The sequence below is a fragment of the Phoca vitulina genome, unplaced genomic scaffold (assembly GCF_004348235.1).
Source record: "Phoca vitulina isolate PV1807 unplaced genomic scaffold, GSC_HSeal_1.0 scaffold8, whole genome shotgun sequence".
Lineage (NCBI taxonomy): Eukaryota > Metazoa > Chordata > Mammalia > Carnivora > Phocidae > Phoca > Phoca vitulina.
Window position 1 is genome coordinate 47,174,624 of NW_022589711.1, and position 144,179 is coordinate 47,318,802.

At 39.7% G+C, this 144,179-nt stretch overlaps 1 protein-coding gene and 1 non-coding gene across 2 annotated transcripts; both read right to left on the minus strand.

Moving 5' to 3' along the window:
* Window positions 1-3,370: 3,370 nt before the first annotated feature.
* TRNAQ-CUG lies at window positions 3,371-3,443 on the minus strand. The gene has a single exon. It is a non-coding gene; the product is annotated as a tRNA-Gln (tRNA).
* Window positions 3,444-20,243: 16,800 nt separating this feature from the next.
* On the minus strand, window positions 20,244-118,493 carry OSBPL11 (oxysterol binding protein like 11). The gene is made up of 13 exons (XM_032406753.1): window positions 118,306-118,493; window positions 82,329-82,397; window positions 72,065-72,240; window positions 71,138-71,217; window positions 69,164-69,340; window positions 66,260-66,461; window positions 61,873-62,018; window positions 55,603-55,743; window positions 46,406-46,904; window positions 43,111-43,297; window positions 35,370-35,552; window positions 25,556-25,709; window positions 20,244-21,925 (listed from the first exon to the last, which is right to left on the minus strand). Exons 1-13 carry the CDS (start codon window positions 118,491-118,493, stop codon window positions 21,860-21,862), a joined length of 2,268 nt encoding a protein of 755 aa, XP_032262644.1. The 3' UTR covers window positions 20,244-21,859.
* Between the last annotated feature and the right edge of the window lie 25,686 nt (window positions 118,494-144,179).

Consider the following 144,179-nt stretch of genomic DNA (forward strand, 5'->3'; position numbering starts at 1 on the left):
TCCTACCTTGTCGGTTCCATTTTTTCCCCGGAAAGATCAGAGCGCCATAAATTAAAAACTTTCAGCAGTTCGAGTAACACATTGGGCAAAAGGTAGCATGTGCAAGTTTTTGAGAGAAGTGAAGAAGTGAAGCGTTTGGCCGAAGCGGTGCTTGAGATCTCTTGCGTTTCATAAAGCCCTGGAGATCTCTATCATTTTCTGCGAACATGAACATCTCTTACCGAATTTTCGGAACCCGCTTCCTTGACAAGAATTCACTATGGTAACCTAACGGGAAATGCTCACTGGGTGTAGCAGGCTGTGTGGAAGTTGGGGTTCCTTCTATACAAAGTCTGGTCATCAGTTTTTCAAGGAGAGAAACTGATGTTTCTGCCGAAATACTTTGAGGCTGTAACACACAATGTGCTCTTCCTGCGGTGCCTTCTCTGCCCCGCCCCCACTTGGCGTACTTCCCATTCATCCCTAAAATCACAAGTTATAATGTCCAAATGCTAATATCGCTTTGTTAATAAATCAGTTAAGACCTTTCTCGTATTACTTTACAATTATTTATTTATATGTCTAGCTGCCCCAACTGGACTTTGGACTTTTTTAAGGCAAGGTCCCTTTTTTTCCCCCTCTGACCAAACCTAGGACATTTACTCAAATTTCAAAAGGCATTTTATCAGTTTATCAAGGATTGTTCATGCTAAGCAAATTCTAAGGAAACATATTTTTATATTTTTTTTATTTTTTAAGATTTTATTTATTTATTCATAAGAGACACAGAGAGAGAGAGGCAGAGGGAGAAGCAGGCTCCCCGCTGAGCAGGGAGCCTGATGTGGGGCTTGATCCCAGGACCCTGAGATCATGACCTGAGCCGAAGGCAGACGCTTAACCATCTGAGCCACCCAGGCGCCCAGGAAACATATTTTTATATCAGAAGACTATTTTATTAATTCATCACAAGAGGGATGGATAGATACCTTCCCAGGGACAGATTTGTAATCATTATCGTCTGCCCTTTTCCCAGTTTTGAGATACTGAAAAAACTAGGTCCTAGAGCCTTTAGGATATTCACTCTGGGCTGGTGACTTCGGTGTCTCATCCTGCAGTAAGAACAAGGAAAGGAGCTCAAGTTTTGACAAAGCATTCACTGAGGGGAGGCCATAGTGCTACATGCTATTTCTGAAAAGAAAAAAAAAAAAAAGAAGGAGAAGAAAACTAAAACAGAGTAGGAACATCTGTTTCCTCTTCATTCTGAGGGGGAGCAGAATACATGACCCCAAAATAGGCCACTTTGGCATGTGCATTATTTTGAGCTGAAAGCAATCAAAACCCAGAAGATTCAAGAAAATTACTTTTACCTCTCCCTTAACTACCTAAAAGAGTTTAGGGAGGCCTGGCCCAGAAAGACTACTACTACCAGAAATAACTTTTCATCTGAGTGACCCATGTGTATGGCAAGGCAAACATCTAATTATCAAACATCTGTTTTTATTGTCCTGGGAATTACCCTCCTCTCCTTTGAGGCCAGGGCCCCTATCCCATTTCTTAGCTCAGGATGGCGTAGAAGCTTCAATTGCCTGACATTTTCGTCCGTCTCATATTATCGGGCTCCCATACCTACATAATTTATTTTTCTCCTGTTAATCTGTCTTATGTCAATTTAATTAACAGACCAGCCAAAAGAATCTAGAAGGATAAAGGGAAAGTTGCCCCCCACCTTTTACAATTCACAGCTCCTTTTTTGTGGAAAAAAAAAATTCAAGACTGCCTTTGATATTAATTATAAGTTAGCTAGATATAACTTTGTCCCTATATTTTCTTAAGAGATAGCCTTGAAGAAACCAAATTTGGAAAAACAAAAGGGTGCTTGAAGAGTCTAAAATCAGGGCAAAAAGGATTAGATGATCATTTCCCCTTCTTATGTATACCTGTACTACATGTTCATTGTGGGAAAATTAGAAAATAGTTATGAATAAAAATAATATAAAATCTCCATACTTCCACACCCAAAGATAAGCACTAACATTTAACATATATCCCTTCAAATATTATACATATATAATAAAAATAGAATCATACTATAGTGTTATAATAATTTATTCACTTAATACAGCAAGAACACCTTTCCATGTGATTAAATATATTTCTACAGAATCTTCTTAAAGACTATACAGTTTTATTGTAAAAAATTACTATAATTTGGGACATCTGTGTGGCTCATTTGGAAGAGCATGCAACTCTTGATCTTAGGGCTGTTAAATTTGAGCCCCATGTCAGGTGTAGAGATTACTAAAAAAATAAATAAACTAAGAAAATTACTATAATTTATTTAATCTCATAATCCTCTATGGTTATAATTTTTTAAGATTTTACTTTTTTAAAAGATTTTATTTATTTGAGACAGAGAGAGAGAGAGAACATGAGCAGGGGGAGAGGGGCAGAGGGAGAGGAAGAGGGAGAAGCAGACTCCCCACTGAGCAGGAGCCTGACGAGGGGCAGGGCTCTATCACAAGACCCCTGGATCATGAGCTGAGCTGAAGGCAGACGCTTAACCAACTGAGCCACCCAAGCACCCCAAGATTTTATTTTTAAGTAATCTCTACACCCAGCATGGGCCTCAAACTTGCAACCCTGAGATCAAGAGTTGCATGCTCCACTGACTGAGCCAGCCAGGCATCCTTCTATAGTTACAATTTAAGTTGTTCTCAAACTTTACTTTTAGAAACAAAACTGCAACGACCATCCCTCTACATAACATCTTTGTGTACCTGACCTGTTAGTTCCTTAAGCTAAATAGGAATTAGGAGATTTTAAGAGATTTTTATCTAAGCTTTGATAATGCCTGAGGAATTATTTCTGCTCTATTATATAATACCATATTTCTCAAAAATTATTATTTGTATCCACTAGATAATATGTCTCACCCTTGGGCCTGCCAAAAGCTAACACTCTTTTTGATAAAGAGACAATAACTAGTCTTTAAAAAGCCCAGGGTAGGGGCGCCTGGGTGGCTCAGTCGTTAAGCTTCTACCTTCGGCTTCGGTCACGTCCCAGGGTCCTGGGATCGAGCCCCACATTGAGCCCCACATCAAGCCCCACAGCAAGCCCCACATAGGGCTCCCTGCTCGGCGGAGAGCCTGCTTCTCCCTCTCGCATGCCCTCTGCTTGTGTTCCCTCTCTCACTGTGTCTCTCTATGTCAAATGAATAAAATCTTTAATAAATAAATAAATAAATAAATAGCCCAGGGTAGGAGAAGAGGTGGTATCTGCAACTTCTTGTCCATCTTTTGGACAACCTGCCATGTAGTGTTGTTGTAGTTTTTTTTAATTCAAGCATTTTTTAATTTTTATCTTATTTTATTTTATTTTTAAGTAAGCTCTTTGCCCAACATAGGGCTTGAACTTATGACCCTGAGATCCAGAGTCACATGTTCTACCGACTGAGCCAGCCAGGCACCCCCCACCCTGCAGTTTTTTTATATATGTGGCACTTCAACATACATTTTCATGATGCCTCTTGCAAGACAAGCATTACTTTCCCCATTTCACAGAGGATGAAGCAGGTTTGGTAACATCTGACAAGGTCACACAGCCATCAAATAAAGGGAAGAGCTGAGATTCAAACCCAAATTTATAGAACATCAGAATCCATGCATTTGGGCCATGCTGCTTTGCATGAAGGAGAGGAAGAAGAGAGACTCTTCTGGAAAAGGAGGAAAATAATTGGCAGAAATTGAGGTTGGAGTCCTCACCTGATAACCTAGAGGTAGAAGTATATTTCCTTGGAAGATAAAGGCAAAGTCACTCTAGTCCGGCTAAAGTCTGGGAAAATCCAATGCTAACTCTATAGACATTTTGGATACAGATCCTCCCTATTTTTCAGATTCAGATAGAGTAAGGATATCCACCACCCCCCCACACACACACACACCCCTTACTGAGGGAGGGCTTGAGGTTATTTGCTCCAGAGTGAATGGGAAAGTTCTCAGGAGGAGGGATGACTAGCCAGGCTGGCTTTAAGGATGAGTCAACCTCTGTGGGGACATACTCCCCACCTCATCCAGCCAGAGTAACTTCAGTCTCATATCTGAATAGCATGATGTACATTTCCACTTTGTTATGAATTTAACAAGTATGTATTGAGCTCCTGTGTTAGCCTAAGAACACCACGAAACACCTGTTCTCTGCACCTCACCATCCAGGTTCTGTTATCCCCTCCCCAGGATTCTACTGCTATCTTGCTGGCCACCCATGGTCTCTGAAAGTCATGTTCTTCTCCTTCTTCCAAAACTACAACCTTCTTCTCCTTCAACCTTGACCAGCAACCAGCCCCAGCCCCACCTCATCTCTCGTTTTAGTGTCAGTGTAGATGACATGTGTCCTTGTTCACAGTGTAATATCTAATTTGCCCCCTTCCCACTAATATTACCTTCTTCCTTTCTGGCAAATTCCCCATTGTGTGAGGCCTCCTTTGGCAACCAAGTCTTAGTATGTTCCTTTAATTGCAGCCTCTCACTGCAACTGAAGAGCTCAGATCCTTCTTTTATTACCCATGGGCAAATTATTTCAATTCAGCCATTCAGACCCTGAAAGTCCCAGAACTTTGAATCTTGGGTCAGAGGAGATGTTGGAGATTAGAGCCATAATCGGGCCAGTATGGCCCCCAAGCTGTGAATTTCCTGTAGGCTCTGTGCCGAGACCCAGAGCTACCCTGATTCTACAACTTTCTACACCCAGATCACCTGCCTTAATTCTGTGAGTTTCGGATATCCTTCCAGGATTTTCTCTATTTGCTCGATGTGACTAGTGTTGGTTTCTGTTCTATGCAGCACAGAGCCGTGACTGACGTAGCGAAGCTCCAATCTATTCAACTAAACATGCAATAAATATTTATTAGACACCTGCCCAGGCAATCTCATTGTCTGCCAAGGTGATCATCTAAACTGATTCATGGCTGTATGCCCATGGAGAAGACTGGAATATACATGCAAAACCTGTAGAACCATACCCTAAACCACTATGGCTTGAGAAACTTCCAGAAAATTCTACAGCAAATGGGGCACTAGAATCTTCCACAGCTAAAAATCATGAAAATATTTCTCCCCATGGCACCAGACTGGCTCAGTCAGTAGAGCATGTGACTCTTGATTTCGGGGTTGTAAATTCGAGTCCCACATTGGATGTAGAGATTACTCAAAAACAAAATCTTGAAAAAAAAAATACTTCTCCCCTCTCAGATAATTTAAATGCACTTTGATAAAGGTCTTCTGAAGCAAGTAATTGTTTACAAGTAGCAAACGGAAACCAGATAGGCTGGGAGGGAGCCCTGTGGCAGGTCATTGGCCAAGGCATTTTGGCGTGAGTCTTATGGTGCCCATCAGCTAATATCCTACATATGAGTAACAGCCTATCTACAGGGTAAATAGGATATTTCGCAAGCTCATGGCAAATGACTCTAGAAATGGCAAATGACTCTAGAAATGGAAGGTTTTCTTTGATATTCATAAGCTATCAGACCACCTGATCTTTGAAAACTAGGGCTGCCTAAAATGCTGCGTACAGAAGAAAACAAGCAAACACATAATAACCAGCTGCATTTTTACTTATTAAAGCCAGTCAGGCTCCTGGCCTCCTGCCCACTGTAGCTCCCCCTCCAGCCTCTGCAGACACCTCCTCATACCTGAATTCTCCTCAAAACTGCAGGGGAGAGGGCAGGGGAGAATGGGTGCAGTGGGACTGTGGCCAGTGCTGCCTCCTCAGCATCCCTTCCACAAAGCCAGCATGGGCCCTTCTCTCCTCCCCCCTCCTCGGTGGGCTCGGTACCGTGAGGACCCAGCTTGGTCCCTGTGTGCCAATCAATTCCTCCAGAGAGAGGAGGCAGCCCTTGGGAGAGGCCAGCCGCAGGCAGTCACCGTGTCCCTTTCTGCAGCCACTCCTAGCTGATGGGTCAGAGCAGGCGGCTCTGAGCCACCTCCCCCTCCTCGCCCCTCCCCTTGGTTAGGTAGGGAAAGTGCGGAAGCCGCAAAGGTCTGAGTCAGCTGATTAACTCCAGAAACCACCAACTTCAGCCACCGGCCCTGAGGTGAATGGGGAGGGGAATGGAGGGCTTTTTTCCACTCTTGGGATTTTCCCTTTGTAAATAACCCAAAACTGGAGATCACAAGTGAGGTATTACCTCAGAGGTCCTCTCGTCCAATGCCCTCATTTTCCTGATAAGGACAGTGAAGCCCAGCGAAGTTAGTTAACTTGCCCACAGTTACTACCAACAACTGGTTAGTAGCAGAGCAGTGGTCAGGACAGAGCTCTTGCCCCAAACTTGGACTGAGGGTGTTAAAAACAAAACTCAGCTGAGTAAATCTAAAGATCAAATTGGCTTTATTCAATGATTCATGAATCGGGCAGCATCCCATCTAGCAAACAGAAAGGAGCTCCAAAGAGCTACACAAAATGGAAAGCTTCTAGAGGCAGAAAGAGGAAGACAGGTGTATTATTTCAGGCCCGGTCACCTCCCTTTGGGGGAAAGGTGGGGTCTTTCAGGCAGATTACCTACTACTGCTGACCGGAAAATTCCAGTTTGACTGGTTAAAGGTCACATTCCTGGGAGAGACTAAACTGCAATTAGGTTAGGTACAAAGTCTTGGTTTGCTGATACGGGCTTAGGACAAGTGACTCCATTTGGGGCCTGTTTTTTTTTTTTTTTTAAGATTTTATTTATTTATTTAAGAGAGAAAGAGAGAACACAAGCAGGCAGAGTGGCAGGCAGAGGAGGAGGAGAAGCAGGCTCCCCACTGAGCAGGGAGCCCGATGCGGGGCTCGATCCCAGGACCCTGGGATCATGACCTGAGCTGAAGGCAGGCGCTTAACTGACTGAGACCCCCAGGCGTCCAAGGGGTGCCTGTTTTTTAATAAGAGGCCCAGAGTACCTAACTCAGCTTCTTCTGAAGGCTAGCGGAGCTCATCAAAGAAGGCATTTCCTTCTGGAGGAAATGTGGAAGGAGGAATTTTTCTTTTCCACTTGAGTAGGGGTGAGGTGGCTGGGGACATGGCCAAGCAGCCTGCTGCCATATTCGATCATCCTGAGTGATGGCATGGAGCACCTACCCAGTCCCTGAACAGAGGCTCAAGGAGAGTGCTAATGAGGGCCCCGAGGGTGGGTGCAGAATCCTGTTTGGGATTACAGGGAAAACTGGGCTGGGTGTTGACTGCTGGGCAGGAGATTGCCTGGCAGGGAAGCCAGAAGAGCTTTCTACTACGGCTCTAGGGGCTGGAAAGGGCAAGTCTTGTTCAGAGAACTGGGAGGAGTTCAGTGTGGAGAAACGCAGGCTTCTGGGAGAAGAGGATGGGGTGGTAAGTCTAGATGGGGAGACTGGATATAATGAGTTTTGTGAACCTGACTATGGAGTCTGGATTTTATCCCATGGGAAATCAGGAGCCACCAGAGGTTTTTTTTTGTTTTTTTGTTTTAAGATTTTATTCATTCATTTGAGAGAGAGAGAGCACAAGCAGGGGGAGAGGCAGAGGGAGAGGGAGAAGCAGACTCCCTGCTGAGCAGGGAGCCTGATGTGGGGCTCGATCCCAGAACCCTGAGATCATGAACCGAGCCGAAGGCAGATGCCCAACCATCTGAGCCACCCAGGCGCCCCATCCACCAGAGGTTTTTAAGGAGGGGAGAGATTTTTACAGATTACTAGGATTGTACTGTAGAGGATAGAACAGTAGTTTGGACAAGAACTGATGAGGGCCATTCCTCAGGCAGAGTTGGTAGGACTTGTCACATTGGACACTAGAGGTAAGAAAGAAGGAGTCTCAGAGATTTGCAGGCCTCTGGCTTGAGCAAAAGTTCTTATTCTCTGATGGTTTCTTTTTCATAGATACCCATAGATACCTGTTCACGTTTTATGTACGCAATATCGTTTTGAATCTCCAAGGTAACCAGCCAGAACCTTTTACCTCTTTGCTTTTTTCCCCTGTTTGTTATTCCTGTTTCCTCCTAGGTCATTGTTTTTAAGTTTGTTGCTTTCTCTTTGGAGCCTTCTGAAGCTGTCTGATGATCCTTAGTTATTCATTAATATTTCAGTAATTTAAATCTAGAATTTTGGTGGGGTTTTTTTCCTTAATATTTTTATTTATTTATTTAGAGAGAGAGAGAGTATGTGTGTGGGTGAGCTGGGAGAGAAGCAGAGGGAGAGAGAATCTCAAGCAGACTCTGCACTGAGTGCATAGCCTGACGTGGGGCTCGATTTTACAACCCTGAGACCGTGACCTGAGCCAAAATCAAGAGTCAGACACTCAACTGACTGAGCCTCCCAGGCACCACTTAAATTTAGGATTTTGAAAAAGCTCTGTACATGTGGGCAAGCTCTGTCAACCGGCACACTTTGTTAAGGCTGAGATGATGGGAGTTAGATATTACTCGGGAGGGACCAGCTTTCATTCCTACTTCTCCGTCCCTTCCTTACAGTGTCCTGAATTTGTTCCTTGATTTTACACAAACTTCCTCTGTGCAGCCCAGGTGCTTCAGGGGAGATTCACTCCACCCCCAGATCCGGTGTGGACCTATAGATACTTTCATGAGAAACACACATATGACTCCCCAAAGCCTTAAAACCTAACAGTGACTCTTACCGAAAGTCTAGTAAATGAGGAATTATGTTAAATTATATTAAAACTTGCTAAAAATTCTCTTTACATACCTACATCTCCCCAGTGTCCTACTCCTTGAAGCAACTGCTCCCCTTTGTTTCCCCTTGCCCCCTTCCCTCAAAACTCCCTGCTCTCAGGTTTCCCCCTTTACTCCCCACCTCCAGATCTTTTCTTTCCTTCTCAGGATGGCTCCAAGATCTTTCTTATGCAGAGAAATCTTTTGCTTCTCTCATCTTCTTTAATCGACATCTCTGCTCATAACCTTGCTCTGAACAACAAAGAACCCCCCTTAAAGCAGGGCACAGAGGAAAAGGAAGGGAAGATCTAGTAGTGAGAGCACTTTGAGTTTTGGTGTTTTAGTATCTGCCACACATACGCATGTGCAATTATATGAAATGGATAGAAAGAGGGACTGGAAGGCTACCCAGCACACTATTAATGATTTGGGTAAGGAAAGTGAAGGCAAAAATCCAAGGGGAGCGCTCCTTTATAAACTCCTGTGATTTGAATCTTACAAAGGGAAATAAATTCAAGTACTGCTTCAATAATTTTTACTAAAGTATGGAAAGTCACCCTTTGGTACCCTTCCAAGTGGAATGGGGGTCAGCGGGAGGAAAGTTCTTTTTAGATATACACATCCCTATCATTTGAAATGTTACAATGAGCATCAGTTACTTTTACAATGAAAAAAACTAGCGATTTGAAAGAAAAAAGCAATTACGATACTATGTAATAAGCATAGAAACACAGAGGAGGAGCTCTCATCCAAACAGGGATGGTAGTGAGAGAAGGAAGAGGGAAGAATTTACCTGGGTCAAGAGGTAGAATGCGTGGGGGGTTAAAGGCCACAGAAGCACTGTGGAGAGAAGCACTAAGGCATGAAACAGATATATTTTGGGCAAACATGACATTATCATGTCCTGGAGTACGAGGGTGAGTCATACTGGAAAATGGTGGAGAGGTGGGTAGGGGCAGAAAAGGAATGGCAGGAAATGATCCATTTAAGCTCAGCCATCAGGCATGGTCCAGGCTCGCTGGTTATCAGTTATAATAACTGAATTATATAGGACACATCTCTCCTTTTGGCCTCGGAATTCATATTCAGCTGTACACTTCAATTCACCTCCACTTCTTAATTTTATTTAAAAATTTTGGGACACCTGGGTGGCTCAGTCGGTTAAGTGTCTGCCTTCGGCTCAGGTCATGATCCCAGGGTCATGGGATCAAGTCCCACATCCGGCTCTCTGCTCAGCGGGGAGCCTGCTTCTCTCTCTGCCTGCCACTCCCCGTGCTTGTACGCTTTCTCCCTCTCTCTCTGACAAATAAAATCTTTAAAAAATAATAAAAATAAATAAAATTTTTGAAAAATTATGGGCGCCTGAGTGGTTCAGTCAGCTGAGTGTCTGACTCTTGATTTGGGCTCAGGTCATGATCTCAGGTTCGTGAGATGGAGCCCTACTTCGGGTGCTGGTGCAGAGCCTGCTTAAGATTCTCTCTCTCCCTCTCCTTTTGACCCTCCCCCCCCCAAAGATTGAAAAATTAATACATGTACTTAGTACAGAAATTAAGCAGCACAAACAGGTATACAGTAAAAAATAAGTCAGCCTTCAGCTTCTCATCTCCAGTCCCTTGCTTTCCTACCTTGAATCAGCCATGATAGGATTTTTCCAGAATTGTAATTACTTGTTTTTAGAAGTGTTTCAGCCTAATATCTGGGCTGCACCGTATCATCCCAATGTGGAATAAGCTACATACAACGTAGGCTATCTAAATGTCTTGAGCGCAGCAGAATGGGTCTAAAGGGAATAAGTATAACTTTCCCCAAAGCTCACCTAAACAGAAAATTTAGTTTCAAATGTTTAAGAGAAATATGCTTATTTTTAACAGTAAACTTGATTAAAATGATAAAATGTGGGCGCCTGGGTGGCTCAGTCGTTAAGCGTCTGCCTTCGGCTCGGGTCATGATCCCAGGATCCTGGGATCGAGTCCCACATCGGGCTCCCGGCTCAGCAGGAAGCCTGCTTCTCCCTCTCCCACTCCCCCTGCTTGTGTTCCTGCTCTCGCTATCTCTGTCTCTGTCAAATAAATAAATAAAATCTTAAAATAAAATAAAATGATAAAATGTTGGGGCGCCTGGGTGGCTCAGTTGGTTAAGCGACTGCCTTCGGCTCAGGTCATGCTCCTGGAGTCCCGGGATCGAGTCCCACATCGGGCTCCCTGCTCGGCAGGGAGTCTGCTTCTCCCTCTGACCCTCCTCCCTCTCATGCTCTCTGTCTCTCATTCTCTCTCAAATAAAAAAAAAAAAAAAGATAAAATGTTAAAAATTCTTATGGGTCAGACCTCACAGCTAAGAGCTTGCCTAAAGTAATGAAGCAAAGATTGAAACCCAAGATTCCTGACTCCCTGCTTAAGTACTCACTCTTTTATTGTACTTCAGGGTAATTCCGAAAACCAGGACAATCGGAAAGTAACTGTGAGGTACCTGGGTGGCTCAGTTGGTTAAATGTTCCACTCTTGATTTTGGCTCAGGGCTCAGGTCATCTCAGGGCTGTGAGATCAAGCCCTCAGGCTCCATGCTCAGTAGGGAGTCTGCTTCTCTCCTCTTCCTTTGTCCCTACCCCAGCTCTCCAGTGCTCTCTCTAAAATAAATAAGTGAATCTTAAAAAAAAAAGAGAGAGTAACTGTTATAACAACTGTGAATGGAAATAAAAATCTCAAGTTACCTCTGCTTTTAAATAGCCAAGGGAACATGAATACCCTAGCTCTGAGCCCTGTTTAACTAGAATCTTAATATAACAAAAATAAAGTTTTTCAGAGTACATTCTGTATGATTCCATTGTATGAAGTCCAAGATAAGCAAAACTAACATTCTATGATAGAAATGAGAACAGTTACCTCTGGGATGGTGGAAGATTTAACTACAGAGGGGCCTGAGGGAACTTTCTGAGTTAAGGGAAAAGTTCTATATCTTGATTTGATGTGGGTATTACATGGGTATATATGATTGTCAAAACTCACTGAATTGTACACTGAAGGTACATATACTTTATTGTTGATAAATTAAACTTTGATCAAAGAGAATTTGAATGAAATGAAATTCCTTTGAAAATTAAGTGAAAGTTGCTCACTCTGAGATGCAATTTTTGGCCTAAGGCAGAGCCAACCAGTCCTCTACTTTAGTCCTTTGAATATGTTTGTGATTGACTGAGTGATTCACCAGTGATTCATTATGCACCAAAGGAAGGAAAGGGCTCAATAAATTTGGAGACTTGGAACATTTCTGTGTCATTTCTTCTGCATGTCTGGGCTTTGCAGGAATTCATCAAGCTTTTACCAGTGATCTGCTCTCACAGTTGGCAAGCTAATACTTTATATATTTGAGAGATGATTTGCAGTTAAAGCGTTTATCCATCCATCATCATGCTGAGCTTCAAAACACCTTATATAAGGTAAGTAAAATAGGTATTATTATTCATTTTACAGTTTGTGAAAGTAAGGTTCAGAAAAGTTAAATAATTTGCCCAAGATCCCACAGCTATTTTTTTTAATTCAAAATACTGTTTGTTTGTTTTCTTTTCCACAGCTATTAAAAGAGTTGAAATGTCAATTCAGGTTCAAGGAATTTGAAATTATATATGTAGAATTTTTTCCACTATGTCATTTCAGAAAAATCCAGGTCTCTCAGAGTGAGAACTTGGTTCAGAATGACAGTACTGGAGAATACTGTGACTTCCAGGAACACAGTGAATTGAACATCATAATGTAGGGCCAGAACTAGGATAAGGCAAGCAAAGTACTTAGGGCACACAATTTAAGAAGATGCTCTCTCAGGTTCAGGCAAGTGCCAATCCTGCATGGTTGTTAACATTACCTTGTTATTACTAATTTAAATATAAGGAAACTGAGTCTTAGAGCTAGGTCAGATGACTTGACTATTGTCTCACAAACAGTAAATAGCAGAACCAAAAATTAAGAAGGGGTCTTTAGGCTTCAAATTCTACTAAGCCTACTCTTCAATAATGCTTTGTGATTTAGCCATAAGGAGGATTAAGACCATGAGGTTTTTAATTGATTATACATTTAATAAACAATTGACCAAATGGCTTCCAAATTCAGATGCAAACTTAGGCAACGATAACCATCCAACCTGATTAAAAACTCTCAGCAAAGTAGGAATTGAAAGGACCTTCCTCAAATTGATAGAGTTTCTACAAAAAATCTACAGCTAACATCATACTTATTAAAGACTGCTTTGCCCTAAGATCGGAAACAAGGCAAGATGTCTGCTCTTTCCACTTCTACTTCATTTTGTACTGGAGGTTCTAACCAATGCAATAAAGCAAAAAAAAAATAAATAAGGCATTCAGATTAGAAAAGAAGAATAAAACTGTCTTTATTCAAAGATGTTAAGAACTTCTATGTAGAAAATCATAAGGAATCTACAGAAAAACTAGGGGTAATGAGTTAAGCTAGGCTGTAGGATACAAGCTCAGTATACAAAAATAAATTGTACTTCTTATATATATTAGCAACAAACAATTAAAAACTGAAAATGTTTTAAAATGTCATTTATAAAATAAAAAATATGAAACACTTAGAGATAACTCTGATATAAGATATGTAAACCTGTATAATAAAAACCACAAGATATTGCTAAGAGAAATTAAAGAAGACTGAAATAAGCAGAGTTGTGTTCATGGTTCAGAAGACACAATATTGGTAAGACATCATTCTCCCCAATTGACCTATGGATTCAATTAAATTGCAACAAAATCCCAGCAGGCTTTTTTTGTAGAAATTGACAAGCTTATCCTAAGATTTATATGGAAAAGCAAACTAGAATAGCCAAAACAACTTTGAAAAAGAACAAAGTTGGAAGAGTTACACTATCTGATTCTAAGATTATGAAGTTACAGTAATCAAGACAATGCAGTGTTGATATAAAGAGAGACAAACCAATTTGATATAACAAAATAGGGTCCATACTCGACCCATACATTTATGATCAGTTGATTTTAGACAAAGGTGTAGAGGCAATTCAATAGACAAAGGCTAGTTTTTTATTTTTATTTTTTATTGAAGTATAATTGATATACAATATCCTATTAGTTTCAGGTGTTCATCATACTGATTCATTATTTTAATTTTTATTTATTTATTTGTCAGAGAGAGAGAGAGAGAGAACAAGCAGGGGGAGTGGCAAGCAGAGGGAGAAATAGGCTCCCTACTGAGCAGGGAGCCCGATGTGGGACTTGATCTCAGGACCCTGGGATCATGACCTGAGCTGAAGGCAGATGCTTAAGTGACTGAGCCACCTAGGCATCCCCTGATTTATTATTTTTTTTGTTATTGAAGTTATTTAATTAAGCTTTGTATTGTCATTACTTTAATAATTTTGCAAATAAGTTGTGTTTTATAAATCTTTTAATTTACTGATTCATTATTTTTATACATTATGAAATTATCCCCACAATAAGTCTAGTTACCATCTGTCTCCATACAAAGGTATTATAATATTACTGACTATATTCCCTATGCTGTACATTTCATCCCCATGACTTATTTATTTGATAACTGGAAGTTTATATCTCTTAATCCCCTTCACCTTCTTCACCCACCTCCCAACCTTTTCTCCTTCTGGCAACCATCAGTTTGTTTCCCGTGTCTATGAGTCTGTTTCTGTTTCATTTGTTCATTTGTTTTGTTTCTGAGATATAAGTGAAATCATATGATATTTGTCTTTTTCTGTCTAACCTTTATACATTCAACTAGAGATGGACATTTAGGTTTCTTCCATATTTTCGCTATTGTAAATAATGCTACAGTGAACATAGGGGTGCATGTATCTCTTTAGTGTAAAGGATAGTCTTTTAAATAAATGGTGCTGGAAAGAACTGGCTATCCACTGTAGAAAAACAAAACCAAAAAATTTTTGAGACATATTTTGCACATATTCAATAAAAAACTAACTCAAAATGGACTATATGCCTAAATGTAGGTGCTTAAACTATGAAATTTCTGAGAAAATATAGGAGAAAATATTTGCGACCTTGTGTTAGACAGATCTTAGAGATGACACCAAAACCATGATCCATAAAAAAAAAAATTGATAAACTGGACTTTATCAAAATTAAGAACATCTGCTATTTGAAAGACACTGTTCAAAGAATGAAGCCACAGACAGGAGAAATTACAAACCAAATGTAAAAGGCTTGTATCCAGAATATATAAAGAAATCTCAAACCTCAATAAGAAAACAACCTAATGAAAATATGGGCAAAAGATCTGAACAAACATGTCACCAAAGAAGGTATACAGGTGGCATATAAGCACATGAAAAGATATTCTGCATCACTAACCATTAGGCTTGTACAAATTAACACCATAAGGAACTACCATGATACACCTATTAGAATAGCAAAAATCAGAAAGACTGCCCATATCAAGTGTTGCCAGTGACGGGACACACCTGGAACTCATAGGCATTGCTGGTGGGAGTGTCAAGTGGTACAACCATTTTGAAAAACCCACTTGCAATTTCTTAAAAAGTTAAAAACATATGTTTACCATTCCATTCCTACATATTTACCCAAGATAAATGAAAGCATATGTCCATACAAAGACTTGTACAAGAATTTCACAGCAGCTGTATATGTACTAGCCCCAAACTGAAAACGACCCAAATGTCTATCAACTGGTAAGTGAATAAACAAATTGTGGTATAATCCAAACAATGAATGACTATCCAGCAATAGAAAGGAATGAACTACTCATACATGAAACCACATGAATAAGAAGCAAAATAATTATGCTAAATGAAATAAGTCAAAACGGACCATACTGTTTGATTCCCTTTATTCTAGAGAATGCAAACAAATGACATAAAGCAGATTAGTAGTGGAGTGGATTGAATGATGGTGGCCTCCAAAAGATACGTCCACATCCCAATTCCCAGAAGACATGGATGTTATTTGCTTGGAAAAAGGGTCTTTGCAGATATAATTAAGGATCTTGAGATGAGGAGATCATTCTGGATTATCCAGGTGGGATTTAAATTTAAGCCAAGTGTCCTCGTAAGAGGAAGGCAGAGGAAGATTTGAGACAGAAGAGAGGCAGACCCTGAGAAGAGGACAAAATGTGACCACAGAGGCAGAGATTGGAGTAACTGGCCACAAATCAAAGAATGCCAAAAGATACCAGAAGCTGGAAGAAGCAAAGAATGGATTATTATCCCCTAGAGCCTCTAGAGAGCATGACCATGTTGACACCTCGATTTCAGATTTCTGGCCCCCAGAACTGTGAGAGAATAAACTTCTGTTGTTTTAAGTCATCAGCTTATGTAATTATTATGGCACCAATATTCCCTGGGTATGGGACAGGAATAGAGAGAGGGGAAGGTGGGAAGGAGAGATTACAAAGAGGCAAGAGCAGACTCTTGAAAATGATAAATATTCTCATTATCATGATAGTGGTGATGTTTCATGGGACTACACACATATCAAAACTTATAAAATTGTATACTTAAAAATGTGTAGTTTAAGTACATTGCACAATAACAAAGCTGTTAAAAAGAAAAAAAAAAAGACATATAGTTTCTAAAACAAGACTCCACTTGCAATATTCTGGCCCTTTCTGAGTAGTCCACATAACATTGATACATGGTATATTCTCGGGAAACTGATCATAAGATGGAGACCCACCATATGAAGCACAGCTGAGTAACCTCAGAATAGGACAATTGGGAGAACTGATATTCAAAGATATTTAGTATTGCTATATGCAAGGGAAAACATTCTCATCTTATAGGAACTCCATTAGAATGGGGACAGATTTTGGTACAAAGAACTTGCTAAAGTCGGTGTTGTCCACACATAAAACAGGTGTTGGAGGAGCTAGTTCCTGGGAGACTACCCAGATATTGTAAAGTGGATGCCTCTCTTTGACTCTTTCTTCTGTTGGAGGCTGTTTTTCTTGGTTTCGTATCTTTTCCAATTCCTGCCTTTCTCTCTTCTCTGATGTGTTGCTGGAGCATGTGCTTTTAATAGCTTCCAGAAAAGGAACAGCTAGGACAAAATTGTTTTAAAATTGCCTGTCAGATTCGTCTTTTGGCTGGGGATAAAATTCTAGGCAAAATTGGAGGTATTTCCCTTTTGCTTTTTAGCTTTCAGTGATGTTGAGAAGGCTGATGCTATTGTTTTTAGAATCTTCTCTTTATCCTTAGTGTTAAGAAATTCCATAATGATGTGCTTTGGTTTGGCCCTTTTGTTCCCCCCCAGTAGGCTCCATGCCCAACATGGGACTTGAACTCACAACCTTGAGATCAAGAGTCGCCTGCTCTACCAACTGAGTCAATCAGACGCCCCTGGGCTTTTATTTTTCCCTTACTGTGTAAGATATTCATGGCATTTTCATTTTGATTCATGTTATCCAGTCTGGGAAACTTCTACATATATATGTATGTATTTTTCACTATTTTTCCTTCCACTGCTTTTTAATTCCTTGAATCCTAGTCACTAGCTGTATGTTAGACTTCCTGTATTGCTCTAATTTTCATATTTCTCTTCTATTGTCCATCTTTTGTCCTTTTCTATTTGTCAAGAGCTTTTTCTTATCTTCTAGAACTTCTATTGAGTGATTAATTTGAACTATCATATTTTTAATTTCCAAGACCTGTTCTTATTTCCTGAACAGTCCATTTTAAAGATAGTATTTTGAGGGGTGCCTGGGTGGCTCAGTGGTTAAGCATCCAATTCTTGATCTCAGCTCAGGCCTTGATCTCATGGTTGTGAGTTCAAGCCCCGCACTGGGCTCCACGCTGGGTGTGGAACCTACTTTAAATAAAAGTAAATAAAATAAAATCTTTTTTTAAAAAAAGATAGCATTTTGCTCATGTTTCATAGAAGTAAGTAAGATCATCTGCTCTGGTCTGAAGATTTATTTTTTTCTGAAGTTATTTCCCAAATTGTTTCCTCAATTTTTTTTCCTGTTTGATCTCTTTTTTATTCACGTTGGAATCTTTCCTCAAATGTCTGCTGATCATTAGCTGTTAAAATGAGATGTAATTGTCTATATATACAATGTGTTGGTGGGAGGATGGATGTGTGTAGTTTCTTGGGGAAGGGGTGGAGGCTTATGCTGTAGGAGTTGCTGACTTGGCTTTAATTAACAGGGTTGTCGGGGGAGAATTTTTTTGTTGGTGGACCCTCCAAATATATCTGTAGGACTTTATTCTGGAGTTGTGCTCCCACAAAGGATATTTTAATCTCTTGCCTGAAGGTACAAGCCTGACTGCCAGTATTTTGGGAAAGGGACAGGGGAAGGGGCTTTATGTTCTCATCCTTAAATCTATAGACTTCAACTTGTTCCTCATTTTCAGTTTATCAACTTGTGTTCCTGAACTGGAAATCCCTCTGGTTCAATCTCTCCAGTCTTATAGGGTGGAACAAGGATTAATCACCTAGTTGCATTGTTTGGGGCTTCTTATGTAGACTTTGAGCCAAACCCCTTGCTTTTTAAAAATTTTTTATTATTTTTTAAAGTAAGCTCTACATATAATGTGGGGCTCGAACTCATGACCCCCAAGATCAAGAGTCACATGTTCTATTGACTGAGCCAGCCAGACGCATCCCCCCGACAACCCTTCATTTTCAATTCATTGATCAACTGCCTTCCAAAGTACCTAGGTACCATGGTGCCTTTCTGGGGTTTGGAAAGACCAGTTAGCCTTGTCCATGTCAACAACCTATTCCTGGGAATTTAGGTTTTGGTTTCTTCCTTCATCTAAGTCTGTAAGGGTAGGGATATTATTTGTCACGTTGGAATCCAATGTACTATCCGGCCCCAAAGGAATACTTAACAGATGTTTGTTGAAAGTCTAGCTAAGTGAACTGAAGTGAGCACTAAACTTTTTCTTTTTTTTTTTTTTTGGTTTTATTTGTCAGAGAGAGAGAGAGCACAAGCAGGGGGAGTGGCAGACAGAGGGAGAAGCAGGCTCCCCACTGAGCAAGAAGACCGATGGGGGACTCGATCCCAGGACACTGGTCCTGGGATCATGACCTGAGCTGAAGGCAGACGCTTAACTGATTGAGCCACCCAGGCGTCCCGAACACTAAACTTTCAATAATTTCCTCATCTGCAAAGTTGGCACAGCCATCCCTGACTGTAATCTCAGTGTTTCTGTGAATATCAAATAGTGAAAACATAGGAAAATGCTTTGTAATATGTAAGAATTTCTTGTGCAGTTTGGTTTTTGGACCAAGGAGGGATTTTATGCCACTAGAATAGATATTTTATTAGAATTTTCATTTTCATGTATATAACTTTTATATCCCCATCTGGTAGAGTCATCTTCTCTTTCGTCTCCCACTATCTCTGGTGACTCATCACTCAGCTTCCAGTCACTGCAGTAGCTCTAAGGAATCCTTCTCAAGTATAGATGCTGGAGTGGTCAAAACAATTTGTCTTTCTCTGGGGAAAAACACTGAATAGAAGTTGGCCTTCATCTTAAGGCAATATTTTAAACAAAATTTCATGCTTTTCTAATTAATTAATAAATCCTTTAAGACTTAATCTGTAGAAGCTGGCTCATCAAGTATCAGATATTTATAGTTGAGAGTAATGTATTAGTACTAGGATTATGGAGTGAGAAATTCAATACTTTTTTTCATCTTATTTTTGGTTGCAAGTAGGCATTAGAGGTGATGCTGGTCACAACTGAAGAGCACAGTGAATTGATACACAGATGCCGTATCTCACCCAGTAGATAATCTAAAAATTACTTTTTGGGGCTTAAAAACTGTCTATTCAAAATGCAATTAATTAGAATATGATTGTGGAGCTTAAATACAAATATTTGACAGAAGGTATAGGGTGGTGGTATCACCACAGTAAAAACAAAAACAAAAACGAAAACAACAAAAAACAGTTAAGAAGTCCAAATACATGGCCAGAACTTTGTCTTTTTGTCACTTCTGGTCTTGGACTTCTTAACACGTAATTCCTAGTAGCCAGAGGAAAAGTGCACCTTTAAAACTTTGACCTAAAAGAAAAAGATACAAATAAGTAGCAACTGCTACCAAGACTCATTTCTCTGGCCAATTATCAACAAGGTATGAATAAAAAAAATGAAACAGAAAAGGCCTCTAGCTCTCTCTAGTAGATAAGCTGCAGTGGGAAGTCAAGAAGACAGAGACAAGGTAAAGTAATCACCCAAAAGTACTATATTTCACTCTCGTCAAAGAAGCAACCCAATATCATGAGAAGTTTTCAATTACTCGTAAGTGTATTGTTTTCCTGAAGAATTTTTAAAATTGTATTTCAATAATTTTTTAAATGGCCCAACAAATCAAAGAAATAAATGGGTATTCAAATGGTTCAAAGAACAAAACGAAAATCACTAGTTTAATTTTACATTCTTGCTCTATTTCCAGTATATTTAAACATTTTAGTTTTTAAAAACTCTTACTGAATTTACTTCCTTTTCTCTCTAGGAGATTCATGAAAGTAAGAATGTAAAGAGAAAAATCAACATCCCTCTCAAATGAACAAGGTGCTAACTCTACTAAATATAACCTTTCTATTTGTCTCCATTCATAGAACAGACAAAGGCATTATTGTTCTCTAGTTTTATTATTTGTCAATCTTCCCAACACATGAACTATAACTCATTTTGAGATTTTTTCAGTGCATTTCACAGCAAAAATGAACAAGGGAATCATTAAAATGGTTGTACATAAACCAGTTATTTTCTTATAATTTACAGTTTCTTGAAAAAATTGTTTTGCTGTTTTCATCCTATTAACCCCTTCAATAAAACACAATTTATCAGAGCACAAAGCTTAAACTTCTTATGATGATGCAAGAGATACAGCCACCTACATGGCTGATGAATAACAGGTATGTTACACACACTGATTGGAAGACCACATCAGAAGAAACAGAGTAAGGCACCACTCTTGGAAAATTAAGGTAGCTTGCAGTAACAAGTGTTGAGCACCATAAGTAGGTGCTCAATAAATACTTGAATGAATGATGAAAGCCATAATTAGCACTATCCTTTTAATTGCCAGCAATTCTTCAACCTCAATAAAATACTTATTTAAAAAAAAAAAAAGATTTGTACCTGAATACAACTTCCTGATAACTTTTTATTTCTTATTCTTTCTTCAGCATCTGAGTTTCCTTGAAAAGAGAACCATACCATACATGTACTCAGCCACATACATAACTTCTGAATTACTGACAAATATGAATAGCTGTTTTAAATTTGAGTGAACAGAGGTAAGATGAAGCATACTTATCCAGAGGGATAGCACATAATACTGGATATTAACCTACAAGTGAAAAAAAGGTAAGGAAAAAAGTAACAGTTTTATTCTTTAATGTCTGCTATGTTTTTTAATGCCTCAGTTCTTGAGAAAGGCCCAAATCTCATCATATTGACATGAACACATTTAAAAAAACTGTCTCTCGAGTGTAGTATTTAATAAAACTATGTATTGAAAAATGTTCTGAAATTTTTCAAGTCAATGTTGTTTTCAAGTATATTAAAATGCTCAGAAGAAAAAATTCTCCATGGTTATAATTCTAATCAATTTATAAATATACTTTTTAAAAGAGAGTTCCAACAGAGGTGGAAAATGGAGAAGCTCCTCAGACACAGGCACACAGTCTCGTTGAAGGAACAGAATGCCTTGTTACTACAACCTGGTTGATTTTTTTTTAACACTGATTTCAGGCACAATGGCTGAATCCACTTCTGGGTCATCGTCCTCCTCCTCTTAGTTTGTTTGTAAGAGTAGTGAATACTTCAGTTACTGACAGAAAGCAAAGCACAGACTCTGAAACAGACTTCACTTTTCACTGTAAAGAAATCAAAATCACTGAGTTCTCACTGTTGTGTGTATCTGCTGCCCCCATGCAAAAACAGGGGATTCAAACTTAACCTTAGGAGCAGGGACTGGATAAAAGATTAATCATCTAATAATTCCCGTGAAAGGTTTTCAGATGATATTGCTCGTGTCACAGGAACAGGTTGGTGAGAGGCCCATCGTGCTTCTTCAACACTTTGGTCTTGCTGCAGTTCTATGGTGCCTTAATAGGTACATTCGTGTTTAGCTAGATTCAGTCTGTGCAATCAGGAAGCAGGTCACTCAGTGCAATGACTCCGTTCTGGGAGGGTTTAGGGTAAACAGAGCAAGAAGTTCATTTGGTCGAGTCTTAGTGTGTATCACTCTGCTGGTTGTGCTGTTGGAATTATTTTCCAAAGGGGTTTATGGTAAACCCAGCTGTCTCCCTGAAACAAGTAGAAAAGTAAATTAAAGAACGATTCCTCTAGTATTTTCACAATTGGTAACCAAAACTAGAAGCAACACCTTCACTGAGATGGAATTCTACTCTCACATTTAAAAACAAGAATTTCTGTGACAGAAAAAAAAAAAAAAATCTCTGTGCTTAAGACATTAAGTAATGCTGGTGGTTTAGCTAGGATTAGGGGAGAAGTTCTGGTCTGGGGGCACCTAGTTGATGCCCAATGATCACTTTATTTGCAGAAGTCATTGGTAGCAATTCTGCCAGTTTTGCCAAGACACTGCAGACTGGCCTCACCCACAGCATGATGGGCACCAAGCAGGCGGAGCACAAAGAAATGGTCATCAAGGTACTAGCTGTTCTCACCACCTCAACTGGCATCTCTGGTATCTGAGTACTGTGTTCTAGTTCTTCCCTGATGCTACTCCCATTAGTTTTCCCTGGCTCCTGTGAACAGAAGGATACTGCAAGGAGATAAGGTTAGAGTCAGAGAATGAACTAGAAACAGGGGAAGACCAAGTGAGGAAAGAAACGCATGAAGCCACATACTGGGGCGCAGGACTTGACACAGATTGGAATGCAGTGTTCATAGACTAGGTGAAGTCAGTCAGATCTCAACCCGTCCTTAATGCATAGTTCCTTCAATTTATTTGTATTTAAAAATATTCTTAAAAATTTATACATATATATTTTATCTTGTTCCTAAAATGACTTAAGGCCGGTAATTACTTGGCTCCTAATGACAAGGACTCATTCTCTCCTTGACTGCGTTTTAGTTGGACTACTTTGAGCACTCTTCTTGACTAGACCTCATCCATGGCCTACTGAGCCCAATTTTAGCAAAGAATTCTGATAAGCCAGTTTACCAAGAACCACCCCCACCCCAAATCCTTGATTCTGAAACTCCTCTTCTCCCACCCTTGATATCTAATCAAGTTCCTCTCTCCCCACCCCCATCCTTGATATCTAACCAAGATTCTCTTTTCCACCCACTCCCTCACATTTCCACTTGTCCCTGTACTTGGAGTTGAGTTCAATCCCTCTTACAATAGTCCTGAATGAAGATTTCCTTGATGTTTTTAATAAGTGTCAAACTAATTTTTCTTTAATAATAGCAACCATTAGGGGCGCCTGGGTGACTCAGTCAGTTAAGTTGTATGCCTTCGGCTCAGGTCATGATCTCGGGTCCTGGGATCGAGCCCCATGTTAGGCTCCCTGCTCAGTGGGGAGTCTGCTGCTCCCCCCATGCTCGCTCCCTCTCTCAAATAAATAAAATCTTTAAAAAAATAATAGCAACCATTAGGTTGTTTTTCACCTGGTTGATAATTCTCAACTCCTATAGTACTGTTCTTTGAAAAAGATGTCACCTAATCACATCACTGAATGCTAGACTGGTAGTGGCTCTTAATAATATCTGTCCAAGAATAAATGACAAGTAGCAATTTTACATGTCATGTTATTAGCAAGAATCAGGGTGCCTATCTTTAAAAATTTCATTAATTGTACTTTTTATTTTATTTTATTTTTTTTAGATTTTATTTATTTATTTGAGAGACAGAGAATGAGAGACAGAGAGCATGAGAGGGAGGAGGGTCAGAGGGAGAAGCAGACTCCCTGCCGAGCAGGGAGCCCGATGCGGGACTCGATCCTGGGACTCCAGGATCATGACCTGAGCCAAAGGCAGTCACTTAACCAACTGAGCCACCCAGGCGCCCCTAATTGTACCTTTTTAAGATTTTATTTTTAAGGAATCTCTACACCCATCGTAGGCCTCAAACTCACAAGCCCGAGATCAAGAGTTGCATGCTCTACTGACTGAGCTAGCCAGGCGCCCCTATATCTTTTAGCCATTATAGCCCCTGCTCTTGACCCCCAGAGAGTTCACTTTTAATGATTTACAGAGCTCCTCCCTTAGAAATTCTCCTCCTAGAATCTACTCCTGGTATATCTGCTTTCTTTGAAATGAAAAAAATCCAAAGTTACCAGACTATAACTTTGAATAATAACTACAAAGTTTTATTTTTTCAGATAAAAGAGTAGATATGTACTTTTCCCTTTATTATTTCGATCCATGAAAATGGCCAGTATTTTTAATAGATACTCAATGATTAGAAAAATGAAGGTAATGAAGCTACTATAATAAACTATGGATTTTTAGGGTTAATAACTATGCAAAAATCAAGATCAAATTACTTTTTCAAATTCCTTCCTGATGGACCAATATTAAAATTCAGTGCGCTTCTTTAGACTTGGCTATCGACAAGAAAACTTTTCTTCTTTTTCTTTTCTATTTGTTTGTTTGTTTGTTTGTTTGTTTGTTTGACAGAGAGAGAGACACAGAGAGAGGGAACACAAGCAGGAGGAATGGGAGAGGGAGAAGCAGGCTCTCCACCCAGCAGGGAGCCCGATGCAGGGCTTGATCCCAGGACTCCGGGATCACGACCTGAGCCCAAGGCAGGTGCTTAACGACTGAGCCACCCAAGTGCCCCTTCTTTTCTCTTTTTTAAAAGATTTTATTTATTTATTTTTAGAGAGAGAAAAGAGCTAGCATCAGCAGGGGGGGTGGGCGGGGTTAGGGGCGGGCGGGGAGGGGCAGGGGGGAAGCAGACTAGCCACTGAGTAGGGAGCCCAATGCAGGACTCCATCCCAGGACCCTGGGACCATGACCTGAGCCACCCAGGAGCACCCCACTCCTTTTTTTCTCTTTAAGTAATCTCTCCACCCAATGTGGGCTGGAATTCACAACCCCAAGATCAAGGGTTGCATGCTCTTCTGACTGAACCAGCCAGGCACCCGTGACAAGAAAACTTTTCTTGGTATCAGCTCTGGTCCGCTATTCACCTTACTCTGAGTTCTACCAGAAAGTAATAAACAAAACAAAAATTTTTAAATTTAGATAAGACTCCAGAAATTATTTAGTCCAGCTGCAAAATCAGTGCATCAAAGTCTTCCACATAAGCCATGGTCTCATAAAGGACTAATGATGCATTACTATAAAATGTACTCCCTTATTATTATTGGATATTTTTGATTGTTGTACAGTTCCTTCCTATGCTAAGCTCAAAATTCCCGGTAGGATGGACCTACCTCAGGACTGCTATACAAACTGATAAAAAATTTCTACATGATAAAGCATACACATATCTGAAGAAGGTTACAACAAATGGTCCTAATTTTCGGTTTTCAAGGCAAAACACCCCACTTTATTCTTTTTTCCTTAAACATTGTAAAGATTCTAGCCACTTCACTACCCACTGTGTAGCTAATTAAGTTTCTCATGTCTCCCTCTAAAAGGTGGTCTCTGGAAGTGAACACAGAGTTTCAGTGTGGTTCAAAAGGTAATAAATTATAAATTGTATAATCTATTACTGTGATTGGAGATTGTTATAGCATTTTTGTTTCTGACCAATTTAATCCTAAAATCTACTTCATCTGAACTGCTACTAAACTATTTTACTTTGGCAAATTGTGAAAAGCTCATGAAAAAGTTCATGGTTAAGCTGGACTAGTTTCAGAAATAAAGATGTGTAAGTGATAACAATTCAATAAAGCCTAGTAAGCTAAAGTTCTCACTAAGTAGATAATGAGTTTTAGTCTGAAGACATGTAGGACAAACCTCTTTAATAAAATATTTGGTTTTCCACGGTGTGCCTGTTTCAGTTCGATGCCTTTCTTCAGTCCTCTGGCGTTCTTCCAGGGTGCGTTTATGCTCCGTGGCTTTATCAATTTCAGATTCCCTCAGAGAGTCTGTCACATTTTTCCACAATCGCCTATAATTAGAAAAACCACAAATCTTACAAGCATTCTTTTTTTTTTTTTTTTTAAGATTTTATTTATTTACTTGAGAGAGCACACAGAGGGAGAGGGAGAAACTGACCCCCGCTGAGCAAGGAGCCCGATGTGGGACTCGATCCCAGGACCCTGGGATCATGTAAGGCAGACACTTAACCGACTGAGCCCACCCAGGCAACCCACAAGCATTCTTTTAAAAAAGATAATTAAATAGAACTGATACCCTTGAAATTAACAGTTAATTTTAAAAAATTATGTTTCCTGAATCAGATATATGATTTTATGTTTATGAATTACAAGAACACGGAATATTATGGTGCTGATATTAATGTCCAAGATGCTGTTGCTTCTGCTTTTTCTTTTCAAATTAAAAATAATTTGTATTTCTGGGGCGCCTGGGTGGCTCAGTCGTTAAGCATCTGCCTTCGGCTCAGGTCATGATCCCAGGGTCCTGGGATTGGCCCCGCATCGGGCTCCGTGCTCTGCGGGAAGCCTGCTTCTCCCTCCATCACTCCCCCTGCTTGTGTTCCCTCTCTCGCTGTCAAATAAATAAATAAAATCTTTTAAACATAATAATAATTTGTATGTTTTTATTATGTTATGTTAGTCACCATACAGTACATCATTAGTTGTTTTTTTTTTTTTGCATTTTTTTCTATTTTATTATGTTATGTTAATCACCATACATTACATCATTAGTTTCTGATGTAGTGTTCCATGATTCATTGCGTATAACACCCAGGGCTCCATGCACTATGTGCCCTCCCTAAAACCCATCCCCCTACTCCGCTCCCCTCTAAAACCCTCAGTTTTTTTCCCAGAGTCCATAGTCTCTCATGGTTTGTCTCCCCTTCTGATTCCCCCCCACCTTCATTTTTCCCTTCCTTCTCCTAATGTCCTCCATGCTATTCCTTATGTTCCACAAGTAAGTGAAAACATATAATTGACTTTCTCTGCTTCACTTATTTCACTTAGCATAATCTCCTCCAGTTCAAAAGGGGAACCCTCTTACACTGTTGGTGGGAATGCAAGTTGGTATAGCCACTTTGGAAAAGTGTGGAGGTTCCTCAAAAAGTTAAAAATAGAGCTACCCTATGACCCAGCAATTGCACTACTGGGCATTTACCCCAAAGACACAGATGTAGTGAAAAGAGGCACCTGCACCCCAATGTTCATAGCAGCAATGTCCACAATAGCTAAACTGTGGAAGGAGCCGAGATGCCCTTCAACAGACAAATGGATAAAGAAGATGTGGTCCATATATACAATGGAATATTACTCAACCATCAGAAAGGATAAATAATTTGTATTTTACCAAGTAATAGAAAGATTTTTAAGAAACTCAGGAAATAATAAGCAAAAAGATAAATAAATTTTTTAAAAGCTGAAAGGTAAGAGAGACAACTTCTACTTCTGCACATGACAACATAATGGGGACCAGACTTAACCCTTCTGCCCTTAATCAGCTAGGAAACCAGCAAAATATATTGAAACAATGGCGCCTGCAGATGCTGAGCAAAAGGCAGCACAAGACAGTGATTCCTGAGACGTAGGGAAATAAATGAGGGGATTCCTATGGGTGCTCCGACTCACTGGCTAGAGTTTATAGGCACAGCAGGAGGAGGAAAGCTCAACTAACTCCAAGCAAAAGAAAACTGCCAAGACAACTCTTTGGGAGAAAGAACAGCCTGTTGAACAAATGGTGCTGGGACAAATGGATATCTACAAGCAAAAAGAGGACCTCAGACCCTTACCATATATGAAAACTTTTACAAGAACACATAGGAGAAAATCTTTTGAGTCTGGGTTAGGCAAAGATTTCTTAGGTACAACACCAAAACCATAATCCATAAAAGAAAACATCGATAATCTCATCTCAAAAAAATAAAAACCTATACTGAAAAAAACCCACTACGAAAATTTAAAAATGGGCAACAGACAAGGAGAAAATATTTGCAAAACACACATCCAATAAAGGATTTGTATTCAGAATTCACGAAGAACTGCAACCCAAGAAGAAGAAAATCACACATTTCACCAAAGAGGATAAACAAATGGGTAATTAATTAGCACTTGAAAATATGTTCAACATCATTAGTCATTTGGAATGTGAATTAAAACCATAATAAGACTATTTCATATGAACTAGAAGGGGTATAACGGGTATAAGGTAGGCAATAAAAATGTTGATAAGGACGTGGAGAACTGGAACACTTACACATTGCTGGCAGGAAAGTAAAATGGTGTAGCCATTTAGGAAAATAGTTTGGCAGTTTCCTGAAAAGTTAAATGTAAAACCTCCAGACAACCCAGCAATTACAATTTCAGATATTTACCCAGAGAAATGAAAACATATCCACCCAAACGATAATGTTCATAGTGGTATTAATCATCATAGTCCAAAACTGGCAATGTCCATCAACTGGTGAATGGATAGACAAAATGTGGTTCCATACAATGGAATACTATTGACCAATATAAAAAATGAACTATCGATACATATTATATCATAGATGAACCTCAAAAACATTATGCTAAGTGAAAGAAGCCAGGCACAAGATATCGATAACATATTTTATGATTCCATTTATCTGAAGTGTCCAGAAAAGGCAAATTGATAGGCAAAAAGTAGGTTCCCTGAGACTAGGGATAGGAATGGAATGGACATGACCTGTAAATGGGAATGAGGATCGTATGGGAGGATAAAGATTGTGAAACTGATTTATGGTGATGACTGCACTGCTCAAGAAAGTTGCTAAAAATTACTGAATTATACACTTGAAACAGGTGAGTTTTATAATATGTAAAATACATCTTGATAAAGTTTTTAAGTGGCAATTTTAGTATTAAAGTAGAATTCAAAGCAAGAACTATCGCGAGGTATAAAGAAGGTCATTTTATAATGATCAGGGTTCAGTGTATCAAGAGGACATACAATCCCAAATGTGTATGTCCCTAATACAGAGCTTCAAATAACATGAAAACTTAGAGAACTACAAAGAGAAATATGCAGTTACATTGGTAATTTCAGTAACTGATCTCAACTAATGGAACAAGTACACAGAAAATTAGTAACAACACAGAGTACTAGAAAAATACTATGAACCCACTTGAGCTAATTGATATTTATAGAATACCATCACCTAACATCAACAGAATACACATTCTTGTCAAGTGCACATGAAACATTTCCCAAGACAGAATGTATTCAGGGTCATAAAACAAATCTCAATAAATTTGAAGGACTGAAACCATACCAAGTATATCCTTTGGCCAAAATTAAGTTAAATTAAAAATGAATAATGGGAAGATGACTGGAAAATTTCCAAATATTTGGAAATTAAATAATACATTACTAAATAACTTCATGAGTCCAAAAAGAAATCACAAGGAAAATAAAAAAACACGTATCAAAAGTTCTAAAGTTGTGAGATATAGATAAAGCAGACTTAGAAATATATTAAATATTTATAGCAGGAAAGAAGAAAAATCAGCCTAATGAGGGGTCTAACTATGGTTGGCTGTCCATTTTTGTGAATAAATTTTTACTGTAACATAGTGGTATCTATCTATCCTTTCATTATCTGTGGCTGCTTTCATGCTTCAGTGGCAGAGCTGAGTAGTTGTGGTAGAGACTATCTGGCCTAATAGGCCTAAAATACTTACTCTCTGGCCTTTTATAGAAAAGTTCGCTGATCCCTGACCTAAGCTTCCCTTTTAAGAAACTAGAAAAAGGAAGAGCAAATGATGTACCAAGTAAGCGTAAAAGAGGAAATTACAAAAAGAGCAGAAGTCAATGAATAACAAAATAGAAATATAGACAAAAAGCAGTGAAACAAAAAGCTGGTTCTTTGAGTAAAATTAATAATCCTTTAATCCTTAATAAAAACCTTTAATCCCATTGATCAGGAAGAGAAAATATTACCAACATAGAGAATGAAAGTGGGGACATCACTACAGATCCTACACACATTAAAAGAAAAGGGAATATTATAAACTATACGCCAATAAATTTGACAACCTAGATGAATCAATTCCTTAAAAGACACAAACTACCAACCTTCACTCAAGAATAAAGACAACCTCAATATCCCTATAAAGATATTGAATTGTAGTTAAAAACTCCCTCAAAGAAAACAACAGACCAATATCCCCCATGAATGTAGACATAAAAAATCCTTAATAAAATTTTAGCAAAGAGAATACAACAGTATCTCTTAAACATTTGTCTGCTTTAATAGCAGCTGGATTCTTATAACTGTTTCTACATTCAATCTGTTCTGATATATTGTTTTAATTAAATTATATAAAGAAAGTCTAGGGATACCTGGGTGGCTCAGTGGGATAAGTGGCCGACTCTTGGTTTCTGCTCAGGTCATGATCTCAGGGTCCTGGGATCAAGCCCCACATCAGGCTCTGTGCTCAGTGTCTGCTTGAGATCCTCTCTCTCCCTCTCCCTCTGTCCCTTCCCCCACCTCACGTGCACTCTCTCTCTAAAATAAATAAATAAAATCTTTAGGAAAAAAAGAAGAATAACATAGACGAAGGAAATCCACAGAGAATAAATGGCAAAACTGGTGGCACACTCTCTCTAAAAAAAAAAAATAAATCTTAAGAAAATCTGGCCTCACACAGATACATAGTTGGAAAAGAGAATATTTTAACATATTTTTCAAGTAATTCAATTCTTTGGTATTATATTAAATTCAGCAGGTGGTAGTTTTTTATTCTTATTTATTTATTTATTTATTTATTTTATTTATTTAGAGCCTCTTAAGCAGGATCTGTGCTGTGCAGAACCCAATGTGGGACTCGATCTCATGACCCTGAGATAGTGACCTGAGCCGAAACCACGAGTTGGGACACTTAATCAACTGAGACACCCAGGAGCCCCAAGTGGTAGTTTTTTAAAGGCTGCCTGCAGTGTGGAAACCGAAAGATGTCAATGAATTTTTTTATACTGTACTACATGGAGATTCATTGTCTAACTGGCATCTTGACTGGGTTTTTTTTTTTTTAATTTAAATTTTAGGTAGTTAACACACAGTGCAATATTGGTTTCTGGAGTAGAATTCAGTGATTCATCACTTAAATACAATACCCAGTGCTCATCATAACAAATGCCCTCCTTAATACCCATCACCCATCTAGCTCACCCCCCACCAACCTTCCTCTATCAACCTTCAGTTTGTTCTGTATCTTTAAGAGTCTCTTATGGCATGTTTCCCTCTCTCCTTTTTTTTCTTTTTCCCCTTCCCATATGTTCATCTGTTTTCTTTCTTAAATTCCACATATGAGGGGCGCCTGCGTGGCTCAGTCGTTAATCATCTGCCTTAGGCTCAGGTCATGATCCCAGGGTCCTGGGATCAAGGCCCGTATCGGGCTCCCTGCTCGGCAGGAAGCCTGCTTTTCCCTCTCCCACCCCCCTTGCTTGTGTTCCTCTCTCACTGTGTGTCTCTCTGTCAAATAAATAAAATCTTAAAAAAAAAAAAATTCCACATGAGTGAGATCATATGGGATCTGTCTTTCTCTGACTGACTTATTTCACTTAGCGTAATACACTCTAGTTCTATCCACATCATTGCAAATGGCAAGATTTCATTTTTTTGATGGCTGAGTAATATTCCATTATATATATCACATCTTCTTTATCCATTCATCTTGACTGGATTTTTGAATGGATCTTGAATGATTTTGTAATATCACACATTGTTCACTTGAAAAATGATCTTTCAGATGTTGACATTTTATTATGTAATATAAAAAAAATCACATTCATTACTATCACCACCAATTTCATCAGAAAACCCTTTACTTGGGAAGCTTTCACACTCAGGTAGCAGATACAAGTTTTCCAAAATTCTGATTTTTGCCTTGAGCTTAAAGTTTTTCCAATTTAACTGAGATACAATTGACATACAGCACTGTTATGTAAGTTTAAGATGTACAGCATAATAACTTGACTTACATATACTGTGAAATAGCTACCACACTGAGTTTAGTTAACAGCCATCATTACATATAAATACAAAAGAAAAAAGTTTTTTCTCCCTTGTGATTAGAGTTCCTAGGATCTACTCTTTTAACAACTTTCAAATATACCACCAGCAATGTTAACTGTAGTCATCATATTGTACATTACATCCCCTAGTACTTGTTTATCTTACAACTAGAAGTTTGTACCTTTTGATCACCCTTATCCAATTCTTCTACTCCCCAACCCCCAACTCTGGTAACCTCAAATCTGATCTATTTTCCATGAGGTTTTTATTTTGCCTAGATTGTACATATAAGTAAGATCATACAGTATTTGTCTTTCTGACTTATTTCATTTAGCATAATACCCTCAAGGTCCATCCATGTCACAAATGGCAGGATTTCCTTCTTTTTTACGGTTGAATATAATTCTATTGTGTATATATACTACAACTTTTTTCTAAGTTAAAAAAAATTTTTTTAGTTACCTTGACCCCACACATGGGGCTCAAACTTATAACCCCAAGATCAAGAGTCGCATGCTCTTCCAACTCAGCCAGCCAGGCACCCTATATACTACATTTTCTTATCCATTCATCTTAAGACACTTAAGTTGTTTCCATCTATTTATTTATTTACTTTCCATTTTCTCTCCCTTCTTTTTATTTTTAAAACTTTTTTTCACTTTATTTATTTTTTCATCATGGTAAGTTTACTCTTTAAACCCCATCCTCTGTTTCTCCCAACCCTCACCACCTCCCCCTCTGGGAACCATCAGTTTGTTTTCTATAGTTAAGAGTCTGTTTTGTGGTTTGCTTCTCTTTTTCTCTCTCTCCATGTGTTTTGTTTGTTAAATTCCACATATAAATGAGATCATATGGTACTTGTCTTTCTCTGACTTATTTAGCTTAGCATTATAATCTCCAGTTCCATCCATGTCATTGCAAATGGCAACATTTCATTCTTTTTTATGGCTGAGTACTATTCCTCTGTGTGTGTGTGTGTGTGTGTGTGTGTGTGTGTGTCTGTCTGTACCACATCTTCTTTATCCATCCATCTATTGATGGACACTTGGGCTGCTTCCATAGTTTGGCTATTATAAATAATGCTGCTATAAACATACAGGGGCATGTATCCCTTTGAATTAGTGTTTTTGTATTTTGGGGTAAATAACCAGTAGTGCAATTACTGGATCATAGGATAGTTCTATTTTTAATTTTTTGAGGAACCTCCATACTGTTTTCCAAAGTGGCTGCACCAGTTTGCATTCCCACCAACAGTGTAAGAGGGTGTCTTTTTCTTCACATCCTCACCAACACTTGTTGTTTTATCAGTTCTTTATATATTTTGGATACTAACCCTTTATCGGAAATGTCGTTTGCAAATATCTTCTCCCATTCTGTAGGTTGCCTTTTAGTTTTGTTGTGCAGAAACTTTTTTTATTTTGATGTAGTCCCAATAGTCTATTTTTGCATTTATTTCCCTGACCTCAGGAGACATATCTAGAAAAATGTTGCTATAGCTGATGTCAGAGAAATTACTGCCTGTGCTCTCTCTTCTAGGATTTCTATGGTTTCAGGTTTCACATTTAGGTCAATCCTACATTGTTTCCATTTAAATTTTATTATCAGCAAAAAATACTGTCAATTGTTTTCCTTGAAGTGTCATGCTCATGTCATTCATTTATAAGAAAAATGTCTGCCCAATACTGAAATTAGAAGTCATGGTTTGCCAATCATTTTTTTTAATTAAAAAAAATTTTTTTTAAGTTTTTATTTATCTGAAAGAGAGAGAGAGAACACAAGCAGGGGAAGTGGCAGATGGAGAAGCAGGCTCCCCACTGAGCAGGGAGTCTGACGTGGGGCTCCATTCCAGGACCCTGGGATCATGACCTGAGCCCAAGGCAGACGCTTAACTGACTGAGCCACCCAGGTGCCCCGCCAATCATTCTTTTAAGCAGAAATATTGTTTATGAAAAGAGCAATTAGTTCAGCTTGTAACTCCAACAACTGCACAAGTGCTTTTCCTCCAGATAATCACCATACTTCTCAGTATCTACCACTGGTGCTTTATGTGTACTACCAATCTGTCATGTAGAATATTAAAAAGATGGGTACTCAATTGTACAGATTTAATAAAACTAACAATCTGTACTCATTTTTTTTCCTTTTTAAGATTTTTTATTGAGAGCAAGCGAGCGTGCACGAGCATGAGTGGGTGGGGCAGAGGGAGAGGGAGAGAGAATCTCAAGCAGACTCCATGCCAAGTGCCAGCCCAGCCCAACACTGGGCTCAGTCTCACGATCCTGAGATCATGACCTGAGCCAAAACCAAGAATTGGAGGCTCAACTATGCCACCCAGGTGCCCCGGTACTGCTTTTCAAAGGACATTAAAAACAAAAAAACATCTTAAAAAAATGCAAGTACATGGGCAGTGAAGACTACAATGACTGTGCAGTTGTGTGTCACTGCCTTGATTAGTGCTGAGACCAGCAGTGCTACCCACCACTGCTTATGGGCCACCAATGCAAGTGCCAACAGAGTGAAAGAGCAAATAACATCTTAGCATTATTATGAAAATAAAATTGAACTTGCAAACCTCCTGAAAATCTCAAGGACAGCTGGGGGTCCACAGACCAAACCTTAAGAACCTCTCCTTTTGAATCACTGTATTGGACACCCAAAACTAATCTCACGTTCTGTGTTAACTATACTGGAATTAAAATAAAAGAACATCTCCTTTCAGATAAATCCCTAGAAGAAAACTTCTCCCCAATCACTACTGTTTTGTTTCTTGATGTAATCTGACTCTTTGGTTAATGGGTATTTAATTCCTTTACACATACAATTATAAATGGTTTAGTTCTATTTATATCTTAAGATGTTTAATGCTTCCTTTTATTTCCCTTTTTCTTTTTTAAATTGATACAGCAATACTTCCACAAGATATAAAATTTAAACAGTTCAAAGGGGATTCTATGGGGCACCTGGGTGACTCAGTCAGTTAAGTGTCTGCCTTCAGCGCAGGTCATGATCCCAGAGTCCTGGGATCAAGTCCCATGTCAGGCTCCCTGCTTAGCGGGGAGTCTGCTTCTCCCCCTCTCTCTGTCCTTCCTCTCTGCTTGTTCTCTCTCTCTCTCAAATAAATAAATCTTTTAAAAAGGGGTGGGAAGGACTCTCTGAAAGGTTAAGTCTCTTTCCTATCCTAGATCCCAGTTCTCCTCTCTTGAAGCAACCACTATGAACACATCTAGGAAACTTCATAAATTGCCAAAATACCCTCTAGTGAGGTTGTACCAATTTATCTTCTAACCAGCAGTATGAAAATGCCTATTTGCTCATGTTTTCTCAAAAGAGGTATTATTTTAAAAACTAATTTATTGTTTAATTTATATTTCTTTGAATTCTAATTACATTGAATAATTTTTCATTCTTAGTGGGCACTTTTTTTCTACTTTTGAACTGCCTCTTTATGTTCTTTGCCCATTTTTCTGTTGAGGCATCTTTTTGTTAATAATTTGTAAGAGTTTTTATGATAAGGATTAGTAATCCTTTGACTGCAAACTGGTGAAGTGACTTGCCCAAGGCTGAAACTAGTGAAAAGACTTAGATTAAGATCCAGAGCTTCAGACTCTTTCCTGGATGGGTGTGAGGGTGACATACCTGGATTCAAATGGATCTTGCTTCTCCAGAGGTCTTACTCTTTTCTTTGTTACTGCCAATTTAGTCAGGTCCACATACTTTGTCTCTCCGTTGCTGTAAGTGAACTCAAGAACACTATTCCATTCGCCTTGCACTCTGCATACCACAGTATTGGTGATGTTGTGCTTTACTTCACCTGTAACCCTAGAAGCAGGTAAGAAATAAAAATATGCTCTAATAAGTGAAATTAGGCTTGTTTCTTAGTATTCTGAAACCTAAAAACATACTTTCTGAATTCTGTTTAAATTGGTTATATAGCTCACTTGAATTTGTCAGTGCCAAAGTCAGACTCTGTAAATCCCATGACAGCTTATTAGGTAATTTTTTCAAATAACGTCAACTTTAATCTTTTAGAAAGAATACTGGGACTCAAACTAGAGACTAAGTTACCATAAATGATCACAAAGTGTGATCTTTAAATGCTTGCTCCAAACAAAACTATAATATTAAAACTAAATAGAAATATGAAAAATATTAACATTTCTTTTGTATTACAGTTTTAAAATGTTACATTACAATTTAACGTTTTTAAAAAAACTAGTCCTATTTACTTAAAAGTTTGGAGTCCCTATATTTGAAGTTCTGGATATATCGATTCTGTACAAAATCACATAAGCCTAATCTTAAATTAAATATAGAAACCAGCTAAACCAGTAAGAGGTAGAAAAATTGAAAAAATAAATAAAAAAATTTAATATTCTCTTGCCAAGATAGAAAAATTAAAAGAGTACCGGTATACAAAAATTATCATCATCAACACAGAACTGCAAGAGAACTCAAACACTACTGTTGTTGAAAGTTTAATGAAGAGTAAGTTATCTGACTAGTTTATCAACAGACAGGATACAGCTCAAATGAAGATCGGAATAAACAGGTCTAATTTTTTTTTTTTAAGATTTTATTTATTTATTTGAGAGAGAGAAAGTGAGAGAGAGCACAAGAGGGGGGAGGGTCAAAGGGAGAAGCAGACTCCCTGCTGAGCAGGGAGCCCAATGTGGGGCTCGATCCTGGGACTCCAGGATCATGACCTGAGCTGAAGGCAGCCACTTAACCAACTGAGCCAGCCAGGTGCCCCCAGGTCTAATTATTTTTAATGAAGCATTTTGTGTTCACCATAGAACATAAATAACAACAGGGTCAGATAAGATAGAGGTCCAGAACTTAGAGAATAGTGGGCAAATGTTAGGGTCTAATCAGTGCGCCAGTGATTGTGGTTTATCCGGATTCCAAAGGCAATCCGACCAAAGCCCAGTGGTTCAGGCTACAGGAAGCCTAAGCAGTATTTGTCAGGTGTAAGCCAAGGGCCTAGGAACCGGAAAGACACAGTGAAATTTAGGGAGCCTATCCATCGTTATCAATCAGGAGAAGTTAATTAAAGGTCTGTAAACTCAGAACTCAAAGCAGAGATACAGGGGCCAATAAGTAAATGATCTATGAACCAGATTTTGGAGATTGAGGTAAGAGGGATTTGGAATCCAAAAGCAAACCAAACATCCAAAACCAAAAGTTATGTGTAATGACAGCTCACTGGACACAAAGAACACCATGGCTACAAGTCTGCTTGACTATAGTACAGATGGGAACTCAGTTATACTTCAAAGCATAGGAACTTAAATAATTCCACTCTGAAGGGTTTCTTGCCTATTTATGTTTCTAAATGCCACTACATAAGGATACCTGCAACAAATCCCTTTAAATTTTAATACCAGGAAACAGTTTGTCTCTCTTGAAAAAGTGATAGGCTTCCTTTATCAGACAATGAGAAATATGTTGAGCATCATGTTTCTTTTTTTTACTTTAACCTGAGTTGGAATTAAATTTTCTTTTCAGGTATAATCATTATCTAATCCCTTTTCCACTGCTATGATCATTATAATAATAGACTGTTTTTAACTGTTATATATGACATTTTTCCTAAAAGTCTTACAAATGGTTTCCAAAGATAGGGTGCTGGACTCTTAATACTACACGGAAAGCTTCTTGAAGGCAGAGGTAGTCTTTCTATACCGTACCGCCAGTATGCAGGAAAGTGTGTCACTTGGCACACAGTTCACATAATCTTAATATCATACCACTGGATAGATAGATAGATAGAGTGCTGCATCTATTTATCTATATTGATAATTCACACCTCGCTTTAGGATGACTTTATAAAATCATCATCATCCTAAAGTGAGTGTGGAAAATGGGACCAGGAGATAGACATGGACCTGAGGAATAAGTAGGCTCACCTGGCTGCAGCAGAGAGAGTTGTGGAAAATGAGGGAGTAAGGGAAGACAAGTGAAAGATAATATATTTATATCAAATGCAGACAGCAGATCATGTGTCTGCTCTGACTGCAGATAGCAGTAAAAAACTAGGCTGTCTGAGGAGGGAGGCACAGCCATTGATAAAGGCATGAAAGAAAGCCTTCATTATAACATTCTGTAAAATCAAAAAAGAAAAGATATCAAAAATGGAAAAGTCTGTTTCTAATAGGAATCTTTTAAATGAGAAATTAGATGAAACCACTGGTCTTAGGAGAGATCAATATGGAAAAATGTGGAAAGTTTAGAGTCAGCTAACAGTATCCGTCAAGAGTTATGGAAAGAGTGTATATGTGGATGCAAAGGAAAGACAGAGACTATGTTAGAGAAAAGGTAAGTACTTCTAAGTGACAGAAAAATCAAATGAGTGTGTCCTGTGGATAGGTAAAGGGTATGAAGGGGGAAAAGAAGCCAATTTAAGTAAGAAATTGAAATAAGCAAGAGAGCAAATACGATGACTGACCATTAACAAAAATGAGAATGTCTACTGAAAATTATTAGGGGTCTTCAAAAAGTCAAAATATGAAAACCAGGTATCAACCAATAAGGCTTTCAGAATACTGGTAGATGCCTCCTCTAGGAATCTAGCTGCCAAGGTGGAAGAAGCTTCAGTCATGCAGGAAGGCCACATGTGGGCCCTCTGAATGACAGTCCCAGCTGGGCTCTTGGTCCACAGCCAGATCTTTTGCCTTCTCCCACACGAGTGAGCTAACCCTGGATATCTAGTTCGGTCAGGCCCTTAGATGGCTGAAGCCTCAACCAACATGAAGGACATCATGTTAGAATCACCCAACTGAGCCTAGTCAGTCCACAAAACTGTGAGAGATAATAAATTGCTGTTTCAAACACTTATGTTTTAGAGTTTATTACTGGCAGTAAATATTATCCAAAGCTATCTTAGATGCCATCCTGTTAGTTAGTGCTTGAAGGGTCAACTCTGAAGGTCTAAGCAGTCTCCCTTCTTCTAATCTCTCTTCATTCCCTTTGCCCCCCAGTCCATTCTTCACCTGCCACTAGACAGGTCTTTTTAGAAATAAATACTTAAAATATATCATTTCCAGACACAAAATTGCTTAAGGTATTCTTGTCAAAAATGCATAACCTGAACCTAAAAAGAAAAAAAGACAAACCCAAACTGAGAAGCATTCTATAAAATTGACCTGTCATTGTCGTAAGAGACAAAGAAAGGCAATGGAAATATTCCAGAAGACTAAAGAGACATAACAATGACATGAATGCATGATCCTGGGTAGGAGAAAAAATAATGCCGATTATTGTGAAAACTGACAAAATTTAATATAGACTGTACATTAGGTAATATTAATTTAACATAATGTTAAATTTCTTGAATCTGACAACCATTCTGTGATTGTATAAGAGAATTTCCTTGTTCTTAGGAAATTCAGACTAAAATATTTTGTTTTTTAAAAAAGATTTATTTATTTGGGGGGGAGGGAGGGAGTGCACCTGCGTGCAAGTGCGGGGAGGGACAGAGGGAGAGGGAGAGAGAATCCTCAAGCAGACTCACTGCTGAGCAAGGAGCCTGACACGGGGCTCAAGCCCAGGACCCTGAAATCATGACCTGAGTCAAAATCAAGAGTCAGCTGCTTAACTGACTGAGCCACTCAGGTGCGCCCCCAGACTAAAATATTTTCAAGTGTCAGGAGGTCTTTAACTCTCAAATATTTAAGGAATAATAATAGTGATAACAATATGTATATAGAGAGTGAAAAAGAGATTTTGATAAAGCTAATGAAGCAAAATGCCAGCAACCAGGCAAAGGGTATATGAGAGTTTGTACAACTCTTCTCTAGGTTCGAAATGACTTCAAAATAAAAGATAAAAGTAATAACATATATCACTTCCATGCTTAAAATTTTAATTGGCTCCCCACTGCCTGCAGAATAAAGATCAGATTTGTCAGCAAAATAGTATATTGTATTCTTCTATCAGAGTTAAGAGATATACTCAAATGTCAAGGACTGAACAGGAATACAGATAAACATACTTAAAGTTAAAAAAAAAAAAAAGGTACCGTGACTTGGGTTGGAGTTTCAGTTTAGCTCCAACTAAACATTCCAACACAACTTTCTGTACCTGTTGGTGTTTACAGGCGTCAGTGTCCCCCGAGAGGCTGACCCCCACTGCCCCAGCAGCTGGCACCCATGTTGTTAATATCCACTGATTTATGCCTATGTCTCTCCCCAAATACCTTTAGCTGGGGAGGGAAGAGGAGGAGAGGGGAGGGGACCTGCCCCCTCCTCAGGCATCTGGGAGGGCCCTGCCCCCATGGGCTTCATTCACCCTTTCCTATGGGCTCTCTCCCCGACACATTTGTTAAAATCAAATCTGAATAAAACTACAAGTTTAATATGAAAAAAAAAAAATCCACTGATTTACTCTTGCCTGTGGCTCTAGTATTTTCATCTCACTATCAACTATTTGGCACTGAGCAGAACATCCTAATACCAAAACTACCTTCTTAGTTCTTCATGTCATTAAGAATGACTGTCAAAGAAATGAAGATGTTAAACTCCAAGAAGAAAAAAATGAAGAGAGCCTGCAACAGCTGTTTTCAAACCTCTGCAGGGCTCTCCTAGAGGATGAAATGGGATATCAATTGAGTGAAGCTCTAAAAAAATCAGATCTAAGAGTTCATATCTAAGAGATTAACCAGTAATATATTAAAGGAGTAATATATTAAAGGAACAGGTACCATTTGGTAGGCTGCACTAGATTCTATCCCCAAGAAGAGAGAAACTCACACCGAATCTTTCCAAAGAAAAATATGCAAAAATTTCCAAATCACTTACTACGTACATAGCACTGTACAGATGGCACAGAGAGCCCAAAACAAGACAGTTCTATCAAAAAGCTTACAGCCATGTTGGGGGAAATAAGACAATTCAATCAAGAGAATAAGTTTGTGTATAAATAACTTTTTTTTTAAAACAAATGTTTTTACACGTAATATGAGTCCTGTAGGATTTCAAATAACACACACACATGCACATACACATACTCTCAGAATGAAGTTTCAGGAACCAGAAATAGTTTGCAAAAAGACAACTAAAATCACTCCATGTCTCCTTATCCAGAAAATAATACTTATGAGAAAAAAATAAACAACGCCACTAAGAATTACCTTAGTGTCACTGACAATAAGATAGTGCTGGCTTTAGAAGATTTATCCCTGTAGTTGTTTTCCCTAAGTATTCTACTCAAGCATATAGATAGAATGAGGAATACTTTCACCAAGGCAAGAATGTTACAGGGGTAGAGACTTCAGCTCTAACTTTATATAAATATATAAATAAGGAGTCTGAATGGGCTGCTTGCCCCTCACACACTGTGAGTTTCGTGTGAATAATAAACGTCTGAACACAGACTGAACAGATCAGTTATCAGGCATGTTGCAAAGGGATATATGCACCTAGTAAATGTTGATCTAGTGACGTCTGAAGCCCCTGCTGGTTGTAAGGTTTGAATCCTGTGATTACTATAATGAGAGGAGTAAGTAGAGACACACAAAGCAAAGTGTTAACCATAACCATACCTTCTCTAAGGGTAAAAGGTGACTATTCTGACAATGTCTAGTGGTTCTCTTTGGGTAATATGTGTGTGTTTTAATTGTCTGCTTTAGTATTTTGAAATCTGTATTTTTAAAGGCCCATTCAATGTCTCGGAACCAATCAATCTTTTTTTCCACTTCTAAAATTGTTAAGTACCAGCTGTCTAAGAATGAAAGAGTAAAATAGCTATATGCAGTTGAAGGTCTCATACATGGCTGGAGGGAGTGTACTTTGGTAATGACCACTTAAAACTGTGTCAGCCCCTACTCAAGTTCAACTTCCACCTCCTATGAGCCAGTAATTCCACTTTTAGGTATCTATCCAACAGAAATTCATACATACATTCACCAAACAATGTTCTAGCAGTACCACTTGTAATGGCCTCAAACTGGAAACTACCCAAATGCCCAACATTAGAATGAATAAGTGAATTGTGACAAAGTCATACAATGTAATACAGTCTTCAGTAAGGAGAATGAACCATGCTACACATGGATGAATCTCAAAAACATAATATTGAGCAAAAGTCAAATATGAAAGAATACAGTGTATGATTTCATTATAATATATAGTTCAAAAACAGGCAAAGCTAATCAATGGTGTTAGAAATCAGTGTAGTGGCTACCCTAAGAGGGAAGGGTATAAGTGGTTAACATGTGTGTGTGTGTGTGTAATTACAACAAGGCATGAAGAGGGTCTCTAGGATGCTGGTAATGTTCCATGTCTGGATCTAAGTGCTCTTTTTTTATTTTTAAGATTTTATTTCTTTATTTGACAGAGAGCACAAGCAGGGGGAGAGGCAAAGGCAGAGGGAGAAGCAGACTCCCCGCTGAGCAGGGAGCCCGACATAGGGCTCGATCCCAGGACCCTGGAATCATGACCCAAGCCGAAGGCAGCCGCTTAACCAACTGAGACACCTAGGCGCCCCTAAGTGCTCATATTTTTACTTTGTGAAAATCATCAACAAGAGATGTATTTTTCAATAGAGTTATAGACAGAGGAAACTATCCCTACTTTAAGGACAGTCAGAATAGACATGAAGGGCTTAAGGAAAAGAGTCAGTATCCTTTTGAAGATTCTATTAGACAACTTGTCTTCATGCAGTTTGGATGATCTGGACCAGTGCTGAAGAGCCTGAGAGAAGCTGAGAAGAGGGTATAAGAACTGGCCATTTCCTAGATGGGATCAGAACAAAGCCCCTATTCACAGTATTAGTACCTAAAAACACTGGCTTCCATCACTGTGCTACTTGAACTATTTTATATGATTAGATACATTTTCATGCCAACTTGTACCAACCAGGCTTCACTGAGGCCCGGATCTAGTCTGAACCCCTTTAAAGGCAGAGATTGGGCCAGAGACTGAATGTTCATTTGTTAGGAATTCTACTCTACATCTTGTTAGCTACTTAACCAGGGAAAATTTTATAAGAGTAGATAGATCTGTCACTATTTTAAAAACTAGATCAGGATAGGGGCGCCTGGATGGCTCAGTCAGCTAATCATCTGACTCTTGGTTTTGGCTCAGGTCAGGATCTCAGCGTCATGGGATTGAGCCCGGCATTGGGCTCTGTGTTCAGCGCGGTATCTGCTTATCTCTCTCCCTCTGCTCGTCCCCCCCACTCACACTCTCACTCTCTAAAATAAATAACTAAAATCTTAAACAAAGAAACTAGATCAGGATGCCCAGAATGTCTCGAAAAAAATAGACATAAATAAAACGCCAACTCCATCCACCTAAAACAAAGCAGGAAAAGAATAAGGAGTTATAATACAAGATCAAACTGGTAGAATAAGAGCCAGGTATCATTAAAATGTTCTTACCGGTGCAGTTTGCCACCATAAAATGGCTTAGTATGAAAAGTGATGCTGGCTGAATACCCAGTTTTTGCACAGCTGACACTGACTTTACCACCCAGTTCTACCCAAGGAACAGTTAAAATTGACCGGGCATATGCACAAGGTAGAGAAAATGTATACTCTTCTCCATGCTCCAATAGACTGAGGATACCTGAATATGAAAACATGAAGGTGGTTAACATCTTAAAAAAAAAAAGAAAAAGACAGTTATAAAACATCCATATTATTTTTTCTCAAGTCTAGTAAATAAACATCACTATTTTGCTTAATTTTCATTTAACTTTGGATTAAACTAACTTCACTTACAATTGTATTCGATAACATTCCTGGTAATAGTGAATCTAGGTTACTTTCATTATGACTTTGCTATCCCTTTGGGGATCATGGGAATATTAAAGTGGAAATAGATCAAGATTTCCCTCTAACAGACTCTTAAAAATAAAACCTTAAGTCAGATTTTAAGAACACGTTATACTGAATCATGTTACGGTCTGATCATTAGTACTAATAACTTTCTCAGTTTGGGAATAAATAAACGTCTAATGCTATAGAGTCACGGAACTTACTCTCAGTTCAATGGGGAAAAAAAAGCATTCTTCATTCTATGTATATTAGGAAGAAAAAAACTAATTCTATTATGAAAACTATGGTCATAGTAACAACTTTGTTTGCCAAATTCTGAAGTATTTGGTGTGAGGCTACAAGAGATAGAAGTGACAGTTTTCAAACAAATATTATTCTAATGGGACTTGTTTTATATTAAGTGATGCGATATTAAAGATGGTTTTTTAAAAGAAAAAATACAGGAAGAGAAATTACATTAATGAATAATCAATTTATACTAGATAATGAAGAAACACTAAGGATATTTGAGTTACATTACTAACCCAAGCTGATTACCTGGGTCACTATCAGACTAAATACTGAATGAAAATGTACTACTAGTCTGAACTCTAATGGTATCTTTCTCTTAATGAATGCTCATTAAGTACCCTGTTCTCAATGTTCACAAATAAGGGCAAGAGTCATAATAAATATTTTAATATAGTTAATTTTTAGGATAAGCAAATAGACAAACTGAGATTCTAAAGCAGTCTACTTTACATAAAGTAACACCAATTATTTTCTTGTATTACCTTTACAGTCTTCACAAAGGGCAACAATAAATCAAGAATTATCAAGCCATTTCATAAGAAACCTGGTTCCGGCTGTAATACATTTATATATAATGGGAGCTGTCAGAAGGCATATAGACAACATACTTGGGTATATTTTAAGGGTTTAATAGTAACTGCTGATTCATTTTAGGTTAGAAAAGATATGTTTTGATTACTTTTCTAAGAATACGTCATCTTGTAACCTGGGTTTCTGATCTCTGATTTCTAAGACTGTATTTACCATAAGTATCACACACAATATAATTTAAAATCAGTTTTGAATGTATGTGATAATAGACTAATTAGGACAACAGATTCAAAGAATTCTAAAACCTCACTTACTTCATCGTTACATGGAATTTCCCCCCAACAATAAAAACAAAACATGCTCCTATTAGAACAAAATGAATTGTCGTTAAGTCCCATTCTCTGATTTTATTTACTTTTAATTGAGGTTACTATAGAAATTTTTATTTCTAAAAGGCAACCCATAAATATATAATTAGCACAGAAATACTAAAAATTACCTATTTTATACTGCCTTCATGATCAATGCAAGGTTAAGATATTAATGCTTTTCCTTATTTCCTGAAGCATTTCTTTTCTTGAAGAGGCTTACCATCACCAGATTCTCAGTAGGAGCTAAGCGTCCTCAGGGACAGTATGTTAAATGAGGAGGTTCTAAATCTGACTATGTCTTAGCTTTTGTGACCTTGAACATGTCTCATCACCTCTAGACTTGTTTTTTTCATCTATAAAATAAACAGATTTATGAAGATCTTAGAGCTAATGTTATGAAGCTTATAACTGAAGGTGGCCAACTTTTTTTTTAACTAATAAAACACAAGTACTTTCTAATATTATAAAAGCTTTGATTAACTTAATACATTATTTGGAAATTGGTAAGACTCGTATCACAGCAGATCTTAACAAGGGGGAAAACTGAAAGGGGGGATAAAGTATTTTCTTCATAGCTACTGTAACACAGTCTCAAAATGTTAGTATCATAGGCTTAATTATGCCATGCCAGCACTGTAATTTTACATTCTGAACAAATTATTCCATGCACAAGGGTTTTCCTTTAACATTAAAATGGGAGGGCTTTTTCTGCCATTATATTTTCACTAACTCTTGAATGATTTCTCCGGAAGCTTTTTGTTGTTGTTTATTTTTTGGGTATTACCTTAAATTATTTTTTCATAACCTTTTGCTGAAGTGAAATTAAAGACTGGCAATGTAGTTTAAAATATTACCTCCTCAGAAGATATAAAAGATCAAGCTAGAAGATATTTCTAGATAATGTATTTCTTGAGTGCTTTTTATAATAATGAAAATATGGAAACAACTTCAATGTCCAAATAGAGGAAATGGTTAAATAAAAGATGGTAAATATCTTATTTCATAGGTATTATACAGTCATCAAAACATGTTTTAAAGTATTATCAGTGACATGGGAAAATGAATATTTATTGCAAAAAAGCAGGACACAAAACTATATACAGCGAACTAATCCCAACTTTACAAAACAAAAATAAAAGTATGAACATACACACAATAGAAAAAATACAAAATGCTAGCTAAACTTAATCCTTCTCTGGATGGAGGTATTAGAGATGGTTTATTTTCCCCTTGATACTTTTCTAAGTTTTCCAAATATTCTACAATAAAAAATTTTATATTTAAAATCAGGAAAAAAATTTAAGAAGATACTTTATATTTGTCCATAAATATGAGGCCCCTTCCCCACCATTCTGGAACACACTTAAAAAGTGGAACAAAAAGGGGTGCCTGGGTGGCTCAGTCGGTTAAGCGGCTGCCTTCGGCTCAGGTCATGATCCCAGGGTTCTGGGATTGAGCCCCGCACTGGGCTCCCTGCTCAGAGGGAAGCCTGCTTCTCCCTCTCCCACTCCCCTCGCTTGTGTTCCCTCTCTCGCTGTGTCTCTCTCTGTCAAATAAATAAATAAAATCTTCAAAAAAAAAAAAAAAAAGTGGAACAAAAAAGTGGCACATATAACATTTCAAATTTATAATATTTATCTAGCTTCCCCAAATTTAAGATTATAGTTTGATATTAAAAATTGGAGAACAGTTTTTCTCCTTACCTTCTCCAACCATTGTCACACCTATGGACATGCCTAAGAATTTGCTCTTAGTCCAGACATGCGCATTTACACACATCTTCCTCTCCGCACATTCTGCATAAAATCCTGAGACTGGAGGATGATGGGAAACCTGCTCAGCAACAAATCTGACTGTGTAACAGTCTGATCCCACCTGGCTCAAAGTCTCCTCCGACAGAGGAGCATGATTCGTGACTGCCTGGGTGGAAGAGCTGCTGCTAACACTGGATGCCACCTCACTTTTTGGCATCCTCCAGGAACAGTGAAATGTTTCTCCAATGATAGGATTGTACGGTTTCTTAGCAATGGCTCCTTTACGGCCTTCATGAAATGAGGTAAGGTAGTACTCAACAAAACGAATCATTCTATCCTCAGCTGTGGCTCCGTTAGTGATGGCTATAAATAGGTCTGGATGAGACATAAAGTCTGCATACATTTCCAGCAAGGAACGCTTCTCTAGGATAAACGTAGGAAGCACCACCTAAAACAACAACAACAAAAGTCAACCGAAGAGGAAAATTTTAATCCATGTATATATCTGTAGAAAACTATTCTTAACCTTTTCGAAAACATTTCATTCTAGATGAGTATTAAAAAGAAAGTCACAAAAGTATTTGGTCTCATTAAAAAATAAGCACGCTTAAAAGGAAATTAAAATCAAGTGGTTAAGATTAAATACCAATGCAGAACTTCAAGAGGGTCAGGTAGAAGACATTTTTTAAAAATTCCTCTAACTCCTAGACTGGATAAAAGTATCATCAGGGAAATGATGGTAAAACTCAAATGCTAGCCATGCTTTTTTTCCTTTCCTTTTTTAAAAATAAATTATGGATGACTGAGCAAGAGATGAGATAAGAGAAATTTTTTTTTCCTTTTTTTAAAAGATTTTATTTATTTATTTGACAGAGAGAGACACAGCGAGAGCAGGAACACAAGCAGGGGGAGTGGGAGAGGGAGAAGGAGGCTTCCTGCTGAGCAGGGAGCCCGATGCGGGGCTCGATCCCAGGACCCTGGGACCATGACCTGAGCCGAAGGCAGACGCTTAACAACTGAGCCACCCAGGCGCTCCAAGAAGAGAAATTTTCATTCCCTGAAAATAGACAGACTAAAGAGATCACTGATCAAAGCAAATATTTTAACTTACACTTAATTTTAAGGATAAGAGAACTGTTTTTAAGAAGGGAACTTTTTATTTTATTTTAGTAAAGATTTTATTTATTTATTTGAGAAAGAGAGAATGTGAGTGAGAGAGCGAGCAAGCACAAGCCCGGGAGAAGAGGCAGAGGGAGAAGCAGACTCCCTGCTGAACAGGGAGCACGATGCAGGGCTCGATCCCAGGACCCTGGGATCATGACCTGAGACAAAGGCAGATGCTTAACTGAGTCACCCAGGCACCCCAAGAAGGGAACTTTTTAAAGTAGGCTCCACACCCAATGAGGGCCTTGAACTCACAACTCTGAGATCAAGAGTCCCATGCTCTACTGACTGAGCCACCCAGGCGCCCCTCAAGAAGGGAATTTTTGCCTTTCACGAAGATGGTGCCAAAGGTGAAGAAGGAATCCCCTACCCCCACCCCCCACTGCCCCAAAGCAGGAGCCAAAGCAAAGGCTTGGAAGGCCAAGAAGGTGGTGCCGAAAGGTGCCAACAGTCAAATGCACAAAAAAAGAAAATCCACGTCGCCTACCTTCCAATGCATCAGGACACTGCATCTCTGAAGGCAGCCCAAATACCCTCGAAAGAGTGCCCCCAGGAGAAACAGTCTTGCCCACTATGCCATCATCAAGTCTTCCCTTACTACTGAGTTAGCCACGAATAAAATAGAAGACAACAACACACTTGCATTCACTGTGGATGTCGAGGCCAGCAAGCACCAGATCAAACAGGCTATGAGGAAGCTCTATGACACTGAGGTGGCCAAGTTCAACACCCTGATCAGGCCTGATGGAGACAAGAAGGCGTATGTTTGACTGCCTCCTATGATACTTTGGATGTTGCCGACAAAATTGGGATCATCTAAACGGAAGTCCAGGGGCACCTGGGTGGCTCAGTCGTTAAGCGTCTGCCTTCGGCTCAGGTCATGGTCCCAGGGTCCTGGGATCGAGCCCCGCATTGGGCTCCCTGCTCTGCAGGAAGCCTGCTTCTCCCTCTCCCACTCCCCCTGCTTGTGTTCCTGCTCTCGCTGTGTCTCTCTCTGTCAAATAAATAAAATCGTTAAAAATAAATAAATAAACAGAAGTCCAGGTGGCTTAATCTAATTTAAAAAAAAAATTTTTTTTAAAGATTTTATTTTATTATTTATTAGAGAGAAACACAGCAAGAGAGGGAACACAAGCAGGGGGAGTGGGAGAGGGAGAAGCAGGCTTCCCGCCGAGCCGGGAGCCCAATGCAGGGACCTGGGATCATGACCTGAGCCAAAGGCAGACGCTTAACAACTGAGCCACCCAGGCGCCCCTAAATCTAATTTTTTTCACTGAAAACAAAGCAAAACAAAACAAAAGAAGGGTACTTTTGACACCTAAAGCCAGGTAAGTTCAAGGAAGATTAGTTTTATTTTTTTAAAAAATATTTTATTTATTTTGAGAGAGAGAGAGAGCACGCGTGTAAGCAGGGGGAAGGGCAAAGGAGAGGGAGAGAGAGAGAAAATCCACAGCAGACTCTGAGCTGAGCTCAGGGCCCAATCCCACAACCCTGAGATCATGACCCGAACCAAAGTCAAGAGTCCGACCCTTTTTCCTTTTTTAAACATTTAATTTATTTATTTGACAGAGAGTGAGAGAAAAAGAGATCACAAGTAGGCAGGCAGGCAGAGGCAGAGGGAGAAGCAGGCTCCCCGCCAAGCAGGAAGCCCAACGCAGGGCTCAATCCCAGGGTCCTGGGATCATGACCTGAGCCGAAGGCAGACGCCCAACCGACTGACCCACCCAGGCGCCCAGGAGTCCGACCCTTAACTGACTGAGTTACCCAGGGGCCCTGTGGATTAGTCTTCTTTAGAGCAGAATTGGAGAGGCACTGCAAACTGGTTCAACAAAATGAGAAAGCAATCCTGTAATATTTTTCAAAAGCCCAAAGATGTTTGTATCTATTTAGCCTAGTAATTATTCTTCTAGAAATTTAGCCTTAGGAAACAATATGAATAAAGAAAAAGAAATGTGAAAATAAAATTAAAAGCTTTTAACTGTGGTTCTAGCAAACTTAAATATGGAAATTCCACCTGATAAACTTTGTATCATTTAAAAAGATGGTTATGGGGCGCCTGGGTGGCTCAGTTGTCAAGCATCTGCCTTCGGCTCAGGTCACGATCCCAGGGTCCTGGGATCGAGTCCCGCATCCGGCTCCCTGCTCAGTGGGGAGCCTGCTTCTCCCTTTGCCTGCCGCTCCTGCTGCTTGTGCGCTCTCTCTCTGACAAATAAATAAAATCATTAAAAAAAAAAAAAGATGGTTATGGGGGAAAAAAAGATGGTTATGAAGATGATACAACTAGGGGCGCCTGGGTGGCTCAGTCGTTAAGTGTCTGCCTTCAGCTCAGGTCATGATCCCGGGGTCCTGGGATCGAGCCCCACATCGGGCTCCCTGCTCTGCGGGAAGCCTGCTTCTCCCTCTCCCACTCCCCCTGCTTGTGTCCCCTCTCTCGCTGTGTCTCTCTCTGTCAAATAAATAAAATCTTTAAAAAAAAAAAAAAAAGATGATACAACTAATACAAAAGATACCAATGTTTCAGGTTCATTTCATGGTGAAATGAACACATACATCTTAATTTCACTTTCTACTGAAATCCATTAAAATTATATTGAATATATTTTATATATGGGGCTCCTGGGTGGCTCAGTCATTAAGAGTCTGCCTTCGGCTCAGGTCATGATCAATACTGGGGTCCTGGGATCGAGCCCCACATCGGGCTCCCTGCTCAGCAGGGGGCCTGCTTCTCCCTCTCCCACTCCCTCTGCTTGTGTTTCCTCTCTCACTCTCTGTCAAATAATAAATAAAATCTTAAAATAAATGTACTTTATATAGACAAATCTAAAGATACCAGGAAAGTAGACAAAAACAACAAATTTGTTTTTTTAAGAGCGTGTGCACACAAGCTGGGGGGGGCGGGGGGAGGAAGAGAGAATCTTAAGCAGGCTCCATACCCAGCGTGGAGCCCAATGTGGGGCTCAATCTCATGACCCTGAGATCATTACTTGAGCCCAAATCAAGAGTCAGATGCCTAACCAACTGAGCCACCCAGGTGCCCCCAAAAGCAACAACATTTTGGGAGTTAACTAGAAAGCTGACTCTTATGCAGTGGTTCATAGATTCCAGAGAGGGCTCAGGAACTGACAGCATCAGGTACCTCTGGATCTGGGGGTTTACAGGAATGCTAAAATAATGATGACTGAGTGAAATCTGCATGCAGAGCAACTGAATCCTTAATTCCCCTCCCCAACTCCACACTGCTGGTAAGTGCCCCTCTTGCACCCCAGCCAAGGTCTGGAGGTTTAGTCTCCAAAGAGTGAACGAGGTGGCTTATTCTCTGGTTTGGGGAACATCAGGGGCTTCCAAGAGAATGGATACCATACGGATAAAAGGGGTATGAAGTAACCCTATATGAAATAAATATTAGAGGGGCACCTGGGTGGCTCAGTCGTTAAGCATCTGCCTTCGGCTCAGGTCATGATCCCAGGGTCCTGGGATCGAGCCCCACGTCTGGCTCCCTGCTCAGCTGGGAGCCTGCTTCTCCCTCTCCCACTCCCCCTGCTTGTATTCTCTCTCGCTGTGTCTCTCTGTCAAATAAATAAATAAAATCTTTAAAAAAAAAAAAAAAAAGAAAGAAATATTAGATGCTAAGATCCTCTCCCACCCAACTCTCTTCTCCTCCACCACTCCTAGTTGCTCTGCCCACCAAGCAGGAGATAAGAAGAATTCCTTCTGGGGTATTTCACTAACCCAAGAGGGAAAATCTAATGATACTAACACCAGATTTCCCAACAAATCCAGATTACTTGTCCTGAGAAGCACAGGCTCCACCCATATGTTCAAAAGTTAAAGTCAGGTTTTTAGTTTCCCTACACTTAAGCATGAGCAGAAATCCAAGAAATACCAGATCTCTCAGAAAATCTCTAAATAGGAATACAAAGACAAAATAAAGAAACAGACTTGGAAGAAACAGAAACCTCACTGAAAGGGGGGGGGGATCTTAAAAATAAAAATAATATCTTCAGACTTGAGATGATAGTAGATACATGAAACAAATATGCTTTTTGAAAAACACAATTCAGAAAACTTTAAGACATGATAACAAAAATTAAAAATCAAGAGAAGGGTCAGAAGATAAAATAGTGAGAAAACCTCTCAACACATAGAAGAGAGAGTGAGAAATGAAGGGAAAAATAAGACGACCAGACCAGGAAGTCCAATTCCCATGAAATAAAGATTTCAGAGAGAACAGGAAAAAATGTTGGAGACCAAGTCATCAATGAAAAAATTCAAGAAAATTTCAGAGAACTGAAAAATATTAGCTGTCACACTGCAAAGGCCCACCAAGTGTCCAGAGACAATTTCAGACTTCTGGGAACAAAGGACAGATTCTACATTTCAGAGAAAAAAACAAACAAGTCACAAACAGAAGATGATGAACTAGAATGGATATCAGTCTTTTCACCAGAGCACTGTAGCAAGGAGGCAATATTCTAAAGGAAAAATTAACTGCAAGTAAGAAATTCTATCCAAACTAGCAATCAAACATGAGGGCAAAATAAAGACACTTCACACATTTTGCTTCCCACAGATCTTTCTCAGAGCTTAAAGGAAGATGTGCTCCACTGAAATGAGAGGTAACCAGAAAAGAAGAAAAAAATACAGGAGACAGATCTAGCACAGAAGGACAATGAAAGGACATCCCAGGAAGAGAGCTGTAGAGCAGACATAGGGAAATCGGTCCAGATCAGAGTGATGTGATTCAAGAGACAGACATAGGAAGACTGTCATCCATGCGCTCCATGCTTCCACTGTTACCCTCTTTTGAAACCTGAGTACAGAATGCTCTAGGGAAACTGTTCCCATCTGCATCTGTATTTGGCTGGTGGTGGGCATCTGCTGAAGTGCCAACTCTCCTTTCCATGCCCTGCTGTCTGGGCTGGCTGAAGACATTAATTTCACCCAAAGACACGTTCTGGCTTCAACCTACTGCTGAGAGTTGGGAGGTGGGTCACAGTTTGCTTAGTGGTGGAAAACACTGAGCAGATTCTTCCCTCTGTCCACATTCCTGCTGAATGGCCAGTATCTGGCTCACACCAAATGCTCTAACTTTGTGAGCCATATATTTGGCAAGACTCACTCAGAATTTTGCCTTCTCGTTTCTTCAGAAAGGGCTCTTCTAAACTTTCTCAATAATTTATAAGATGCTGAAGCCAGGGACTCTGTTTAGCTTACCTTCTCCTAGGAGGCTTCTTCTACGAATGGCAACAGAGCCCTTTCCTTACACAGCTAGACCTGTGCTGGCTATTCACTTTTCCCTAAATTAAATAACATTGTTATGGGGTACATATGCAGGTGGTAAAACCATAAAAAAAAAGTAGGGAGATGATAAACATGAAAGTCAAGTAAGTGGTTACATCTAGGAAACAGCAGGGGACTACAACCAGGAGGGGCCCTCAGAGAGCATCCTTCTGGCAATGTTCCACAACCTGATACCTGGGTACACGTTTTACCATTGTTCTTTAAACTGTTTATGCACACAGAAGACTGTGTGTAATACATTTCACAAAGAAAAGAGTATTAACTGAAAAAAGGAAATGTAACAAAATTGGGAAATAAACTACATTACATGAAGAAAGATTGAGAGGGATTCTCAAAACTTAGTGTTGTGTTGTTAGGGTAATGAAATCATAGGAGATTTTTTCCTTTATTTTCCCAAACTCTCTGTGAACTGTGTAATTATACTGAATCCATAATATTATTTAAAAAGGAACAAAATGAACAGTTATTACTTATTCACAACATGCAGGCTGGGACCATGGTTACCTTTCTTGCTGCTGTAGTCCTAGCACCTAGCAGAGTGTCTGGAATATAAGAGGGGTTCAAAAGATATTTGTTCTATCAGTGTTTTGTTAGAAAAGAAGGTAGATGTAACTGCAGTTTAGTTACCAGATTTTTAAATGTTGCTCAAAAAGTACCATTCTTTTCAACGTTACGTGAATGTTCATAATTCATCGTTGGTTATATATGTATTTGTATCTTTAATTAACAAGGAACAAACGTGGGGAAGCTATATTATATATAGTTATCACGCCTAAAGAAAGCTTTACCATCTGGGTTACTATCACAGCACATTCTTTTCAAATGTTCTTATGCCTCATAAGCCCCTATACTGTTTTTATGCCTCATAAACCTAAATCTACTAAGGGACAGCAAACACCAGAATAACCAAACAAATCTTTCATATCATTATTCATTTTAACTGATTTACAGCTAATAGTCTTTTCTGAACCACTAATATGAAAATATTTATAGAATAGAAATGACACCCAGTTGAAATATTAAGGTTAGATTAAAGAGGAAAGATTAATGGGTTTCTTTAATAATTCCTAAAATGTCTATTTCTTAGTAGGCTCTTAATTCAATCCATTTTCTTTTAAACTCCCCTACAATCACTGCAAGTCTAAGTAAAGAAAGAAATGTTTTGATTTTGAGATGCTTCAAATTAAACACTAAAGGCAAAATGCTTTCTACTTAAGTTACATTTTCCTTAAGTCACTTTTAATCTATGCTTTCACTACCATCACTGACATCAAAATCCTTAATTTGAAATATACGTCCTGATGTCAATTCTGAAATTCCGTACTAATGCAAAGTAGTGTCAGTAGTAATTCTAAGTACATAATCCCACAGTAGTAATATTTGACATACATAGGTTTTGAACCAAATTTCCTTTTCAAAATAACATCACAGATTGATTGCTAAAATAAATGAAGACACGGTAATTAGATAAACTGGAAATGCTAAAGACTGGCCTAAAATTAAAAATCATAGATTAGTATTTCTCCAACTTTAGTGTATATATGAACACATGGGAATCTTATTAAAATATAGATCTGGTCCTCTAAGTTTGGGGTTGGGGGCTGAGATTCTGAACTTCTAACAAGTTCTCCAGCAATGGTGATGCTACTAGTCTTCAGACAATATCTTCTTTTTCCAGTTTTACTCAGGTATAATTGACAAATAAAATTGTAAGATATTTAAAGTGATTTGATATATGTGTACATTGTAAAAGAATTCCCACATCTAGTTAATTCAGACCACACTTTTAAAGTAAGCAAGGCTACAGACCAGGGGACTGCAAAGTATGGCCTTTGGGGAAAATCTGGCCTCTGTTTTTATAAATAATATTTCGTTGGAACCCAGCCTTGCCCAGTCCTACATGTTATCTATGGCTGCTTTCATACTATAAAGGCAAAGCTGAGTAGTTCCAACAGAGACCTGTGTCCACATAGCTTACAGAAAATGTTTACTGACCTCTGTTATAGATAACACCCAAAATGTACTATCCAACATGGGAAGTAAGAGTAAAGTAGAAGTGTCAAAGTTTTTCATGGTTTTCTGGGATTATATCCTTTTCTTTAGATTCTCCAGTTCTGTATACCAATGGACCTCTTATTTGTACAGAAACAAGATTATAGGTGTTTACTTGCCATGTGACTTCCTGCTGCACAAGATAATTGTCACATTTTTTATGAAATAAGAAATGTTGATCAAGGGCGCCTGGATGGCTCAGTTGGTTAAGCGTCTACCTTCAGCTCAGGTCATGATCTCAGGGTCCTGGGATTAAGTCCTACGTTGGGCTCCCTACTCTGCAGGGAGTCTGGTTCTCCCTCTGCCCCTCCTCCCACTCGTTCTCTCAATCTCTCTCTCAAATAAACATATAAAATCTTAAAAAAAAAGAAAGAAAAGAAAGGTAATGTTGATCAAGAGACTAAGAAACCAGGGGCACCTGGCTGGCTCAGTCCCTGGATCTTGGGGCTGTAAGTTCGAGCCCCCACGCAGGGTAGAGAGATGACTTAAAAAATAAAATCTTAAAAAAAAAAAAAAAAAAAAAAAGAGATTAAGAAACCAATTCATAAAGAATAAAAGCCCTGACAACATTAACAATTACAGGTCGTCCTGACCTACTGATCGCCATAGCCAGTTATCCTGTTACTTACTCTCGTTAAATCCATGCCCAGCTTCAGCTGTGACAAGAGATGCAGGATGACACTACGTTGTTCTTCCACAGCTCCCAGGTCATCCTCCTTGTTGTCACATGTATCCTCTACCTCATCATCTGCATTGATTTCTTCAGGTTCCTTGAAGTCAAACAAAGCAAAAGTCTAGTGTTATAAGTGCTTATTAATATCCATTAAGAATAAAAGTCTTGGGGCACCTGGGTGGCTCAGTCGGTTAAGCGTCTGCCTTCAGCTCAAGTCATGATCTCGGGGTCCTGGGATTGAGCCCTACATCAGGCTCTTTGCTCAGTGGGGAGTCTGCTTCTCCTTCTCACTCTCCCTCTGTGCTCTCTCTCTCAAATAAATAAATAAAAATCTTAAAAAATAATAAAAGTCTCTTTTCTGTCACTGTTTCTTTGTGCAAGAAGACTCTTGTGTTTTCTTTCTTTTCAATACAGAAATCGAATTAAACAGCAAGCTTTGCAAACAACAGATAGGACAGACTTCGTTGCTAATTAAAGGACAGACTTCACAGCCACATTAAAAAAAAGAAGTATAAACAGCAGACTTGAAGACATTTATATTGGGCCTAAATGAATCTGGGAATGAGCAAAAATCTTTCTAAAAATATAACTTCCATCACTTGGCCATGAAACAGATTTCCTTCAATGAGTCCATTATCATTTACATTGAACATACTGTGGTTTTGCCATAAAAATAATATATAAAATACATATATTTTGTAAACATGGGATTTTTCAAAAAGAGTGAAAAATGTCTCATCTGAATCTCAGGCTTTGCAGGATTGGCCACCTGTCTGGGGATACCACCAACACCTGTAATTTAAGTTGAAGATGCTTTGGGAATAAAATATTTGCCCCCCTTCTTTTAAAGATTTTATTTATTTATTTGAGAGAGAGAGGGGGAGAGAGAACATGAATGGGGGGAGGAGCAGAGGGAGAGGGACAAGCAGACTCCCGGCTGAGCCGGGAGCCCAATGCGGGGCTCAATCCCAGGACCCTGGGATCATGACCTGAGTCGAAGGCAAATGCTTAACCGATTAAGCCACCCAGGCGCCCCAATATTTGCCCTTTTTAAAAGCTAAAACTAGGGACACCTGGGTGGCTGAGTCGGTTAAGCATCTGCCTTCGGCTCAGGTCATGATCCCAGGGTCCTGGGATTGAGCCCCGCATTGGGCTCCTTGCTCAGTGGGGAGCCTGCTTCTCCCTCTGCCTCCTACTCTCCCTGCTTGTGTTCGTTCTCTCTCTCTCTCTCTCTCTCTCTGGCAAATAAATAAATAAAATCTTAAAAAAATAAAGGTAAAACTATACAAGTAAAAATTAGAAGTGACTGTACATGTCAAGTCTAACTACTATAATCTACATTTTGATATTCACTCATTCTTGGAGATGTCAGGAAGAAACCGTAGGGCTGAAGAGAATTCGAGGTGCAGGTATGGCAACCCTATAGTTGCTCATGCTGTCTTAACGCCACAAAAAGGTTCTCTACACAGCTCTTTAATCAATCAATAAGACAACCTCTTGAAAAACTGAAAATGTTTACCTCGTTTCAACAGCATCTTAGTTCCAGATAATTGGTTAAGAGAAATTTAATTTATTTCTACTTAAACAATTTCAAATAACAGTCTCAAATTCCAAGATTCTGTAGAATCTTAGGTTCACTTCTCACGTGTATGTGGGGGGGGGGGGGTGTCCCAGCCCTGTCAGTGGTACCTCTTTTTTGTACCTTTGTGCAAGAGAGCTTTGTTATTACAGTAGACTTTAAGTTATGAGGATTTTAAAAAGGAAATGATTTTGATAATGTCTCTGCCTTTGATTTTCTCCTCACACAATTAAATCCTATCAAATAAGAAGCCCATCTGTTCTCTGTAGGTAGGCAAAAACCAATCCTAATCAGGCATAAAATCAAGAATGTAATGTTCTCAAATATTAAAAATTATTAAAAACAAAATATAAAACAGCAACAGAATTAAAGAAAAATGGGTTTCTGGTCATTCTTTTGTCTTTGTTTTTCTTCTTTTTCTTCTTCCCTTTTACCAAGGAAATCTACTATGTTCAAATTCTGATAATTTAATTAACGGTCTAGTTCATTTCCTCATGTTAAGACCACACAGACAGCTATTGTTTGTGTATTTCAGAATTACTTCTGTTTTTACAACCTTAAGGAGAGATCCCAAAGGCTTTCTAAATTCCCCTTTCATAAGACTGTCAGGAAGTATTTCCTGTTGCTTACTCTAAATCAGTTGTACAATATAGTCTAGTAAAGTTTAAGTATACTTGTGAATGCTTATTCACTATACAAATGGGGGGACAGTTGATCATCCTCCTCTCTACATAGGATACCAAATATAATAATTACTCATTTGAGAAATGCTGAGAAAACCCCTATTAGGTCTTGATTAAATAATGTTCTCCAACCCTCTGAAGAGATACCATTACATCTGGAGTCAGAACGTAGGACACAGATTAGTAATACGAATAGAACCTTAACATTACTACATAATACAAAGTTTACTTCGTACTTTGGAACTTCCTCTAATGAAAATAATATCAAAGAAATAAAACAATCTGGTAGAAAAATATTTAAAAGAATACAGTTCTTGTTGTTTTTACAAAAACAGTCATATTGTTTATTGGGATAGAAAAAAGAAGAATTCTATTAATTAATTACTGATTCTAAATCTTGGTGTGAACGGAAGAATTTGGAAGCTCTCTTTTCTTTTTGAAATGTCTCTTCTTAGCGGTCATCATCCTTTTTGTAAAGAAAAGCTTAAGGTAAAAGCACTACCAAAATTCCAACGAATGTGCGCGAATGCGTAATATCCCTACAAACCCAGAATGGCCAGCAGACAGTGGCAAGAGCTGCTGAGTTTCCAGGAATTCATAATACTTGGACATTGCACGGCAAAGGGAAACCCCAATATTCCACCAAACTCATACTAACCCCATCTTTGTCCTTCTGATTTCTGACTTGGGCACAAAGGAACTGTGGGCTTCATTCTAGCCTTACTAGGGTTTAGTTTTTCCATCACCTGGCAGCAAAATCTCCCCTACTAGATGTCTGTCTCCAGCTTGCATTAACACTCATATTTCAAAAAGGCATGTGTGAAATTTTTAGAAAATTCAGGTCCATTCTGATATGCTTGAGTAGAGTCTAATGTCTTTGTAATTAAAAATAATATCTGTGCGCTTATTTCTTAGTACTTACACTAGGTGATATATCTGGCCTACTCACTATTTCAAAAGATTTAGAGGGCACCTGGGTGGCTCATTCGGTTAAGTGTCTGCCTTAGGCTCAGGTCATGATCCCAGGAGTCCTGGGATCAAGTCCTGCATCGGACTCCCCAAATCTGCATCTCCCTGACTCTCCCCTCTTTCGTGCTTTCTCTCTCTCAAATAAGTAAAAAAAAAAAAAAAAAAAAAAAAAAATTTGGAAATATAACAATGTTCTCCTTCCCATCTCTGTGTCCCACCTTTAACTTTTGCCTCTCTAACCCCCAACATGCTTTGTATTCTCATTGAGAAGAGTGAAGATGTTGGGAGTATACGACTTAGAGTTTCTAATTTTCACTTGGAAATTGTATCTCTCGTCCTGATCTCTCTCCAAAGCTTTGGTTACACTGGGTAGAGAGATTACTTAAAAATACACTTTAAAAATTCAACATGTTCATAAACTATGCCAAACCTTTTCTCTCAAAAGGCTCTTTCTTCCTAATTTTCCTACCTTTGTGAATGGTACCACAATTCTACCTAGTCATTTAGGTTCACAAACTTGGGAATTATCTTTCATCCAACCCTACAACCAGTTAATCACAAGTCCAACTGATTTTCATTTGAAATGCACATTACCTATTCATTTGTCTTCATTTTTATCTCCATAGCCTTCTATCGACACTTTAATTTTAGGGCGTATCATATACCAATCTTCTTAAACATATCCCATGCTCATGATTTTATCATCTATTACATTAAGACTAAATTCTTCTGTATGATTTTTATGTTCCTTGGAGTCACAGTTTACACTGTATTTTATGAGCAGTGGCTCCAGGGATTATCACTCCCCAGAGAATGCAGCATGGTCACCTGGATTTGTAAAATCCCATCACCCTGTGATCATTTTCCATAAACCAGGTGCTCTGCTATATTCATTTTATGTTCATAACAATCTTATAAGACATTATTATCCCTGCTTTACAGATGAGAAAAATCGAAACTAAGTGGTTAATTACTGGTCCACAAGTCAGTAAATGACAGGACCTGGGTTTAAAACCTTCAGGCAAGCTTTCACCACAATAAGCATATATGCCTTCATATCCCTGCTCCTATTATTCCTCCATCCCGAGATTATCCTACTACTCCTCATCTCTTCAAATCCTGTCTTCTTTCAATGCCTGATTCCAATTCCACTTTCTCTCCAAAGCATTCCTCATCCACTCTACTCAATACTCCTTTCTTTCTTTCTCTGAATGCCCATATCCCAACAGCCTAAACTATATCAACTAAGATGGAAAAAAAAAAAACAAACTACTACTTCATGTTATCTTCTCATTGTTTCAGTGTACATGTAATTGTTGTGACTCCAAGCAGATTAGTAAATCTCTCCAGTGAAAGAACTACATCTTCGATTTTTTGTGTCTCCTCTAATTCCTAACATTGGGCTTGTCATACAGTAGACAACTTAATAAATACTAACTGCTGGACTCTAGAAATGGGCTGGTCAAAAGTTACAGGGGAAAAAAAAAAAAAAGCATTTCATACTGTTTTTTTCTTCTCTCCTATCCACACTGCTGCCATTGCCTGCCTCATTAAGTCAAGGTCTTGGCCAGTTTTGGAAGTCTTTGTGTCATGTACTTCTTCTTTTTTTAAAGATTTATTTATTTATTTGGGGAGGGGGGTAGAGAGAGAGAGAAACTCAAGTAGACTTCCTGCTGAGCACAGAGCCCAGCAGGGGACTCGATCTCACAACCCTGATATCATGACCTGAGATGAAATCAAGAGTCAGACGCTCAACCGACTGCCTTCAGCTCAGATCATGATCCCAGCGTCCTGGGATCGAGCCCCGCATCGGGCTCCCTGCTCAGCGGGGAGTCTGCTTCTCCCTCTCCCTCTGCCCTGCTTGTGTGTGTGCTCTCTCTCAAATAAATAAAATCTTAAAAAAAAGAGAAGTAATTTGCTAATATATATAAATAACCATACACTGTGCACTACTCTTGACTCAGTAATTCTACTTGGGACTATAACCTAAAGAAATAATCCAAATTAAGAGGAGAAAAAAAACAGCAGACAAGATGACATAGTGTTATTTATAATAACAAAAAATAACAAAGAGCCTAGATATTTAATAACTTACTTCAACGTTTAAAATTTTAATTATATAGGCCAGACAAAATGCTTATGAGAAGTATCAAGTAAAAAGAGCTTAGAATAAAACGATCTATGTAATGACCATAAAAAAAACACACAAAGGCAAAAGATCAATGATTTTTTACAGTGGTGGAACTATGACTAGAATAAGACATTCTTTAGCTTCTGAGAAATGTGGAATAAATAATACTTATAAAAATATTATAAAACCCTGAGACTATGCTATTTTGAGTAACAAAAAAAACTGGTTTGGTAAAGTTCTTAAAACAAAGAAGACTTCATAGTAATTTTTTTTTTTTTTGAATTTATTTGACAGAGAGACACAGCGAGAGAGGGAACACAAGCAGGGTGAGTGGAGAGGGAGAAGCAGGTTCCCCGCCGAGCAGGGAGCCCAATACAGGGCTCAATCCCAGGACCCTAAGATCATGACCTGAGCCGAAGGCAGATGTTTAACGACTGAGCCACCCAGGTGCCCCTTAATAGTAAATTTTTAAACTTGTAAATTTAATAGTAAGCATCTAATAATGTTAAATTAAGATTTAAGAAGAAATGTAAGAGAGAAATAGTGTGCAGATAATCTTATGTTATTCTCTAGAAAAATAAAAATATGTAAATTACAACTTTTAAATACAGTTTTATCCAGCAAAAGTAAGCCCAAACTAAAAAAGGCACATAACTTAACCTGCAAAACACAATGTGTACAAGTATTATACAACAGACCTCTTCTAAAGCCAGTGCTGTTTAAATTAGAAAAACAATGTCTAGAGTCTCAAGAATGTTGTGCTGGTGTTAGGATGACTTGCATGCCCTGACAATGAAAAGAGAACTGAACATTTTCAGTGATTCCTAGTTTTTATATCAAAACCGTATTTTCACATTACCTTACCCTTGCTAATGGTCCAGATTCTTCAACACACTGCTCTTCTGGGACCGCCACTGGTTTACTTTGCTCAGTTGCAAAAGGCTGGTCAGCTCCATTTTTATAGTGGTTTGATAAAGGTATCTTTGGTTCTAACCACTCGATTGTCGTTCCTGATGAAGTAAGAGAAAACTTTCGCTGAAACTTGCTCATAATCTGGAAAGTTCAGCAGATGTGGATTTTATTAAACAATTTTGCTTTGCGCCCACAAGACTAAAAGCAATTCAACCTGCTGAGACTCTGCAAAACAGCCACTTGTATCTCATTAGCATGAGCACCATGATTGGGTATTTTACAAGAGAGCAACTTGCAACTTGAAATCAGATACCTTTTAAAAGAATCAACCCTGAATGGTATTGAACTTCTGGGAAATCTGTAAACCATAATGTATTTCTGCCCTGAATGGCTGATTTGCTACCCATTCTGTAAAAAACACTGTCCCTCTCCGTAATGATAAAAAAATACGCAATTAGACTTCAGGGAATCACAATTACAGGAGGAGCCTGGGATTCTGAGACAGTAAAATTTTCTTCATTTTGGGACTGAACCTTATTCTCAGTAGCAATTTTCTAACCATGCAAGATAACCACCTTGATCTAATGTAAGTATTGCAAATACATGTCCATTCCTCTCGTTTTTTAATCCTATAAAGAAGGTCCATATACTTTTAAACTGAAAGGCTTTTCTACTGAATAAATAATAGCTGACCTAGTGAAAGAAATGGTCACATTTTAGAGACCTGTCATCTTCTCAGTTAATGACTCAATGTCTCTTATTACCCTCAACTAGTTTAACAAAGTGGATTCTATGCCTAATCAATAATGGAAAATGTTCCATTTGATTTCAGAGGCTGATCTAGGTTTCACAGAAGCTTGATTATTACAGTGCTACAATAAGGGATGCTCAGACTACTACAGCAGAAATTACAAAGAGTAGGGAATTTACTCAGTCTATAATGAAATGCCAGACTTCAGTACAGGAATAAATTACTAAGTACCTATCATGCTACCAGAGCATCCTGCCTTGCCACTCAGGCCAGTCTCTCAGGGAATGCCCTGGGTAAGTTCAAGAGGTCAGTTTCAAAATTCCAAAGAAATGAAAACGTTTTGCTCCTACCTTAAAATGTTTATTCTTAAGAGATCTGTTTTAAGAGATTGCTCAACTGATTGGAAACCACAATACTCTTTATCAAATCAATCATCTGGTCTCAGGACCCCTCTAAATCAATGATCCTTGGATAACATACATTAAGACCTTATGGGACCGAACACTAATTTAAACTTAGATTTCATTTCTTGTGTCATCTCAAAATTTGAGTGCAAAGGTAATTCAGTTTTTCTTTCCACAGTTATATTTTTACTTTCAAGTGACTGAAGAATAAATTTCTACAGATCTAATTTGGAAAATGACTGATTATGTAAGAAATACCAATACTGGTTAATCAATTCCACCAAATATCCATGCTCCAAAACATAGTAATGAGGGAGAACAACTTTTACTTTAAACACTTCTATGAAGTTTACAGTCTGTTTCATTTTTTAACTAAAAAATGCAAATTTGTATCATACATGCTTCACTAATCATGAAGCAATCATTTAAAAATACAATTGTGTATTAAACGACACAAATGAAATTTCTAAGAATTAAAAAAAATTACATACAATTAATTAATCAAGTATTAGGCATCTAGTATCTAGCACTGTGTTAGCTGATGTGCTTTGTAAAAATTAAGTAGCATCAACTGAAAACAAACTAACATTTCCCTGACAACATTATTATAAACACTAGAATTAAACCAAATTTCACAGCTCAAGGTAACTCATCCAATGTTCAACACAGAAGAACAGTTGAGTCAACCAAAGAACTATCCCTTCAAAGGAATTATAATGCAGCCAAAAAAAATTGTGTTTACCAAAAGCATAACATAAATTGGAAAATATTCTTTTTTTTTAAGATTTTATTTATTTATTTGACAGAGAGAGACACAGCAAGAAAGGGAACACAAGCAGGGGGAGTGGGAGAGGGAGAAGCAGGCTCCCCGCTGAGCAGGGAGCCCGATGCGGGACTCGATCCCAGGACCCTGGGATCATGACCTGAGCCGAAGGCAGGCGCTTAACTGACTGAGCCACCCAGGTGTCCCTGGAAAATATTCTTGATATTACGTTAAAAGTGTAGGATAAAAACATATATTTTCTAATAACAATGGAGTAAAACAAACAAAAACTTAGAAGGAAAGAAAACCTGGTGGGGTATGTACTAATATTAACAGTGGCAATTTCTGGTTGGTAGAATAATGCATGATTTCTTTCTTTTTTCAATTATATAACAGTTCCTAAATTTTTTATGAATGTGTGTTGCTTTAGTTTTTTAAGTAGGCTCCATGCCCAGCGTGGAGCCCAACGTGGGGCTTGAACTCACGACCCTGAAATCGAGACCTGAGAGCTGAGATCAAGAGTCAGACACTTAACTGACGGAGCCACCCAGGCATCCCAGGTGTGTGTGTTGCTTTATAATTTATATACTACTTACAATTCCTCCAAGGCCCCAGTCCATATTCACAACTCACAACTTAGCCAGTCCATCTCTTCTGAATACCCTCTTCTCTCTTTCCACCCTTAAGCTAATTGGTTTTTGTAGCTTTTCTAGGCCTTTCCCAGACCTTTTTCTGTCAGAAGTATTGGTCCATTCATATATTCTCCCAAAGTATTTTGTTCCCACTGTAAACAACACTTTCCATATTATAGTTAAGTATTTACATGTTCATTCCCAAGTGGACTATGAGTTCCTTATGGGAAACATACATAGCTTACTAGTCTATACCTACAAATGACATTAATAGCTTGAAATATTGATTTAGGTAGGCATACACGAGGATGGAAGCCATATTTTATCAACTCAGATCTGACTATGCTAGGGTCCATAGTCCATCTGACTATGACTATGGCTCAGTCCACTGAGCGTCCAACTCTTGGTTTTGGCTCAGTCAGGATCTCGGGGTTGTGAGATCAAGCCCCACATCAGGCTTCCCACTCAACACAGAGTCTGCTTGGGATTTTTCCCCTCCCTCGCCCTCCCCTCTGCTCCTCCCCCCTCCTTCACCGCTTGCACACGTGCACACACTCTCTCTAAAATCAATCAATCAATCAATCAAATCTTAAAAAAAAAAAAAGATCTGACTATGGTAAACTTTTCCTGGGCAGAGACTCAGTATCTTTCTAAAATTTCTTTCACAAGGGGAGTTAGTTGGGTAAGAGAACAATGAATTGTTGTGAACCCTTAAGTTACTGCTATTAAAACAAGGGGGTTGGGAGAATCGAGGCAATGTTAAAGGGTACAAACTTGCAAGTAGAAGATGAATAAATTCTGGAAATCTAATGCACACCATAGTGATTAGAGTCAACAATACTCTAATATATACTTTGGAGTGAAAGACTAGATCCTAAATATTCTCACCACAAAAAAGTGATAATTATGTGATATGATTGAGGCGTTAGCTTTGGTGATCATGTTGCAACATGTATATGCATCAAATCAACATGCTGTACACCTTAAACTTACACAATATTATACATCAATATATCTCAATGAAGAAAAACATGATGAGTTTATTCATCTCATTAAATAGAAAAACTCATTTTTTGTCCTCACATGTAGTAACATTATTTTCCCCAGTAGATTAATTTCAACAAATAAGTGCTCTCAAATACTAAATGTACACCTTATTTTTCAAACTGAAAAGTGACTGACAGACTTTAATATCTCTGACTCAGGGGCTCCTGGGTGGCTCAGTCATTAAGCGTCTGCCTTCAGCTCAGGTCAGGATCCCAGGGTCCTGGGATTGAGCCCCGTATCGGGCTCCCTGCTCAGCAGGAAGCCTGGTTCTCCCTCTCCCCCTGCTTGTGTTCCCTCTCTCACTGTCTCTCTGTCAAATAAACAAAATCTTTTTAAAAAAGTAGTATCTCTGGCTCAATATGGATATAATGAACAGTGGACTAAACCAAAAGGTAAGAAATGGTCCCAATATTTCTATTAAGGTTGACTGGATGAATAACGATGCCACCAATTTTAGCAGAAACATACAAGATGTGGGTTTTGAGTTCAGTTTTCGACATGTGTAGTTGAGGTCTCCAAAGGGATATTCAATTATATTAAACATTAGGCCTAAAATAATTTTAGATTTGAAAAAGGGCACAATAGACTTTCTTTAACATTAATGTGATAATTAAAAAACAAGAGGCTCATTGTTTTTATTTTTCTTTTTATTAAGAATTTTTAGGAGTTAGAATTACAACAAATGCAATCTTTCCATGTTTTGGCCCTTAATGTTAAGTCCTACTTTTAATCTACAACTTACCTGAAGACAATGAGCCCTTCTGATGTGATGCATGCTGCAACTGGAGAATATGAAAGCAGTCGTTTAAGCAGTTCATAGTTGCCATGGAAGTAGCTTTGAGCATTAAGAGATCCTGGTCCAAGGAACTAAGATGGCCAGAAGCAGGAAGGCATTCAATTCGCCTAATTAAGTCTCTCTGTTGTCCTTCAGCATGAGACATCATCTAAGGAAAACAACAGTTCTGTGTGTCCCACCCATGATTTCTGTGCATCATGTATACATACAGTTCCCATTTTAATTACCATATTCAGCTTCTGAGCCATTTTTAGGATATATTAGGCTTGGAAATCTATTTTATGTTTGGCTAGTCTCAATTAATGAGCACTATTTAATAGTGCTTATCAATTGTGCAAAAAATGGTGATCTTTGGCAGCTGCACTTTTTCTTTAAAAGCAACAAAGCTCAAAAGCCTTGACAAACGTTTTATTAACAGTATACATTTGTACAAGTCATTAAAAGAACATTCTGATCATCTTCAATAGCAGCATTAAATATTTCTTTACGAAGTAAAATTAGTTCCCAGTCTGGGCTCTTAACCTCTTTCTTCTCAGCACCTCTGGTCAGGCTCAATTTGAACATACACTAAGAACATGATGGTTCTCCTGCTTCCTTTTCTCAAATCTAACTTTCTGGTCCCATTAGGCTGCTTGTGCAGCAAATATTGGATATAAGCTTTTCAGGTTAAAAGAGTTTGATACACTCTGCTTCGATCAAGAGCTCTGTCCACTTTTCCTAAGAGAGCCAATAGAATAACAACGCTTGATAAGCAACCCAATATTTTTAAATGAAAACTGAATTTATTATACTTAATTATTCAATTGTGAGCAGAAGGTTCTCAGATTGCCTATCTTTTAGACACTATTTTAATTCATCTATAATGGAAAGACTCTTTTAGCTTTCAGAGGCACTGTTCCAGGTGATTTTTAATACAGTTCATCAGCGGGCTACGGAAAGAGAGATGCAAATATCCTACCAAACAAATCAAGTGTGTAGTACACGAAATAGCCCTTGAAAATGTGTCATAGCAATGGATCAAACATTCACCTTTATCAGAAAAAAAGGTTTCTAAATGAAAAGTGTGGATATGAAGATATCTATATGTACACATTTATACATGGATATATGTGTGTGCTTTGTGTGTGTAAAATACTTTGTATACAAATGTTAGGACTAACTTCCAGTAATCCAAACTTATGAATAGTACAACCACTCTTGCCAACAGTTAGGCAATGTTTACTAGAGTTAAATAATTTATAATCTATGATCGAATAATTATACTCTTAGACATGTAACCAACAGATATGTATACATGTGTTCAGCCGCACCCGCCAACCTCTAGAGAGTAGAGGGGCTAGCGGATGAATTAATCACCAACAGGCAATGATTCAGTCAATCATGCCTACCTAATGAAGCCTCCATAAAAACCCCGAAAGAGGAGGTTCAGAGAGCTTCTGGTTGGTGAACACTTGGAGGTACTGGGAGGGTGGTACAACCAGAAAGGGCATGGAAGCTCCACGCCTTTCCCCCCTTCTATCTGTCTGTTCCTGAATTCTTTAGAGCAGGTCAGAGGCACAGGTGACAACATCGACTTGCAGCTGGTGTCTGAAGTGGGGGCGGTCTGTGGGATCTGACACTATCTCAGATACACAGTGCTGAAACTGACTTAAACTGTAGGACAGGCAGCTGGTGTCCACAGAGAATTAGAGAATTGCTGGGCGGTGGAAAAACTCCAACAGTTGGTGACCAGAGTACAGAACTGTAGAGTGTTATAGCAGAGCAGAGGAGAAATATAGGAGAGTTAGACTTGGAGGTATGTGGTAGACATCCCCAAAATTAAAAAAACAAGCCTATCACCTCAAAACAAGCCAAAAGTATTTACTGCCAATTATAAAATCTGAGCTTTAAAATGAAAAGAATTTTGGGAAACCTTTATCTGTTACCATAATCGTGACAACTTCCCAATACTGAAAGGCTTTTCTAATGAGATTGGTGAGGACGTTAATGAATGGGAATTTTCGATGTTGCATGTTAAATAGATCACCATCTGCAAGACTTGCCTAACTCTGTGAGATGATATTTTGACTAATGCATGGTGTTACAAAATCATGCATAGATTAAAGATACATTCCAAGTGCAAGACAGACCAACAGATTTTCATGTAACAGAACATGAAAAGTTCATGGATATATATTAGATTCCACACTGCATCTAACATTTACAAAACTGCTACTATTAAGTTTTCGTGCAGTACCAAAGAAGAATAACCACAATTATCTGAAAAGGCAATTAAAATATTCCTCTACTTTCCAATCACATACCTGTGTGAGGCCACTCACTACATAGACATCTATTAGCTCTACCAAATTTAACTCGGGAATATTTAGAACCTAACAACTACATCCTTTATTAACTAGAATTATTTAGTACTCAATTTGAAAAGAAACAGGGAAATGGTGAGATAAGGCAACATCAAGGATTTAACTGTTCTATTTTTGCGTATGTTTGAAATTGTCTATACAAAACTTTTTTTTTTTTTTTAAATCACTTGTTTGGCCACATAGTCTTCCTAATAACCCTTTTGATCATAAATGTTACATCAAAGGAGTCTGTATTTTTACTTGAGAAATGAAAGATATAGACTGAAAAATGAGAGTGTACCTAGGAAACTTAGGACACCACAGAAAAGAAACTTAGGACATCACATATAACCAGGGAATCTTTATGACTTAAAATTTATCTCAGCATAGTAGACAGAAAACATTTGAGGGTCCCAGAAGACACAAACAGGATTTCAACTTTTTTTGTGACAAAACCAAGCAAGTTAGGTCATTTTGGCATTTTAATTTGACTTCAATTCATACTTACTTCTCTGACTTCCACAAGATGGTCTGGAGGTAAGTGAGCTCTTTTGTTCACTGATTGTAGTTTGGAATGTCCAACATTAAAAAAAGAAATGGCATTTTGACTTGGTCTCCTCTGGGATATAGGAGAATTACCACTAGATGCAAGTGAGAAGCTTCGTGATTTCAGAGGGGGATTATTCTATTAGACAAACAAGGAAAATCATTCGTTTTCCAAAATTTTGGTTAACCCTCACCTATTATAAATACACTTTAGGCCTACACATGAACAGTTTTAAAAATTAAATTAACCTCAGAATTGACTACGAGAACATTTCTGAAAAATGCTAAAATTTAAGGCACTCAAAGTTTAAACATTTGACACATCCAACAGTAAAGCTGTAATTTATTTAGAAAATTGATTACAGGTTTGTGCTGTCGAGAATATTTTTTCACATTTTACAAATATTAGAACAAGAAATTTCTAATTTCAGATTTTTAAATACCATGACTAAAGCAAAAATATTCAATATAATACATTTTCTAATCTAACTAGCAAGTATCTTTGGAACAAACTAGTACTTTCTGATCACTGCCAATGACTACAATCTTACAGTAGGAGTAAAGCTTTTGTGATGAACTTCCTGAAGATTGGGCAGTAGGCCTAAATCACAAATAACTTTTAAAATTCACTTATGGGGAAAAAAGACTAGGAAAAAAATTTTTGGGGGCGCCTGGGTGGCTCAGTCGTTAAGCGTCTGCCTTCGGCTCAAGTCATGATCCCAGGGTCCTGGGATCGAGCCCCACATTGGGCTCCCTGCTCTGTGGGAAAGCCTGCTTCTCCCTCTCCCACTCCCCCCTGCTTTTGTTCCCTCTCTTGCTGTGTTTCTCTCTGTCAAATAAATAAATAAAATCTTAAAAAAAAAAAATTTTTTTTTAAAAGTCAAGCTATCACCTATGCATACCTAGGTATGGAATCCTTCAACTATGCTGCCCAGATACTAGTTTTTAGGTATCTCTAACCTCAGATTTAAAGTAATGAGACCATCCTCTCCACCTTAAAAAATAAAAAAAATTCCAAAGAAGATATACAAATGATCAATAAACATATGGAAAGATCCTCAACATTATTAGTCATTAGGGAAATGAAATCACTTCACATATACCAGGATGCCTATTACAATTAAAAAGGGGGGGGGGCAGTAACAGGTGCTGGTGAGGATGTGGGAAAACTGAAACCCTCAGACACTGCTGGTGGGAATGTGAAATGGTTCAGTCACTCTGGAAGACAGTCTGACAACTCCTCAAAAAGTTAAACAGAGAACCACCATATGACTCAGTAATTCCACTCCTAAACATACACCTCAGTGAAATCATGTGTTCACATAAAACCTAGACACAAATGTTATTAATAGCCACAAAATGGAAACAACCCAAATGTCCACCAACTGATGAATGGATAAACAACATGTGGCGTATCCATATGATGGAATATTATTTGGCCATAAAAAGGAATAAAATGATACATAAAATGACATGAATGAACCTTGAAAGTATTATGTGTACATAAAAGACTAAAGAACAAGTAAAACTGGACATTTAATAAAATTTGCTTCTAACTCTGAAAAAAATTATGTGAAGTATAAAAAGCCAGACACAAAAAATCACGTATTGTTATGATTCTATTTATATAAAAGGCCCAGAATGGACAAACCCATAGGAATAGAAAATGGATTAGCGTTTGCCAGGAGCCTGGAAAGGGGAGAATGCGAGTGACTGCTCATAGATATGGGTGTTTTGGAGGGTGATGAAAATGTTCTGGAACTAGAGAGTTGCGACTGTTGCACAATCTTGTGTATATATTAAAACCAACGGAATTGCACACTTTAAAAGGGTAAATTTTATGGTATATAAATAGTCTTGCAATTTAAGAATATAAGCAAATAAAACATTCTTTTCCCCCTTTTTGTGCACTAATATCATATATGAGTCCACATACCTTTCCAATAGCTTCAGTGTGATGCTGTGTACATATCTGAAGTCTGCTAACCCAGTGTTGTCGTTCTTTAGCATCTGTGGCTGATAAAAAGAATATAAAAGTTATTCGCTTTTATATTTATTTTTGGAATACAATTAACTGTCTACAGCATGAAGAACAGATAGATAATTGAAAAATAGGAATTGGTCCTACTCTCCCTAGAGTAAATGTCCCCTACTGGAGGGAGGGAGAAAAAAGGCCCAAGCGTCAACTTTGTTAGGTAACACCGTAGCTGGATATGGATATTTCAGAAGGAGGATAAATTACATGCAGCTAGGCAGGATATAAGACTTGACGTGTCTTAAGTTTCTCACAAAAATATGCTCTTACTTAAAGAAATAACCTTTATTAAGCATTTAACGTGTACTCAGTATTTTCAGATCTCTTGCAGCATGCTCAGTTAGGATTACCATTATATTTTATGTGCATTAATTAAACAAAAAACACGAATTAAATTTACCTAAACAAAAGTTATACTTTTTAAATGAATATGAACATTTTAATAAATCCCAGCTATGTATATTAGTTACTAGAAACTTCAAAGAGGGCATGTAAACCAAATCAAGAAAAGGGGTAAAATACAAGGCAGACATAAAAAATACCATTTAAAGAAGCTATGTTTTTATATTTTTCAGTAATCAGGGTTTGTCTACACAAATATTTTAAAGGGGCCAATTGTAAACACTTGTTCATTGTGCCACTTGAGAAAGCTTACTTATTAAAACAGATTTCATAAACTCATAAGCAATTCTAAGATTTTAGAATATCATATCTACATATCGATGACAGTAGTTTCTGTTTCCAAAACTCAAATGAAGGCAGGGAAGTACATCAACTTCTCAAGGGAAGAAGAAAATCACACTATTAATTCTTCTATCTTGATCATACCTCTGAGTTTATACTGTTCCCCACTGGCAGCATTTACAGTGAAGGTGTGAGAGTCCTCATCACTAGGTGATATTACAGCTCCTGCAAGCTGCAAAGTACCTCTGGGTTTTTGATTTCTAGACTGTTCATTCACAAAGTACTCCAATAACCCAGCTTCATTGTTTAAAACAAAAAACCTGTAATGATTCAAAAAGGAAAGTCATAATTTTTAAACATTCCCTGTAGTCAAACTAAAGCAAACTAAATTTCAATCACATTTTGGAGTTCTTGCTATTAAAAAAATAAAATTCAAGGGATGCATGGGTGGTTCAGTTGGTTAAGCATCTGACTCTTGATTTTGGCTCAGGTCATGATCTCAGAGTGGTGAGATCCTCTCTTTCTCCCTCTCCCTCTGCCACCACCCACCCCCTCTTGCTCTCTAATAAATAAATAAAAAAACAAATAAATAAAATTCAAAAGCTGTTCAAGAAGTACTTGGAAACGAGGCCGAATTTCCTAGCAATAAAGCTTATTGAAAAATTGAATGAATTTAATAAATGACATAAAACCTTGAGCTGAAGTAGAGGTACTTAATAGGGAAGAGGCATACCAGATAATGCAAAAAGGAAACAAAGATAGAGTATCCTTTCAGAGGAAAAGTTCTCTCTCTCCAGAATTCATTAACAAGGAAGGTAAATAGCCCAAAGACAAATGGTAGTGAGAATTTTTATTTAAAATTCACTGGAAACAAATCAAAACATGAACTCTGAGGATAACTAAATGCTGGGTAAGGAATGAGTCTGATTTATGATTTAATCAGTGAAATATACAATGAGAATAATGTCAGGGTAGAAAGATTTTGTGAATGTATCATTAAATAGGTCACAACTAACGATTACTTATCCTGTTTAAAAATGTAAAAGCTGCAACTGGAGATGGAGAAACATAGGAACTTGAAACTAAATGATGAAACACTGATACACTTTGGAAAAGAATTTGATGTTATGATTTGGTTCCAGATTAATTACTTTATTCAGATTCCAATTTAAGTAATTGAATAGTTCTTTTAAAAAAAATTTAAAAAGTTTCAATTTAAAAAAAACAATGTTCGGGTTCGGAGCAGTTTGGCATTTTATGTTTCTGAGTTCTAGAACACTGGACCATAAGACGGAGTTCAAGGTCCTAGAAGATACTGTCTTAAGCAACAGGCAACCATTATCATATCAAACTGGGAGAAAATGGAAATCAGCTTTCTCTTCAAGGAAAACTGCTGAGAAGCAAGCAAAATTTGAAAGTGGTTGCCTGAAAAGAGAGATGGGAAAGCAAAGAACTATTGTTTTTCTTGTTCATCTTTTAGCATGCTCCTGATTTTTAAAATTACGTTCCCATATTTCAATTTTAAAAATTAGCATTTTCTTTCATTTCATTCATTACTAGGAGAGTTATACACTTTTTCATGTGTTTACTGACCACCCATAGTTCTATTTAGTGAACTGCTCATCACATTTTGCCCATTTTTAATAGGGTTTTTTTTTTTTAAGATTTTATTTATTTATTTGACAGAGAGAGACACAGCGAGAGAGGGAACACCAGCAGGGGGAATGGGAGAGGGAGAAGCAGGCTCCCGCGGAGCAGGGAGCCTGATACGACCCGAGCCGAAGGCAGACGCTTAACGACTAAGCCACCCAGATGCCCTTAATAGGGTTATCTTTATTTTCCAAAATATTTGAAGAGATTCTTTGAATTACCACAAGACAGTCACTGACATCATCTTCAATTTCTAAAACATAAGCATAAAACACAAAATGCACATATGAATCTGCTATGGTCTGAATGTGTGCCCCACAAATTCATTATGTTGAAATCCTAACTCCTAAGGTAAGAGTATTAAGAGACAGGGCCTTTGGGAGGTGTTTAGGTCATGAGGGCAGAACCCTCAGGAATGAGATTACTGCCCTTGTAAGAGAGACCCAAGAGCTCTTCCTTGACCTTTTTTCTACCATGTTCTCACACACAACAAGAAGTCTATGACAGGAAGAGGGCCCTTACCTAACAATGCTGGCACCATGATCTTGAACTTCCAACCTCCACAACTGTGAGAAATGTTTATTAGCTACCCAGTCTGTAGTATTTTGTTATAGCAGCCCTAATGGACTAAGCAATGAATCTACTACAAAAAAAATTCATCAAATAAACAGAAAAATAAACAGAAGGGGTGGGTTAGTAAGAAAGCAATCTCATCAAGATACTAAAAACCACTGAGTTGTACACTTTAAGTGGGCAAATTGTATGGATTGTGCATTATATTTCAATAAAGCTGTTAAGAAAAAGAACAAACAAACAAAAATGGAAGGAAAGAAATCTCTTTCCACCGTTCTAAATGTAAGTACAATTCATCTCAAACAAAGAAAATTTAGACAAACAATATGTTTGAAAATCTCAAGTTTGCTGTGAACACATATTTCTTATCCCAAAAGTATTACCACAAATTTATGATACAGGAGGCACTCACCTAAATATACAGAAGATAATGGTGAGGAGGGATTGGTGAAGTCATAGAAATAACCAATAACTGAACAGCATGCTGTCTATAGTTACTAACACTGTACTGCACATTTGAAAGTTGCTAAGAGTAGATCTTAAAAGTTCTCATCACAAGAAAAAAATTTTTGTAATTATGTATGATGACAGATGTTAGCTGGACTTATTGTAGTGATCATTTCATAATATATAGAGATATCAAATCTGTTGTATGTTGTATACCTGAAACTAGTATGTTGTAATTATACCTCACAAAAAAATGAGCCAATAACTGATCATCTTTTTTATTTTTTTTTAAAGATTTTATTTATTTATTTGACAGAGAGAGACACAGCAAGAGAGGGAACACAAGCAGAGGGAGTGGGAGAGGGAGAAGCAGGCTTCCCGTTGATCAAGGAGCCCGATGTGGGGCTCGATCCCAGGACCCCGGGATCATGACCTGAGCCAAAGGCAGACCCTTAACGACTGAGCCACCCAGGTGCCCCTGATCATCTTTTTAATACCAAGATGATACTATGGGTCCATTGCAATAAGACAGCACTTTGGGCTATCTTTCATTATACGTGGATTAATCCAAATATTCTTCCTTTATCCCTTTTATGAAGAGAAATTTTACAAGATGTATAGTTTGGAGATAGAAAGACAATCCACATAATGAGGAAACTTAACAAAGCCATTTTGCCCAGAAGGGTAGCAGACTCTTGATGGAAGCATTCTGAACAAGTTGGCCTAGCCAATAAATGAAGAAAATGTAGAAATAAAGGTTAAATGTAACAGGGAAACAAGATTCATCATGAACCTTCACATGAAGAAAATTCAGCTAAGTTGTTAAAAGAAAATGCTGTTACAATTGGCAAATAACTGCTTATTTTTTGCAATTTCAAAGTAACAGACTGTCAATTTGGGGAAATGACTAATCTTTGAAATAACCCACAAATTAAAGTTAAATATCATCAAAATGCAACTTTAATCTAAAAATATTTTGACTTGGGGCGCCTGGGTGGCTCAGTTGGTCAAGCGACTGCCTTCGGCTCAGGTCATGATCTCGGAGTCCTGGGATGGATCGAGTCCCACATCGGGCTCCCGGCTCAGCGGGGAGCCTGCTTCTCCCTCTGACCCTCTCCCCTCTCATGCTGTTTCTCTCTCCCTCTCTCTCGCTCTCTAATAAATAAAGAAAGAAAATCTTTTAAAAAATAAATAAAAATATTTTGACTTGGAAGTGTATCTTACAATGACAAAAATAAACTTGAGAAGATTTTTGGGAGGAAAGGCAACTATGTGCCATATTCTGGCCATCCCAGGATTTTAATGTTCTGTATCTACAGACTTCTAAGCCAGATGGGAAGCAATCTCACCTTCAGGAATTAGAAGTTAAGGTGGCAGGAAGTGGGTTCAGGAGAGGGTCTTGCTGTTCTGTACTTTGCTAGCCTACCACATTCCAGAGCAAGCAGTTATTTATACAGCATGCCCATGGTGGACTTCTCCAAGCTGCTTCAAGTTGACCTTAGTCAAAACAGAAATGGACTGGAGGGAAATGGTCTTGGATTGGAGGGAAATGGTCTTGGACTGGAGGGAAATGGTCTTGAATATCTGCTCTTATTACTTAAGCTACGCCTACAGCATATGGACAAAAGTGGGTAGGCATGCCAAAGAAACTGAGCAACTAAGCCGAGGGTCCTTAAACATGGTCTTAACCTTTCTGCTCACCTTTGATCATTCAATCTACATGTTTCATGCTGAGGACCCAGTATATCTCTGCTGTACTACAGGACCTCCAGCCCAGGTGACATAAAATAAAAATGGAAGATGGAAGTTTTTTTTTTAAGTGGGGCTACAGTTTGGGCGCCTGGGTGGCTTAGTCAGTTAAGCATCCGACCCTTGGTTTCAGCTCAGGTCATATTCTCAGGGTCGTGGGATCCAGTCCCATGTCGGACTCTGCGCTCCCCAAAGTCTGCTTGAGATTCTCTCCCTCTCCCTCTGCCCCTCCCCCAGCTCATGCGCACGTGCTCTTTCTCTCTCAAATAAATAAAATCTTTAACAAAATAATAATAAAGTGGGTGTACAGCAAACTGACAAAGTGAGACCTTTTTCTGATGGGGTAAGTTGGTAAAAGGTTCTGTGTTCTCTCAGAGCAAACAGGGATGAGTTTACAAGCACTTTCTAGTGCTGCCAAAAACTGGTCTCTTACACAGCTGGAGGGATTATGTCAGGACAGGCAGTGCCTCTCCCTACCCTAGACTGTTTGCTTGGATCTGCTAACTCCAGACAACCAGTGGCCAATGGATCTTTTTGGTGGGCTCCCTCATGCAATGATAAACACCTGCCACTTCTTCCCATGGTCTCAAGTTGCCACTCACCTGAAATGCCATCTTGAAATTATACCAAATTCTATTTATTTATTTTAAAAAGATTTTATTTATTTATTTGACAGAGAGAGACACAGCGAGAGAGGGAACACAAGCAGGGCGAGTGGGAGAGGGAGGAGCAGGGAGCCCAATGCGGGGCTCGATCCCAGGACCCTGGGATCATGACCCGAGCCAAAGGCAGATGCCCAATGACTGAGCCACCCAGGCACCCCTATGCTAAATTTTATATGTTTGTGTATGTTTTGGAGCTTTCTTACCTTGTTCCCCTTCTGAGAGTTTCTCCGCATTATTCAATATTATATAAATGACAATTGTTGGATATTGGGGGAGAAAGCTAACCTATCTTCCTTTTAAGAAAGAGAACAAAGAATCGTGCTAAAACCAAAGTGACATAAAAATTTTAAAAACTAATATTCTCGGGGCATCTCGGTTGCTCAGCTGGTTAAGTGTCCGACTCTTGGTTTCAGCTCAGGTCATGATCTCAGGGTCATAAGGTCAAGCCCTATGATGGGCTCTGCGCTCAGTGGGGAGTCTGCTTGAGATTCTTTCTCCCTCTCCCTCTGCCCCTCCCCCTGCTCACACACTCTGTTTCTCTAAAATAAATAAAATTAAAAAAAAATTAATATTCTGTATGAAATTTGAATATATGAGCCTTCAAAAAATTTCAAAAACCTGAAGTGAAAAATACATGAAAAGACTCCCTTGACTTTATTTTATTTTATTTTTTTTTAAATAAAAGATGGGAACCCTGGAGAACTGCCCTTTTAACTTCAATAGGGATGATTTCCTTCTAAGTTTTCATATCCAGCTTTGATCTGCCATATGATCTCTAACTTCCTGCGTGTCACTCTTATTTGGATTACCTAATGTCACTTCCAACTAAACACAACCCAAACCGCCCTCTCTGTTAAACAATCACCTTTTTATCAGTGCTTCTCCTATTCTTTTAAATGTCTAAAAATTATTCTTTCATAAATTATGTACCATTTTCAAGTTGTTTAAGGTAGGACAGCAAATTCAGCTCCTGTTATTTTATCGTGGCCAAAAGCAGAAGCATCCAAATGACATGTGAATTAGAAGCAGCATAATAATGTAAAAACATAGACTTTGGAGTCAGAACTGTCTGGGTTCAAATTCCAGTATTATCATTTTTAAAAAGTTTAAAACCAACAGTGAGATACCACTTCACACCTATTAGGAAGGTTATTATAAAAAACCCCAAAAAACCAAAAAACAGAAAATAACAAGTGTTGGTGAGGATGTGGAGAAATTAGAACCCTTGTGAACTTCTGGTAAGAACGTAAAATGATGTAGCCACTATGGAAAACAGTATGGAATTCCCCAAAAAATTAAACATAGAATTACCATATGATCCAGTAATTCCAATTCTGGGTATATACACAAAAGACATGAAAGCTGAGACTTAACAATATTTGTACAGCAATATTCATAGCAGAATTACTCACAACAGCCAAAAGGTGGAAGCAACCCAAGCATCCACTGACGGATGAATAAAGAATATGTGGTACACACATGCAATAGAATATTAAGATCTTAAAAAAAAAAAAAGGGTATTACTCAGCCTGAGAAAGGAAAGAAATCCTGACACATGCCACAACATGGATGAACCTTAAAGATATGATGCTTTTTGTGAAATAAAGTGAAATAAGCCAGGCACAAAAGAACAAATACTGTATGATTTCATTTATCTGAGGTACCAAGAGTAGTCAAAGCACAGACACAGAAAGCAGAATCCTGGTTGCCAAGGGCTTGGGAGAGGGAGAAATGGGGAATTATTATTTAATGGGTACAGTTTCATTTGAGAAGATGCAAGAAGTGCTACGGATAGATAGTGTTGATGGTTGCACAACAATATATGCATTTAATGTCACCAAACTGAACACTTATACATGGTTAAAATGATAAATTTTGTGTATATTTTGCCACAAAAAAAAAAAAAAATAAAAGTTTAATCCCCCTGCTCCACAACTACCAATTCTACCCTGGCTTTGCTCCTTACTGACTGCCTATGTGACCTTGGACTGGATATTTAAACTCTCCAAGATCCCAGAGAAGTTTGAGAGTCCTGCACAAAATAGGCACCTAAACACAAATTTATGTGCTGTCTCCAAACCATCCTAAAAGCTTAATCACTACAAATATTTTAAAAAGCCCAAGGCAGGTGAACAAGTAATTATAAACCTAATATAATAGTAACTTTTGTCTATTGTCAACACTTCAATAAAGGGTTGGGGAAACTGACAGCTACAAACAAAAGAATGAAACTAGACCACTTTCTTACACCATATACAAAAACAAACTCAAAATGGATTAAAGGCTTAACTATAAGACCTGTAACCATAAAACTCCCAGAAAAAAACATAGGCAGTAAGCTCTTTGACACTGATCTTAGCAATATTATTTTGGATCTGTCTCCTCAGGCAAGGAAAACAAAAGCAAAAATAAACAATTGGGACTACAACAAACTAAAAAGCTTTTGCACAGCAAAATGAAAGAGCAACCTACTAAATGGGAGGAGATATTTGTAAATGATATATCCAATAAGGGGTAATATCTAAAATACGTAAAGAATTCATAAAACCAGTGTAAAAAAAATATTAAAAATCCCAAACAATTCACTTAAATGTGAGCAGACAACCTGCATAGAAATTTCTCTAAAAAAGACATATAGCGGGGCGCCTGGGTGACTCAGTTGGTTAAGCGACTGCCTTCGGCTCAGGTCATGATCCTGGAGTCCCGGGATTGAGTCCCACGTCGGGATCCCTGCTCAGCGGGGAGCCTGCTTCTCCCTCTGACCCTCCTCCCTCTCATGCTCTCTGTCTCTCATTCTCTCTCTCGCAAATAAATAAAATCTTAAAAAAAAAAAAAAAAAAAAGACATATGGGGTGCCTTGGTGGCTCAAAGTTAAGCGTCTGCCTTTGGCTCAGGTCATGATCCCGGGGTCCTGGGATCAAGCCCCACATCGGGCTCCCTGCTCATTGGGGAGCTTGCTTCTCCCTCTCCCTCTGCCCCTCCCCTCCGCTTGTGCTCTCTCTCTCTCTCTCTCTGTGTCAAATGGAGAAATAAAATCTTTTAAAAAAATAAAAAATAAAAGACATATAGAGGGCACCTGGGTGGCTCAGTCGGTTAAGCATCTGCCTTCGGCTCAGGTCATGATCCCAGGGTTCTGGGATGAAGTCCTGGATCAGGGTCCCTGCTCCGCAGGAAGTCTGCTTCTCCCTCTCCCTCTGTCCCTCACCCCTGCTTGTGAGCACTTTCTCTCTCACTCTCAAATAAATAAAATCTTAAAAAAAAAAAAAAAGACATGGGGTGCCTGGGTGTCTCAGTCATTGCTAAGTGTCTGCCTTCGGCTCAGGTCATGATCTCGGGGTCCTGGGATCAAGCCCCACATTGGGCTCCCTGCTCAGTGGGGAGTCTGCTTCTCCCTCTTCCACTCCCCTGGCTTGTGTTCCCACTCTCGCTGTGTCTCTCTCTGTCAAATAAATAAATAAATAAAATCTTTAAATAAATAAATAAATAAATAAATAAATAAATAAATAAAATCTTTAAATAAATACATACAGACATATAGATGGCCAACAGGCACATGAGAAGATCCTACTACCACTAATCATCAGGGAAATGCACATCAAAACCACAATGAAATATCACCTCCCAGCTGTCAGAATCGCTAGAATCAGAATGACAAGAAATACACATACTGGCAAAAATGTGCAGAAAAGGGAACCCTTGTGCACTATTGGTGGGAATGCAAATTGGTACAGCCACAATGAAAACAGGTATGGAGGTTACTTAAAGATTAAAAACAGGAAAACAAAACTGGAAGTATCGTAATTCCAGACTTCAAGTTACATTATAAAGCTACAGTAACCAAAACAGTATGGTGCTGGCACGAAAACAGACCCACAGGATCAATGGAACAGAACAGAAAACTCAGCAATCAACCCACAATTATATGGTCAATTAATCTTCAATGAAGGAGGAAAGAACATACATACAAAAGAATAAAACTGGACCACTTTCTTACACTCTCTACAAAATGGATTAAAGACTTAAATGTGAGACTTGAAACCACAGAAATCCTACAAGAGAGCACAGGCAGTAATTTCTCTGACATCGGCCATAGCAACATTTTTCTAGATGTCTCCTGAGGCAAAGGAAATAAAAGCAAAAATAAACCATTGGGACTACATCAAAATAAAAACCTTCTGCACAGCCAAGGAAACACTCAACAAAACTAAAAGCAACCTACTGAATGGGAGAAGATATTTACAAATGATATATCCAATAAAGGGTTGGTATCCAAAATATATAAAGAACTGATACAAAAAATGTTGGCAGGGATGTGGAGAAAAAGGCACCCTCTTGCACTGTTGGTGGGAATGCAAACTGGTACAGTCACTGCGGAAAACAGCATGGAGGTTCCTCAGAAAATTAAAAACAGGACTACCCTATGATCCAGTAATCGCACTACTGGATTTTTACCCCCAAAATACAAAAAACACTAATTCAAAGGGATATATGCACCCCTACATTTATTGCAGCATTATTGACAATAGCCAAACTATGGCAGCAGCCCAAGTGTCCATCGACAGATGAATGGATAAAGATGTGGTACAGACACACACACACACACACACACACACACACACACACACACACACACACAAATATGGTATACTACTAAGCCATAAAAAGGAAAGAAATCTTGCCCTTGGTGACTTCCTGGATGAACTTAGAGGGTATTATGTTAACTGAAATAAGTCAGACAGAAACAAATACTGAATGACTTCATTTATGTGTGGAATCTAAAAAACAAAACCAACAAACAAAACAGAAACAGATTTATCGATATAGAGAACAAACTGGTGGTTGTTAGAGGACAGGAGGGATGGGAGGATAAACAATATAGGTAAAGAGGATTAAGAGGTACAATCTTCCAGTTATAAAATAAGATGAAGGGATACAATGTCTGGCATAGGGAATACAATCAATAATACTATAATAATTTGGTATGGTGACAGATGGTAACTAGACTTACTCAAGTGACCATTTTGTAATATACATAAATATCAAGTCACTATGTTGTACACCTGAAACTAATACAATATTGCATGTCAATTATTCTTTAATAAAAAAAAATATTAACTTCTGAGGCATCTGGAGGGCGCCATCTGGACAGATGTCAACTCCTCTCACCCTCTAAAAAGGAGAATTCATCAGACTTTAAATAACTGTAAATTCTTTTCTAAAAGGTTTCCCATCCATGTTTGTACAGAAGTAACATCAGAATATAAAATTATCAGCCCCACTTCTGGTCTCTTAGGAGAGAGATGTGACACAGGATAATCACTTACCTGTATTGCCACCCAGTGACAAGGTTGGTGTACTTCATTAGGTAGCCATATACATTTTCCATGTGATCACTGTTTCAAAAAGATCAGAATGCACCAAAAAGTCAATAAAAATTAGAAGAACTATCAGGAAGTTAACTGAACAGTTTTAAAAATAGCTATAGATACATATGTGTTTTACAAATGCCTCAAACTTGCTTCAGAAGTTAAGATTTATAGATTAACAAAGAGGTATTTTTAATCCCCCAAATTTGATATCCATACGTCTTTATTTTACCAGATTTCTTCAGAACAAATATAATCCCATGTAAATTATTATATATAATATTTCAAATAGGAAATCATTATATAAATATAAAATTACACAAATATAAAACAAATATACTATAAATATGATTTTAAATAAAAATATTTTATAACAATTCAATACTAAAGAAATAAAATAGTTTTATGGTTCTAGAAAGCCAAAAAAGGTCTCTAAATTGAATAGTGCCTCCTCACTCTGGTGGGACACATGAGAGGCCAATCTGTTCTGTCTCTGATTCTTTGGGCTTCCAAAATGAAGGTCCTGTTTTTGATGAGAGTGTGACACCTCACTCCCACTCTACATCAGACAAGTATGAGGCAAAACACTCTCTACAAGTTTTGCCATTGGAAAGATTTTGATTGAGGCCTTATTACAACTGAGTTTTACTTCCTGCCCCATTTTTTCACATATTACACATATATTCTGCTATAGTGGCTCTTGAAAATACAGTGGCTTTTGAAAATCTCACTGATATTTCTTTTCCAACATTTTAAGGTTCCTTATACTTATGAAAAGTAAAGTGAGACCTACATTGACATATCTTGTTGATACATTCTTTATTTCATAATTTACATTAGAATTCCTTTAAAACTCACCCAAAGTTTTAATTTTACACTATAAAATGCAATGGATATTCATCATTAATTTTCTTTACTATCCCTAAGTCACAGAGCATACTTGATAAAATTTCAGCTAACCAGCACAAAGGAAACTGAAAGAGTGAGACAACCGGCAACTTTTAAAACATGGACATATTAAAGGCAAAAAGCAAGGAAGAGCTGGCACAACTAATAGAACAAAGTTCAAAACAGATTTAGCTTGATCTCAATGACAAATAAAAAGGGCTGAAGATAAAGACTCTCTCTGGAAAATGAAATGACCAAATTGATTATAAGATTCTTGTAGCTATTACTGGGGAGTGAGTAGGGGGATGCCTCAGGAATAAACTCAATATTGAGTGTCTTTCTAATCTCATTTCTTCAAAGTGCTTGAAAATAAAGATCAAATCTAAAAATAAAGAATTGAGCCCATGACTATGTTGTTTTTTTTCTATATTTTTCTTTCATTCTAAGGCTAGCAAGCAATACTGTTTATTAAGTGAAACTACTCAAGTCCTTTGGGTTTCATAAGGTCACTAATCTCAAGAAGACAAAGGTTATCCACTTCTAAAATGCCAACCCAAAGTTCTGATAGTTATATGTTATGTCATGTTAAAACTGACAGTACCAGCTGAATTCTCATTTCAATACTTTCTAGAGCCCACATCTAGAAGAAAGGATTCTCTGGAAACCCAGCCCCTTGGGTTTTTTGCTAGAGTTCATCTAGTTACAGCCCCAGGTCACAGTAAAGCTATTTCTTTCAGTTCCACCGGTACTTAAAAAAGCATGAAGATATTTTTCTTGTCTGGCTCCCACATCTTTCCCAAGCTTCAGGCTTAAACAGCTCTTTGGGGTCACAGGAATCCCAATGCTCATGGATTTTGCCCAAAAATAACTTCCCAGAGTTCTTCCTGTTTTAGGTATTTAACACTCAGCTCAGCGCCCCTCAACTGTTTTTGCCCTCAAAACACTCCTTCAATTATATGTGGACCCTAAAAATAAAAAAAAATTTTTTTTAAAGAATTTTTTATTTTTAAGTTATCTCTACACAAAATGTGGGGCTTGAACTCACAACTCTGAGTGCATGCTCCATTGCCTAAGTCAGCCAGGCACCCCAAAAATGATTTTCAAAAAAGGACTCATAGATACAGAGAACAGATTGATGGTTGCCAGGGGTGGAGTAGTAAGTAAAATGGATGAAAGTGGTTAAAAGATACAAACTTCCAATTATAAAATAAGTAAGTCCTGGAGATATAATGTCCAGCACAGTAAGTATATTAAAAATACTATGTTGCATATTTGAAAGTTGCTAAGAGAGCAGCTGCTCTTAAAGGTTCTCATCACAAGAAAAAAAGAAGTATATTTACTAGACTTATTGTGGTCATTTCACAATGTATACAATTATCAAATTAAGTTGTGTCTGAAACTGATATAATGTTGTATGTCAATTATATCTTAATTTAAGAAAAAACTTATTTGTTCATTCTAACCTGTATTTTCCTTATTTATTTATTTATACATACATACATATTCTGCATCCATCCACAAAAAGCCTAAGGTGCCACACGACCTAAATTAAATATTTCTTCAAAGTACCAAAACATTCCATAATTCACCATTTTTGGTTTTCTGAACCCTTATAATCTAGCTTCTCTACATCAAGCCTTCATAACTATACTATGACTATTAGCATAGAACAAAAATATTACAACTCAATTATAGTTCAATTCCTCTGGTTCTAAGACAATTATATATATATATATATATATATATATTTTTTTTTTTTTAAAGATTTTATTTATTTATTTGACAGAGAGAGAGATAGCGAGAGCAGGAACACAAACAGGGGGAGTAGGAGAGGGAGAAGCAGGCTTCCCGCTGAGCAGGGAGCCCGATGCGGGCCTCGATCCCAGGACCCTGGGATCATGACCTGAGCAGAAGGCAGACGCTTAAAGACTGAGCCACCCAGGCGCCCTGACAATTATATTCTTTAAATGCATATGTGAACTGTGGAAAGAATCTTTCTTAAAACCTCAGTACAACTGAAAAATAAATAAATAAATAAAAATTTCATTTCTAAGTAATTGACGATAATGCCTCATCTCCTTTACTTTTGTCCAGTCTCTCCTATTACTAAAGCTAATCCTCATTTTGGTCACATCTAAGTTATTTATATCAGTCGTTTAATAACTATCAGTGAATTTTTAACAGTACAATTCTGGTAGCATCATTCCCGAAATAAAATTAAAGTATATCCTTATTATACTTCACAGTACAATGTTTTATGTTCAATTTTTTAAATGTTAATATTTTGTTGATGCTTGTATCTAAAGAGTTAACTTTCTCACAAAAATTACAAGGGCGATATTGACATGGCTATGATATTCAAATGTGCAATTAATTATAAACTGCAGGCCTGCTTTTACTTCATGAAACAGACCTCTGAGGCTGCAAAGAATCAACTTAAGAATTAAGAATATCCTACTCTTTTGAAATAGCTGGTTGGCCCTGTCCTGCTTTCTCTCATCCTTCCTCTTCCCCCCCTTCCCGTCAGTGCAAGCAGCAGATGTGGAACAACGGCGCCATCTGGTGGCCAGTATAAAGAGCTTTGTGAGTGAACACCTTTTGTTCACTCTTCCCTTTCTCCTCTTGCCTCCTTAGAAATGACTCTTCATGTAGTACCTCTAACCCTTATGCTTTGCTCCCATTTAAAATGTGTGAATTTTGGAGAGGTAATATGGCTGAGGAGTAGGGCGACCCTAAGCTTGCCTCCTCCCTGGAACACTGCTTGATAAATATCAAATCTGAACACCCAAGAAATCGATTGGAAGTCTTAGAGAACAAAGCTGCACATCTACAAACCAGAAAAATGACCTGTGCAACATAGGAGCTGCAGAGTTTGTGGGAGAAAAGAGCCATGGGCACTGCCCAGGGGAGGACGCCCTGACAGTGGAGGGAGCATCAAGAGAGAAGGAGGAGAGAGAAAGCACAGGAAAAAAAAGAAAAGAAAAAAAGAGTAAAAACACATGCAGGGGACTGAACAAGAAAACTATTCCCCAAACCATGGATGAGGAGAAAGGAGAGGGTTACAATACTGCCAGTTTTCTATAAACAGTGAAGTGCAGATTTTGAAGCTTCTGAAGTCTGAGACATTGCCAGGTTTGTGCCTGGGGAACTGAGCGGTGCTCCAATGGGAGAGCAGGGCTGAGCCCCAGCAGCAGACAGCCTGAGGATCTCCAGGGTCACACAGGGAGAAGCAGTACCCCTGCCTGGTGTGCATTTGGTAGAGGTGACACGGCCTCTCCACGGGCAAAGGGCCCTGCAGGCGCCATCAAGCTGTCCCACTCACCAGTATAGGAACAAAGACTCCGACTGAGGGCTGCAAACCCCGGCACCAGCTGCGTGTTGTGATCTACAATAAACTCCAAACTGCTGAGAGATGGCGCAGCTCTCCTGCGACAAGCTGGCACTGGCCACAAAGCAGGGAGACCCTCCCCCAGAGGATCAGTGCGGGTCTGTGCCCCGGGGGGTCTCTGAAGTGTGGGATTTCGAAACACAACCACACCCGAGATAAAACACAGGAGTGCTGCACCATTTGGCAGGAGGACAGCGAGGACACAAGGTGAAGGCGGGGATGTGACAGAAACCAGTAACACAGACAGGGTCATCACTGTTTGGGCATCACTGTTTGGGCATCACTGTTTGGGCACACATTTCCTGCTCTGGAGAGAACAGGTCAAAGCCATTCCCCCCCTCCCCTAGCTTGATCCATCTCAGTGAGCTAAACAGCGCCACCAAGTGGAGAACGGAGCCACTACATCAAGCCCCGCTCCTCTTCACCCTGCAGGAGCATCTCCACTAGGGCAATTCCACCTGAGAATCAGAGCAGCGGGCCCCCCACCAGAGGACCAGCACAAACCCCCTCACACACCAAGTCTACTGATCACAGAGTGCTGCAAATCTTCAGCACTAAGGGAAACAAGATCTAGCAGCCTTTGGGTTTTGTTCCTTTTGTTTTTATCTGTTTTTGTTTTGTTTTTTAGATACAGAAAGCAATTTTTAATGTTTTAACTGTATTTTTCTTTTTCTTTTCTTTCTAGCTTTTTTTTTTTTTAAGATGTATTTATTTGAGAGAGAAAGAGAGAGCATGAATAGAGGAGGGGCAAAGGGAGGAGAGATAGAATTCTCAAGCAGACTCCCGCTGAGCACAGAGCCTGATGCAAGGTTCCATCCTAGGACCCTGAGATCATGACCTGAGTCGAAATCAAGAGTTGGCCATTCAACCAACTGAGCCACCCAGGCGTCCCTACCTTTTTCAATCGAGCTTTCTGTAACAAGCAGACCAAAACATACCTAGGATCTAGCTTCCTTTATGTACTTTTTTCCTTTTTCCTCGATTTTTTTAAAATTGTTTTATTTTCCTTTTTTTGTCTCTCTCTAAAATGACAAGACAGAGGAATTCACCTCAAAAGAAAGAACAGGAAGAAATAATGACCAGAGATTTAATCAATGTAGATATAAGTAAGATGTCTGAACTAGAATTTAAAACAATTGTACGGATACTAGCTGGGCTTGAGAAAAGCACAGAAGACACTAAAGAATCCCTTACTGCAGAGATAAAAGAACTAAAATCTAGTCAGGCCAAAATTTAAAACGCTGTAACCAAGAGGCAATCTCAAATGGAGGCTACAAAAATGAGGATGGACAAAGCAGAGGAGCAAAGCAGTGATACAGAAGATAAAATTATGGAAAATAATGAAGCCAAAAAGAAGAGGGTAAGAAAGGTAATGGACCACAACAGTAGACTTAGGGAATTCAGTGACTTATTAAAATGTAGTAACATTTGTATCATAGGCATTCCAGAAGATGAAGAGAGAGAAAAAGGTGCAGAAGGTATATTTGAACAGATTATAGTTGAAAACTTCTCTAATCTGGGGAAGGACACAAACATCAAAATCCAAGAAACACAGAGAATTCCCATTAAATTCAACAAAAGCTGACCATCGCCAAGGCGTATCATAGTCAAATTCACAAAATACACAGACAAGGAAAGAGTCTTGAAAGCAGCAAGGGATAAAAAAAGTCCTTAACCTACTAGGGAAAACAGATAAGGTTCGCAGCAGATCTGTCCACAGAAATGTGACAGGCCAGAAGTAGTGGCAGGAAATAGTCAACGGGCTAAATGGGAAAAATATGCAGCCAAGAATTCTTTATCCAGCAGGGCTGTCATTCAGAATGGAAGGGTTAGGGACAGACTTTCCCAGACAAACAAAAACTAAAGGAGTTCATGACCACTAAACTAGCCCTGCAAGAAATATTGGGGGGGGGGGGCTCTTGAGTGGGGTAAAAAGACCAAAAGCAACAAAAACTAGAAAGGACCAGAGAACATCACCAGAAACACCAACTCTACAGGTAATACAATAACACTAAATGCATATCTTTCAATAATCACTCTCAATGTAAATGGACTAAATGCTCCAATCAAAAGACACAGGGTATCAGAATGGATAAAAAAACAAGATCCATCTATATGCTGCCTACAAGAGACTCATTTTAAACCTAAAGACACCTACAGATTGAAAGTGAGGGGATGGAGGGGCGTCTGGGGGGCTCAGTTGGTTAAAGGTCTGTCTTTGGCTCAGGTCGTGACCCTGGGGTCCTGGGATCAAGCCCCTCGTCAGGCTCCCTGCTCAGTGGGGAGTCTGTTTCTCCCTCTCCTTTTGCCCCCTACCCCCCCTTCCCTGCTCATGTGCTCTCTCTGCTATCAAATCAATAAAATCTTAAAAAAAGAAAAAGAAAAAAGAAAAAGTGAGGGGATGGAGAACCATCTACTATGCTAATGGATGTCAAAAGAAAGCTGGAGTAGCCATACTTAGTATCAGACAAACTAGATTTTAAAATAGAGACTGTAACAAGAGATGAAGAAGGGCATTATATCATAATTAAAGAGTCTATCATTCAAGAAGATCTAACAATTGTAAATATTTATGCCCCCAACTTGGGAGCACCCAAATATATAAACCAATTAATAATAAACATAAAGAAACTCATTGATTACAATACAATAATAGTAGTGGACTTTACCACCCCACGTACAGCAATGGATAGATCATCTAAGCAGAAAATCAACAAGGAAACAATGACTTTGAATGACACACTGGACCAGATAGACTTAACAGATATATTCAGAACATTTTATCCTAAAGCAGAATACATACTCTCTTCGAGTGCACATGGAACATTCTCCAGAAGAGATCACATACTGGGTCACAAATCAGCCTTCAAAAGTACAAAAAGATCGAGATCATACCATGCATATTTTCAGGCCAAAATGCTATGAAACTTGAAATCAACCACAAAAAAAAATTTGGAAAGACTTCAAATACATGGAAATGAAAGAACATCCTACTAGGGACGCCTGGGTGGCTCAGGTGGTTAAGCGTCTGCCTTCGGCTCAGGTCATGATCCCAGGGTCCTGGGAATGAGTACCACAGCAGCTCCCTGCTCAGGGAGACTGCTTCTCCCTCTGCCTGCCGTGCCCCCTGTTTGTGCTCTTTCTATCTCTCTCTGACAAATAAATAATAAAATCTTAAAAAAAAAAAAAATGACTGGATTAACAGTAAATCAAAGAAATAAAAAAAAATACAGGGAAGCAAATGAAAATGAAAACCCGGTAGTCCAAAACCTTTGGGATGCAGCAAAGGCAGTCCTAAGAGGGAAGTATGTTGCAATACAGGCCTACCTCAAGAAGCAAGAAAAGTCTCAAATACACAACCTTTCCTTACACCTAAGAGAGCTAAAAAGAGAACAGCAAATAAAACCTAAAGCCAGCAGAAGGGAAATAATAAAGATTAGAGCAGAAATAAATGATAAAGAAACAAAACAACAACAACAACAAAAACCAGTAGAACAGATCAACAAAACTAATTGCTGGTTCTTCGAAAGAATTAATAAAATTGATAAACCCCTAGCCAGACTTACCAAAAAGAAAAGAGAAAGGACCCAAATAGATAAAATCATAAAGGAAAGAAGAGAGATCACAAGCAACACCACAGAAATACAAACAATTATAGAAGAATACTATGAAAAATTTTATAGCAATAAACTGGGCTATCTGGAAAAAATGGACAAATTCCTAGAAACTTACAAACTACCAAAACTGAAACAGGAATAGAAAAATTTGAACAGGGCGCCTGGGTGGCTCAGTTGGTTAAGCGACTGCCTTCGGCTCAGGTCATGATCCTGGAGTCCTGGGATTGAGTCCCGCATCGGGCTCCCTGCTCAGCGGGGAGTCTGCTTCTCCCTCTGACCCCCCTCCCTCTCATGCTCTCTGTCTCTCATTCTCTCTCTCTCAAATAAATAAATATTTATAAAAAAAAAAAAAAAAAAAGAAAAATTTGAACAGATCCATAACCAGCAAAGAAATTGAATCAGTTATCAAAAATCTCCCAAAAAACAAAAGTTCTGAACCAGATGGCTTCCCAGGGGAATTCTAACAGACATTTAAAGAACAGTTAATACCTACTCTTCTCAAACTGCTCCAAAAAATAGAAATGGAAGGAAAACTTCCACACTCATTCTACAAAGCCAGCATCACCCTGATTCCAAAACCAAAGACCCCACTAGAAGGAAAGTATAGGCCTGATGAACATGGATGCAAAAATTCTCAATAAAATACTAGCAAATTGAATTCAACAGTATATTAAAAGAATTATTCACCACAATCAAGTGGGATTTATTCTGGGACTGCAGGGGTGGTTCAATATTTGCAAATTAATCAACGTGATACACCACATTAATAAAAGAAAGGATAAGAACCATATGATCCTGTCAATAGATACAGAAAAAGCATTTGACGAAACATAGCATCCATCCTTGATAAAAACCCTCAACAAAGGGATAGTTGGAACTATTGATCTTTATTGATCTCAACATCAATAAAGGCCATATACAAAAGACCCACAGCATCATTCCCAGGGAAAAACTGAGCTTTTCCTCTACGGTCAGGAACAAGACAAGGATGTCCACTCTCACTATTACTATTTAACATAGTACTGGAAGCCTTAGCCTCAGCCATCAGGCAACAAAAAGAAATAAAAGGCATCCAAATCAGCAGGGAAGGAGTCAAACTTTCACTATTTGCAGATGACATGATAATCTATGTAGAAAACCCAAAAGACTCCACCAAAAAATTGCTAGAACTAATACATGAATTCAGCAAAGCTGCAGGATATAAAATCAATATGCAGAAATCAATAAAGCAGCAGAAAAAGAAATCGAGGAATCAATCCCCTTTGCAACTGCACCAAAAACAGTAAGATACCTAGGAATAAACCTAACTAAAGAAGTAAAAGATCTGTTCTCTGAAAACTACACAACACTTATGAAACTGAAGAGGACACAAAGAAGTGGAAAAGCACTCCATGCTCATGGTTTGGAAGAACATTGTTAAAATGTCTATATTACCCAAAGCAAGCTACACATTTAATAAAATCCCTATCAAAATACCACCAGCATTTTTCACAAAGCTAGAACAAACAATCCTAAAATTTGTATGGAACCAAAAAAGACCCCAAATAGTCAAAGCAATTTTGAAAAAAAAAGAAAAACAAAAAACCCAAAACTGGAGGCATCATGATTCCAGATTTCAAGACATCAAGTGAGTATGGTACAGGCACAAAAACAGACTCATAGATCAATGGAACATAATAGAGAGCTCAGAAATGGACCCAAACTATATGGTCAACTAATCTTTGACAAAGCAGGAAAAAATATCCAATGGAAAAAAGTCTCTTCAACAAATGGTGTTAGGAAAACTGGACAGTGACATGCAGAAGAATGAAACTGGACCACTTTCTTAAACCATACACAAAAAGAAACTCAAAATGGATGAAAGACCTAAATGTGAGACAGGAATCCATCAAAATCCTAGATGAGAACACAGGCAGCAACCTCTTTGACATTGGCCGTAGCAACTTCTTACTAGACACATCGCCGGAGGCAAGGGAAACAAAGGCAAAACTGAACTATTGGGACTTGAGATAAAAAGCTTCTGCACAGTGAAGGAAACAATCAACAAAATTAAAAGTGCAACCTATAGAATGGGAGAAGATATTTGTAAACGGCATATGTGCTAACAGGGTTAGTATTCAAAATCTATAAAAAATTTATCAAACTCGACACCCAAAAAATAAATAATCCAGTTAAGAAATGAGCAGAAGACAGGAATAGACACTTTCCCAAAGAAGACAATCAGATGGCTTACACACATGAAACGATGCTCAACATCACTCATCATCAGGGAAATACAAATCAAAACCACGATGAGATATCACCTCACACCTGTCAGAATGGCTAAAATGAACAATACAAGAAAAAACAGCTGTTGGCGAGGATGTGGAGAAAGGGGAACCCTCTTGCACTGTTGGTGGGAATGCAATCTGGTGCCGTCACTCTGGAGAACAGTATGGAGGCTCCTTAAAAAGTAAAGAAAATAGAACTACCCTATGATCCAACAATTACACTACTAGGTATTTACCCAAAGGATACAAAAATACAGATTCAAAGGGGTACAAGCACCCCTATGTTTATAGCAGCACTATCAATAATAGCCAAACTATGGAGAGAGTCCAAATGTCCATCGACTGATAAATGGATAAAGATGTGGTATATATATACAATGGATTATTACTTGCCCATCAAAAAGAATGAAATCTTGCCATTTGCAACAATGTGGATGGAGCTAGAGCATATTATGCTAAGTAAGTCAGAGAAGACAAATACCATATGATCTCATCATTTGTGGAATTTAAGGAGGAAAACAGATGAACATATGGGAAGGGGGGAAAAAAGAGAGAGGGAAACAAACTGTAAGAGACTCTGAACAACCGAGAACAAACTGAGGGTTGACGGAGGGAGGTGGGTGGGGGATGGGCTGGATGGGTGATGGGCTAAATGGGTTGCAATGATCACTGGGTGTTGTATGTAAGTGATGAATCACTGAATTCTACTCCAGAAACCAATACTGCACTGTATGTTAACTAAGTAAAATTTATTTATTTATTTAAAGATTTTATTTATTTATTCATAAGAGACAGAGAGAGAGAGAGGCAGAGGGAGAAGCAGGCTCCCTACTGAGCAGGGATCCCGATGCGGAACTCGATCCCAGGACCCTGGGATCGCGACTTGAGCAGAAGGCAGACGCTTAACCATCTGAGCCACCCAGGCACCCACTAAGTAAAATTTAAATAAAAAAATAAAAAAGGGGCACCTGGGTGGCTCAGTCAGTTAAGGTTCTGACTCTCGGTTTCAGCTCAGGTCATGATATCAGTGTTGTGAGATCGAGCCCCACGTCGGGCTCCGTGCTCAGCATGGAGTGTGCTTGAGATTCTTTCCCTCTTCCTCTCCCTCCCCCTGCTCATGCACACTCTCTCTAAAATAAATAAATAAAATCTTTTAAAAAATAAAATAAAATGTGTGATGTTTTATAGGAGATTTTTAATGTACCTGTTAAAAGGAACAAAATCTAGTTGTTCAAGTGGGAACACACATATCTGATCATATCATACTACTATTTTGTGTTCTATGAGGTGGAAATGATGGTCCAAAAGACTAATACACTAAAAAATAAGCTATGAAAAAGTTAATTTCTTTTTCAGTCCTTCAGCAACTATACTGCTCAACAAATTGGGTATATTCCGATCTTCTAAACTTGTTAACATTCAATTGGGATTAGTACTAGAGGCCGATAGTCTATAAAAACAACCGATTAACTGAACTATGCCAAGTGGCATTATTAGAGTTAATGTGAGCCTCATCTTCTCTGAAATAAGTTAATAATGATTATTTCAATTCCTAAGTCTCCATTACTATAACATACTTATTCCTTACCCCTTCTTGATCAGACTTAAGGAAGATACATAGCTTTTAAAGTTAAGCTACTTTCTGAATAGTTTCCAATCCTTTCATTTCAGTTCAGCGCAATTACTCAGTACCTTCTAAATGCAAAGCACTCTGGAAATACACTGAAAAGGATGGGAAAATAAGGCAATTTCGCTCCATCCCCAAACCATAATCTAATATAAGAGAAATATATCTCCTTGAAGAAAAAGACAATGACAAGGGCTCCTATTGGAGGAGAGACACATTGGGACTGTGTTTTTAGCTGTCATACAAATGGGAAAGGTATTTCACTAAAGACATAGGATTCACTAAACAGACACAGGAGTCGATAGTGACTGAGGCTGAAATGACTGGATGTGACTGGATGTGAAGTGAGAAAGAGATCGACAGTGAGAGTAAGGGTGAGACAGAAGGGACAGGGCCACCACTGGATTTCTAGCTGGAACAACTGTGCAGATACTAATACCTTCACTGGGAAGTTTTGGGTTTGTTCTAATTTCACATGTTGAATTTCAGGGATATGTGGGACTTACATAGGGAGATATACAATAAGGTAGCATGATTTGGGTTGGACATATAGATTTGGTAGTAATCAGCATATAAGCATGTACTGGTTTTGAAGCCATGAGAGCAAATAAAATCACCCAAGAAGGATTATAAAATAACAAGAGATGGAACAGAGTCTAAGAAAGAACCCTAAGGAAAAGTTTTAGAGGCAAGGGGAGTACAGAGAAAGGATAAGAAGTAGCTAAGTAGTAGGAAGAAAAGGAGTATTTCAAATAAGTTTGTGGTCAAGCATGTTCAAAGCTACTGAGGGGTGAAATAAGATGAAGACTAAGAAGTTTCTATTAGATTTAACAACCAAGAGACAACAGATCAATGGAATGATGAAGGCACAGCCAGCTGGCAGTAATAATTAAGAGAGACTGACTGGGAGAAATAGGACTGGTTAAAAGGATGTGGGCTTAAGACAGGGTAGTTCTAAGTACCCAAAGAGAAGGAGATAGAAAGACTCAAGATTCAGGAGAAAGAGGAAAATATGAGAGGTGGCTTCCAGAGCTCAGGAAGAGGAATTAGTCTTGGACACCTTAACACATTTAACTGCAGACAGGAATTCAAGCAAGCTGTCGTCAAGCCACAGATCAAAATTCCTATTTTCTACTAAGCAAAAACTGTCCTCCAAAATTAGTTTAGTTTTGGTTCACTCCCTTGATAGCATAAATAGCATGATGAAGGGAGATAGCAGCCAGCTTAGCTAAGCAAAAAGCAACTGACAACAGATGGGAGTGACTGCAACACATGTACCTCCTTCTGCTGTAAAAAGAAATTCTGCAGAGCAGAGACTGCTTCTTACTCATCCCAGTATTACTTGCAGCACCTAGTAGATAGCCTGGGATATAACAAGTTTCAAGAAATCTCTGTTGAATGATTTAAGCAATGGGAAGATAGCAGCAGAATGTTTCTATAAAACCACAAGACAATTCTGAGTAGCTGGCAAAAATAAAATAAAATAAAATAAAAAATCAACTCACAGTCTATACACTCAAATCAATCTCAGATAAAACAAATTCTAATTCCAACTGTGTTTTAGTCTATACCCAAAAGTATGAAGTCAAGTGAAAGGTACTCCCTTCCTGCTAAAAGCCTTAAAGATGTTAATGCTCTTTGCACTGAGTAACGTATAGAATTGTTGAATCACTATATTGTACACCTGAAACTCATATAACACTGTATGTTAATTATACTGGAATTAAAATTTTAAAAAAATGTTAACGCTCTTGGGCCCAAGAACTTTACTTCCAGGCATCTAATCTAAGAAAATGATTAGAAATTTTGACAAAGATATTCAACTGTGTCCACTGTAGCACTATTTATAATAATTAAAATAAAAATAATAAAGAAAGAAAAAAGGAAATGAATGGAGAGGAAGAAAACAAATAAGCTCAATGAAAGACATTAGGAGAATGATTAAGTAGTACCACAGATTACCCTATATGTTAAACCACTGGAATTTAATACTTAAAAAAAAAAGAAGTACCATAGAATAGTATTCACCAAGTAAAATGTTTATGAGTTTCTAACAACATGGGAAAGTTTTTTAAGATCATTAAAACTTCAGGCTACCAAATTTTATATAGCCTATAAAGAATATGTACAGAACAAAACTACACAAAATAGTAATTATGGTTATCACTAAATGGGAAGAATTATGGATGGTTTTACTTCGCCCCTTTACTGTTTCACATTTTCCAATTTTAATATTGTATTATTTTTACAACCAAAACCGTTTTTAAATGTTCAATTATATTGAATAGGTGGCATAATTCAGGCATAGAGCTATTTCTATCTATTATTAGGTATAGATTACATTTTTTAAAACTTTCCAATGTGACCATATGACCATTGCTCTTTGGGGACGTAGAACTGTTTCCTGTATGTACTTACTTCCCAAATTAAGTTACACATACCCAAAACTGGGCTGGGTGGCTGGGAGAACAGCATAAAACCAGACTGCATTCTAGAGCAAATTCAGTTGACTGTAAGAAGTAAAAACATTTTTAATATCAACTCTCGTAAATGTTAAAACAAAAACAAAAACTTGCTCCCTCCTGACACATTTCCATGTGGAGAACTTCTCCAGAGAGTTCCTGTCCTCCCCTCCCCATTCTTACCCTGACACCTTCCACAGCTGGGCATGAACGGTTCACCCTTTCTGAGCTCTTTCTCTTGGATCTGCCTCCTACCCGAAGAAGACATTCTTATCTGCTCTGACAGAGCAAAGACCTGAGTATTCCAAACTGCCTGTGACTAGGTAAATAAGTGTGCCTAATTCCAGGGTGGAGATAGCAAACCTTCTCTACTCTGTTAACTGCTGCGGCTTTCTTCAGTGAGCTTTCCCAGTAATAAAACTATTTCTACATCCATTAGGATGTCTATTATCAAAACCGAACAAAAGACAGAAAATAACAAGGGTTGGCAAGGATGTGGAGAAACTAGAACACTTCTACACTGTTGGTGGGAATGTAAAATGGTACAGCTGCTGTGGAAAACAGCAATGGTGGTTCCTCAAAAAGTTAAGTGTCGAGAATTATTATATGATCCAACAATTCCACTTCTGGGTATAAGCAAAAGAATGAAAGCAGGGACTTGAACGGGTATTTGTTATACCAATGTTCACTGTGGCAGTATTCATAATAGCCAGAAGATGGAACAACCCAAATGTACATCAACAGATGAATGGATAAACAAAATGTGGCAAATACATGCAATCAAATATTATTCAGTCTTAAAAAGGGAGGAAATTGACACATGCTGCAACATGGATGAAATTTGAGGACATTATGCTAAGTGAAATAAGCCAAACACAAAATGACAAATATTGTATTATTTCACTTATATGAGGTACCTAGAGTAGTCAAAATCAGAGGGACAGAAGACAGAATATTGGTTGCCAGGGGCTGAAGGCTGGGGTGGGGGACAGGGAGTTATTATTTAATGGGTACAGAGTTTTAGTTTGGGATGATGAAAAATTCTAAAGAATAGTAGTGACAGAGGCGCCTGGGTGGCTCAGTCGGTTAAGCATCTGCCTTCGGCTCAGGTCATGATCTCAGTGTCCTAGGATCGAGCCCTGTGTCAGGCTCCCTGCTAAGCAGGGAGTCCCCTTCTCCCTCTCCTTCTGCCCCTCCTGCTCATGTGCTCTCTCACTCTCTCTCTCAAATAAATAAAATCTTAAAAAAAAAAAAAAATAGTAGTGGTAGTTGCACAACTATATGAACGTACTTAGTGACACAGAACTGTACACCTAAAAAATAGATGGTAAATTTTACATGTATATTTTACCACAGTTAAAAAAAAAAAACCCTGACAATTTAATTATGTCCTGTCTGATTCCTGTGTCCTCTTTATCAACTGGTCCTGAACTCAGGATATTATTTACTGACCTCTGGAAACAACAGATATAGAGTAGAATGTAAAATCGTCATGAATTTCGAAGATAATACAGAAAACTCTCATGAAAGCTGTACCAGCCATGGACCACTTTATTCTTTTTTTTTTTTTTATGTTACATTAATCACCATACATCATTAGTTTTTGATGTAGTGATCCATGATTCATTGTTTGCGTATAACACCCAGTGCTCCATTCAGTACGTGCCCTCCTTAATACCCATCACCAGGCCAACCCCTCCCCCCACCCCCTCCCCTCTAGAACCGTCAGTTTGTTTCTCAGAGGCCAGAGTCTCTCATGGTTTGTCTCCCCCTCCGATGTCCCCCCCCCTTCATTTTTCCCTTCTTACTTTCTTCTTTTTTTTTTTTTTTAACATATAATGTATTGTTTGTTTCAGAGGTACAGGTCTGTGATTCAACTCACAAACTAGATCCATCTAAGGTACCTACTATCAGGAAGAGGGGAACCTGGGTGGCTCACTTGGTTAAGCGTCTGACTCTTAATTTCAACTCAGGTCATGATCTCACAACCCTGAGATCATGACCTGAGTTGAAATCCAGAGTTGGGCTCCACGCTCAGCAGGGAGTCTGCTTGAGATTCTCTCTCTCCCTCTCCTTCCCCCCTCTCCCCAGCCCCACTCAGGCTTATGCGCACACATGTTCTCTCTCCCTCTCTCTCTCTCTCAAAAAAAAAAAGAGATTATTCAGCAAGAAAGTTTGAGAAGTATAGCTGTAAAATGTTTGCCTATAAAGACCCCCCCCCCCAAAAAAAATCCTATACATAATCTGATTGTTACAGACACCTAAGAAATCCCTTATGCAGATAACGGGCCAGAGCTTCAGTGATGATGGGACAGGAAAATTTCTACATGGAAAAGTAGAAAGTCACCTTTAACACCTCAAGAAAGTTAGAAAGCTGTTTATTATAATGGAAAGAATATGGCTTAGGGCCAGAGAGATACAGGTATAAACTCCAGTGTGACCTTGGGTAGGTAAAGACATCTGGTCCTGAGTTTCCTCATCTGTAAATGGGGATAAGAATATCTGTTGTGCAGATTTACAATGAGGAAAGAAAAAAAGAGAATATATTTCAACCCATATATTTTTGAAGTGTATTTCAATATGGTTAACGCTCAACAAATATTGGTTCTCTCCCACTGCAGGAAGTCAATTCCTCCATAGGCAAATTCCTTTGATCTAGGCTCATTTTCTAGATCTGGTCTTATCTTCTTAACCTGACATTTTCAGGTCAGAACAACGGGACCTAAAAAGCCCTAAGACTTCCACTTCTTTTATTTTAAGGAATAATTCCTGTTATTTTCCAGTAGGTACTTTGTCAAAATCGATGAAGGGTCTGAGATGTTACCCTACTTGCAAGCTAATAAGTTAGCCCAGTTTTATGGATGCTGGCAGAAGGCATGACACTCCTGAGTCAGAGACAAGAGACTTCAGTAGCCACAGCAATAGCTCCCATCACACAGGGCAACGCAAAGAGGACGGACGAGAGACGCCTGCACATGCGGGAGGCTGTGGTCCAGTGAGGAACCTCGTGTACAGGGAACCCAGATCTTTTAGTGAACAGTAAGGCCGCCGGCCTGACCTCTGTAGCAAGGAGACCTTATGTTTATTATACTGGATGGTAAATAAACCTGACTTTTGCTTACAGGGAAGATACTTTATCTTCCAAGACTGTTTGCTATATAAATTTTGGGGAAAAAAACCAGCAAGGAACGAAAGAAGAATTGTCTCCCAACAAGCGTTACTGTGTATTACATTATCCAAGCCTGTCTTTCAGCCACCAGTTCCCCTCCTCAGACCCAAGGACTTCTCTCAATTTCTTGTGTACTTCAGAGATATTCGATGCACCTACAAGTGCACATGTACACACACAAACACACACACGTTATTTTTTAAACAAATGTTTGCAGTTACACACACAGTTCTGTACCTTGCTTTTCTTTTTTTTATGGCTTTTGATTTTTTTTTTTTTTTTGACTGCAAGAGAGAGAGTCCAAGCAGGGGGAGCGGTAGAGGGAGAGGGAGAGGCAAACTCTCCACTGAGTGGGGATCCCGATGTGGGGCTCGATCCCAGGAACCGGGGTCATGACCAGAGCCAAATGCAGACATGTTATTGACTGCCTAAGCCACCCATCGGCCCTGTACTTTGCTTTTCTCAGTCTTCTTAGGGATGGTTTCATACTGACACATACGGCTCTAACTCATTCTTAACATCTGCATAGTCATCCATTTTATGGCAGTATCATATAGTTAACCAGTCCCCCTAGGAACAGAGTTTTGTTTCTAGGCTTTTATTATTACAAATAATGCTGCAACAGAGTTGTACATATCTTTGTATACATTTGCTAAAAGTGAAATTGCTAAGTATATGTGTTTTTAGTTTTTTGGGTTTTTTTTTTTTTTTTGAGAGAGAGAGAACAAGTGGGGGGAGGGAGAGAGAGCGAGAATCTTAAGCAGTCTCCATGCCCAGTGTGGAGCCCGACACGGGGCTTGATCGCACGACCCTGAGATCATGACCTGAGCTAAAATCAAGAGTTGGACACTTAGCCGACTGAGACACCCAGGCACCCCTGTTTTTAGTTTTATAGATGTAGATATCACCAACTTGCTCTCCAAAGAGGCTACAACCATCTTTTCATGTAGAACAAGGGCCTATTTCCTCACACCAGCCGAAAGCAACATTGTTTGCCAACAAAAATAGGGTGTAGCTCTTACCTAAAAACAGGACTTTCAGACATTACTTACTAGTAATGGCTTTTCAATACCCCTTATGTTCAAAATTAAGTTTCTAAAACTTAAGTGTGAGGTAATGTTATACTGTGGAATGAGCCCATAAAAGATATACAGTATCTAGTTCTGATTTTCCCACTGACTACTGCCATGAGTGACCTTGGCCATATCAATCTCTCTCAGCCTCGGTTTTCTCATGTGTTAGATAACCCGTAACCTAAAATGTGTGTACATCACTCATCGCTTGAAACGCTAAAGGTTTTCCTCAACAGAAAATTGTTATTTCAAAAAAGTAAAATTTACAAATAAAAGCAACATTATACTTATAATTAAAAATTTTTAAAGTAGAAACCTTTTCCTGGTACCGTATCTTACTCACATAGTGATATTTACTTATCCCTCATACACTTCCAAAAGGTCTTCACAATAGCCATTTCAGTAAGACCAAGACACCACAGACCAAGAGAATATCGAGCTACTAGAGGTCTCACTGCCACCCTTCCTATCTACATCTATTCTCTCATTCCATTTTGGCATGTCTCTCTCTCTGGTTTTAAACCATACTTAGTTCCCAAATACACTTAGAGTAACATTTTTGTCTGTGACAGAATAATCTAAGAAATGAGTATAAAGAAATGTATTCTTCCTTTGGACTAATTCTAAATTGAAAGTAAAAAGAAAAAACAGAAAAGCATTTTTCTTCCTTCATATTTGAATAAACAAAAAAGAAGGTGACAACCACACAAGATGCAACAAGCAATGTTTGCTTTCATACATTTATTACTGGACTAAAAGAGTTCATTCTTCTTTGGAAAATTTCACATTTATGATCCAAGTAATAACAAATTCAAACACTCAAGTTTTTTTCCCTCCTTAAAGTACCTATAAATATTAATTATTAAAAAAAACAATGTAGGGGCGCCTGGGTGGCTCAGTCTTTAAGCGTCTGCCTTCAGCTCAGGTCATGATCCCAGCTCCTGGGATCGAGCCCCGCATCGGGCTCCCTCCTCGGCGGGAAGCCTGCTTCTCCCTCTCCCACTCCCTCTTTGTGTTCCCTCTCTCGCTGTGTCTCTCTCTGTCAAATAAATAAATAAACTCTTAAAAAAATATATGCTTTTCATTTATGTTATAAATATGTGAAACATCTGCAAAACTGATAAAGAAGTTTTCTTTGTAGAACTGACGGTACAGGCTCAGGCAGCACTTTAAAAAGGCCTCTATCAAGGATAAGAAAGCTGTTTCGGAAGCAACTACTGGTGGCATTTCAGCTCACCATTTCTACCATTCTCATTCCCTTCCCCCCCCTTCTCCCTTTCCCCCATCTCTAGTCTTTGCTCTGTCTGTCCTTTTTCTTTCCCTATTTTCCCTCGTTTCTTTTCTTTTTCTCTCCCTCCCATCCTTTTGACTAGGGTTTCCAGCTGTGGCCAGCAGCAACCACAGACTTCAGTTTCTCCCCTCCAGGGCCCTTCTGACCAACCTCAAGAACAGCAACGGAAGTAAATGGCAAAGGCAGACAAAACTCAAGTATAGAGAGACACTGAGAGGGAAATTATGCTTTGTTACAGGACCTAATAAACCCAAGAGAGAATCCTTTCTTTCGCCACCAGACTAACTTGTTCTAAAACCCAGATGGTAATGCCAAAACAGTAATGTAACTATTTAATCAGGCAATTTGGTTTTAACTTAAACCTGAGTAAGTCTGGACACAAATCATTTTATTAAGCAAAAAAAAGTACAAGGGCAGATTCTCAGAGATGTTCCCTCTCTGCAAGATAGCATAATTTACATCAAGAATATTCTCCACTATTTTTAAAAGCAAAAACAGCAGAGTTTAAAAAGACATAATTTCCCACAGATCTATTTGATGGACAATTTCTGCTGGAACCTAAATTATGCAATTTATCCAAAAAGGACTAAAAAGACTAATTTGCATGTCCTAACATTAACCTGTTTGTATAGTTTTGATACAGTATAACTTCTATGTAAAATATCAACTCAAATGGACTGTATTTAGACCTACAGAGCAAAAATATAAAACACTAAGAAATCAGAGTATACTATAATAAACCAAATCTTTTTCCTCAAGGTTTGGTATAGTTCTCACTAGATTTTTGGAACAATATTTTATAGTTTTCAGTTACGTGCCTCTAAGTCGCCTTTCCCTTATTTTTACTAGCATCAATAGCAAATTGCAGATGAAGAAAACAAAAACTAGGGTACAGAAATATACATTCAACTTTCCTTTAACCCCTTCAGAGAAAAAAAGCAAACATTCATGACTTCTTCAAATCAAACTCAAAATAAGTGGCCAAACCTTGAAGACAGTAAATGTTAGGTTATATTCAGGCAGATCTCCTTTCCCCATTTGCAAATAGGTACTTTTCCTTGTAACAGAGTATTCATAGTGCTAGATACCAGGTATGAGCATAAAAATTATTTTTATACTATACGTTTGTAGACTTCTATCCATTTACTGAAACCCATAACTATCTGCTAATGAGGAAAAGAGATCTGCCTGTTTGTTAATGGTGCTTGGCCAGCATGGAGCCCAAAATAAGAAAAGCAGACCTGTTAGATACCCCAATTTGCTTTTCAGTTCCTCCTCTGGGTAGTTCTCTTCTGTCCATTTCAATAAACAAGTGGCATATTCGCAGATTTGTAAATTTTTCTAAAAGCTGACATGAAGAATATGAAAATAACGGAAAAAAGCACATTTTATAAACTTTAAACATTTATTATGAGGGACGCCTGGGTGGCTCAGATGGTTAAGCGTCTGCCTTCGGCTCAAGTCATGATTCCAGTCCCGCATCGGGCTCCCTGCTCAGTGCAGAGCCTGCTTCTCCCTCTCCCTCTGCCATTCCCTCTGCTTGTGCTCTCTGGCTCTATCTCTCTGTCAAATAAATAAATAAAATCTTAAAAAAAACACCAAAAGCTATTATTATGAAAAAGGAAGGAACAATCCAAAATTAAGAAATCTATTTTCCTTTTAAATGGTGAGCAAAGACCACAACATATGAATATAAATTACTCTGGAAAGAAGAAAATTTAAGGCTAATCTAATAAATTTACTTCTCAGCTTTGGTTTTAAAAAGGGTCATCATGATATAGTTTGCAAATGCAGCTGAGGCTCTTCTTTTTTTTTTTTTTTGAAAGATTTTATTTTTAAGTAATCTCTACACCCAGTGTGGGGTTTGAATTCACAATACCAAGATCAAGAATGGCATGCTCTACAAACTGAGCTAGCCAGGCACCCCTCTTCTCTTTCTGAGTCTTTTTCAGATTCCTCCCAAATAAGCCTTGGGAGTCCTTACTTTTCACTGTTATGAATGTATACATTAATTTGGAATTAACACATGGTAGAGGCTATTTGCTGCATGAGTTAGAACACTAGTAAATGATGAAACCACCATGTTCTAAACTATTTATCAGTAATAATTCATTCCTTGGGGCACCTGCGTGGCTCAGTCAGTTAAGTAAGCATCTGATTCTTGATTTCAGCTCAGGTCATGGTCTCAGGGTCATGGGATCGAGCCCTGCGTGGGCTCCACACTCAGCATGGAGTTGCTTGAGAGTCTCTCTCTGCCCCTCCCCCACTTGCAAGCACATGCACTCTCTCTCTCTCAATAAAATCTTTTAAAAATAATAATTATTGGGCGCCTGGGTGGCTCAGTCGTTAAGCGTCTGCCTTCGGCTCAGGTCATGATCCCAGGGTCCTGGGATCGAGTCCCACATCGGGCTCCCTGCTCGGCAGGAAGCCCGCTTCTCCCTCTCCCACTCCTCCTGCTTGTGTTCCTGCTCTTGTTATCTCTCTGTCAAATAAATAAATAAAATCTTTAAAAATAATAATAATTATTATTATTATTAATGGACCACCTGGGTGGCTCAGTCGGTTAAACATCTGCCTTCGCTCAGGTCATGATCCAGGGTCCTGGACTGAGCCCCGCATCGGGCTCTCTGCTCAGCAGGGAGTCTGCTTCTCCCTCCCCTTCTGCCCACCAACAGCTCGTGCTCGCTCTCTCTTGCTCTATCTCAAATAAATAAAATGTTTAAAAAAATAATTATTATTACTCATTCCTTTAGAGAATTTATTTACCACTATGCAAATAACTACGTAGAAATAAAAGTTCTTCCACTTACTAGCTATGTAGCCCTGGCCAATTCATTGACTTCCGTTTTCTTCAACTGTAAAATGGGGATAACAATGTCCTACTTTCCTCTAAGAGCTGTTGTGAGGGTTAAATGTGATAACAGAAGTGAAAACATTCTGGATACTATAAAGGCAATTATCTACCTTCCTAATGCCCCACATCTCTAAGGTCTAGCTGGATATGCAACTTAAACATTCTGGCAACTTTAGCTCAACATACCTAAAACGAAATCCATCATTTGACTCCCCATAATCTGTTTCTCCTATAGATTTCTCAAAGTTTCAAACCTGGATGACTGATGCCAATTTTTACTTCCTTCCTTCACTACAACCCTCCATCCAATCAATCACCAAGGTCTGTCAACCTTCCTCTAACAGTTTCCTTCTTTTCCAGCCTACTAACACCTTCCCTGTATTATCTCATATGTAGGTCATTGCAACAGATCTCCTAGTTGCTCCTCTTATTCCCTGACAATCAATTTCAGTCCCTAACTCTTAGCTTTAGAAACAAATTTCCAACTGCCTACTTGTCAAATCTATCTCAACAGAAGATGACAATCTAGAGTCTATTTACACTAACATCTGTAATAGGCACCTTCTTGCATGGCTCCCAATGATCCCCACCTGCTGGTTTTCACATCCTTGTGTAGGCTGACCTTTATCACTTACTTCTAACGTATAGTGAAAAGTGATGGGACTTCACTTCCATGTTTAAGTTACAAAAGACTGTGACTTCCATTTTTTTTTTTTGTAGTTTTTAATTTTATTATGTTATGTTAGTCACCATACAATACATCATTAGTTTTTTTTTTTTTTTAAAGATTTTATTTATTTATTTGAGAGAGAGAGAATGAGAGAGAGCACATGAGAGGGGGGAGGGTCAGAGGGAGAAGCAGACTCCCCGCTGAGCAGGGAGCCCGATGCGGGACTCGATCCCGGGACTCCAGGATCATGACCCGAGCCGAAGGCAGTCGCTTAACCAACTGAGCCACCCAGGCACCCACATCATTAGTTTTTGATGTAGTGATCCATGATCCATTGTTTTCGTATAACACCCAGTGCTCCATGCAGTACGTGCCCTCCTTAATACCCATCACTGGGCTAACCAATCCCCCCTCCCCTCTAAAACCCTGTTTGTTTCTCAGCTCCATAGTCTCTCATGGTTCATCTCTCCCTCCAACTCCCCCCGCCCATTTCTCCCTTCCTTCTCCTAATGTCCTCCATGTTATTCCTTATGTTCCACAAATAAGTGAAACCATATGATAATTGACTTTCTCTGCTTGACTTATTTCACTTAGCATAATCTCCTCCAGTCCCATCCATGTTGATGTAAAAGTTGGGTATTCATCTTTTCTGATGGCTGAGTAATATTCCATTGTATATATGGACCACATCTTCTTTATCCATTCATCTGTTGAAGGGCATCTCGGCTCTTTCCACAGTTTGGCTATTGCGGACATTGCTGCTATGAACATTGGGGTGCATATGGCCCTTCTTTTCACTACATCTGTGTCTTTGGGGTAAATACCCAGTAGTGCAATTGCTGGGTCATAGGGTAGCTCTATTTTTAAATTTTTGAGGAACCTCCACACTGTTTTCCAAAGTGGCTGTACCAACTTGCATTCCCACCAACAGTATAAGAGGGTTCCCCTTTCTCCACAACCTCTCCAACATTTCTTGTTTCTTTCCCTGTCCATTTTTGCCATTCTAACTGGTGTAAGGTGGTATCTCAGTGTGGTTTTGATTTGGATTTCCCTGATGGCTAATGATGATGAACATTTTTTCATGTGTCTGTTAGCCATTTGTATGTCTTCTTCAGAGAAGTGTCTGTTCATCTCTTCTGCCCACTTTTTGACTTGATTATTTGTTTTTTGGGTGTTGAGTTTGAGAAGTTCTTTATAGATCTTGGATACCAGCCCTTTATCTGTAGTGTCATTTGCAAATATCTTCTCCCATCCTGTGGGTTGCCTCTTTGTTTTGTTGACTGTTTCCTTTGCTGTGCAGAAGCTTTTTATCTTGATGAAGTCCCAAAAGTTCATTTTTGCTTGTTTCACGAGCTTTTGGAGATGTATCTTGAAAGAAGTTGCTGTGGCTGATGTCAAAGAGGTTACTGCCTATGTTCTCCTCTAGGATTTTGATGGATTCCTGTCTCACATTGAGGTCTTTCATGCACTTTGAGTTTATCTTTGTGAATGGTGTTAGAGAATGGTCGAGTTTCATTCTTCTGCATGTGGCTGTCCAATTTTCCCAGCACCATTTATTGAAGAGACTGTCTTTTTTCCATTGCATGTTTTTTCCTGCTTTGTCAAAGATTATTTGACCATAGAGTTGAGGGTCCATATTTGGGTTCTCTATTCTGTTCCCTTGGTCTGTATGTCTGTTTTTGTGCCAGTACCATGCTGTCTTGGTGATCACTGATTTGTAATATAGCTTGAAATCGGGCAACGTGATGCCCCCAGCTTTGTTTTTCTTTTTCAACATCTCCTTGGCGATTCGGGGTCTTTTCTGATTCCATACACATTTTAGGATTGTTTGTTCCAGCACTTTGAAAAATGTCATTGGAATTTGGATCGGGATGGCATTGAAGGTATAGATTGCTCTGGGTAGCATAGACATTTTAACAATGTTTATTCTTCCGATCCATGAGCATGGAATATTTTTCCATCTTTTTGTGTCTCCTTCAATTTCTTTCATGAGTGTTTTGTAGTTCCTAGAGTATAGACCCTTTACCTCTTTGGTTAGGTTTATTCCGAGGTATCTTATGGTTTTTGGTGCTATTGTAAATGGAATCGTTTCTCTAATTTCTCTTTCTACAGTTGCGTTGTTAGTGTATAAGAAAGCAACTGATTTCTGTGCATTGATTTTGTATCCTGCCACATTACTGAATTGCTGGATGAGTTCTAGTAATTTGGGGGTTGAGTCTTTTGAGTTTTCCACATAAAGTATCATGTCGTCTGCAAAAAGAGAGAGTTTGACTTCTTCTTTGCCAATTTGAATACCTTTTATTTCTTTTTGTTGTCTGATTGCTGTTGCTAGGACTTCTAGTACTATGTTGAACAACAGTGGTGAGAGTGGGCACCCTTGACGTGTTCCTGATCTTAAGGGAAAGGCTCTCAGCTTTTCCCCATTGAGGATGATATTTGCTGTGGGTTTTTCATAGATGGATTTTATGAGCTTGAGGAATGTTCCCTCTATCCCTATACTCTGGAGAGTTTTAATCAGGAAAGGATGTTGTATTTTGTCAAATGCTTTTTCTGCATCAATTGAGAGGACCATATGGTTCTTCTCCCTCATCTTTTTTTTTTTTTAAAGATTTTTTTTATTTATTTGACAGCACAAGCAGAGGGAGAGAGAGGGAGAAGCACGCTCCCTGCTGAGCAAGGAGCCCCATGTGGGACTCGATCCCAGGACCCTGGGATCATGACCTGGGCCAAAGGCAGCCGCTTAACCGACTGAGCCACCCAGGCGTCCCTCTTCTCCCTCTTCTTATTGTGTTCTATCACACTGATTGATTTGCGAATGTTGAACCACCCTTGCATCCCGGGGATAAATCCCACTTGGTCGTGGTGGATGATCCTTTTAATGTATTGTTGGGTCCTATTAGTTAGGATTTTGTTGGGGATTTTGGAATCCATATTCATCAGGGATATCGGTCTGAAATTCTCCTTTTTGATGGGGTCTTTGCCTGGTTTGGGGATTAAGGTAATGCTGGCCTCATAGAATGAGTTTGGAAGTTTTCCTTCTGTTTCTATTTTTTGAAACAGCTTCAGTAGAATAGGTATTATTTCTTCTTTGAATGTTTGGTAGAAGTCCCCAGGGAATCCATCAGGCCCTGGACTCTTGTTTTTGGGGAAGTTTTTGATCACTGCTTCAATCTCATTACTGGTTATTGGCCTATTCAGGTTGTCAATTTCTTCCTGTTTCAGTCTTGGCAGCTTATAGGTTTCCAGGAAGGCCTCCATTTCATCCAGATTGCTCAGTTTATTGGCATATAGTTGTTGATAATAATTTCTAATAATTGTTTCTATTTCCTTGGTGTTAGTCGTGATCTCTCCCCTTTCATTCATAATTTTATTAGTTTGGGTCCTTTCTCTCTTCTTTTGGATAAGTCTGGCCAGTGGTTTATCGATCTTATTAATTCTTTCAAAGAACCAACTTCTAGTTTCGTTGATCTGATCTACTGTGTTTCTGGTTTCTAATTCATTAATTTCTGCTCTAATTTTAATTATTTCTTCTGATGCATGGCTTAGGCGTCGTTTGTTGCTTTTTCTCTAGTTCTTTAAGGTGTAGAGTTAGTTGGTGAATTTGGGATTTTTCTATTTTTTTGAGTGAGGCTTGGATGGCTATGTATTTCCCCCTTAGGACCGCCTTTGCAGTATCTCATAGGTTTTGGACCGATGTATTTTCGTTCTCACTGATTTCTATGAATTGTTTAAGCTCTTCTTTGATTTCTTGGTTGACCCAAACATTCTTGAGCAGAGTGGTCTTTAGCTTCCAAGTGTTTGAATTTCTGCCAAATTTTTTCTTGTGATTGAGTTCCAGTTTTAGAGCATTGTGGTCTGAGAACATGCAGGGAATAATCTCAATCTTTTGGTATCAGTTGAGACCTGATTTGTGACCCAGTATATGGTCTATTCTGGAGAAAGTTCCACACGTGCTCGAGAAGAATGAGTATTCTGTTGTTTTAGGGTGGAATGTTCTGTAAATATCTATGAGGTCCATCTGGTCCAATGTATCATTCAAAGCTCTTGTTTCCTTGTTGATTTTCTGCTTAGATGACCTGTCCATTGCTGAGAGTGGAGTATTGAGGTCTCCTACAATTAACGTATTGTTATCAATATGACTCTTTATTTTGGTTAACAGTTGGCTTATGTAGATGGCTGCTCCCATGTTGGGGGCATAGATATTTACAATTGTTAGATCTTCTTGTTGGATAGACCCTTTAAGAATGATATAGTGTCCTTCTGTGTCTCTTATTACGGACTTTAGTTTAAAATCTAATTTGTCTGATATAAGAATTGCTACCCCAGCTTTCTTTTGAGGTCCGCTGGCATGGAAGATGGATCTCCATCCCTTCACTTTCAGTCTGGATGTATCTTTAGGTTCAAAATGAGTCTCTTGTAGACAGCATATGGATGGGTCCTGTCTTTTTATCCAATCTGCAACCCTGTGCCGTTTTATGGGAGCGTTTAGGCCATTCACGTTGAGAGTGATTATTGAAAGATATGAATTGTCATCATGTTGCCTGTGAAGACGTTGTTTTTATAGATTGTCCCTGTAAATTTCTGTTGTAGATCACTCTTGGGGTCTTTCTCCTTTTATAGAACCCCCCTTAATATTTCTTGCAGGGCCGGCTTAGTGGTCACATATTCTTTCAATTTCTGCCGGTCGTGGAAGCTCTGCATCTCTCCATCCATTCTAAATGAAAGCCTTGCTGGATAAAGTATTCTTGGCTGCATGTTCTTCTCATTTAGTACCCTGAATATGTCTTGCCAGGCCTTTCTGGCTTGCCAGGTCTCTGTGGATAGGTCTGACGTTATTCTGATGTTCCTCCCTCTGTACGTAAGGAATCTCTTCCCCCTAACTGCCCTTAAGATGGTTTCCTTGGTTCTAAGATTTGCAAGTTTTACTATTACATGCCAGGGTGTTGGCCTGTTTTCCTTGATCTTAGGAGGGGTCCTCTCTGCCTCTAGGACTCGAATATTTGTTTCATTCCCCAGATTAGGGAAGTTCTCAGCTACGATTTGCTCAAATACATCTTCTAGCCCTCTCTCTCTCTCCACTCCCTCCAGGATTCCAATTATTCTGACATTGGAACGCCTCATGGTGTCACTTATTTCTCTGATTCTATTTTCATGGATTCTGAGTTGTTTTTCCCTGGCCTCCTCTTTTCCCTTTTTATCTATTATATTGTCTTCCAGATCGCTTATTCTCTCTTCTGTCTCAGTTACCCTAGCTGTTAGATTATCTAGATTGGATTGGATCTCATTGATAGCATTTTTAAGTTCTGCCAATTCACCTTTTATTTCTGCCCTTAGAGACTCTATGTTGCCATTAATTGATTTCTCCATTCTAGCCATTGTCTTCACAATTGCTAGCCTGAATTCCATCTCCGACATCTTGGTTATATCTGCATCCATTTGTAAATCTCCAGCATAAGTCATAATCTCTGAGTCTTTTCTGTTTTGGGGGCTCCTCCTCCTAGTCATTCTGTTGATGGGTGTTTGAGGGAATGTATAGAGTCCAAACTATTGACCAGAACCCAAGCAAGATGCACCTGTTTTCTTGGGACCTTAGGGTTGCTGGCCTCTTGTTTTCCCAGCCTGTCTTCTGTGGGAGGGGCCTGCCGCGCTGTTACTCAGGCAACCCTGTTTGGGCGGAGTTGCCCTGCGCCCCTGTGGCGGGGGATGGGCTCAGTGGGAATCAGTCTTTGGGGCTTTTGTTCTCTGGCGCCTTTCCCTGGCGGCTTTCCGTGTCTCTTCCGCGAGTCAGAGCAGAAGAGACCGTTTCCAACCCTCTGCCTCAGAGCAGAGAGACCTCAGTCTGTTCTTCAGTGAGCTCTCCAGGCCACACTGTCTCCGTTTCTGTCCGTGCTGCTATAAACTGCAGCGTCCTGGGTTGTGCGCCCCTCCGCAGCGCTCCCAGTCCTGCCTCCAGGTCGGGGCACGTCTCTGCCCCTTGTGCTTCTAAAACCGCCAGCCGCCCCCAATTCGCGCGCGCGGGACTCCGCCGCTTGGGGTTTCCACCCCGGGGGTTGCAGTTCACCGGCGCAACCCCGGCGCACCGGGTTTCCGTCTGGGAGGCTGCAGTTCCCGTGCGCGCAACCATCGCTCCGGTTTCTGTCCGGGTGGCTGTGGTTCCCGTGCACGTGACCCCGCCGGTCTGGTTTTCCACCCGGGGTGCTGCCCTAAAGTTCTTTCCCGACACTACCGGTCTGTGAGTCTGTGCCCGTCCGCAGCGCGCGAGGCTGTCACTCACCGGTGGTGTAGGATTCCCACGTCCAGGCACCCTCCCGCCGCCGTTTATCCTCCGATATCTGCCCGCAGGATCACGGCTCTCCGCTTCGTACCTCAAAACCAACGGCCTGCGATATTCTGTTTGTAAAGATCCAGATCTTCTTACATCTCAGGTTGGTTTCGTGGGTGCTCAGAGTGGTCTGGTAGATATCCAGCTCAATTCCAGGGACCAGTTGAAATAGGGTCCCCTACTCCTCCGCCATCTTTCCCCCCTCCTGTGACTTCCATCTTGATAGCATTCTCTTGCTTTCTCATTTCCTCACTCTGATGAAACATGCTGCCAAGTAGTAAGACGCTCTGTGGAGAGGCCATGCAGCCAGGAACCAAAGGACGCCACTGGCAGTCAGTTTATAAAGAACTGAGGTCTTTGTCCAACAGGTCAAGAGAACTGTATTGTGCCAAGAGCCACGAGTGAGCCAGGAAGTGAATTCTTCCCAGTTGAGCCTCAAGATGACTGTAGCCTTCTGAAAGACCCAAAACCAGTGGACCCACCTACACTTCACAACACTGTGGGATAAAAAATGTTGCTGTTTCAACACACTAAATTTTGGGGCAATTTGTAACACAAAAGTAGATAATACACTATCTCACATATTTCAAAATAAATTCAAAATAAATATATAGTTACCAAATCATTTTAAAACTACACGAAAATAAATATTTATTAAAAACATAACTTTCGGACAGCTGGGTGGCTCAGTTGGTTAAGCATCTGCCTTTGGCTCAGGTCATGATCCCAGGGTCCTGGGATCGAGCCCCGCATCGGGTTCCCTGCTCATCCAGGAGTCTGCTTCTCCCTCTCCCCCTCTCTGCCCTTCCCCACACTTGCTTATGAATGCACGCATGCGCTCTCTCTTAAATAAATAAAAATCTTAAAAAAAAAAAAAACTTTCTAGGGGCGCCTGACAGGCTCAGTTGGTGGAACATGCAACCCTTGATCTCGGGGTTGTGAGTACAAGCCCCACATTGGGCATGGAAAGTACTTTAAAAAAATTAAAAACTATATAACTTTCTATAATTTGAAGTGAGAGGAAAAAAAGGTATAAGAGTTCCGACTGATAAAAGTTTTCCATATGCCTGAAAACATGTAAAAATTAAAACACAGCTAGGAAAATCTTTTTACCAAGTTTAGCAAATAATTTAACTGTACAAAATTAAAATATGTTGTATATATTCATTATATAAAGAACTAATATAAGTTTCTCTGGAACTACAGTGAAGAAATCAGTATTTAAAAAGATAAATAAAAGATAGTGACTCCAGGGAGGGAAACTGGGCAAGTGGGACAAGTATGTAAGGTAAGCATTTCTTATACTCTTTTACCTGTTTAAAAAAAAAAAAGGCAACAAAATATCTTTAAAGTACTATTGGTATTAAAAATTAAAAATATTAACTGACATGTAATATTTTAAAAATATACTTCAAGTATATTAACAAGAAAAATACTAAGAAAAAATTAATAGAAAAATGAATAAAACATATAAGCAGACACTTCACAAAAAATATATATATATAATTAATCATAAAAAAAAGTAACTCAAAATGGATCAGAGACCTAAATGTAAGTGCTAATATAAACTCTTAGACAAAAACAAATGCATTAACCTTTGCAGTCCTGGACTTGGCAATGGTTTCTTAGATGTGACACCAAGTATAAGCAAAAAAATAAAAAAAACTGATTGGGTTTCATGAAAATTAAAAGCTTTTGTGATGTAAACAATATCATCAAGAAAGTGAAAATGTACTCCACAGAATAGATTTGCAAATCATCTATCTGACAAGGGAAATGTATCCAGAATACATAAAAACCTCTTACAACTCTATAATAAAAAGATAAATAATCCAACTTAAAAATGGGCAAAGGATCTGAATAGACATTTCTCCAAAGAAGATATACAAATGACCAGTAAGTACATGGAACGACACTCAATGTTATCAGACATCAGGAAAATGCAATTCAAAGCCACAATGAGATACCATTTCACAAACCACTAGGATAGTTAAAATCAAAAAGACAAGTGCTGACAAGGATGTGAAGAAATTAAAACCCTAATACACTGCTGGCAAGAATGTAAAATGGTGCAGCCGCTTTAAGAAAGTAGTCTGGCAGTTCCTCAAAAAGTTAAACATAAAGTTACCATATGAACCAGCAATTCCATCCTGGATATACACCCAAGAGAAATGAAAACACATGTCCACAGAAAACCTGAATGCAAATGTTCAAAGTAGCATTATTCATAATAGCCACAAAACGGAAACAACCCAAATGTCCATCAACGGGATGAATGGATAAGCAAAGTGTGGTACATTCATATAATGGAATATTATGCAGCCATAAAAAATGAAGTAATGATACACGTTACAGCATTTATAAACCTTGAAAACATTACCCTAATTAATTTTCTAAGTTTGCAAAGCCAAAGCCCAGGGTCTGAATCATAGGGCCTTTACTGAATTTCAACTACTCAATAAGACATAACCAAAAATTTTCATTTTTAAAATGGGATAGTAGCAAATTACAGGTAGACAGTTGGATGCATTGGCTCCCAAGTTCCAGAAATAGCTGAGGCCATGGAAGAGAATGAGATAGACAGAAAACATGCAGCTTAAGATGATGATGAAATATCACACCAGCTTTTTAAGGAAAAGAGCCAACCAAAGATACTGAGAAAGTAACAGTCAGAGGGATAAAGGAGAAACCAAAAGAAAGTAATAAAGTCAAGAAAAGAGGGGTGCCTGGCTGGCTCAGTCAAGTGGAGCATGCAACTCTTGATCTCAGGGGTTTTGAGTTACAGCACAACGCTGGGTATAGAGATTGCTTAAAAATAATATCTTAAAAAAAAAAAAGACAAACCCATCAAGAAAAGAGTTGTAACAAATAGACTTACAGAGAAATAAATGGGAATACGAATCTAAAACGATTCAACCTTTTCACTCATATCCTTGGTGAGGATAGAGCCAACTGTCTTGAGTTGAGCAATAAATGAGGATTAAGGAAAAGGAGGCAGCTGAGTGTAAATGACTTTCAAGAGGAAAGGATTAGGTTGGGTTTTATTATTGTTGTTGTTTTTAAAGTCTAGAGACTGAGTCTCAAGGGAAGCAGCCAGGAGCGAGCAACACAGGACAGTGAAGAAAACTGCTTGATCAATGTCCTAGAGGACAAAGGGACAAATTAGATTGGGGGCTAGGTTGAAGGATTAGCCTTGGACAAACCTCATTAAAATAAAAATATGTCAGTATGTAAATGCAGTAATACATTATATATCTGCACCCATGGGGAAGAGTTTGACATAACTGCATTTTCCAGATATTTAAGCTTCTTTTCTTTCAGCTATTTCCTTTGAAATTGTTCACCACTGTATCATATGGTATCTTCTTAAACATAGTGTGCTTTCCTGGATGACTTAGGTCATTGTGACTGATTATTGTACTAGGAAGTAATATAGCTGAGTCTGCATGTTAATTTTTCAAATCTTCTTGGACTATCCTACATTGTCAGTTGCCATTTTCGCTGGTATATTTCCCGTGATAACCTTTTTCACTTGTGCTTCCAACAGATTCTAGTTTGAAAATTACATAACCATTAAATAATACCCTAAATAAGGGACAATACAATTCTGAATCAAAGTACAAGAGTAAAGTGCATGGTTTTATGACAACTCTCTCCAGGACTAAGAAACCTGTTTCACTTTTCAATTCATTTGAGACTGGGTTTCAAAAAGTTGAGGATATCAGAAGACTGACTTCTGAATTGGAATATTACTTTATTTTGCTTCCTTAAGTCATATCAAAATATCCCTACCAAGTAACTGATAATGTTATATGGTTAGTCTTAAGGCACCAAAAAAAAAAAAAGATCATGCTGATGCCTAAACATCTCACAATAACTAAATATACTTTCTTGTCCTATTATCACTTACCAATAAAAAGTTATAATTTTCTACACTTCATTTCTGTATGCTAATATAGTCACGCATTTTTCACATATATGGATACTATTCATGATAAATATACATCCTTCACAAAATCTTGGCTTTAATCCCTTTCAGATTTCACAACTACAAACAGCACAGGGCTGAAAAGGACTAGAATTAGATACACGGGCAGTCAATTAACCAAAACTTAACAATTCATTCCTTTAGTTTCAATACCATGAAATAGCCTGATTTCATTCATTCTTAAGATTCTGGTGATCTAGCCATTCTATTTCTGGGTATCTATCTGGAAAAACAAAACAAAACAAAAAAAACATTAACTTGAAAAGATTATCTGCACTCCCATGTTCAATGCATTATTTACAATAGCCAAGACATGGAAGCAACCTAAGTGTCCATCAACAGATGAACAAATAAAGAAAATGTGGTATATAAAATGGAGTATTACTCAGCCACAAAAAAAGGGAAATCTTGCCATTTGCAACATGGATGGACCTTGAGGGCATTATGTTAAATGAAATAAGTTAGACAAAGACAAGCAAATACTGTATGGTCTCACTTATATGTGGAATCTAAAAAAACAAAACAAAATAAAAACAAACTCATAGATACAGAGACAGATCCGTGGCTGCCAGAGAGGAAGTGTGGGGTGGAGTGTTGGGCTATGAACTAGGTGAAAGTGATCAAAAGGTACAAGCTTCCAGTTACAAAATAAGTCCTGGGGATGTAATGCACAGCATGGTGACTATAATAAATGATACTATATTGTGTATTTTTAAGTGCTTAGAAATCTTGTAAGTTCTCATCGAAATAAAAAAAAAATACTGGGGGCGCCTGGGTGGCTCAGTTGGTTGGGCGACTGCCTTTGGCTCGGGTCATGATCCTGGAGTCCCGGGATCGAGTCCCGCATCGGGCTCCCTGCTCGGCGGGGGGTCTGCTTCTCTCTCTGACCCTCCTCTCTCTCATGCTCTCTCTCTCTCTCAATAAATAAATAAAAATCTTTAAAAAAAAAAAAATACTGTAACTACTGGGGTGCCTCAGCTCACTTGGTTAGGTGACCGACTCTTGATTTCAGCTCTGGTTGGGATGTCAGGGTGGTGATATTGAGCCTCAAGTTGGACTTCACACAGGGAGTCTACTTGAAATTCTCTCCCTCTCCCTCTGCCCCTGCCTTTGCATGCCTGGTGCTGGTGCCCTCTTGCACGGGCACGCGTGCTCTCTCACTCTCTCTCTAAAATAAATAAATGAATAAATCCTTAAAAAATATATTGTAACTATATACAGTGATGGATGTTCACTAGACGTACTGTGATCATTTCCAAAAGACACTCAAATATGGAATCATTATGTTGTACATGTGAATATAATTAAGTTACATGTCAAGTATATCTCAATTAAAAAGATTCTGGATGATTATATAGCTCTCTACTTTACATATCAAAAACAAAAACAAAAACAAAACCAACATTGCTTCTCCAGCACTCTTCCTATTCCTTAAATTTTTTCTTCGTATTGATAAAAATTAACAAATGTAGAATTTCTCAGCCAGGGGCGCCTGGGTGGCTCAGTTGGTTAAGCGACTGCCTTCGGCTCGGGTCATGATCCTGGAGTCCCTGGATCGAGTCCCGCATCGGGCTCCCTGCTCGGCGGGGAGTCTGCTTCTCCCTCTGACCCTCCCCCATCTCATGCTCTCTCTCTGTCTCATTCTCTCTCTCAAATAAATAAATAAAATCTTTAAAAAAAAAAAAAAAAAAAAAAGAATTTCTCAGCCAGACAGAGCTTGTAAATGGCCTGACCAACTCAAACGGAAACATCTTCAGGCTCACTGGTCTAGAGCAGGAGAGGCAGGAGCATCTGCACCCTTGCCCCTGTATTCCAATTATTTATGTATACCTCCCCTTCTAAGTCACAAACTGAGGCAAGAATCTTATGTAACGATTCCATTCAATCCCTTGACAAATGTTTTGAGCACCTAGCATTTGCTAGTCTCTGGAGAGAGCTGAGTTAAGCAGTTCCTGCCCTCGGTCCTGCAGAGCAGGCAGGCCTGTAAACAAATTACAACGCGAGCAAAAACAGAAGTGAGTGCAGAAAAATTAAATCAGAGGAGGGATTAACTCTAGGGATGCTGGAGGAACTTCAGGGATACATTTATGTGTTCTCCAAAAGGCCTTCAATAAATACCTGTTGAATGGACGAATGAATGAATGAATGAATGAATGAATGAAAGAAAATCTTGCTAATGAAAGAGGAGGTCCCGGGTCCAACTGAGAGGCTGCTTCTGGAAGTCAGTGGGTAACTTCACCTTTCAACAACTGCACAAATGCAGACTCCAGCATACTTACCCCACCTGAGGAAATCACCCTGAAGAAAGTGCCGTACCTGTACTGCCAGCCCTTCGCACCGCCACCGCGGCCGCCGCCGCCGCCGCCTCCACCCCCGCAGCTGCTGTTGCCGCTGTTCTTGTTCGGGGTCACCGCGGCGGCCAGGCCCTCCAGCTTGCCTTCACTCTCTGACACTTTCATTGTCGACACGGGTTCACCCCCCTGCATCTTAACGCCAAAGTCCATTTGCCCTTCTTGCGCGGGAGAGAACAACTCCGCAGAGTAGTTTTGTAGGTGATTAATTCTTAAGATTCGATCCGAAGGTGATTCCGGTTACTAAATCAGGCCGCGGCTGGAGTGGGAATCGTCAAATGGTCCAGGGAAGGAATACAGGCATTCCTACCGAAGGCAAACTTTTAAGAGGGCAGGGGTGGCAATGAGGACGGAGATCCTTTAAATATGTATCTCCCTCCCGGCAAAAGCTAGGAGGAAAAAAGCTCACCCTGCCAGAGGGTTTGGTGGCATACTCAAAAGCTGGAGCAGCGTGGGGAGGGCGCGGACTCGAGCCAAGACGGCGGGGCGAAGGACGGAGGACCACGGAGCGCGACCCGAGGCCTGACCTCTGAGCTGACGGCCTGACCCACCGCGCTCCCTCTTCTCCTCCAGCGGGTCCTCTGCGGGAGGGTTTCGTCCAGCCCGCTCGACGGTTCCCGCCGCAGCCCCCGAGACAGAGCTGCGGCCGCCCGCGCGCAGCCCAGGAGGAGGGACCGGGAAGGAGGCCGCCGGGGGCGGGACGCCGGCTCCCAGGGCCGTCTCTCGTTCGGCCCGTGGCGAGCCTCTCGGAGTGACTTCCTCCAACCCCTCCGGCCCTGGGACCTCGACTGGGCTCCCAGGGGCCGGCGAGCTTCTCACCCTCTCTCCAGCCCCAAACGCGAATGGCACAGCTGCAGCCGCCGCCCCACCCACAACCCCACCGCGGGTCACCCACCCCCCTGCTCTTTCCCCGCCTTCCCTTCCGGAGTAGCGTGAGCTCACTTCCCCCAGAGCAGAAGCGCCTGGCGCCATCTTGGCGCAGGGCACGCGGCCCTGAAGGGGGCGGAGCCTCGGGGTAGCAGTGCTGGGGCGGTTGACCCGGAAGAAGGGAAAGGACCGAGGGAGAAGGAGGTGGGACAGCCGAGGAGCAAGAAACCAAGAAGTGGTCCGATGTTGTGCCCTTGCGAAGTGTGACTTCCAGCCTTCCTCACCAGGTCCTGTCCATCCATTTGAGGGCCCATTCCAGCCATTTTAGAAAGAAGGCTTAGAAAAATAATGTCATTTCTATAAGAAATTACAAAAAAACTCCATTTTAGTAATTTTGGAAAAAATGCACGACAATGGAATAGGGCAACTCAGTGCGGAAATTAGAGCTCTCAAAATCAACTCCTGCTGACCCCAGACAACTCTTTCACACTCTTTAGACTTTGGTTTGGGATCTGTAAAGTAGGAGTAATTGACAGGTGATTTTCATCGGGCTCCCTGCTCCGCGGGAAGCCTGCTTCTCCCTCTCCCACTCCCCCTACTTGTGTTCCCTCTCTCGCTGTCTCTCTCTCTCTCAAATAAATAAAATCTTAAAAAAAAAAAAAAATTGACAGGTGATTTTTTTACGTCCCATCTAATTGTAAATTCTAGTTTCTCTAGTTTCTAACAACATGACTTGTGAGTTGAATGTATACAATATGCAAAACACTGGAAAATGCAAAGAAGTATTACTCAAAAGTAAAAAAGTAAAGTAGTAAAATAAATGCAGATATATATAGAGAGAGATAATTAAAGCTATGAAGAAAATTATAGGAGATGATACAAGAAATAAGTGGGATGGGAATCTACGAGAAAAGCTGAGAAAAGTCATCTATGAGGAGATGATATTTAAGGTGAGAAATGAAGAAAGATGAGAAAACTAAGGGAAAACTAAGCTTTATTTATTCTGAGAAATGAGAGACCTGGCAGCCTGGTGAGCAAGAGAGAAAGTGGCATAAAATGAGAGTGAAGGAGTAGAGAAATTTGGATTTTATTGTAAGTGCAATGGAAAGTTATTAAAAGTTTTAACCAGAGAAGGAGTATGATCTGATCTATGTTTTTAAAAGATCTTTCTAGTTGTTTCAACAAATAGTGCTGGGTCATTCTATATAAAGAATGAAATTGGATCCCTACCTCAATCATACACAAAAATTAATTCAAAATAGATCAAAGACATGTATACATTAATATGTAAAACACACTTATAACTCATTAATAGAAAGATAAATAACCCTATTTTTAAAAAATGGGCAAAGGAGCTGAATAGACATTTCTTCAAAGATGATATACCAAAAGTCAGGGTGCCTGGGTGGCTCAGTCGGTTAAGCATCTGCCTTCAGCTCAGGGTCCTGGGATCAAGTCCCACATTGGGCTCCCTGCTCCTCTGTTTCTCCCTCTCTCACTCCCCCAGCTTGTACTCTCTCTCTCTCTCTGTCAAATAAATAAATAAAATCTTAAAAAAAAAATGATATACCAAAAGTCAATAAGTACATTGAGAGATTCTCAACATTATTATTCATCAAGGAAACAGAGATCAAAACCACAATGAGATGGTTCTTTGTAACCATTAGGATGGCTGTAATAAAAAAGATAGACAATAACCAATGTTGATGAGGCATCTGAAGAAACTAGGCCCCTCACACACTCCTGGTGGAAATGTAAAATGTGGTATGTCCATACAATTGGATATTATTTGGTCATAAAATGGAATGAAGTGCTGATGCATGCTTCAACAAAGATAGACTTTGAAAGCATTACACTAAGTGTCAGAAGCAAGACACAAAAAGCCACATATTCTGTGATTCCATTTATATGAAGTGTCCAGAATCAGCAAATCTATAGAGGCAGAAAGTAGATTAGTGGTTGCCAGGGGCTGGGAGGAAGGAGGAATAGGAAATTACTGCTAATAGGTATGGGTATTTTTGAGGCATAATTAAAATGTTTTAAAATTAGACACTTTCGGGTGCCTGGCTGGCTTAGTCAGTAGAGCATGCAACTTTTGATCTCAGGGTTGTGAGTTCAAGCTCCATGTTGGGTGTAGAGATTACTTAAAAATAAAATCTTTAAGGGGCACCTGGGTGGCTCAGTCGGTTAAGCGTCTGTCTTAGGCTCAGGTCATTATCCCAGGGTCCTGAGATTGAGCCCCACGTTGGGCTCCCTGTTTGGCAGGGATCCTGCTTCTCCCTCCCTCTGCTCGCTCTTTTTCTCTATATCTCTCAAATAAAATAAATAAAATATTTTAAAGTAAATAAAATAAAATAAAACCTTTAAAAAATAAAATAAGACATTTGCAATGGTTGCATAATTTTGTGAATATACTAAAATCCACTTAATTATATACTTTGGGGGAATTTAGGGTGCATGAATTATATCAAAATGAAGTTATTTTTTTTAATTCCCTAGTACCATGTAGAAGATTGATTTTAATGGGAGAAAAAGAGGAAGCAGGGAGACTTGTTAGGAGACTTCATAGAAAATAAAGTGAGAAGTGATAACGGCTTGGACTAGGGTGATGATAGTGGGGATAGGGAAGTAAATGGATCCAAACTGTATGGGTGTGGGATGGCTATAGCACTGAAAGTCAATTGAATTTGAAACAGTGTAGTAATACTCTTACAGACCTCTCCAATGCCAGTCTGTTCTTCACAACTCCGACCGTGCCCTTTTGAAACTTGGAACCCTCCACAGACCTTTATTCCAAACTCCTCTGTCCAAGAAAAAATGGTATTGTAATAGCTACAGGATTTAAAGTAGAAGTTCACTTTTTTGAAAGCCTTCAAAGAAGGATATGTTCATCTCTATGAAGAGTTTATTGTGCATTCCTTAGTGTTCTACCTGGATGATGGATCAGTGCATCCTTCCACGTGGAAAGAAGCTGCATAGCATAGTGGTCAAGAACATTTTATTAACATTCAGTTTAAAAAGCTTTACACGCAGGGGTGCCTGGGTGGCTCGTTGGTTAAGCATCCGACTCTTGATTTTTGGTTCAGGTCATGATCTCAGGGTTATGAGATCAAGCCCCATGTTGGAGCCTGCTTAAGATTCTCTCTCTCGCTCTCCCTTTGCCCGCCCCCTCGTGTGCGCTCTTTCTTTCTCTTAAAATAAAAAAGCTTTACACCCATGGTATGCCAGGATATAGGACTTTTTATTTTTTATTTTTATTTTATTTTTTTTTTTAAGATTTTATTTATTTGACAGAGACAGTGAGAGCAGGAACACAAGCAGGGGGAGTGGGAGAGGGAGAAGCAGGCCCCCCCACGGAGCGGGAAGCCCGATGCGGGGCTCGATCCCAGGCCTCCGGGATCATGACCTGAGCCGAAGGCAGACGCTTAACGACTGAGCCACCCAGGCGCCCCAGGATATAGGACTTTTTAAAGAAGTTTCCCTTTAAGGTTTGTTCCTTGGTTTAGAAGTTGTAGGGCTTTGGTATTTTTTGTTGTTGTTGTTAAGCACTTTCAGAGCTAATGATTTTGGTTCAGAACTAGTAATATTGTGCCATTTTCTTCTTCCTCACAAAGATGGTTTTTGATATGTGTCAGTCTGACAATAACTGGATACTAATTCCACTGCATATGATGTTGGGCAAATTACCTGAGCTCTCTGTATCTGTTTCCTTACCTGTAGAATGACAGTAATAATGACATCTCTGCTATGGATTGAATTGTGTTCCCCTAAAGTTTGTATATTTAATTCCTAATCCCCAATGTGATGGCATTTGGAGATGGGGCCTTTGGGAGATAATTAGGTTTAGATAGGCTCCATGATGAAATTAGTGCCCTTATAATAAGAGACATCATACAGCTCACATCCTCCCTCTCCCTCTCTTTCTCTCTACCATGTAAGGACACAGGGAGAAGGAGGCTGTCCACAAGCCAGGAAGAGAGCTCTCAAGAGAACTCAACCATGCCGGCACCTTGATCTTGGACTTCTAGCCTCCAGGACTGTGAGAAAATTAATTCCTGTTGTTTAAGCCACCCAGTCTATGGTATTTTGTTATGGCAGCCAAAGCTCAGACAATCTCCCTTTCGAGTGATTGTCAGCATTAAACGAAATGGCACATGTAAAGCACTTAGACCCACGACTGACACATGACATGGCAAGTGCTTGGCAACTGTTATCCGTTGTTATTAGAAGAATAGGGTTCACCTGCCAAGTAAAATGAATGCTTTTGTTGCAAGGTGAGAGCACTTTTCTCCTGGACAACTCTGAAGACACACCAACCAGCATATTTCTGAAGACATAGTCCAACCTATTTCTGTGGAAGAATGCCAGTTGTGTCTTCCCAATGAAATAGAGTTCTCTAGAGGTACCCTGATCAAGAGAGACCGTCAGGGTCTGTACATCTAGAGCCCCAGGAGCAGTAGCTGGAGTCGCCAGCCTGCGGGTGTCCCTGAGAAAATGCAGGAGCATAGGGTAATCCCATTCCAGTGGCATCTCACAGAGGCCTTCCCTGACCACTCACTCTGGGCAGAGGAGCCGCCCGTCCCCCCTCCCCACTGCTCTTGATCCTGTTACTCTGCTTAGTTTTCCTCATGGCATCTGAACTGACAAGCTTTGTTGTGCATTTTCTGTCTCCTCACTGGAGTGGAAGCTGCCTAAGGAAAGCCTCCATTCTTTGTCCCCACTCCTGTATCCCCACTACTTGAACACTGCCTGATACATTCATCGAAGCAGTGAAGGAATTTACTACAGTGGCCAATAACATGAACTTCGGCATCAGCCTTCAAATCTTAGCTCTGTGCCGCGTAGTGTGTTTGACTCGGGGCAAGTTACCTTGGTGAGCCTCAGTTTTCTCAACTATAAAATGGAAGTAGGATGAAATAAGAAAATACATAGAAAGTTTTTAGCACAGTGCCGGTATCTAGTCAGTGCTGAACTGGCTATTTTCATTTTCTTGTTCTAACCCTGACCTGGGGGGCAGGGAAGGGTGATTTGTTCCCCTGAAGCACAAGAGACCGGCTTTCTCTGTGAGCCTGCCCCTATGACAGGCCACAAAGAAACTGGGAGCAGGGCAGCAGGGAGCAGGGGAGTGGGGATCACTCCCGATGCCACTATCCGATCCCACGAGAGGCGCTATGAGAATAAGGATGCAGACCCACCACTAAAACCAACCAACCAACCAAAAGGCAGGGGTTGGAGAGGAGGAAGGAAAAGGAAGAATTCTGGGAGGACAAAATATTCACAGTCACAATAGATGTTACTGCTACTGAGTTTCAGTTAAGCAGCTTCCAGCTCAGGCAGAAATCCTTTAGCAATTTCCCACTTCAGTGGGGGTGACCCTGCTAAGGGCTCCCAGAGAGCAAGCATTTTGCTGGATACACTCCCCTGCCCAGCTCAAAGCTTGTAGTGGGAGTAAGAAACAGACACACTCAGTACTTTTGTTTGAGAGCAAGAGGGAAGGGTGGGGAGGAGAGAATGGAGTAGCTGCTGTGCTCACATTTTGATAAAATGACATTTTTTTTCTCCCATTCTTTGCATCTCCCCCCTGAATCCCTATTGAGCCTACAAGTTTTTCACTTAAATACCCAGCAGACAGCAAAATTAGCTCTTAAAACTGTATGATAAAATGAGAACACATGTTCCTTCAATGTGACATGTTCATCTTGTCCATTTTTAGACTCCTTTGGCTAGTGCAGGTAGTCTTTTGCTGACAGAAGCCCAGAAAAATGCAGAGGCCACTGGAGTCACATACCCTTCCCATCACCAAGTGGTGAGTGCCATAGGAAAGGAGAGAAAGAAAAGCCAACGAATGCTCTAACATGAAGTCACCTGGGTGTGAATTCTGGGGAGCACTCATGTGGATCAGCCTACAAATTTATTGTTCCCATCAAATGAATCAGTTGACAGGAAAACAGTGATTTACTTGACAGGACATACACCAAATGTCTCTTTCGTAAAAACCATCCCATCACCAAAAGAAAGCAAATGTGAGGGTGGCACTTTTTAATCTGTGCTCCACACAATATTGCAGGATATTAATCAAGGTTACAAGATTTAAAATTTTCTTGCTGCGATTAGATACATTTGAAAAACACTGATTTTTTTTTTTTTTTTTGAATTTAGACTAGTTCCTTTATTGCATAACTGCTTGGAAGATTTAATATGCTAACATACATCATGAATCTTCGTGACAGAGATAAAAGGTGCAATATTTCCCAACATTATTTGACCACAGAAACCTTTTACATAAAACATCTCCCAGAAGTAGTGTCCACAAAGTTCATAGATCAGGATATCATGAGAAAGCAAGTGGCATCTTGTGAAGAAATCCATCCATATTAAGTTCACCTTATTGTGCATGTTTTGGCATCCTGTCCCTCCCCAGTTTCCCTGCTTCTTCGTGGCTTGGAATTCCTCCTGTGAGAATAATTCCCCTGGATGGTGATTTAGGTCAGATGTGCCCATAAAGCCCCTGCCCATAAAGCCCCATAAAGAGTTGCACCTTCAAGACCCTAAGCATTAAAAAGATGTTGATGTTTCTCATATCTAATTCCAAATTTAAAAACACCAACCTGGGGGCACCTGCCTGGCTCATTGGTAGAGCATGTTACTCTTGATCTCAGGGTCATGAGTTCAAGCCCCACACTGGGCATAGAACTTACTTTAAAATAAAATAATCACGGGTGCCTGGGTGGCTCAGTCATTAAGCGTCGCCTTCAGCTCAGGTCATGATCCCAGGGTCCTGGGATCAAGCCCGGCATCGGGCTCCCTGCTCCTCGGGAAGCCTGCTTCTCCCTCTACCACTCCCCCTGCTTGTGTTCCCTCTCTCGCTGTGTCTCTCTCTGTCAAATAAATAAATAAAATCTTTAAAAAAATAAATAAATAAAATAATCAATCAATCCTCATCTGTGGCTTTACCCTTCCAAAAAATAGCAGCCTGTGAAACAAATGAAAAGGAGCCCCATATTGTTTGAATTTTCTCCATGAAAGACTGTTTTAAAATGTCCTATCAAACTTGAAATCTTTGGGAGGGGCAGTGCTTTCCTGGTGTGCTAAACCGCCACCCAGTTTGCTCATCGGGCAGTCCAGCACTGGCCCTGGGAGGAAATGCCTTGCTGCCTGGGGGAAGGGGGTCCTAAGGATCCCTTGCTGCTCTACCCTGGTACAGATGGACTTAGTTCAATCTCTTTTTCCACCTGTGAGAGGAGACTCAGGTTGGTGAAGTGGAAGAAAACTTGCAACAGGAAGCCAGGGGAGCCAGGGGGACCAGCCACTGGGGACAGGCCCACAGCAGGGGTGGGGGGATTGGGAGTGGTCTACTTGGATGGTGGGTTGCCTATTGGATGGTTTTGCCTTAGGCCCTCTTTTCAGTCTTTTTTCCAGGATACTGACTATCTGCTCCTGTGGGTTCGTTGCTTAATATCTCTGTGGGGCTATGTTTGCATTTACTTTATGTGACATAAAGTAGTTATCTGTGACTTTATGTGACATGAAGTGACATCTTTAATGTGAATCTTTGATAACACAAGAACAGGAAATATTTCTTTTAGATCAGAACTCCTCCCACCCAACCCCCACCCCCACCCAGACTGTGAGCCCCTAGAGGGCAGATTGCTAAATGCCAAGCACCTGACAGCTAATCTGGCACAGAGCCGGCCTCCATCAATGCCTGTGGCATGAAGGAATGATAGGGTCCTTTCAGAGGGCAGAATAGCTTTCCCTTCCTTGGCTTGGCATCTCCCCCACAGCATTCAGGCCAGGACTCCGCAGTCAACAGGCTCCCAGCTAGATGTTATTATCTGGGCTGGCTTTGCAGGGAGGTGGCTCATGCTGCCCTTTTGTCCTCAGCCCCAGCAGCCCCAGTGCCAACTATGATGATGGCATTTGTGATATTGTCACTCACACAGCATCAAAGGATCAAATCCTCTCCTCTTCCCTCACATTGGCCACCAACGCTCCATGGAAGGTAATTTATTTTTCTGAATACCAAACTAGTAGAGTGTCTACAGGAAAACAAGCTGCTTGTAGTCCAGGCAGAAGCTGGAAGATGCCTGAGTCTGTTAGGGCAGGGAACAAAGAGACAAGGTCACGTGATAAACAATATAAAAAGTAACTATAGTAAGTTTATTGGCAAAGAACTAGAGGTTTGGTAACATGCATGGTAGATAAGAAAGATGTATGATTATGCAATAGAACAGAATTAAGTCAGATTTATCCAAAGATTGCCTATGTAGAACCCAAAGATGAGCTATCAAGAGAGTTATGGTTTTTCCTTTTCTAGAGGAGTTTAGGGTGAAGAAAGATCCCCATCTTCCGAGCTGAAATGAGGTCTGCCCAGAGGAAAGAAGATTCAGATGGTCTCAGATTTTCAAAGCCTACGAGTATTCTTACTTCTCTGAAAACCTTTACTGTAGTCATTAAACAGATACTTATTACACATGGATTCTAGGCCAACTGCTGCTAATTGCAAAATATACAAAATATACAACCATAACGAAGACACAGTCTCTGCTCTCAAAGCCTACACGGAGAGCCAGGAAGCCAGATTTTCAACAAGAAATTTAAAATAAGTGTGAGAAGTGTCAAGTTGCATGTAGCATGGGGCCCATGGAGAAATGGGTGGGTGGGCGGCCTTTAACCTAATGTAGCAATAAGAGAAGGCCTGCTTGAGAAAAAGTGATATTCATGCTGAAAACTGAAAGGATGAGTTGAAGGCAGTGAGGTAGTGTTCTGGGTAGAGAGAAGAACATGTCCTAAGAGGAGACAGAAGAGAGATGTAAGAGGAACTTAAAGGAAGCCAGGGTGGTCAGAGCTCAAAAGGTGTATAATAGAAGATGAGTCTAGGGAGGTAGTCAAGGGATCAGAGGCTGGACCAAGAAATTTGGACACAAGGGGAACCACTGAATAATTTTAAGCAAAGGAATTAGTTACATGATGAGATTTAGGTTGTTTAATATAGAATGACATTATTTCCAGGCTGAGCTTCTACCTGGACCTAAGTACAGCTTTGCTCTGAATTAGGTTCTTAGGAAGCCCTATTTTCCCTTTCCCATTGCTGGATATCAAGTAGAAAGTTGACACCTGGTTCAACTGCCAGGTCTTGCAAGCCATAAGATACAAACAGACACTTCGAGGAAGGAAATCTTCTTCCCTTGATCACTGTATGAGAAGTAAGTGATATATTTTTGTGGGATATATTTGTATTTCTCCATTTCCTGACCCTTGTTTGATCAGAAAGAGGCATGGTGAACTCTCTCTGAGTTCTTCTCTTCCTCCTACCGTGGCTACCATCTTTAAAGTGCTATGGCCAATCATATAGCCTTGTGAAAAGTTGCTCAATACAATGGACACGGCATAAAGGGACGTTCTGCTCCTTCATTCCATCTTTTGAGGAAATGTTGGCTTTGTCATAAGCTGTTCTTTTTACGACTACTATAGTTGTTCAGAGCTCTTTCCCTTGCAACAAAACCTGTTTTAGCTCTTCGGAGCCATTCCAAATGTTTTAGAATTTAATCAGATCTTAAACCAATTTCTCCAATGGTTTAGGAAGAGAACAGGTGTAGACATTTCATGCAGGCTGTAGCTCAATAGCATCAGTACATCTCGAAGCACAAGAGGCAGTGTGCTCAGCCATGCAGGTGTGATTCTGTGTGCTTTCGATCCTGGAGAGCTTGAAGCAAGAACAATTTCCTTGTTGTTCTTGGCAATTTAAATTATCCTTTGTGAATGCAATACTGTTGGCAGGCCAGAATGCTAATTACTTGGAGCATCTGATCAGGCTACCAGAGACCAAGATCAGCTAGTCCTCCAATCTCCTGTCCTAAGTCTTCCCTAAGCCTGAGCTCTCCATGCTTCTACGACCTGTTCTCATGATAGCATGCTCCCAATTTCACTCAACTTTTAGTCAGAATCCAAAGAGCCACATGTGTTATAGACTTTGCTCATTGAACAAAAGACAAAAGGGGCGCCTGGGTGGCTCAGTCGTTAAGCGTCTACTTTCGGCTCAGGTCACGATCCCAGGGTCCTGGGATCGAGCCCCACATCGGGGTCCCTGCTCAGCCAGGAGCCTGCTTCTCCCTCTCCCACTCCCCCTGCGTGTGTTGCCTCTCTTGCTGTGTCTCTCTCTGTCAAATAAATAAATAAAATCTTTAAAAAAAAGGCAAAGAAAATATGACACTTATATATCTCTTGCTATTGAGGGGAAATTCTGTGATGACCTTCTGCAAGGTAAAGAGTAACAGATTTTTGGCCTTTTTAGTTGACAAAAGTCCCAGATACAAATCCTGCACAGGGTCAGGTAAATGAATGCAGTAGTCCAGGAGGGGACTGTAGGAAGTGGAGAACATAGGGCCCATCGAAAGGGAGGACCACTACTTCACTCCAACAGACTACTGCAGGGAAGGCCCACTGAAGCTGAATCTCCTGGTTTTCTTTTTTTTTTAAAGATTTTATTTATTTATTTGAGAGAGAGAGAATGAGAGACAGAGAGCATGAGAGGGAGGAGGGTCAGAGGGAGAAGCAGACTCCCTGCTGAGCAGGGAGCCCGATGTGGGACTCGATCCCGGGACTCCAGGATCATGACCTGAGCCGAAGGCAGTTGTTTAACCAACTGAGCCACCCAGGCGCCCTGAATCTCCTGGTTTTCTAAGAGAAGCCAGACATATGGGCTTTAATGTGAAAACCCCTCAATTTTTAATTATTTGCCACTATATATATAAAAAAATTTAGTATGTGGGGACCAAAACAGAGCATGTTTGTGACCACATTCAACCTGTTCGGGTCACCAGTTTGGGATCTGTGGTGTAGAGTCTGTTCTAACTGCAAAAATCTGCAACTAAAGAAAAAGCTTTATATTTCTGAGAAGGATGGATGAAATCTAAGGATAAATCCAGGCAGTGTCCTTAAAATTGGACACCTTTTTTTTTTTGAGAGAGAGAACAAGCAAGTGGGGGCAGGGGGAGGGGCAGAGGAAGAGGGAGAGAGAGAATCTTAAGCAGGCTCCATGCCCAGCAGGGAGCCTGATGCAGTGCTTGATCTCATGACCCTGAGATCGTGACCTGAGCCAAATCAAGAGTCAGATGCTTAACCGACTGAGCCACCCAGGGGCCCCTATAGTTTGATACTTTTGGAAGAGGTTTTCATAAACAGAACATTCCACTCCTTTTCTCCCTACCATGTGTGAGGAGATGTGAAAATAGCATGTCTACAAGTCCACTAGGACTGCTGTAATGGGGTACCATGGACTAGGTGGCCTGAGCAACAGAAATCCATTTTCTCACAATTCTGGGGGCTAGCAGTTTGAGATCAAAGTGTTGGCAGGGTTGGTTTCTTCTGAGGCCTCTCTCCTTGGATTGTGGATGGCCATCCCCCTTCTGTGCCTTCACGGACCTGTCCATATCCTAATTTTCTCTTTTAATAAGGACACCATTTGTATTGGATTAGGCCCACTCATATAACCTATTCTAACTTAATTAGGGTCTTTTAAGACCCTATCTCCAAATACAGTCACATTCTGAGACATTCTGAGGTTCTGGGGGGTTAGGAATTCAGCATATGAATTTTGGAGGGACACAATTCAACTGTAACAGCAGGTTCTCTCTCTTCATGTAGCCTTCCCTGGAGCTTCCCATTGCTCTCATTTAATGGAATGAGGTAAACTGGAAATAAGTATGTATTAACTCCCATCTGTACCCAGCCTTGTGGGAAAATTCAAAGAAAAAGAGATACAGAAATACAGTCTGTTCAAGCAGAAAAAGAGCTTGGAGATCAGAGTTCTGCTCAGAGATCATTTTATACATGAGGAAATAAGACACATAGGGGTCCTGTGACGTGCCAGAAGGACAAGGCCACAGCCTCTTTGAACTGGAAGGGACCTGGGGCATCATCTATTCTATCATTCTCTGAGGGATGCCTTCCTCCCAAAATGTCCCTGCCAAATGGCCCAACTTCATTCCAGATTGGCATGTCAGAGCTCCTGATATTTCAAGACAGAAATCATTTCACCATCAATGTTTTTCTTTTAGATAAAAATCTTTGATTCTAGGTAAAATACTGAATTCCTTTGACCATTCCTTTTAAGACATGATTTCAAGTGCTTTTACTGTCCTGTATATATCTTAATATTTGTTTTCTTACAGGGTGTGCCTAGAGGGGCACCTGGGTGGCTCAGTCTGCCTTTGGCTCAGGTCATGGTCCCAGGGTCCTGGGATCGAGCCCCACATTGGGCTTCCTGCTCCGCGGGGGGCCTGCTTCTCCCTCTCCAACTCCCCCTGCTTGCATTCCCTCTCTCACTGTGTCTCTCTCTGTCAAATAAATGAATAAAATCTTAAAAAAAAAAACAGGGTGTGCCTAGAATCTGAGAAGTAAATTTGTAGATGTGGCCACACTAGTATAAAGTGGATCAGGTCAATCACCTCCCTTACTGTTGCCATTATGCTTCTGTAATTATAGCCTTTAATCATCTTAGCACATCTCTCTGTTCTTGTACATTAACCTAGTCTTAAGTCCTTTACATATATGCTACAAGATGCCCATCTTCTCACCTAGTACCTGTGTACTTGGCTTTTTCCCCCTGTCAACTTTCATGTTGCCAGATTATCCCCATTGCTCCAGCCTGTTGAGCTCTCTTTGGATTCTGATTCTGATATCCTCTCTACTCACTGTCTCCTCTGGCTTCAGGTCAGCTGCAGATTCATCAGGTTGTCTCTGTTGTACTCATTCAAGTCATGGGCAAAATTTTGACCAGGACTGAGCCTGAGTAGAGTCTGTCCTCTGGATTCACATGGATCCAATCAATCAGAACTCTGGTGTGGCAGATCATATCCATTCTCATCGAGTTTGTATTTCTCCACCTAGTTCAGAATGATGTTTTTAGAGATTTGGCTCAAGTCCCGTGGCTGTAGCCTTTCCCTACCTTAGGGCCGAGCAGCCTTAATTTTAAATACTCATCCAACAAGTCAGTGGCTGAGCTGAAACAGTATAGTCTCTGCTGTCCCAAATATCCCAAATATTTGGAGATATGAGAGACAGACAACTGGAACACAGTCAAGAGGACTGGGCTCTTCGCTTCTCCATCAGTCGAGAGAAAAAGGGGTATGAGAAGGGAGGGCTTTAGAGTGACCTGTCCGTGAGAACATAGTTGCAGGTAGATTAAAATCTCTTTGGCTAAATCTGCTTTGAGCACGCCATTGTCCTTTCCCACGATTTTTCTGTTCTGCAAATTAGAGAAAATGATATCTTCTTAGGGCATCTGGCTGGCTCAGTCGGTAGAGCATGCAACTCATCTTGGGATTGCGGGTTTGAGCCCCATGTTGGGTATACTTTAAAATAAATCTTAAAAAAAAAAAAGATATCTTCCTTAAGTATGGGCTGGTAGTCATTTGAAACAGTCAAACATGGATCCCCCACTATGGTTTTAAGATATTTCTTAGTTATCTTCTGTTTTCTCAGGTAAGAGAATTTTTTAATTATGTGACTAACCAGGAGAACATACTAAATCTGCACATACTAACTTGCTAGATATGAAGCTTTGCAGACAGTTCTAGTCTAGTCCAATGCTCAAAAGCTTCTATGCCTGTCTTGAGTTCCATAGTCTGTGACGTCATAACTCTAATATCACAACTGACCTCCTGTCCTTATCCTTGTCTTTAAGAGTTGAACCAAGAAAACTGAGCTCAGCTTTAGGTGGGAGATATTGGGGTATATTCCTGCCTATGAAAGTATGGGGAACCCTAAGATGAGTCTATAAGGAAGATATTGGGAATTCTTCATCTCTAGGGCTTAGGCAGAGAATTAACACCAATCTGTGAGAGATGGGGTTGGTACAAAACCTAAGGAAGGTGTGACCCCAAACAAATCTGACCTCAGACCTTATAAGGGTTTCAGTTTTTTTCTTTGAAGATTTATTTATTTATTTTAGAGAAAGAGAACACATGTGTGCTAGCCAGGGGAGGGGCAGAGGAAGAGGAAGAGAATCCTCAAGCAGACTCCCTGCTGAGCGTGGAGACCAATGCAGGGCTCGACATGATGTTCTGGTCCCAGAACCCTGAAATCATGACCTGAGCTGAATCAAGGGTCAGACACGTAACCGACTGAGCCACCTAGGCATCCCTAGGGTTTCAGTTTTTTTGATGATTAAAAGACCATTAGTAAAAGAGCTGCCACAGAGGGGGAAAAGGGGAGGGCCTTGTTGTAAGTCAACGATCTTCTAGGACCAAGGCTTACAGCCAACCACCAGTAGCAGTGGTGGCCATTTGGTGGGACACTATCTCCTGAATGCTGCCTGGAGCATCAGCTTCATGTGCTGCATTGCTCCAAAAGCCTTTTCCACTTGGCCCGACTTCTCCCCTTTATCACCAGATTCCTCTTTAGGTGCAAGCCTTCCTAGGAAAAATATATCACATTTCCATCCCTTGTGCCATCTCTTCCCAAGTGTATCCATAAGAGCTGTCTTAATCCATTTGGGCTGCTCTGATAAAATCACATAGACGGGGTGGCTTAAACAACACTGATTTCTCACAGTTCTGGAGCCTAGAAGTCCAAGGTCAAGGCACTGGCAGATTCAGTGTCCAGCAAGAGCCCACATCCTGGTTCATAAACAACCATCTTCTTACTGTGTCGTCACTTGGCAGAAGGGGCGAGGGAGCTCTCTGGGGTCTCTTTTATCAGAACACTAACCCATGCATGAGGGCTACGACCTCAGGACCTCATCACCTCCCAAAGGCCCTACGTCCTGATACCATCACATTGGGAGTTAGGCTTTCAACATACGACTTTTGGGGGGACACAAACATTGAGTCCAGAGCAAGAGCTGTGAATGGTCCTTCCCCATCTCTGACTGGATTCGGATAAACTAGTGTTATTCTCCGTAGTCCTGGGCTCAGTCATATTTCAGCTGATATTAATTGGGCCTAAAGTAATGTTAGAGTTATCTTATCATCTCATCCATCCTTTAATGCTCCAAAAATCGATTTAGCCATGCCAAGAAGATGGGCATCTAGTTTTGTTTGTTTTTGTTTTTTTTAAAGATTTTATTTATTTGACAGAGAGAGACACAGAGAGAGAGGGAACACCAGCAGGAGGAGTGGGAGGGAGAAGCAGGCTTCCTGCCGAGCAGGGAGCCCAATGTGGGGCTCGATCCCAGGACACTGGGATCATGACCTGAGCCGAAGGCAGACGCTTAGCAACTGAGCCACCTAGGTGCCCTGGGCATCTAGTTTTTTAAAAGACTATTTCGAGAAGTAATCTTTTTCATAAGCAATTTATTGAACACCCATACAAGCACAGTCATAGTTAATAATAAAAAAAATTAGAAACAACCTAAATATCCATTAGGAGGATAATGTGTTGTTCCTGAAATAGTTTCTGTATTATTTAAATATCGGATAGTGAAAATGCTTTCATATTACTTGTGTCAAGTTATCACTATAGACTTCAAGTAGTCCCTTTCCTTTGCTCTTGTCTTTTATAATTGTTCTCACCGTGTTCTCTGTGATTATTAAAAATGCAAACGTGATTGTGGCACATTGGGAATTAAAGCTTTCTTGTGGTTTGTTCCTCATTATTTATTCATTAAGTGCCAAGCTCCTTGGCATGTGCAGTGGCCCTCATGATCTGTCCCTGTTCTCCTCCACAGCCCCGGCTCCAGGGCCTGAATGCTGCCTGCCAGCCACACGTGACTTCTATCAATCCCCTGAACCCGGCGGGTTCCCTCACAGCTACGGGGCTTTGCACGTACTCTGCCCTCTGCTTTCAGTACCTCCGCCCTTTTCTCAAAATCAAATTTGAGCATCGCCATCCCTCTTTACCCTCAGAAAAGTAAGCGGCTTGTTCCAACAGCCTCTCTGGGCTCTTACGACACTCTGCCCAAAGCTGTGTTCACACCTGTCTGCCCAAATAGAATGCATGCTCTTGAGAGTGGAGAGGTGTATTCATCTCATATTTCCCACTGACAGGCCCTATCGGATGCTAAATATTGAACGGATGAACGAATAAAGTACTGTATGAACAAGTGTACAATTCTTCTAATGCTTATATCTTTTAGTTCCTGAAGTTTATTTTAGGCTGTACTTGATCTTTTAAACCATATTCACATATATGAAAATGTTGGGCTAGGGGAAGAGGGGTCCCATGCCCAGTCTCAGGCTCGGACCCTCCTAAGGATGGCCCTGCTCACAATAATAAAGCCCATCTGTAGTCCTCAGTTCCACGAGATCTTCTGTGACATTTGGAACACGTCTGGGTACTTCAGCTGGGATATCCTATGTCTCTGGGAGATCAGAATCATCTCAGGATTTGAGCCCAATCTCAGTCACCCCATTCTTATTTAGTTTTCACCTCAGGCTGGCACAGGTACAGGGGTCTCTATTGTATAAACCTGTTGCCAAGATAATTTTGAAATATGAAAGTGTTCCAAGCATGATGAAAATTAGTTCCCCTAGAATGCCTTATCTGCATATGTGTGTAAATTTGCCTTAGGAATAATAGCTGATCGGGACGCCAGGGTGGCTCAGTAGGCTAAGCATCTGCCTTTAGCTCAGGTCATGATCTCAGGGTCCTGGGATCGAGCCCCACATTGGGCTCCTTGCTCAGCAGGGAGCCTGCTTCTCCCTTCCCCTGCTTGTGCTCTCTCTCTCAGACAAATAAATGAATAAAATCTTTAAAAAAAAGAAAAAAGAAACGGTATTCTACTATCTTAAAAAAAAAAAAAGGAATAATAGCTGATGCTGACCAAAGCACTGATCTCTTGATGTCCTCCATGCTTCTAGTACAGTACCTAAAGTGCACTTATAATTGGTCCCCTACAGCCCCACTGGAAAGTAAGCCCCACAGGGCAGCTAGGTATCTTTGATATATAGAAAATATATATCTCATACATGTAAGTTATGGAGCGTAGCACTATTTCTTGTCTTTCTATCCCTACTGCCCGAGAAACGTATGACACAATAAATATATGTTGAATATATGAGTGATTCTTCTATGAATATATGATGACTCTTCTATGAATAAGAGGACTAGAAAGACCAGCATCTCCCAGATAAAATGTCCATCAGTTGTCAGACAGGTGGAGGTATCATTCTCGGGTCTCCCCTATTAAATCTATGAGAACCAAATTCTATTCTACTTTCTAGACTGATTCTCTTCCTTTCTACCTTTTGTGAGTTCAATAGCGTGGCTCTTTCATAGAGCTGTGTGGTGGAGATGACATGGTGCTGTTGAAAGACCACGACTAAAGTCAGACAATTCTGAGTCTGAATCCTTGCTCCACCATGCTATAGTTGCTCCACCATGAACAAACTACATACCATCTCTACAGATCAGTTCTCTAATCTATTACGAGTTATGAATACTTACCTGCTAGAGTTACAGGGAATGAAAAGAAAATAATAGCTGATGTCAATTAATTTCTCACATTAGGGGCACCTGGGTGGCTCAGTCGGTTAAGCGTCTGACTCCATCTCAGCTCAGGTCTTGATTTCAGGGTCGTGGGTTTGAGCCCCGTGTTGGGCTCCATGCTCAGTGTGGAGCCTGCTGGAAAAAAAAAAAAACTCGCATTATTTCTGGTAAAAAAAAATCTGGTCTAAATATTTCTAGACAGAAATCATCTGAGCTCCTCTATTGATGGCATACTGGGAAGTTGATTAAAAGCTATATTTGTAAAGGGTCCCCATGAGCTGTAGGTTTCTGCTCCCCTCTTGAACTCATTTGCCTTATGAAACCTTTTTCCTTACTACCTTTTATTTTTTTATTTTTTTTAAAGATTTTATTTATTTATTTGAGAGAGAGAATGAGAGAGAGAGAGAGCACATGAGAGGGGGGCGGGTCAGAGGGAGAAGCAGACTCCCCGCCAAGCAGGGAGCCCCATGCGGGACTCGATCCTGGGACTCCAGGATCATGACCTAAGCCGAAGGCAATGGCTCAACCAACTGAGCCACCCAGGCGCCCCACTACCTTTTATTTTTTAAAAACATTTTTAACTTTAAGTACTCTCTACACCCAACGTGAGACTCAAACTCGCAAGCTGAGATGAAATCACATTCTCTACTGACTGAGCCAGCCAGCCAGCCACTCCTCATTACCTTTTGGTTGCACCTTTCCTTGCTGGTTTTATATTGCTTTTTACTCCTTGTGGCAGCTGATTCCTACACACGGCATCCCTGGAATCTTATCTTTCATGTATTCTTGTTGAGTCGCTTTGGTTTTCTCCCTGGATTGAATCCTAGAGACAAATCAATAGGTAACTATGGCTCTCTCCCAAACAGTAAAAGAAAATGAAAACAAAAACAAACCAAAAGACAAAGAAAGAAAGGCAAAAAGAAAAAGAAAAGGGAATCCTCTTTGGGGTAATATCTCACAGTTTATAGTAATGCCATGTTTTTATATTCTTTTCAGAAGTACGCACCATAGTTCAAGCAGTTCCATTTGGTTCTATACAAGCAGTCCCCACTGTTAGAGTAGGCTCTGTATTCCAAAGTGTATTTATAAAGCCAGTTGTGTAAAACTCACAATGCCAGTGCCCAGAGAAATGAGGTTACGTTGGGTCATCAGGTTCTCAGGGCAGTCCCCAAAAGTCTATCTAATCCCGAATGCGGACAACCTGGCACACTAGATGTGCTGTTCACTTAACTCAAGAACTCTGTACAGCCTTGATTCTGCAAGCGAGGGAGAGAGAGCACTCTGTGTTCCAATTCTGGGTACTGGGGACCCTCCTCTACTCCCTACTTGGCTGGGCCTGCAGAGAGGGGTGGGTCTGTGCCAGGGAGGGGGTTGGGACAAGGGCAGACAATCCTGGGCACCAGCACCAGAAATCTGATTCTCTGCCTCAGGACATCTCTCCAGTCCTTTCACTTGTAATTCCGAATTGGGATATTAGAAATAGTAATGATGTTTTTATAGTGCTTTATAGCTTATAAATGACATGTTTTCATCCCTAATATCTCACCGTCTCTTTGGTTCTTAAAACAATCCTCTTGAGTTAGTTATTGTCGTAATTTTTACTTAACAGACAGGAAAACTGAGGTTCAGAAATGAAATGGTTTTTCTAAGTCCAGTTGTGGGGGGAGGATGTGAAAAGAAGTTCAACTGCCACCCCAGCATGGTTGCTTCTAACTAGGTCTCCTCCCACACCCACCTGGCTATATTTTCTTTATTTACGAAACATTTAAATTGTGTTTACTAGGTGCCAGGCACTGTGCTAAGAGTTCTACAAGTATTAGCCCACTTACAATGGCTCAGTCTTAAGTTACAATTTACTTTCTTTTAACCTGTGTCTCAATCACTATGCAATCATCTTGGCAATGGATGGTGACTTTAGCAACATTCCCTCGTGGTACATTTTTTATTCAGAGGAGTTTGGGCTACTTAGTCAGGTGATCTCTGACTCTCATATTTCCATTATCAGATGAGTCGCTTTTCAAGAGCCAGATTCTTGGCCAAATAGTTTGAATATGATGTGAGATTTTATACGCTCAAATCCAGCAGGTCTTTCCACCACAGCTTTTCTTATTTTAAGACAAAATAAACTGTCTCTAGCCAGAGCTAAAGTATCAGCCAATGGAATATGTCTCTTAATGAACTCTCTATTAAATATGTCATCTAGGTCTGGCAGTTTTGTGCTTGTTAGCTCCTAGACAGCATTTGACCAGCCTAAGAGGAGAGTAGCTTGGCAGTTACTAGCATGGGCTCTGAAAAATAGACCTCTGGCTTTGAATTCTGGCTCTCCCTCTTTCTATTTTATGATCTTGGGCAAGTTCCTTGCCCTGTCTGTGCCTCAGTTTTTCTCATTTTTAAAATGGGGAAAATGGGGCACCTGGCTGGCTCATTCGGAAGAGTGTGCAACTCCTGACCTCAGGGTTGTGAGTTCAAGCCCCATGTGGGGTGTAGAGATTACTTCAATATAAACAAACATGGGGCGCCTGGGTGGCTCAGTCGTTAAGCGTCTACCTTTTGCTCAGGTCATGATCTCGGGGTCCTGGGATCGAGCCCTTTGTTGGGCCCCTGCTCAGCAGGGAAGCCTGCTTCTCCCTCTGCCTGTCGCTCCCCCGGCTTGTGCTCGCTCTCTTTCTCTCTGACAAATAAATAAATAAATAAATAAATAAAATCTTTTTTAAAAGCACACAAAAAAACACTTCATACTCTAAAATGGGAATAGTAATAGTACCAGCCTGGCAGTGTCATTGTGAAGATTGTCCCATTCTACAGATGAGGAAATGGAAGCTCAAGAGTACAAGCAGTACAAGGGATTTTCCCAAGACAACACAATTAGTACGTGCTGAAGCTGAAGTTTGTCAGAGCTGCCTGTTTCCAAAGCCCCTACACTACCAACTGCAAGGACAGGTTCAGCTCTTGGCCAGCTGATCCATCAGATGTGCTGTGTTGAGAACAATTTGTAACTGTATTGGCACTCGGCACATCCACTGATACACCTGGACATCAATTAAGAAGAGGACCCCAGGGGCGCCTGGGTGGCTCAGTCAGTTAAGCGTCTGCCTTCGGTTCAGGTCGTGATCTCGGGGTCCTGGGATCGAGCCCCGCATCGGGCTCCCTGCTCGGCGGGGAGCCTGCTTCTCCCTCTCCCCCTGCTCATGAGCTCTCTCTCTCTCACTCACTCACTCTTTCTCTCAAGTAAATAAATAAAATCTTAAAAAATTTTTAAAAAAAGAAGAGGACCCCAGCTGGGAGCCCCTCCAGGGCAGGCACCATGTCTTATTGCTACCTGTCTCCCCAGCTCTCAGCACAGCACCTGGCCCGAAGCAGCAGGAACCACACTGAATGGAGGTTGTACAGAGACCTGCCCCCAAGGACGGGTCCTCTATGCTCTGGGTTTGGGCAGCTTCCTTTGGTTTGCCTTAAAAAGGCAAATGTCTAGTCCTTAAATGAGATGTGGGGAGGCTCACATGCCCAGATTTTAACACCTTTTATGGCTTCCATTCTCATTTCAAGGGCAAATTTAGTGTAAGAAGGATACGAATATGGTATGTAGATTATAGTTTACTTGAGTCATTACAGTGAAACAACAGTCAGTTTACCCCACCTACCCTCTTTCTCTCCGCTGTGCCTACTCACTCTTCCTCTGTTGCCAATTACCAAGGCAAATGGATATTACCTTAAGGGTGAGAAGTAAAAAGGATTGATGGGTGAGAGTTTAGAAATAACATCCTCTCCTCGAAACACAATCAGTCTGGGACCATTGATTCTGTTTCATTTTTCCTTCCTGATTTATTTATTTAATAAATTCTTTTTTCTTTTATTTTTTCAGTAGGCTCCACACCCAACATGGGGCTCAAACTCACAACCCTGAGATCAAGAGTCACCTGCTCTACTGACTGAGCCAGCCAGGTGCCCCCTCTTTCCTGATTTAGAGAGTGATGCAAGTCTGGAGTGTTTATTATGTCGTGAGAGTCTAGGTAAAAAAAAGCATATGACTTTCATATGTACATTCCTCTCACCTACTTAGGTGCAGCCCAGGAAGAGTGCACTCTGGGAGACCTTGCCCTTCAGAGGGTTGCTTCTTTGGACTGAAATCCCATCTAGTGTGCATCCCCAGAAAGAGGCATGTCGCTACCATCTTCTTCCTTAAATCTAAAATGGTATTTAGATCCTGTAGCATGAGGAGACTGGCTTAATTGTTTTTGATGATGAAAGCAGGGGGCTGGGACAGATAACTTCTTAAACGCTTTTTTAGCTCTGAAAACAATTACTGATCATGTCCTATTGGCCATGTGCTATGCTAAATGCTTTTACATACATTATCTCATTTAGCTCTCTTAACAGTCTTACGGAGGAGGTATCATTACCCTCTTGTGCAGATAAAGAAATCTTAAGACTCTAGAAGATTAAGTGATTTGCCAAGGCTGCATAGCTCCCAAGTGGTTAAACCGCATCTATTCAATAAATGGTTCAGTTGTTAAGCGTCTGCCTTCAGCTCAGGTCATGATCCCAGGGTCCTGGGATGGAGCCCCATGTTGGGCTCCCTGCTCAGCAGGGAGTCTGCTTCTCCCTCTTCCTCTGCCCCTGCGCTCTCTCTCTCTCTCTTTGCTCTCTCTCTCTCATAAATAAAATCTTTAACAAAAGATAAATCAGGTGGTCTACTCAGAGGGAGGAAGGCCTGTTGCTGCAACCTGGAAAATCATTTCACCTCTAATAGGCTCCTGGGCCATCTCCTGATGGACGAAGTATCTAACTAGATAAGCAGCTGAGAGCTAGGAACAGGGATTACAGTCAGTGTGTAATAGTGGGTGATCCTTCTGAAGCCCACACCCCCACTGAATGCAGCAGTTAACTTCAACTTCCTGAGTCCTCCTCGCTTTTCCCTTTCTGGCTTTCTCCCTGTCTCCAGCCTCCTACAAGCTATCTATGCATCTCTGCCCTTTTCCTGTGTTTGTCTTTGCTGTTCCCTCTTTGAGTTTGCATGAGATGCTTGTCAACACTGAAATGAACGGAATGTATGAGTCCTGACCTCCAGAACAGTGTTTCCTAACTGAACTATAGTGCCATCGAATCAACTATTTAAGTCCACTGCTGGGGACCCTGGATTAAGAGAGGATGAAATGAAAGCTCGTAAGTGGGAAAGCAGCTAGATCAGGGTTTCTTAAAGTGTGGTCTCTGGACCACCTACATTAGAAGTGTTTATGATAAGTAGAGATTCAAGGATCCCAACCCAGCCCTATTGATTCCAAATGTCTTGGGATGTAGTCAAGAGTTTTGTATTTTTTTTTAAACATTTTATTTATTTATTTTGATGGAGAGAGAGAGAGAGAGACAGCAAGAGAGCGAACACAAGCAGGAGGAGTGGGAGAGGGATAAGCAGGCCTCCCGCTGAGCAGGGAGCCTGATGCGGGGCTCGATCCCAGGACCCTGGGATCATGACCTGAGCCAAAGGCAGCCACCTAACGACTGAGCCACCTAGGCGCCCCAAGAGTTTGGTATTTTTAACAAGCCCCCTGGGAGATCTTTGAGCAATACAGTAAGAATAATTGCCTAGACTAGGAATCACAAAATGGCAGCAGTAAGTCAAATTCACCTGCAGATATATTTTGTTTAGGCCTTAGAGTATTTTATTTATTTATTTATTAAGGTTTTATTTATTTATTTGAGATAGAGAGAGTGAGAGAGCACAAGCAGGGGGAGTGGCAGAGGGAGAGGGAGAATCAAACTCCCTGCTGAGCAGAGAGACCAACGTAGGGCTCAATCCCAGGCCTCTGAGATCATGACCTGAGCTACCCAGGCACCCTGGCCTTAGAGTGTTTTAAAAATCAGAATGTTTTCCTTAAAAATCTAGTTTTCTGGCCTCTCGAAAAAATTCTTAAGGAGGCAACCTTGAGCCAATATTCAGACAACAATCAGCTAAAGCCATGGTCGGGACCATCCCATTTCACCCAGCATACTCTCAGTCCCCAGAGCCACCAGAGTCTTCCATGGTGTCATGTCCTTACCTTTTGACTTGGGCTCCTCTAGGACAGATACCAGGTTTTGTCATCCACGAATCCTCAGTTCCTCCTAAAACCAAATTTATAGAAGAGAATGAATAAATGCGTGCTGAATGAATGAATGGGGACAAGCTTGATGATGTTTCTCATGGCTTGGATAACCTAACTGCAAATTTTAAAAAAGTCTCTTCCTGGGCATAGGAGACATGGTGTTTCATCCTGGTTCTGCTGCTGATACGTTTCGCTATTATCACCTCACTACTCAGAGTCTAAGTTACCTTAACTACAAAAAAAAATTATGAGGATGCATTGTCTCTAAATTCTTGCATCTCGAACAGTGTGGCTTTTTTGGCTGCGTGTGGGCATTATGGTTCCATTCTTAAATTGTATGTGGAGAAGAGGCTATTGTGAAACTCAGTCCCAACCAGTCTCTCTCTCTGAAGCCCCATACCTCAAAATGCCATCTGTTGACATGGCGGTTTGGCATCTTAGTTGACCTGAGGAGGTGGCTGACCCTCACATGGTCGTAGAATGGCAGGTATTTATGGAGGCAGACTGGGCCAACTCACAGATGAAGTTCAAACACCTCAGCCTAGTGCAGAAGGCTCATCAGCCTCAGATCCCTGCTGATTAACCCTGTGACTCTCCTGTTCCCACCAACAATACTCAATCTCAAAAACAAAACCAAAAAACCCAAAAAACAACCCAATTTCCTATGCCAACCCCAAGCACCATGTTGTTTTCCCCTTCTCTGCCCTTGTTCATGCTGTTCTCTCTTCCTCAGCCCATTCTGCCATCTAGTAAATCCCTACTGGGCCTTAACGCCCAATGAAAGGGATCCCTCTGGCAAGTGATCCTAGCCACTGTCCCCGACCCTTCTGGAAGACCTAACTTTTCACTCTGTCCCTCCTCTCCACTTTACCTTTGCCTTGTACATGTTCCTGCCATTGCATCTACCACAGGGCTCATTCCCTTATGTGCTTGTTCCCCTACTAAACTGTGATGTCCTTGAAGGCAAGAATCTAGGACACCTCACAGAAGCACAACCATTGCATGTTGAATGAAGGCTGACCAGCCCTAAACCCCAGATATGCTGAGATGAGTCACAGAAGAGCTGACCATTAACCCTTGCACTGCCCACGTTCCTCCTTTCCCACCACACACACTTCTGTATTTTGAGATGCAGAGCTCATTGCTGATATTTAGAATGACAGATGATGTTTGCCAGCAGCTGAGTATCCTGGGTCTCAACATCAGTGCTGCATAACATGGGTTGTAGGGATTATGTGTGATTTTTTGTGCATAGCACTTAACAATAACAGCATGGTGTAGGGCAGTATTTCCTAAACTGTTATGAAGAATCCTTTAATCTTCTTTTGGAGAATGTAAATAGACATCGTATTAAAAAAGTAATCTGGTCAAAAACGTTTGGGAATGTCTGAAAACTATATTCCCCTCTAAGAAAGAAATGTTACATATGAGCATATTAAAGCCTCAAAAGTTGTGATAT

Bases quoted from the DNA above. Each gene is read 5' to 3' on its own strand.
- OSBPL11 (XM_032406753.1), bottom strand. From the start codon at position 118,493: ATGGACTTTGGCGTTAAGATGCAGGGGGGTGAACCCGTGTCGACAATG. The intron at 43,298-46,405 runs GTAAGGAGAAAA...TTTCATATTCAG, and splicing joins TGTGACAATGGTTGGAGAAG to GTATCCTCAGTCTATTGGAG. The intron at 21,926-25,555 runs GTTTGTCCTACA...TACTTGTTTCAG, and splicing joins CCAAATATTTTATTAAAGAG to GGAGACAGCTGGGTTTACCA.